Source organism: Hemibagrus wyckioides, linkage group LG07 (assembly GCF_019097595.1).
Source record: "Hemibagrus wyckioides isolate EC202008001 linkage group LG07, SWU_Hwy_1.0, whole genome shotgun sequence".
Lineage (NCBI taxonomy): Eukaryota > Metazoa > Chordata > Actinopteri > Siluriformes > Bagridae > Hemibagrus > Hemibagrus wyckioides.
This window is the reverse complement of record NC_080716.1, coordinates 1,261,506-1,381,350: the sequence shown is the minus strand read 5'-3', so window position 1 is coordinate 1,381,350 and position 119,845 is coordinate 1,261,506. Positions and strand designations below refer to the sequence as shown.

The window sequence follows — 119,845 nt, the reverse complement described above, 5'->3', positions numbered from 1 at the left end:
GAAGTAGAATAAAATTTAAATCCAGCATGTGGGACTTAATGCACTGTGAGTGTCTGTAAAAACAACGCTGCGTTTATTGACGAGAAAGCGCTTCAGTGTCGGAAAACAGATTGAATATTTTTTCTCCCGAAAGATTGTAGTACATATTGAGAGCAGCATGTAAAAGCTTTAAAGTACAATTACTTACCTTGTTTATATATCCTTTCAGTTTATTAGGTACACCTCGGACTGCGGGAAAATCGCTGAGCTCAGGGAACGTTGACCGAGAGTTCCTGAATTGAGAGTTTAGACAAAACGATGAGGAAAAACAAGAAACAATCAACCGGTGATTTGCAGCTCTGTGTGTCTGGGTGTTGATGAGAGGTTAGAAGATTGAGGAGATCTGCCCCTGGAGCTGACAGGAAGGCTAAAGGAACCACCCTTTACAGCCGTGGTGAGTAGAAGAGCATCTCAGAACCATCAATGAATTTCTCTGCAGCTGTTAAGATAGTATCAGTAACAATCATTTATACGCAGATAAACGAGTGAACAAACAGGACATTCCGATGTCAAGCTCCTTATCACATTTCAGACTATTAGCATTCAGCTAGCGTGTGTCTGAAAATGGCGTCACCGAGTCTGTAAGTGTTTTAAGGGCCTGGATTAGTAAAGAAAGAAAGCCGCATGGTTAACCTCTCCTCCTTTTTTTTGTCCTGTAAACAAACAAGAGATTTGTGTGTGTGTGTGTGTGTGTGTGAGAGAGAGAGAGAGCTTCACGTGGCAGCTTGAGTGATTTTAGTAAGAAAAAAGTGGAGACTCTGTTGATGCAGCGTCAGCTTCTGGGGAAAACAAGACAATCTGAGCTTTCCTTATTGAGAAGCCTTTAATGTCAGCCAAGTGTTCTTGTGTTCCTGCCAAATCTCAGAGTCTCACTGATAGAAGCCAAAATGTGTGTGTTGGGGGGTGAAAAAAAACAAAACAACACAAAACGTGCTTTTTCGCCCGAAGCTTGCTCAGAGGAGAGAAGTGTAGGTCTGGAGGCTGATGTATTCACTAGAGCACAGTGCCATCCATCCTGCACGAGCCGTCACACCCGACCCCCTCACACCCGACCCTAATGTTTATGACGGTTAATAGATTCAAACCTAAACACTCCGAGATTTCCATGTTTATGGGGTGCCAATAATTTTGTACACAGTGTTTTGTTTTCCCAGATTGATTGCGCCACTTCAGAAAACGGTTCAAACGAGACAACATCCCAGTGACGCTGATTCATTTTATCTTATTTACACCATGAATATATTAGCTTATTTTGTTAAAGGGTGCCAATAGTTATGGAGCTGTATTAGTTAATATTATACTCTTTATTCAATAAGATAAGACCACTGTTACCATGGTGATGGCCAGAATTGTTATGAATGTGATAGTCAGGCATAGATCAGAGAGAGAGAGAGAGAGAGAGAGACAGCTAGATAGACAGATAAACAGACAGGCATGCAGTCAGACAAATCGAGATAGATAGATAGATAGATAGATAGATAGATAGATAGATAGATAGATAGATAGATAGATAGATAGATAGATAGATAGATAGATAGATAGATAGATAGATAGATAGACAGACAGTCGTCTCGATACATAGAAAGAAAGAGAAAGGGAGAGAGAGAGAGACAGACAGGCAGGCAGTCAGACAAATAGACAGATAGATAGATAGATAGATAGATAGATAGATAGATAGATAGATAGATAGATAGATAGATAGATAGATAGATAGATAGATAGATAGAGATGGTCAACTAGAGAGAGAGAGACAGACAGTTGACTAAATACATAGACAGAAAGAGAAAGAGAGAGAGAGAAAGAAACAAATAGATAGATAGCAAGAGAGAGAGAGAGAAAGAGAGAGAGACAGACAGACAGTCGACTAGATACATAGAAAGAAAGAGAAAGGGAGAGAGAGAGAGAGAAACAGATCGAGTGAGAGAGAGAAAGGAACAGATAGATAGATAGATAGATAGATAGATAGATAGATAGATAGATAGATAGATAGATAGATAGATAGATAGATAGACAGACAGACAGACAGACAGACAGACAGACAGACAGATAGACAGATAGATAGATAGATAGATAGATAGATAGATTATGAATTATTTTATTTTATTTTATATATTACAAAAAAAAAAGAAAGGAAATCCATTTTAAAGTCTGATAAAAATCATGGTGTGAATTGTTCTACAAGATTTTTCCCCTCAGTATTTTCTGCACTGTGAAATATAAGAAAGAGGGAAGGCAGCAGAGGGGATTGTGGCTCCTGCAGCGTGTCAGGCGAGTGTGGAGGGAATGAAAAGTTAATGGTAAAGAGACACTTTGTCCGTAATAAAACATTTAGGTATCGATGCACGTGGTGCAGGCATGACTCCGGGAGATCCGCTACAGAGAAGGGTTCGATGTTCTGCACTGCAGCCACACACATACACACACACACACACACATACACACACACACCCTTTACTATTCTGCTGAAGGTGTACAAACTTTTGCACATACAGTACACGGTTCCACCTGTATCTGGGTGCGAGGTGTATTTGTGTATCTGACGTGCTGTTACTCGGAATAAAAAACTCGTTTAAATTCTGAAGGTGAAGAGAGAAAAGAAGAAGCGTTATTAGATTTTTGAGTACATTCATAGTTTATCCTCTTTCCAGAGCATTCCATCTCATCTACACCACTCCCCCCCCCTCAAAAGATCAGTCAGTCGTTCCTCTGGAGATAATAGACACAACGATTTTGGATGAGAATCAGTGCTCGGGGGTCGAGACGCTGGCTGTGTTTGGAGGGGGGGATCAGATCGAAGGTAAGGAGAGATTTTTTGGTGAGATTGCAGCACCAGAGATTTCTCTGCAGCTTCCGTCTTGAGAAATCTGACGGATAAAAAATGAGAAAAAAACGATTGTCCAATTTATGATATCTATTGTAGTATGAAATAATAAAATGCAGTAAAGATAAAATCTTATAACGTGAATTAACCCACGGACGCCCGTGATCGCTGTGATTGACAGGTGAAAGAGAGTATGCTCCTCCCACTCCTGTGGTTGTGGCATCAGATATCGGAATCTTTCTCTCTATGTGTTTCAACATTTAAACCAGGTTCCATGTGAAACCATGGACGGAACCCTTAAGGAACCCAGTTTTCATCCCAGCCGGCGTTCTTCTACAAGCTCCGGAGCTGAAGCCTGGTTACAGGGGCAATAAAGTAAGATCAACTATGTTAAAATGCGACGTCTCCAAGTTTTATGTTCCAGGCAGAGTTTAAGTTCTTATTTTTAAAAGGGTATTAAAAAAAAAAAAAAAGAATCGAAGTCCATCATCTTATTTCATCAAAGAAACTGCAGTAGAGAGAGATTTCCAAGCAGCAATAATCCTGATTTGTGTTATTAAGAGAACTGCTGGAAGAAGACATTACACATTCTGTGAAATCACGGTGCGATAAAGGATTATCAAGCCTTGTTTAAAAAAAAAATAAAGTGTTCCTCAGCATTGCCAACTCTGCAAGAAAAGTGCTGGAGTTGTGCTTTCTGAAACACTGTCAGATTTTTTCCCCCCTGTTCTAATTTGCTGGATATCCAGTGCCCGAGATCATTAGGGGTAAAAAAAAAAAAAATCACTAATGTATACGTCTTTAACGAAGCCATTAGAAATGATCATCGCATGCAGAGGCCACGTCTTCATGCCAGCGGAACGCGGATCTGTTCACCGATATATTTACACAACCATGCTAATCACTTCCTTTAATGGCGTCTGATATCAATAAGTGTAACCTGACGTATTTCAAACAGAAAAAAAAAATCCCTCGTTTTCCAATTTGGAATAAGACACGCCGGCGTCTGTTGCCGTGCCGCACCTCCTCCGAGCCATAAATTCTGCAGGGAGCAGATACGCATGTGTGAATATCAGGGTTCTGTCCCATTTGTCATCAGCGTCTGGGTAATGAGCGAGGAGGACTGGATGTACTCGCTAATTATACAGAGGACGAACAGGTGGCTAAATCCCCAGCCAAGGTCCCTGTACTCGCGCCGAATTATGAATTAGCAGCCTCAAATTAGCCGTGGCACCAAACCGAGACGCAGGACGCTGCCAACGACAATCAAGAGAGAAGACGCAGAAGAAGCGATGGCCACCAGTGGTGCCGTGACCTGGGGATTTATCAGCGATGTTAATTTTTTACTGGCTGAATCTCACTGAATCTATGAGTCAGTGCTTTGTCCCATCAGAAGGTATGAGACGACCTCTCGGATTGTGTAATGTCACAGGTTCAGCTCACAAAATAACTGTAAATCTTTAAAACAGGAAGCCAGTATGCATTCGATCCTTGCACCCAAGGTATTAGTCGAGTTCCCTCGATAATAAAAGAGCTAATCTTGTTGTTGCTCTGAACAGGTGACCCGTCTATAGTCGTCCCTCTCCGGGAGTCTCATTTCAACTCGCTTGGTTTGCTTTTCACACCAAATCAAGCCAAGAATTCAATACTTCAAAGAGCCGGAGCCTTCAACGTTTTTTACACAAAACGTGTTTTAAGGCTGAACAGGAATTAAAAGTGTAGACTGCGAATCGGCGCGCGCTTCAGCCGAGAGAACTGAGCGGTAATTGCAGCGATTCGTATCCGCTCTTGTCACGAGAGGTTAACGAGCCTTTCGTTTGAAGGCGAAATATCAGGAAATCGTTCTGACGTGCTATCAAAATAGCAGGGGTGAATGTGGAAGGAAACATAGTAGAGATTAGAGAGAAGAGAGAAAAGAGGTTTGGGAAGAATTAGATCAAGTAAACTGATGTTAGGGATCTAATCACCGTACACCATAGTGACCTTGATTCTTCCGCAAAAGGAAGAAATTCCAGCTTATTCCCCTGCCTTTTGCAGAGCTTAGAAACAAGCTGGTAGAGGAAGAAAAACTCCAGAGGTGTGAAGAAGAACAAGCAGAGCGACAACCAGGACCTGAGGATGAGCATGATGTAGCCTAGACACCGCATTTTATCTTCGTAAGTTTGCATTCCATCCAGGAAGTGGCACCATAGTGGTGCCGTGACCCGAGATCTGTTGGGAAACTCTGAGTATAACTCAGTATCACTTAAAGAGAAGCCACATATGAATCTGGAACGTTCTCTCAGATATTGGCCGACACCTCCTGCAAAGCCCCGTCCACTTCCCCACATCTGCCCCTTTCTCTTTCTGTCATGGTAAAATGGTCACAAAGAGGAAAAAAACAATAAGTTACAAATGATGGAAAAGTTCATTTTTCTGTCTATCAGATCTAAATCATTGAAACATAGAAATTTCTCAAACAATCCTTGGTCCATCCTGTCAAGCCGTCACTCTGAGCCGCAACACAACACCAGTGTCCAGTCGTTTTTTGTTTTTTTTTTCCTCTCCAGATTTTGCTTAGAGTCCATGATTGTCCTGTGCTCAGAGCGACGCGTTAATTAAATTGCTTCCTGAGGCATGATGGAGCTGGAATTGAGTTTGAGGCGCGTTCTGTGCCACCAGGGACTCCCTTCTCCTCACACAGCATCGCTTTCTGCACACTCGCACACATTCAACACATTTTTCTCTTCCTAGAGACACAAAGTTTCCAGAAAAAAAGTTCTGCTTAAAAAAGAACAACAGAAGCGGAGTGTTCTCCAGCGTGACACGGACATCTGGCCTTTGCTAAGTGAGACGCATAGCGGAGGAAGCTAGCACAAGTTTGTTCTTCTTGCAGTCGTCTGACGCTAATGCTTTCTACTTTGAATTTTTATTGCTAGCCCTGACAAACTTTAAACTTTAAACTCATTTAGCGATAAAGAACAGATCGTTAGAGAGAAATGATCCATGTTTGTAGAATTCTCGCTAAGGCAGCACTCAGATCTACAAACTAGCCTGTTAGTGTTAGCTATCACAGCTAGTGGGAAGTCTGAGCTTGCGTATTTACATACGGAATATTTACGTATGGTACATGTGATCCTTTTTCCGAACAAGAATTCCAATTTCTCATCATTTCTCTTAGCATTCAGGACGCCGAAAGAACGATCCCCAAATATTCACCCCCCCCCCCCGCTTAATAACTCATTAAATAAAAAACACATTAATCCGCTATGACTTATTAAAATTCCGAGCGGAACTTTGTGCTCGGACTTCAAACGGCTTCCAAGCGGCTCCGATGGAGATTGCAGGAGGAAGGTTCTTATAAAGATAAGGACCGAGTTTCTAAAATTAGCAGCCGACGTTCTCTCTTAAATCTTCACTCGAAATCCATATTTTCTGCATTAAAGGTTGAAACGGAAGCCGTAGCCCGCGGCTCTGCTTTTTAGTGCCTTCTCTCCGTCTATTAAAAAAAACGGCTGGCGTTCAGTCAAGGACGAGGTTTGTGCTGGTAAAATGGCCGTCTCTCTCTCTCTCTCTCTCTCTCTCTGTCTGTGTTTCCATTATCCCATCAAAATGTGTGCGATCGCTTAGACGATGCTAAACTGGAGGCTATAAACTTCCATTACCTTTTAGCTACATTAGCCTTGTAGCTCCAGGGCAAAACAAAAGCAGCAAACTTCATGATGGATTTAACTCGTGGTAGCAGGAAATCTTGAGTTTTTTTTTTTTTTCCTAAATGTGATATAACCCTCGTGTGCAGCAGTGCAAGAATTAAACCGGATTCTGAAATAGGTTGAAATGTTCGCTTGAAGTTATAAGTACGATAATGAGGGGGAAAAAAAACATTCCTGAGTCGTAAAACTTTCACGGCTGAAACCGGAGACTCCTTCTATGAAGTGAAACAAGACATTCTCAGGTGTTATGATGTAATAATATGATATTTAAATGAAATAGGTTTATATAAGGTGTTAAAAGATTAAAGGGTCAGGGTTTGAGGGTTTTTTAGTGAAGGCTGAAACCCACAGATCTGAGAATAAACAAATAAATAAATGAATAAATAAAAAAATGGCTTTAGCCTTGAAACAGACAAACAGGTTGAAACCACTTTCCGAGTGTGGGGGGGCAAACAGAAGAGCTTTTCATCCCGCATCAGATTCTGAGCAAACACAACAGAGCACATTGATCGCGAGCTGGTGGGAAATATGCTCGGGTTCCGTGCCAAAAAAGCTGGAAATCACTAGACTGAGTAATGCAAGGCAGCTGTGGCTGCGGGTGTGGTGAAGGGGTTACATCAGGGCGAGATAACGGGTGTGAACTGAATGTTTATTTGACGTTTATAGCACAACGCTGGACCAACATTCGCTGTAATAATGGAAAAAAGCAGGGTTGTGTTAATAATGCGCTCGTCCTGACACGCTGTGGTTTGTTTTAGAAGAAACATCTTCGATGGTGTGGATGATGCGCTTCATTAAAAACGAGAGCATGACGTAGCATTTTGGCTAAATGTTAATGATAAAGGTTTCTATCTGCTGTATTGGATGTGAAAAGAGCTCCCGCAAGTTCATGTCAGAGGGAGGGGCTTACACTTTTACACTGTTCCCTGTCAATCACTGCCAGAACAGCCGTCTGGGAGCTGGTGTATGCGGAAGAGGGTGGATAGCGTTTTCCAGACGTCATTCCACGCTCAGAAACAGAAGTCATTTCGCCAACAGGTGAAAAATATGGCATACGGTAGCTCCGTCTGTTCGTTAGCATCGCATTAACACTGTAGAAGCTGTAGATGACAATGACTTATAGGAACGTCTTTTACTGATTTAGATTCTATTAGGCGTGTAAACGGATGCACAGGGATTAGATTTGTGGAAGATGAAATTGAAGACTAGCCTAAAAAAAAAAAAATAATTAAATAAAAATTAATTTTAAAAAATTAAAAATAAATTATTAAGGACCTTGATAAATGGTTTTAGTGTCATAAAACATAATGGAAAAAAAAAAGTTTTAATTTTAGGACTATTACTGTAGTAAACTTTGTGATGAAAAATAAGAAGAAATAAATATTCAGGGGGGAAAACGTCTGGAATTAACTGAAAAGCGATATGACTTTTACTATTAATTTTTTCCCCCCTCAGTTTTATTGTAATGCTAATGAAGAAAGATCAGAAAAGGGAAAAATCAGGACAAACAACCAAACAATCAGTGGATCAGTTTATTCTTTCTGACAGATTTAAATCACACACAGACAGATTTGAGGATTTCTTTGCAGAAAACACACACACACACACAAACACATACACACACACAAACACACACACACACACATAATGAAAACACAAAATATTGAAGAAATACAACGCAATTGATTTAGAAATGCAAATATAGGTGAACAGCGAAGAAGCCGAAAGGTTTATCACAACAAAGTGTTTTTCTAATTTTTACCTCTAGTGTTACTATAGAAACCAATCCCTAAACACGTGTGATCGTTAATATGTCCGCATGAAGCAAAATAAAACACACTGTGCCCCACATGCTGGATTTTTATTTATTTCTTTTTTGACCAGAATTTACTCTAATATTTCAAACTTCATGAGTTGAAATTTAAATATGAAGAGATTGAAGTAGCTCTATTTATAAGTAAGGACAAGATTTTCCTTAAAAATAATTAAAAATTATTTTTTTTTAAGCCCAGAATTTATTTTAATATATCAAAAAGAAACTAGTTAAAGAATAGAAATCGGAAGGTTTTTTTTTTTTTTAATTAAAACAAAAAGATTTCTGGATTCTAAATCTAATAAGTATTCAATTTTCACAAAATTTCAAAATGAATTATAAAAAACTAAATAAATAATAATTTTCTGTGATTTTTATTAACTTGAACTGCTGGAAAATGTCAACAAAATGTTACATTTAGACAAAAATCGGGTTTAAATAAAACAATTAATTAAAAAAAATGCCAAAAAAAAAAAAAAATTACATAAAATCAGCATTAGTTAAGGTTTTAAACTTGAACTATTTTATTAACTGTTAGCATTTGGGTGTATTAGCAGTTGAATTCTAGTTCTAATCACGTCCCAGTGTTTGGGAAATAAAACTGATGGACACTCGATGAAAGCGTTTCGAAACACAAACTTCAAACGTACATTAAAAGCACTTGAGATAATGAGATTAAAACCAGGGAGTTGCGTGAACGTTCACACACACACACACACACACACACACACAGACTCTGGGTGTATGGACTGTACACACCCTGTGATGTTGTTAAAAGGCATCGTGGGTAAACATGAAAGAGATTTCTGAGAGAAACTCACAACCTGTGACCTGAATATCAGAGACTACTACAGAACTGCAGCCGAGGGTGAAGGAGCAGTGCTTCATGTCTGCTTCATCCGCGAGTCTTCACTCCTACCTTACTGACCTGCATGTCCTCCGTGCACGCGGGGTGTTAATGGTCTTACCTGGGCGAGTTTTACTAACACGCACAAATGAAAAGAAATGAAATGAAAAGTGATATGATAAATGTGGTTTTTTTTATGATTAATTACTACTATTCATTACTTCCTCCCCACGCAGGCTGCAGTGTGTGGTGAGGTCAGATATGGAACTCATGGGACGAGGAAATGCCACGTTCATCAATATAGGAGCATGCTGCAAGCAGTGCGTTCGTTTGTTCTTTATTTCGTTCATTTGACTGTCCGTCCGTTCATTCATTCATTCATTCATCCATCCATTTATTCATTCATTCGTTCATCCATCCATCCATCCACCTATTTATTCATACATCCATTCATCCATATGTTCATTCATTCATCCATCCATCCATTCATTTATCCATCTATTTGTTCATCCATCCATCCATTCATTCATCCATCCATCCATCTATCCATTCATCCGTTCGTTCATCCATCTACTCATCCATCCATCCATTTGTTCATTCATTCATTCATCCATCCATCCATCCATCACTTCATTCATTCATTCATCTTCAACACATGCTTTATTCTGGTCACGGTCATGGTGGTGTAATTTATTTAGATTTGGGAAATACAAGGACTGGCAGGTAAACACTAAGAATAATGACAGTGGGATTGGTCAAGAATTCCATCAGGATTGGTCAGGGTTCCTTTGGGAGTGGAAAGGATTAGGTAGTATTCCTTACTGGACTGGGTGGGATTAGTCAGAATTCCTATAGGAGGATGTGAGATGGGTTCAAATTCTTTATGAGTTTCAGAATTCCTATGGAAATGGAGGAGACAGACAGAATTCCTGTGGGTGTAGGGAGGATTCAATCGAATGCCTTTGGGAGTAGGTGAAATTGGTCAGAATTCCTATGAAACTGGTGTGATGGATAAAATTCCTAAGGCAGTAGGAGGGATTAGGTAGAATTCCACTGAGAGTGGGTGGGATTAGACAGAACTCGAGCCGAATAAAACAGTCCTACAGTTTGACTAGAGTCTTCATCGGTGTCGGTTTCTGGCCATGGTTTGTGGAGGTGCTGAGCAATCCAACATCCAACAGCTTTAGATGGTCACACACACACACACACACACACACTGCTGTGCTGAGAATGAACCACCAACCAAATAACATCTGTTCCTGCGGTGTTCCCTTTCCACCGATAGACAGGTTAGAAGGGGGCCAAAACATTGTGTGCAGCAACAGATGGGCTACAGGCAGTAATTAGAGACCTACAGAGTGTCCTGTGTGGTAGGTGGAGCTGATCAAATTGTGTTTGATCTGTATTTGGTGAGGAATGTCAGATGAGGAACGTTTTAAAAGCTGAACTTCGGCACACTTCAGTTTCACTCTGGTTATTAAGCAGCAAATATCTTCAGGAGACGTTTTTTTTTTCTGCCGTCGCTTTGTTCATTTTCAATCCGAAACAGATCAGTAGTAAAGAAAACAGATTTACAGAACAAGCCTGAGCGAACGTTGTAAAAATTTCATTATGATAACGATCATGACATAAAGAAATCGAATTTCCTGCTTTGCCTTTTAGCTCAGACAAACAAGCAGTAACGCGAGAGAGAAAACATCCATCCTTCGCACTTGTTGTTTTCATTCCAGCTTCAATCCAGTATTTCAATTAGCGCTGTTCCACCCTCGTGCAGGCATTGTTGAGTCATGGTGAGACTGTGAGGAAAATAAAAAAACTTGTGGTGGATTTGATGAGAACAGGCTGATAAGATGGGGAAAAAAAAAACATGTGACTAGATGATTTTTATCTGGGTGCCAATAATAAATGAATTGAAGAAAAAAAAGGAAACTTTCCTACTCAGCTATCTATCAGTGACTTGACCCTCATGACGAGGCACTTCCTCGCTAGCGGCGGCAGATGAAAGCGTCCTCGTTCACGTTTTTTAACACGAGTAACTGCCCACGTTTTCTTTCCCGTCTCTCGTTTCACAGCACAGATGTGAACTTATTAATAATTCTTCTATGCAAATGCTGAACTAACACTTAGCTTAAAACCTGGCAGGCTAATACCAGGAGGAATCCTGCTCAGTTTGATCATTAGGGCTCGTATGTATGTAAATTCTTAGGAAAACACACAAAAAAAGCTGCGAGTTATTTTATCATGAGGTTCCTCATCAGGGTTTGTCTTTTTCTTCTTTTTTTACCTCCAAGAAGTTCAGCAAAATAAGTAACATACACACCCAGTTACGTAAACATTCCACTCACTACCTTCGTACTGCCCCCTAAGTGTAAGTCGTCCTATGACGAGTGATCCTTTGGGCCATATTAACTAAGAAAAGAGTTAAATAACAGCTGCTACTTGCGCAGGTTGGCGTGGCTGACGAGACTATGCAAGCACATCCTGTGTAGCAAAACGTAAGCTTCTGATTTATCCTGCATAACATCAACAGGTGTGTTACTGTTTTAAAAAAATATGTGATTTGTATAACAAGACCTTCTAACCATTCAGCTTTCTGTCAGGGATCTCAACCTGTTCTCCAAAGCAAAAGCTCTGAAGTAGGGACAATAGACTTTGCACAGGTTCCCCCAGGTGGATCAGAATGAGGAACCTGTTTAGGTGTTGAGGAGTAAATAGACTGTAGGAATACCTTCAGGGATCTTCATTTGTCTGTGGGAAATCTAAGGGTTCTGTTTTCTGTCCAAAGCACTATTAAGGAAGCCTTTAGGAACCGTTTCTGAAGAAACTCAAAGAGTAAAGCTGATTGGTTGCTGGTCCCCAGTATGCTGGGGGGGAGGCAAATTGCGTTTATAGACCTGAATAAATCGTTTAATTACAATAACCCTCTAGAAGGGATATTTCTATAAATCAGAGGTTCCTAACCTCAGGACTGCATGGTGGTTCCTGGGGGGGGCATCAGAGTGAATACCGCAATGGTTTTGATGGATGTATGTGAGGTCTGTTAATGGCACCACGTCCAGGCCTGATAAACTGTTGCTGATTATCTTGATGAACTGCTGAACAAGCTCATCTGTCGTACCACAGCGGAGTACGATGACTGTCCAGGGGTAACATAAACTGAGTTGCCTTTATGAAGGGGTTGGGAGTAGTGACTGCTTCAAAACAGACTGGTACTTAAGAACCCCTGTGCAATAAATAAAAAGCTAAAACTTTAGTAAATATGGCCCTTTGTCTCTGGCTACATTGATTCCTTACACACGTGCACATTAACGTTGTGATGTGGTTTGTTACTTCAGCTATGGAATTGTCCTGTTGTTCATAAAAACATGCAGTGTCCCAAACATCAGAACAAGTCTCTCTTCCTTCCTATTATAACCCTTCAGATCCACACTGTAATCAGCGTGTAATCAGGACAGGTTCTGGCCTGCTCATGGCCACTTGTTCATTTGTGCATTAAGACATAGTGTTTTTGGACCAATCAGGCCTCAGTGCTCAAGACAAACCGTAGGCCTGCTTTGGTCATGACAGCTGCCATTCAGGGTGGAAAAACTTGATAGGGTGTTTCTTGGCCCATTTGGCAAAAACGGTCTTCTCTGTTATGAAGCGGTGGCCGCCATAAGGGGCACTCTCATGCAGGATGTACTCTGCACACTCGTCACGGCTTCCGGCTTCGTAGTAGTGATACGGCACCTTCCTGTAGCCTTCAGATCTGAGAGAAAGAATGGAAACAGAAAAGATTGTGATTGTTGAAACCTTTAAGGCAGGGGTGTCCAGTCTTATCCATAAAAGGCCGGGGTGTGTGCAGGCTTTCATTCCAATCAGGCAGAAGCCACTTGTTTAATCAACTGATCATTTCTATAGACTCAGGTGTGGCTTCTGCTCAGGTGGAATGAAAACCCGCACCCACACCGGCCCTTTGCAGATACGACTGAACACCCCTGCTTTAAGAGAACCAAAAAAAACCGCAAAGATTCCACTCCCAGATATAAAAGGTAGAAGTTCCAGCAGAAACGAGAAATTTATCCTGATCAGGGTCAACGGTGCACACTTGATGCGAGGCATGTGTGCACCCTGCACTGGACGCAAGTACATCACACCTAGAGGAAGTTGCCAATGCACTAATCCTAAAGAGTTTAGGCAGAAATAGGAGAGCCCACACAGATATAAGGAGAACATATGGAACACCAGACAGACTGTAACCTCGACTCAGGATCGAGATGTGAGATGTGAAGCTTTCCAGGTAGCTAAGAACACAGCCACCAAGGAAGAGAACCCAGATTCTCAAAATTTTATCAGGTCTAAAAATATTGTTTGAAGTGAGAAAAGTTTCTGTGCAGCTTGAACACTGTTACTGGTATAACGCCTTAGAGTAGAGTTATGGTACACTCTGACTGTTCTGTCAGAGTTCTGCTTCTCTTTTTTTTGGTTCACCTTGGCAAGCATGCCAGGTTGTGCAAAGTTATAAATGATTTCAATCTCACTCCCCTGCACCACCCTGGAGCACCTGTTGGATTTCAATTACGGTAAAACCATTTGGGGTCAATTGCTACGACAGCTGAGCAGATCATTTTAAAACAGATGCCTTCCTCCGGCGCTGTCTCACAAGAAAATGGAAATGGCTCCTCAGCGGACCGCTGTTCCTCCACTTTGCAGCCCAGATGAGATTAGCTATAAACCGAAATTGGCTCCTTGTTTTGGAGCAGGTGGAAAATGCATAATAGATGGCTAATTGCATATATACAGTACTAAGCACATCGCCTTTAAGGCTATTCAGACCTTGAGTAGTTTGCAGAGAACAACAAGACAACCGGACTGGGAATTCTGAAGCCTCGCTGCTGACTAACGGGGTCGGATGAAGCAAGACAGCTTGTTAAATCAGCGGTAATATGACGGTAAAATAAGATTGATTTTATATCGCTAGACATAACTAGGTCAGAGACTTTGGCATTATATATACAGCATATGGCAGTAAACAGATGTAGGAGCAGGGAAAAAAAACAGAGCAGGAAATATAACTCCTCCGAAATGGCCGACTGGGGAACGCGCTATGTGCTAACAGTGTAGAAAATAAAGCCTGCTCTTACTGGATTTTTAGAGAATAAATATTTGCTCAGTGTTGCTTTATTATCTGTGTCAATGGTACCTTCATGTAAAGTCAAGTATCTTTATGAAAATCAGAGATTCATGAAGCACAAATGGAAAGTTCTAGGATCGGGTCTCATTTTGGGAATGAGCCACATCACAGAGCATGACTCTCTGTTCGCTTTAGTGGGGTTTAGTCTTCAGTTCATGTAGTCTTGGCATGTCATGAGTTAAGCACACCTGACTACGGACTCAAGCTCTGCTCGTATTTCCATGCAAACTGCATGGGTGAAGTTTGCCTGAAACAGAGGCATCTCTCAGTTAGCCATGATTCTCTTTGAACTTGAACCCTAACCCTGCAAAAGGACCAATTTTTCTCAATTAAATACTTAAAGGCGGTGGTCTAGTCCAGTTGTTCCCAACCGGCCCAGACCAGGGGGTCTATGATTTTTTAAAATTTCTCAGATTTGAGTGCCTTTAATCTAAAGGTCAGTAACTCCAACTACAAGAAATGTCAACTTGGACGTCAACTTTTATACCATTTTGGACTTTAATCTCAACTTTTGGTGGAAATGTAAGAAATAAAAGCTAATCAATTGGCCAAATATTACTGTAGATCCTGAAATGTTATTTGATGAGTTGGATCTTGTTCCTAAAACCAATTTGTGGCACGAAGCTTCATGGAATTTATTGCACGGTTGAACGGGTCCTCGGCTGCATCTCATCTGAGTATCTTTGTTTACACAGTGATGAGTTTCTAGTGTAGGTTTAAGCGAAGGTTAAATATGAAACTCACTTGCAGTAGGTGTCATTGATCATCCCGTACACGCGGATCTCCTTGCACATGTCCATGGCTAAGATGAGGGTGAACCATCCGGTGCTCAGGTACGACCCCGAGGTAATCCTGTCAATGCAGAAAAAAAAAAACATCACACTGTTGGGATTCACAGCACGCACAGCGAGTCATGTTCAGTGAAATGAAAGTCACCAGACGAGTCGAGGCATGTCATCCCCAATGAAGGAGCCGTGCTGTAGATGTAGATTTCAGTCCGGGAGAGTCGAAGCGTCACTTGAAATTCCTATTACAATATTGAGATATATTTTGACTCCTGTGCTGATTTGTCATAGAGTTTGCTAACATATTGCTTGGTTGCTTTTGTAAGTTTGTACCCTGCCGCAGCAACACGGCCGCATTTGATGCTTCTCCGTGAGTGAGAATGATGGAGATGGCCGCTAGCAGAACGCCCTCTCGGCTTCACGGCTCGGAAATAAACAGCAGTTGAGAAATGAACTCTGACAGCCACAGCCACAGCCACGCTCAAAGTAAATAATATGCCGGGCTCCGTGCTTCGCGCGGCGCTTTTCCCTGCCGAGCTCCACAACCAAAAGCGCCCCCAAAATATATCATGTGGGTTCGGCCGGCGCTTTCTTATTCCTCTCAACCTTGGGTAATATGAAGCGAGCTTTGCGTCCTGGGCCTGAGCTGCCAATCATTTAGAAGGAGTAGCAGTTTCGAGGGAAGCGATGAGAAGCGACGACTCAATCCATTTCGCAGTTGTTTAGCGCGGAACGGCTTTGAAGCTTTCCGCTCTCGTCGTTTCCGTCCCTCGATCCAGCTCACTAAACTGCTATCTTGGCTTTGTTGTCGGCGAGGCATTGTTCAGCCGTGCCCGAGGAAACACAATGCCTTTTGAACGGCGCATTCTCAGGCGGGCGAAGCCGTTTTTAAAAGCGCTGATTTCAGAAAAGGGAGAGAAAAAAGAAAAAAGGTCAGAGCTTTTTTACCTAGCTGGATTTCTGGAGAAGTGGCTTACTATTATCTGTGCTATACAATCATTCCAATAAGCATTCAAGAGGCATGACCTCTGCCATTGAAAGTCCGCGCCTCAACATGCTGTGAGGAGATTTTTACATCTGTACCAGTTTTAATGGATAAGAAGTAAACAGAACGGAGAACGGCTGAGGTTACAGTTTAACACAATGGCCTTGATTTATAACACACACAATCAGACCTTCTTTGTCTGTTTATAATTATAGAAATTCTCCAAATCCTCCTGGCTGTGATGGAAGGACTTGGGGAAGGGCGAAGGGATGGAAAGACGTGTCAGAACGTGACGGCGGATAAAACGATATCTTGCCATTATCTCTTTACATTTCGAATTCCTTCCTGTGCACGTTTCTTTCCTCGGAGACTCGTTCACGCGTGTCGAGCTAAATCCCCACACCTTCATGTTCTCTTAACCTTATAATATTATCTTTATCTCCTCGAACTGCCATCTTATGGATTTCAGCCAAATTGGGAAATTGAGTTCCCAACATTCTTTATTACGTCCGTGAGCGACTTATATTCCGTAACGCCTACAGCTCGATTTGTGCTCATCTGTCTCATACAAACACTCGGATATTAAGACTTAATGTTCAGCGTGATTGCTTTAGCGGCTAACGCTTACCATCCCACCTCCGCCGCTTTTGTGATCACTGAACTGTGTCCTTCTCTGGATTTGAAAAAGGGCACATTATGAATCAGTGCTATTTCGGGGGAGCAAAGCTCTGGAACAAAAAGAGAAAAAAAAAGGATAATTATGTCCTTATGACCGGTTGTGAGATAGTCTATCAGGCCATTTTGTTAATTAGGTTCATTTGTATTTCTGTGAATAGGTGAATATGAAAACGGGGACGTTCGCATTTCTGATTGCGTATAAAACTCTGATTGCACGCTAATTTGCCAAGGTCTGTCCTCGCCACTTTTATTATCTTCATGTCCGCTATTTAAAACACGTAGTTTCTTTTTTATTTCACTTCATACCGCTTGATAATTACGTTACAAAACACTGCTGCTGTCGGAGAATAAAGAATCAACAGCAGGGATCCGGGATGAAGCTGATATGAGTTGGTTTTATCACCCAAACCTTCCCTCACTGCCTGGATATTTATCTCTAATTCTTCACATCACTGAGGCCAGAAGTGACCGGTAACACATGCTGTCATTTCGAGCACGTTTGTTCTGAAACCTGATTCTGGCCTATTTTTAGAGTTTTATTGTTTTCTGATCCGATTCTCAAAATGTCAGCTTGCCTGCTGTTTCGATCGATATTATTATGAAACTGATGCAATAAACATCGACTGGAATCTTACAAACGGAGGACAATGGAATTTCAAGAAAAAGCTGGTATTCTCTCTCTCTCTTTCTCTCTCTCTTTCTTTTGTCTTTTTTTCCCTCTTCTCTTTCACACAAGAACTACAGACAAAAGTATGTACTCCCAGAAACACAGGAAATGCGAATGCAAAAAATCCCGCTAGGAAATTAACTTGAGAACTAACATGAAGCAGGTGTCTACAAACAGGTAGTAAGGAAATGACAGGACGGGGGGAAGGGCACAGGACTAAAACCTAATGCAACACGAACGCACGCACATTTTTATCGCCATGGTAACTACAAGGGTATGCAAGTTCATACTGATGAACCGAAGCTCCGCCCACACCTCAGGAGGAGTTACAGACAAGTGTAAATGTTTGTGTTGGGAAAAGTGCTTTTGAAAATTAAAATTTTAGTTAAAATTTCAAAAGCCAAAGCTATCAATGGAAAAATATTTAAAAAGTTTAAATTCTCAATTTTAGTTGAAGTCTATTTTATATGTTAGCATTCTCAAGCATCTAAATGAACCTGTTCCATGGTTTTTATATATGAGACCAACCTAATAGCTCAGAGTAAATTTCCTGATGATGGAATGATTTTTTTCTAGAATATAAAATTAAAATAAAAAGCAATCATGGGAGCAAATTGGAGAAATTAAAAAATAAAAAGGTTCTCGGCTGAGCTGTTATTATCTTAACGTTCACGCCAGAGGAAAAAGGACAGAGTGCCAAAAAGGTAATATTTAATATTCTGAGTTCCAGGATGAATAAGTGATATATATATATATATACGGCTGGAGAAAAAGCATGAACTTGCAGAAGGTGAGAATCATTTCAGCGTTTGTAATTCTCCTCACATGACCTTTTTAGTAATGCCTCCTCCAGAGCGCGCTGAGTAACCGCTGAAAAAAAAAATACAAATGATGGAGCATTTTGAAATGCATTACGAGCAGGCTTTTCCTCTTTTCAGTTTTTTCACCCTGATCAACTACAGGTCTTCCATCATCACACAGCACCGGAGGAAGAATACAGAGCAGCTGAATATCCTGAGGTTAATGAAGGGCCGCAGCTGACGATTACCGAGCCCGGCTTTTTCTTCTTCTTTTTTTTACGGAAGGCTTACTGTAATTGTTGCTAAAAATAGGCTAAATACGAACAAATCGGAGATTAGAATAAATCCAAAGATGGGTGTGTAGAAAGGGTTTTTAATGCTGAATTACATTTAACACACTTGCACAGAGCATAACAATAACTGATATTCACTAATCTTTATATTTCTCTAAAGTAATAAATCAACGTATGTTAAAATAACGTCATATATACGTCATTTTTTCTTTCTCTATATCGCTCTATATAACTGACCGAAACAAACCTCTAAAACCGAACCTTAAAAAAATGTTAAATTCTAATGCTAAATGAAAAACACTTCCTCGATCAATTAATTAACAAGCTGCATGTTTCCATATCTCCTGGTACAGCAAACTTCTGACCAATCAGAATAAAGAAGCGCTGGGGTGTAAAACTCATACAAACCGCTATCACAATTTGACACCGCAACAAATCACTTTCATAAAACCTAGGCGTAAAACCCGTTATGGGAAAACGTATTAGTCCCATCACCCACATAATCAGTGGCAAGGACGGGGTTATAAACTCGGGGAGGAGAAACGAGGAAGAGAAACCGGCGAGCAAGGCTGGGGTAATAAACTTTTAAAGCCTCAATTAACAAAACGAATGACACGCATAAAAAAAAAGACATATCGCCCACCCAGTACTTCCAGCACTTATCTACTCTTACTTATCCTTTATGAATAAGTAAGGTGTGGAATTACCATCTATAGCCCATCTGTTGCTCTGCACAAAGTATTGGACCCCCCCACCCCACCCCAATCCCCTGCTTGTACTTTCATTCATCAAAGGAAAAGCAATCCAACTGAGCATGTGGGTGGTAGACCTGATGTACAGTAGCAATGTTTAATGGCAAATTAACACCTCATAAAAAGTCATGAGAAAGTTTATTGAAATGAATAATTCTCAGCAAGTTTCTTTACTGCGTTAATAAGCAGCAGACATCAGCACCTCCGATGCCAACACAATTAAAACATGTCCTAAAATCCCAAGTCCAACGCTAAATCGAACCTTAAAACCCCAAATCCAACCATACAGCTAACTCTAAAACCTCAAATCCAACCCTAAAACCCAAAGTCCATCCCTACAACCCACCGTCCAGCCCTACATTTAACCCTAAAACCCCAAGTCCAACCCTAAAACCCCAAATCCAACCATACATCTAACCCTAAAACTAAAGTCCAACCCTAAGTATAACCCATAAAACCCTAAATCCATCCTGCATCTAACCTTAAAACCACAAGTCTAATCCTACAACCCTAAGTCCAACCCTAAATCTAACGCAACAACCCCAAGTCCAACCCTAAGTGTAACCCTAAACCCCCAGGTTTAACCCTAAATCTAACCCTAAAACCCCAAGTCCAACCCTTCAACCCCTAGTCCAACCCTAAGTATAACCCTAAAACCCTAAGTTCAACCCTACATCTAACCCTAAAACCCCAAGTCCAACCATACATCTAACCCTAACCCAAGTGCAACCTTAAGTATAACCCTAAAACCCCAAGTCCAACCATACATCTAACCCTAACCCAAGTGCAACCTTAAGTATAACCCTAAAACCCCAAGTCCAACCATACATCTAACCCTAACCCAAGCGCAACCTTAAGTATAACCCTAAAACCCCAAGTTCAACCCTACATTTAACCCTAAAAAACTAGGTCCAACCTTAAGTCTAACCCTAAATCCAACCTTAAATCTAAACCTAAAACCCCAAGTCCAACCCTAGGGCTAACCCTATAACCCCAAGTCCAACTCTAAAAACAGCCCTAAACCCTCCCCAACAACACATAATTGCATACTAACAAAGTGGCCTATATAATGGATGTAACTGATAAAATTGCCAATTTGTGTCATTACAAGCTAATATAAGATAACCTAATAAACCGGTAGCTCTGTTTATTTGATGTCCAAGCATCATTATAATTGCTAAGTCACACATTGAATGGATGAGAGGATGAGTGAGAGCATCCATTAAGACTGAGTGGGTTTCTAAGCCCATAGCCTCTCTGTGGCCTGTTTGTTGTGTCTTCTTTTCAGCTGGCCTCTAATGGTGCTCTGTGTGTGTATTTAGCCAGATTAATTCCAGACAAACAGTCAGTTGATCTAATTATACCCTAATTACATTTGTCATGTTATATTGTATGACATGCAGGTGCACTCTTCAGCACATTGGGAAATTGGCCTGATTCAATTAGACCAAGAGGAGGAAGAGTCCCAGACATCATTCTCTAAAAGCAGTGAGAGTGTAACATCCTAAACGTCCTCTTACATTAAGGTTTGGATCATTTCTACAGATCTATTTAAAGGACTGGTTTGGTTCATTTAGTGTTCTATTGACCTAATCTACAGTATATCAACTTTAAACCTAATCCTGTCTCATCCCAAAACTTATCCCCACTCCAGCTTTAAAACTAATCCTGTCTCCAACCTAAAACTTAATCCCCCTCCAACTATAAACCTAATCCTGTCTCCATCCCAAAACCTAACCCCCAACTCCAACTTTAAACCTAATCCTGTCTCCATCCCAAAACCTAACCCCCAACTCCAACTTTAAACCTAAGACTGTCTCCATCCCAAAACCTAACCCCCAACTCCATCTTTAAACCTAATCCTGTCTCCATCCCAAAACCTAACCCCCAACTCCAACTTTAAACCTAATCCTGTCTCCATCCCAAAACCTAACCCCCAACTCCAACTTTAAACCTAATCCTGTCTCCATCACAAAACCTAACCACAAACTCCAACTTTAAACCTAAGACTGTCTCCATCCCAAAACCTAACCCCCAACTCCAACTTTAAACCTAATCCTGTCTCCATCACAAAACCTAACCCCCAACTCCAACTTTAAACCTAATCCTGTCTCCATCCCAAAACCTAACCCCCAACTCCAACTTTAAACCTAATCCTGTCTCCATCACAAAACCTAACCACAAACTCCAACTTTAAACCTAATCCTGTCTCCATCACAAAACCTAACCCCCAACTACAACTTTAAACCTAACCCTGTCTCCGTCCTAAAACTTAACCCCCAAGTCCATCTATAAACCAGATCCTGTCTCATCCTAAAGCCCAACCCCCCTACTATAAACCTAACCCTGTCTCCATCCTAAAACTTAACCACTGACTCCAACTTTAAACCTAATCCTGTCTCCATCCCAAAACTTAACCCCCAATTACAACTTTAAACCTAATCCTGTCTCCACCCTAAAGTCTAACCCCCAAATCCAACTATAAACCTGATCCTCTCTCATCCCAAAGCCCAACCCCCCCACTATAAACTTAATCCTGTCTCCATCCTAAAACTTAACCCCCCACTTCAACTATAAACCTAATTCTGTTTCATCACCAAGCCTAACCCCCCTCCAACTATAAACTTAATCATATGTCCCAAAGCTTAACCGTTTACAATCTCCACCATTTACAATAACCCTTACCACTTACCCCTAACTCCAAGCCTAATACTAACCCCTCACTCCAACACTAAGCCTACCACCTCACTCAACCCTAACCCCTTACTCCAAGCTTAAGCCTAAACCCAAATTCCAACCCTAACATCCACTCCAACCATATCTTTAACCCTAACCTTAATCTCATTTGATCCCCACATTCTGCTTTATAACCATGGGCACAGGTTTAGATCCCCAGTGAGCAAGCCAGTACTGAGAGTGGCAGGGGAAATGCCCTGAGATGACATCTTGAGAGGAACCAGACTTAACAGTGAAGTCAGCCTCTTCTAGGTAACACCAGACAGTGCAATCACGAGTCATTACTCATCCACAATTGCATCCTTCAAGTTAAACAGGACTGTGTGTGTTAAAAGGATCCTCAGTATGAGCATCACAGACATTTTAGATTTAGATTTAGATTAGAGTGTTTAGCTTTAAGTCTATATTATCCAAATGAAGTTATCTACTAAATAATAAAGGAGCCTTGAGTGTTTACAATAAGTGCAATTTTTAGGCTCTCCAAGTGTAACAATCCACAGCTATCTTTAGGGCCGAGTTATCCATGCGGTACCAAATTATCCACAAGGGGCCCATCTGGAGCAGCTGTAAGTGATTCTCAGGTGAAGAAAGCAGAGGAGCATATCGGAATGGATCAGGAAGGTCCTCAAGGTCCTACTGCAAACCCAATCTCCACTTTAATCCTAATCATGAACCATAACCAAAATGTTTATTCCAAATCCTAAAGCGAATCTCTGAACAAAATCTAACCTATCACTTCCACCCTAATTATAAACCCCAACACCGACCTTAACCTATAACCCATAATTCCCACTAAAATTCCAATTCAGACTCCCAAACCCAAATCAAATTTAACCCAATTCTAATACTATACCCCAAGCCTTATTCCTGATCTAATTCTATTTCTCAGTCCAAATATAACCACCATTTCCCCCTTAATCTTAAACCCTAACCCTTAGCCCCTGGTTCAACCCAAAGTCCCACTTAAATTGCAACCACAACTCCCCAACCCAAATCAAATCCAAGCCACTTCCAATGCCATTATCCTAACCCTAATCCCTAATTCTAATCCTCATTCCAAATTTAACCACCATTTCACCCTTAATCCTAAACCTTAACCCTTAACCCAACCATGACTCCAGCAGGGTCACTAACGCTGACTTCTTCACAAGGTTTAGCATGATTTCTATGCAGCTCTGTTGAAACACATTACACATTTTACATCATATGAGGAATAAAAAAACTGCCGGGTTGCCAGCTCCTGATTGTGTAACAAACATTATTACACCATAATTACAGTCTTAAATGGTGTTAGAGATCAGAGCTGAATATAATAAGAACCCCTTTAATACATATTTTCAACATGACAACAATTAAGCTTGAAAAAGTCTTTCCAGAAAAAAAAAAAAAAAAAACGTTTAGCAGAAACTGAGCTCTAGGGCAACGTTTGCAATATCTGGAGTGAGTTACTGCATTGTGGGGTCCAGCGGGTCAAATGTCCTCGTGTAGCTGCATGGTAATGTGACAGTGTGATTTAAGAGTGCTGTCCACTGTTATCTACACAGTTACCCATACTGCCCACACACACACACACAGCTATATATGCTGCATTTCTGCTAACAAAACCTCCGGTGTAAGGATCTGTTCTCGGTGACAAGAGCAGAGACACTCTGTATACATTATGATACTGAAATAGTGTCAGATATGAGTAAGAACAAGCAAGAGACAGGTGTGAGGAAGGAAGGAAGGAAGGAAGGATGAAAGGAAGGAAGGAAGGAAGGACGAAGCTAAGAAACCAAAACAGGAGAATTCACATAATCCAAGAAAAACTAAAAAAAAAAACCCATTAAGGCTTAAGAGACTAACGTTACTGGTCACAGCTTATTATTACTCTAGCAGTTAGTGGTCAGAGGACTCATTAGCACTCATATGAATGCTGCATGACCAGGTAGAACGAGGCAATAGCAAATCATGTGTTAATGAGGCGGTGGATAGCAACAGCACAGCATATTGACATTTAGCAAGGTCAGTCAGTCAAAATCCTTGAGAAAATTTCTGATTAGTCAAACTGGGTCAAGTCCGAGGTCAGATACGGTCAGCACCTCAGCGATTCGTCTTGCATAGAGGATGCTGAATGAAGCGTCACATGACCAAACAGGCATGTCAGTCATTTCCCAGCCTGTGAATTTTATTAGAACAGGCAGTACACTTCCCATGATGAGGGAACAAAACATAAAAGAAACGAAGGGTTTGAAAGGTAAGCAGGAGCTGTGGAGGTAAAAGAGGCAAAGAAAAATGTATGAATCAGAGATAACGGTAGTATGATTAAAGTGTTTCACATCCAGCTTACATGAGTGCATGACCAACCTGTGCATTTGTTCAAGAACCCATGTGATATTCGAAACCCAACCCTGACTCGCTGGAGGCATCTGAACTGCTCGTCTTCGCAGACAAAACCTTAACAAGAGTCTAGATGCTTCTACTTGACTGTTACATCACCGCTCCTATAGAAAAGCTCCTTGTTTTACCATAAAATTGAATCTTGCTCCAGAACAAAATGGCGCACCAAACCTGGCAGCTGAGCAGGACGAAATCCGTTCATCAGCCGCTTTGTTAGGCCTGTCATCGCACATATCCATAACACCACCACTCCCAATGAGAATATGGACGTCTGACACCAAGACTAATGGGATGTCTCTCACACTCTGCCCCCGCAGATCCACACTGATGGATCACACGCAGCTTGCCAGATGGAAATGGATATTCTGCCGTATGCTCAGTAGTCTATCTTAGTTTTGACAACTCGCTCAAAACTTTGATCGGCTAAGAAGTGGATTAAACAGATAAGCGATGATATCTGCACACGGATTCCTCAGGGATCTGGTCTCTTTATAATGTACTATATAACCTTGATCATATAGATCACCATCAGGGTATTGCTTTTGAGAACGACGCTGCATGGGCAAAAGTATGTGCACCCCTGACCATCCTCTCTTCTAGGAAATGGATGTTGGATTGTGGCTGTGGGGATTTGTGATGACGTGATATTGTTGAGCGTTGAGTTGAGTCAAAGTTCCAATCTTAACCTCTATACCATGTCTTAATGGATCTGCTGGAACAGTGCAGAGAAAGACATTCTGGACAATTGTGTCCTTCCAACTTTGTGGATTAGGGTTAAGGTTAGGGGTTAGGGTTAGAGAAAGAATTTTGGGGAAGAGCTGTTTATAGATGTGATGGTCAGGTGTCCACAAACTTTTGGCCTTGCAGTGTATATATTCTGGTTGTGTTTTCTCCTATCATGGTCTGATAATTATTTCTCCTGTTTTCTTAGGCTTGTTCTTTATTCTCCTACAACTTTTTTCTTTATATAGAAGGTCATTTATTTCGCCTGAAATATGACTTTATTAGTGTGCATTTAGAGCTCAAATTGATGATGCTGTTGTTGTTTTTATTTGAGGATGGATGTGTTTGCATTCCCCCTTCCCGGCCCTGTCTCAGGGTGAAATAAAGGTTTCCGAGGATTTTCCGTTATCTATATTGAAAATGAAACACGGTGCACATTAGTGGTGCCTTGTGGTCAAAAGGACAAAAAGCAGCTATTAATACACAGGGCTTTTTATTCTTCTATCGAATAAATAATAAGGATCTGTACAGACCTTTATCTATTAGCTATGTATCACTGTAGAGTCTGGATTGCTGGATCTTTCCTGCTACGTGTGTTTGCTCAGATATTGTTTCAGGTAAAACCAAAATCATTTACCTGGCTGATGTCTCCTCACCGCACGTTCTCCGCACGCTTTATGTTATTTATTTTTTTGCTTCTAAAATGTGATCCAAAGCTGAAGCTTTGCCACCAAATGTTCCCCCGACGCACCGGGCTGCTCTATTGCAACTGATTTATTGTCAATATCACACACACACATCTGCTCATGGCCATGTCATCTCTCTCTCTGACACACACACACACCTTCTGTGTACTACATGCTGCTCAGTTATCAATCGAATATTTTTTTAGTAATCTATATGCTTGTGTGTGTGTGTGTGTGTGTCAGCTGTAAATCTTCCAGCAATACAGTTCATTCAGCTCATTGTCCTGCTTTGTAACGGGTGCCATTACTTTTGTCTAGTCTTATTAGGTCTTAATTTATGGATTTGTTTTGGACTGATTTCTTTCGATTCAGTAATATGGTACAACTGGATTTACAGAGAAGTGTAAACTCTGTCCTGAAGACGTGAACTGGGACTGGAGACTCCTTCCATAAACTTTAATGTCTTTCAGATCAGATTCTTTTGTAGGTTCCCTGTTGCTGTAGAAATGATGAAAGTGCTTTAGATGATAGAGAAACCTCTAGAAGTCTTTCAGCACAACGTGCTACATGTTCATGACCTGAATATTTTTTTGAGTAAATGGCTAAGGGTGCACAAACTTTTGCACTCAACCATATAGGTGCTTGTGAAATCATGCTGTGTCCATGTCTCTCTCTCTCTCTCTCTCTCTCTCTCTCTCTCTCTGTCTCTCTCACCTGTCCCGGCCCGTCTCCTTCTTGAACACCTTGTCGCAGTAATCCATGCGCTCGTCAGTGGTGACGTAGATGCGAGCACTGGGGAAGTCGTCTGCGGCGCGTCTCAGCATGTTGTATATCAGGCCTTTTCCATCGGGACTCATGTTGCGCCGCGGCCCCCACACCACGTACACGGTGCCGTTGGATGCCGGGCCGAAGAAGTGCTGCGGTTTGTGCAGCAGGAGAGGCACGCTGGTGTGCGAGACCACTCGCAGGTTTGTGCGGTTGCCCACGTCTCTCTCATACCGTAGCGTCGGAGCGTTGTTCATCCGCCAAACGCAGGCAGCGCCATCGATCTCAGTCCCCGCACCACGACCCAGAACCTGCCCCGAGCTCGACACCACACTGCACACATCACAGCTCAGCTTCAGCGGCTACAGACAGAAAGGAAGAGAGAGAGAGAGAGAGAGAGAGAGAGAGAGATTGAGAAACAGATAGTTATTGAGAGAACGACAGAGTGAGTGAGAGACAGACAAAGGGAGTGAGAGAAAAACAGTGAGACAGAGGTTGTAAGAGACAGAACGGCATGGTGAGACAGACAGACAGACAGAGAGAGAGAGACAGAGAGTGAGAGACAGACAGAGGGAGAGTGAGACAGAGCGACATGGAGAGACAGACAGAAAGATAAAATAGTGAGTGTACTTGTGCAGGAAGTTTAGACAGTTCTCTAGCGTGTCCTGAAGCGTGTAAATGTTCTATAGGTAATGGCGCTCTGTCTCTCTCTGCTCACTGGCTGTGGAGTGGAAGCCGAGTGTTTTGAGTGAATGCTGATTAAATGAACCGCCGGCTTCACCGCCGTGAGAGAAAGCCTCGGTGTGAAAGTGCGCTTGTCCAAGCAGACGCTGAAGCAGACAGTAAGAGCAGAGCGCCAACAAAACGCCGAGCCAACTGAGTCTCCGCCAGCCGTCAAAGTCCGAGCGGCGTATCCATCACTCTGCTCGCTCCGTTTAGGCGGCTCAATAGGGGACAAGTGCTGATTGCTATTGGACGGGTCCCTCCCTTTAAATTAGGGCTTGTTGTTTCTGGACGCTCGGCTGAGTGTGGATGGGTGATGGAGCCACTGAGTGATGCTGATGGAGGTGGAACCTCACAGGACGAGGAGATTTTTTTCTTTTTTTTATTCCTGCATTTATATTAGTAAATAAATCTCATTTTCTTGTTAGTCCTAACGTATCTGAACAAAGAAAAGAGAACATACCGAGCCAGTATTTTTTTTTAATAACAATCATATCCCTGGTTGATGTAATCGTATTTTTCAGATCGGATTGCTGATCTTATTTTAGAAAGTAAAATATTGAAGATTTAATGAAAGATTTCGAATCAAGCGAGTTTCCCTAGAGACAGCCGGTTTCCAAGATCGCTCACGTGACCCTGTTGTATTTTCTCGGGCCTCTCAGTGGAGGCAGACAGTCGGTCTGTGGACGCTGCTCTCCGGTGCCTGCATTAACACACGCCGCCTCTCAGTCCGAGCTCCAGCCCCGAGTCCAATCTTCACAGCTCGCCGCGCACGATCGATCAGCCCGCTTCTGCCAAAAGCTACATCATCTACATCCCATAGACTTCGATACGCTCACATCTGACCTGACACTAAAACATCTCCAGCATCGATTGTGAAAGCCCTGATGTAGTACATTCTACAGGAAAATATTCAGATGCAAAAAAAAAAATAAAATGATTAGACTGACAGTATGCAGGATGACCCTCGGGGGTTTTATTTAAACTGATCATGAAACCTTCCTGTAGATTTGACAATACATTCGGAATGATGTAATCATTAATACAGAACCAACATTCTATGAGATGTTTATTTCATTATTTATTTATTTATTATTCAGCAAAAGGTCAGAAGGAAATCAAGAAAAAAGCAAAAACATTTGAACTCGGAGATGCTTTTCTGCTCAGCGTGTTTGTGTAGAGTGGTTACGCTCACACAAGTGAATGGGATTTTTATTTATTTATTTATTTTTATTTATTTATTGCTGTTTTTTTAAACTAATTTCATAGAAATTTCATAAATAAATAAATTATAAATTATCTAAATTATATACATAAACCCATTATGGAGTTCTGGTTTATTTTTACGCTGTGAAGCCTCAAGAAGATTGGCACGTTTTCTTGTACAAAGTGTGATTTTATAGAATCTCTTGTGCCAAACATTTCCTAAATTAATAAGAAAAAACTGGATTTTCACATCGTCGGGGCACTAGAAATCCATCGGATCGAATTGTCTCGCTTCCAATAAACCATCTGAACGTACAGTACAAACTACTTAAAATTTGCTCTGAACCTCATCATATATTTACATCAGAATGGTCACCATCCGTCTTTAGCGATTCTGCTGCTAAGCTGTTGGTGGTGTTTGTATTGTGACATATCGTGCCATTACTTTTGTCTAGATTTATTTGTCTTAATTCACATAACATATTTGTCTCAGTAACACGAAACAACTGAATTTCCTGAAGACGTGGACTGAGACTGGAGACTCCTTCCGTGAAGATGAACATCTTGGTTAATGAACCAAATCTGATTGTTTGGAATCATTTTCCAAAATCCAAAGACAACAATCCAAGGCCGAACGCTAATCCGAAGAACTGAAATAATGAAGTCGGGAAGCTGACAGGAAGTTGCTGGTCCTGCAAAGTAAACCATAGACATGCAACAACAACACTGAGAAAAGCATATGCTGGAGAGAACTACGCCAAAGTAAATAATTAAATAAACCCGGTACCAGAAGAGAGAAGATTCTGACAGCAGACCGCACACAAACCACTGACCTCCTTCAACCGCCTTTATTTCTAAGATCCCTCCTGCTTTTTAGAAATAAACAAGCCCTCCAGGCCTGAGAGCTGCGTAGTACGTGCAGTTCAAACATTTGTGTACACAGCGAGCTTCTAAATCTATATCTGAAAAGTAGATGGCTAATAAACAAAACAAAACAAGAAGAAGAAACACATCCAGTGAGCAACAGAAAAGGAGGTGGATCAGATACAGCGAAAGAACACACACATCAGCTTTCGATTTCTACACCGCACTAAATTATTCATGACTATGAACATAAGACGCAAGCAGGTTTTAGATCATAACCTAATCATAACCATGATCATTTATCTAGGGGAGACAATTCCACTTCTGCACCCAGGACATAAAGTTAGTGCTGCTTTTCTGATATAGCAGTGAAGCCTATGGTCTTGCTAATCTTAACGTTTAAACACTTCTAGCATGGTGCACAGGAATACTCGAGAAATATTCCATTGTTCTTGTGCTTCAGCAGTCATGATATCATGTAATATCAGCTCTGACATCGACCCTCGGTGCTCTGGCGCTAAAGACGAGCGCAGCAGCGTCTCTGTAATGGAAAAGCTAGGAGGGAATCACTAATAAGTCCCGTCGGCTTCATCTCTGGCACCGATCTCAGCCGATCAAAGCCACTCGGCTCGAGGCTAGATCGATGCGGAGACGCTCCTAGAAAAGTGGCACGCCAAACTCCGGCGTCTCCCAGATGAACTCACAAGACGATGCACCTGACCGCTCCGGAGCACAGCCGAAGCCTGAGACGAGACGAGACACACGGCCACCCTGGAGGCCAAAACTTCACCCCGTGTTCAAAAACAGGTTTATTATGCTGTATATTTCAGCCAGGCTGTAGAACCTTCTAGATTTCCAAAGGTACTCCTTGTATACACGTAATCTAATTTATTAACAACATTAGCCGGCTACGTTAATGTGGCATGACATTAAGGCAATTATAAAGAAATCGAACAAAATGAGGTTCACTTTTTAGTTTTTATGCTGATGACATTCTTTCTGTACACCTGTGCCTCTGAGGATCATATTTCCATAATGGCATGGTGGAGACTTCAAAGCCGTTTGATGTCCAAACATCGTCGTCATCAAAACAACTTGGTAAATAACATCAGAGGAACCTGTCGGGATCTCGAACCACGAATTTGAAGATATAGCTGAGTGTCGTTCTTATCATTTCAAAGGAATAGGTGGTTAAATCATCACCATAGCTAGTTATTTTCCCTAAAATACACCCAAATTCCTTTCACCGGTCACCACATGTGCTTGAAGCTGAATCACTGGACCACCATTTTGCAGATTTTTTCACCGTGTGATGAACCTGTGAGACTGCAACAGACAACAACTTCATCTCTCCATCCGGGTTCAGTGTAGCGTAGACAATTTAGTGTGACAGTTGGATGCGCTACACCAAGACACCTAAATACGAAGGAAGGTGGTGAGAATGGGACGATCGCTATTGCTATTTGATGAAACCAGATGAAATATCTAATTCGTCTAGACTAACTGAGTGTGTTAAAGATATTAGAGATTGGATGACTGATAATTTTCTATTACTAAATTCTGATGAGACAGAGATATTACTTATTGGTTAATTATACTAGCACACAGAAGCGCTCGCAATTCAGCTTGCATCTAGAAGGATGCACTGTTACTACTAGCTCAACAGTGAAAGACCTGGGCGTAATATTAGACAGCAACTTATCCTTTGAAAATCATATATCCAATATCACAAAAATAGCCTTCTTCCATCTTAGAAATATTGCCAAGCTTAGGAACATTTTATCTGTATCTGATGCAGAAAAGCTAGTTCATGCATTCCTGACCTCCAGACTGGACTATTGTAATGCATTACTAGGTGGTTGTCCTGCATCTTCAATAAACGAGCTACAGTTAGTCCAGAATGCAGCCGCCAGAGTTCTTACCAGATCAAGAAAATATATATATATCATATAACCCCAATATTATCATCCCTGCACTGGCTACCTGTTAAGTTTAGAATTGACTATAAATTAGCACTACTTATGTACAAGGCTCTAAATGGTTTAGCTCCCACCTATCTCTCCAGTCTTCTAACACGTTACAATCCACCACGCTCTTTAAGATCACAAAATTCTGGACTTCTAGTAGTTCCCAGAATATCAAAGTCCACAAAAGCGGGTAGAGCGTTTTCGTATTTAGCTCCTAAACTTTGGAATAGTCTTCCTGACAGTGTTCGGGGCTCAGACACAGTCTCCCAGTTTAAACGTAGACTAAAGACTTATCTCTTTAGCCTTGCATACATTTAACACATCCCATAACCTCCAGTGCTGCTAATATTATGAACAGCAGCTACGCTAATGCTGTTCCATTGTTTCCCTTCTTCTACCCATCCCGAGGCATACAGAGACTATGCCGGCTCCAGTGGCATCCGGAGATGGACCAGCTCCAGCCGGGTTCTGCTTTGTGAGGATTGGGGTATTCAAAGCAGCGCTGTGGACAACAACCTCCTTATTGATTTACATAACATTCTACACATGCTGTATCTGCATCACACAATTGTCACCCAAATGAGGATGGGTTCCCTTTTGAGTCTGGTTCCTCTCAAGGTTTTTTCCTCATACCATCTAAGGAAGTTTTTCCTTGCCAGAGTTGCCTCAGTCACCTCAGGCTTGCTCACTTGGGATAACATCTAGGACTGTTTGTCTGTTTATATGTTTGTTGTTTTCTTATGTTGTTTGTCATGTAAAGCTGCTTTGAGACAATGCTCTTTGTTAAAAGCGCTATACAAAAATAAACTGAATTGAATTGAATTGAATATTTGCTATTTTTTATGTTTTATTCGAGGCAGAGAGAGAGAGAGAGTTCAGGGCTGTGTGCCAAATCACACCCCGACTATAAGTAGTGTCCCTAAATAGTAATGGCACCAATGATATACGGACATAATGTTTAGTATAGTAGCATACGGTTTGGGACACGTCCCAAGCGTTCCCGTGCCAACTCGGAGGATGTAATTAAACTGCTGCTATTCCTGCAGTATTACTGATATCCTTCTAGTAAAGTCTGGCCACTCAGCAGCCATCTTGGCAATGCTCCACAGGAGTTATTTTCAGTCCTGCGAGACCTGGCTTCAGTTCGGAGAGACCCATAAACTGACGACGAATTAAAAAAAAAAAAAAAAAAAAAAACCAGGACCAAAGGATAAAAAGGTTAAAACTACTGGGTAATGATGGAAATTCCCTAACAAGGATAAATAATCAGAATATCTCTGGCTAGATTTTCGCCAGAAATAAGAACAAATTACAGCTTTACTCACTAATTATCCGACTGATAGGTTGCAGCTCCCATCTGTCACTCTACAGTCGGACTTCTTTCAAGCCTAAAGTCGAGTATTTCACATTGACAGCGGAATATAAAGGGTTAAAAAAAAACAGATTTGGACTGCTCTGTTTTGTCCTGTGGGAACAAAAAGCATGCTAACTCTAGTGCTAAGTCCCTGGAGCGCAGTTAAAGGGCATTACCGTTGCTCCCTGATGCTGCTATGAATCACAAATGTGTCTCAGATAATCTCCCCGGTGACCTTGGCAGCTCTCCATGCAGAGACGAGGCCGAGGAGCCGTTGTTGTTAATGTTTTTATGTGAATAATTTAATGGATAGAGGGCCAGATGAGGAAAACAACCGGGCATGTTGTTGTGAATATGAGACAGCAGACCTCGGATGTGGGGGGGGGGGGTATTAATGCTGTTGTGTCACTGGAAAGGGGCTCGTAATCCTGTCTGGGCAAGTGAGCGGATTTTCGCTGCAAACACGAATCTATTGTCAAGTGAGAGAAAACAACAGGCTTCAAAAGAAAAAGAAGTCTTTGAGAGCAGCTCTGATTGGGCGTGTCTTTAATGGACAGGTCCATATACGGTAGTCTTCACCAGCGTTGGATTCTCGTTCTAGCTCACATAAGGATTAGAGAGACATACACAGTCATAAAGACACTACCTCAAATCTTGAAAAAGAAAGAAATGGCAAGGTTCTCACCTCCCTCTTGGGGACGCTGACGTAGCCCGGATGTGCTCGTACCGCTTTGATCTGCCATGACGATATCCAGTGGGATCTGAAACCATACGGCAGCATGGGCTGTAACCGTAAGTATGGCTTCTCCAGGTAATTCATCAGCACCAGGAAGAGAGTCACGGCCAACACCAGGCTGCTCACTAGCACCCACTTCTTCTGCAGCAGGGAATAAGATCGGGGTTAATCTAACAATAATCTGTCTGAATGCAACGTTTTAAACCACTTCAGGTCCACCGCTAGCTAAAAGAATTGAAATTGTTATTGTTAATAATAATAAAACCCAGATTTAACATTTGAAAAATTAGGTGTTTTATTGGTCTAGTCCAGGTATTATCATCATGTCACAATGCATTCTGGGTAACGTCGATCCCTCAGATAACAAAATTCACTTCAGAAGAAATAATGACGTTGATAAGAGTCAGTTTTGTGATTGACGCTGCATCTGATTGGCTGGTGATCCTCCATTAACCGCCTTCTCACTTCAGAGATAATTCTTCATGATGCTACGTGAGGGTCTGTGGTTTTCAGAAAGTTCCCAAAGCTTTGAAATCCGTCGTCTCGGAACTCGTCTGCGGCTGTCAGCGAAACCGTCTGCGGCGTCTCAGATCTTACACATCAAACGTCTCGCTTCTCAGGGACACATCAAACGCCGGGCTGAGATGCTCAAATATACGGCCATTTAGGGCTCACAAGCAAATATTTTGCACCGTGTTACATCATCGAGGCCCTTCTGGGGAGAAACTCCAGTCGTCTTTTGTGTGGCAGAGATAAAAAAAAAAGAAAGGGATGCCACTTGGGTATATGGGTCAAGGCGTTTAAAGAAAAAACAAAGAAAGAAAGAGAGAGAGAGATTTGAACATCACCTTCTACATGTAATATATCATAATAATATCATCATTTCATGATAAAATGGAGCAAAAAATGAAGATTTGTACGAACAGAATCCTCGAACAATCGCTAACCGGATTATTTGTGCTAACTGTAACCATGGAAACCAGCATACATATCGCATCAGACTGCCAGAACGTTTAAGATTCTGAAGCTTGTAGCCAGAAATGATGGTTTGATTGCTACCTTCCTAGCCGATGCTACGTAAACGGCATGAGTGTCATTAGTGTTGGATAACAGAGAAAAACATTCATCTGGCCCGTGCTGTCAGTCTCATCTGTTTTCGTGGCACGGAGAGGCGACAGAAAAGAAAAAAAAAAAGATAAAAATTCTCCGGCTTCGATTTCAATCTGAAGCCACAGATCACGGCAAAATGGCGTGTCAAATCCGGGCGCGAGGGAGTCAATGAGCTTTCACAGACAGGCGACATATCATCCTGCTATCAGTCAGGATAATCGCTGCAGAGGCCCAACGTTCTGCACAATTTCCCCCATTACCGCCTTTTCAGTGAGAGAGGGATTACCAAGAAAGAAAGAAAGAAAGAAAGAAAGAAAGAAAGAAGGGATAATGCCACTGTGGCTCATCTACAGCCAACAAAACAAACTGTCTAGCAAAATGTCTAGAAAATAGCTCTAACTACCCTCTCCTGACTAACTCCACCCATCCTCTGACTAAATCCACCCCCCCCTCTGACTAACTCCACCCCCCAAATAACCCCACGCCTCCACAGACTAACTCCACCCCTCCACAGACTAACTTCACCCCTCCTCTGACTAACTCCACCCCCCTCTGACTACCTCCACCCCTCTCCAACTAACTCCACCCCTACCCCGACTAACTCCACCCCTCCCTTGACCTGTAAAATTTTAATCATCACAAAATATCCAGTTTTTAGACAAGGGGAAGGAAAACTGTGTGAAAACTGTTTGATTGTTCGACAAACTCCGCCCCCCCTGGACTATCGGCAACTTTTATAACAAGATCCCTGTCTAGGATTCTGAAGCTCATGGTCAGAAAAGTGTACAAATGTTATCATATGTGCTGTGTAACTGTTGAGCGGTGTCCGAGAATGAAATCTAGATCTGATGTGGTCAATAAATTATGAAGGTAACATGAAGAAAGAGCCTTACTATCAATCTCACCTGAGCTGCAATCGACACCTGAGCATCAGGTAGCACGTGCCTGTGATTAGTTTACATCAGGTTGTATGAAGATTCAATAAAACATTCCAAACAATCATGTTTCACTTTCATTTCTTCTAAAATAAGTTTTGTAATATTTCACATTCAGACATTTTTCTTATGTTTTTCTTATTTTATTCCGGTTTTCTCAAGCTCCGTTTCCAAAATGTCTATAAAAATAAAACTGAAAGCCACTCGTAACCGATTGGAGAGTCAAAAACCGAACGGAAGACCGTAACAATTCACGTAACAATTCCCTGAGTTCATTCAGAAGCTGCGCATGCCAGGAAGATAACGTGTATCTCGTGAGGAAGCGCTGAGCACGAGAAGCTCTCCGGTGTGGAAATGACATTAGCAATGCAAAAGAAGCGAGTGCGGATTCCTGCCCTCACGCTCGAGCGAGCCGTTAAAAATCCAATTCCGGATAATCACAGAGTCGGGAGGGATGTTTACCGTGCGCTCCTCCTGCTGTTCACCTCTCGCGCTGCGGTGCCTCATCATTCCTGCCATGACGCGCTTGTTAGCTTAGCGAGGAGACAAGATGGAGGAATAATGTAAAAGCTTGAGAAGGTATAATGTAAGTCAACTTCATCTCAATAACACTGAGGTGGGGGGAGCTTGCGATGCCGTGAGAAGTTAGGCTAAGGCAGAGGTGGACGAAGTACACAACTTCCTTACTTGAGTGAAAGTACAAATACTACTGGTCAAACATTACTCCATTACAAGTAAAAGTTGTAAAGACAGATTTTTACGTAAGTAAAAGTACAGAAGTACTTGTTTTTAAAAGTACTTAAGTATCAAAAGTAAATGTCAACGCATTGTTTTATTATTGTTGCATTGTTGTATGCAATACTTTTTGTAGCAACCTAGTGAATATACTGACCAGTTTGTAGTATCTATGGAATTAAGAGCTTTTAGAATGTTACAAAACCTATAGAAATTAAACAACTGAATTGACAAAAAAGACAGGTATAATCATTTTCATTTTTAATTTCACACTCCTACCACCCCCAACAAAAAAGTACAGGTACATCTCAAAAAATTAGAATATCATGAAAAAGGTCAATATTTTTTATCACTCAGTTCAGAAAGTGAACCCCATATATTATATAGATTCATCACACAGAGTGAAATATTTCAAGCCTTTATTTCTTGAAATTGTGATGATTATGGCTTACAGATAAGGAAAACCCAAAATTCTGTGTCTCAGAAAATTAGAATATTACATAAGATCAATAAAAAAGGATATTTCAAAGAGAAATGTCAGACTTCTGAAAAGTATGTTCATTTCTATGCACTCAATACTTGGTTGGGCCTCCTTTTGCATCAGTGCGGCATGGCATAGATTCTCTGTGGGGTTCAGGTCAGGCAAGTTTGCTGGCCAATCAAGCACAGTAACACCATGGTCATTGAACCAGCTTCAATGACTTGGGCAGGTGCCAAGTCCAGCTGGAAAATGAACTCAGCATCTCCATAAAGCTTGTCAGCAGAAGGAAGCATGAAGTGCTCTAAGATTTCCTGGTAGATGGCTGCATTGACTGTGGACTTCAGAAAACACAGTGGACCAACACCAGCAGATGACATGGCAGCCCAAATCACTGACTGTGGACACTTCCCACTGGACTTCAAGCAACATGGATTCTGTGCCTCTCCACTCTTACTCCAGACTCTGGGACCTTGATTTCCAAATGAAATGCAAAACTTACTTTCATCTGAAAAGAGGACTTTGGACCACTGAGCAACAGTCCAGTTCTTTTTCTCCACAGCCCAGGTAAGATGCTTCTGACGTTGTCTCTGGTTCAGGAGTGGCTTGACACGAGGAATGCGACATTTGTAGGCCATGTCTAGGATTCGTCTGAAGCTCCCCCAAATTCTTGAATGGATTTTGCCTGACAATCCTCTCAAGGCTGCGGTTATCCCTTTTGCTGGTGCACCTTCTCCTACCACACTTTTTCCTTCCACTCAACTTTCTATGAATATGCTTGGATACAGCACTCTGTGAACAACCAGCTTCTTTAGCAATGACCTTTTGTGGCTTACCCTCCTTGTGGAGGGTGTCAATGACTGTCTTCTGGACAACTGTCAAGTCAGCAGTCTTCCCCATGATTGTGTAGCCTACTGACCCAGACTGAGAGACCATTTAAAAACTCAGGAAACCTTTGCAGGTGTTTTGAGGTAATTAGCTGATTAGGGTGCGACGCCATGACTTTCCAATATTGAACTTTTTCACAATATTCTACTTCTCTGAGACACAGAATTTTGGGTTTTCCTTATCTGTAAGCCATAATCATCACAATTCCAAGAAATAAAGGCTTGAAATATTTCACTCTATGTGTAATGAATCTATATAATATATGGGTTTCACTTTCTGAACTGAGTGACAAAAAATATTGACCTTTTTCATTATATTCTAAATTTTGAGATGTACCTGTACACATCTGTGTGTATCCACTCATGCACATTTCAATCAAATGGTCTGTAAATGAAGACTGGTCAGAAAAAAAATCTAACCTGCTTTAAAACCCAGCTACACAACTGTAGCTGTACAACCACCCAACAGCAACACTGCTTTAACAAAGAGTTATATATATTTCCACAATTCATTTACACCGTTTTCATATGCATTTACACCATTGTCCAGGCTCCTCCCTCCTGTGTGCAATGCGTTGTGGGCAATATTACCCGTTAGAGTGTGCATTGTTCTGCACTTTGAATTTCTACTGGAAGTAGTAAACCATCCAGGAATTTTTGGAATACTCTTTTCAGTATACTACGATTTGGGGCATACTAATTCTATTTTCGAATACTATTTAGGACACATAGTATGAGAATTTGGACACAGCATACGTTTTTGTGTGTTAACTAACATCATTACCAATGCGTTGGTGGTGTATAATATACAAAGCATATCTTCATCCATTTTGTCAGCAATTGAGCAATTGAGAAATTGAGTTAAAAAAATTATGGAAAACCACTGAACTGTACAACACGTGACGCTACAAGAGTGAAAAAAATCATCCTATGATTAATGTAACTACTTTCTACTCAATGACCTTGACAGAAATGTAGTGGAGTAAAAAGTAGAGTATTTGTCTTTCAAATGTAGTGAAGTTAAAGTAAAAAGTATCCAGAAAAAATAATACTCAAGTAAAGTACAGATACTCAAAAAGTGTACTTAAGTACAGTACTCAAGTAAATGTACTTCTTTACTGTCCACCTCTGGGCTAAGGCTGCTTTCTAAAGAGAAAAAAAAACAACTTAAAAGCTGTTAGCTAATTTCGGCTAACTCGCTTATTGTTTTGTGAGGTGCTTCTCAAACGCTCACTTCTTGTACCTGTAAAAGTTCTAAAAAAATTTTCGTTTTTTGTTCAGCTCAAACACTGGAATATCTCCTCATATTTTTTCACTGACAAAAACAAAATTTCATGTCGTCCGCGTTCGTTTTTTTGACTTGTCCTCCATCTTGCGTACATTTCCCACACGATATGTCGCTCTTCTGTCGTATCACAAAAATGTTAGTCAGTTGATTATTTAGTTGCTGATATTTTTAAAAGAATATATATATATATTTTGATTCAGTTTTTTGTTGTTGTTGTTAGCAACACCAATATTAATATCAGGCTTTTTTTTCAACCTCTACAGCAGTTTAGCTCATGACATTATCCACATTTAGGCTCATCGCTGAGCTTTTATTTCTTCTAGCGTTTGTAAATCTGACGGCGATGCAACCTGGGACGTTTCCTCATTCAGAAAGCAGATGCATAAACAAGCACCTGAGCTGTAAACCCTACTCTTTTAATTAAGCAATCTCGTAAAAATGGAACATGTCCACGGCGTTTACGGTTAATAAATACAAGTCAGTTTCCATCTGCTCTTAAAACACCACATTAGTCACGTGCTAACGTTCAGCTTCAGCCAGAAAGTCAGAGCTCCTGCAGCGGCCTGGAAATGATGAGGCTAATATCGCTGCCAGGGTCTAAATCTGCTGTGGGGCTTTAAAATATACTCAGGTATCCTGAGAACTGAACGATCGTTCAGTTTCTGAGAATGAGTGATGATTGTTCGTTATTGCGCGGCTACATTAATGTAGTGACCACAGATCAACTGATAAGCCCACTGGAACAGGCCAGAATTCCCACAGATGGTGTAAATGAATTGCTTCTTTCAGAAAATACATAAAATAAAATAAACGTATGTGTTTAAAAAGCTAATAAAATGATCATTCAAACGGTATAGGATGTTTCTGAATAAATTTTACACAGACAAAAAATATGACGTGCTGTGCTATGCTTTTTTAAAGGGGAGGCTATTTTTCCATTCAAAATAAAGCATATTATTTGTTGATTTATGCAAATTGAAATGATTTCGACCAGAGAAAAGAACGAGCTTTCGAACGCTGTTTGCCGTTTCTTCCTACACCAAAAATAAATGATCCGGTATAATTATTCAAAGTTGACCTCTGATATTTAAAAAAACATTCAGCAACACGTATCATTAAAATCTGAAAACTTTCCTTTTGAAAAAGATGAAATTTCGTGCATTTCGATCGAGGAATGTGGATCGCAAACGAGTTCGAAGTTCGATGTTGCACGTTTTCCTCCGCATCAAGCGAGATTCCGACATGTTTGTTATGCGACGATAATCGTGTTAAAATTCCCGTACTCTAAGCGGAAACCAAGGAATATGAGGTACATAATAACATGTAAATCTCATGTTGTTAAATGTATTGCAAATAATAATGATGAAAAATGTAAAAATTAGCGGCTGCTGCGAGTCCGCTAAGTACGTGTACGTTTTTACCATTGTTTGTCAACTTTAAATGTTGTATCTTCGTATTATCGTCTAAAGAGTACTTTTGTTTAAAGTTAGCAGCAAAGAACCTAGGTGTTAGTAATTTCTTTTGAATCCTGAAAATGTTCTGTAACGTAAAAGTGATGCGATATTTTAGATAAACGCTAAAATAAATCTTTAATACTGTTGGAAGTGGACATGATTTGTGTTGTCTTGTTATTTTAATGCGATGCATATTACAAAAGTCATAGGAAAAATACATATGAGTATGAGATTTGATGTTTATGTCTCTAAAAATAAAAAATCTTATTAAAGAAAATCAATAGAAATTGCAGAAAAGGGTTCCGTAAAAATGTTCTGAAATTTTGTATGTATGATATTTCCAAACTTCAACATATCATAATCTCAAGTTCTTTATTTATGTTTATTATGTTTAATGCGCAAACATCATTTCTTTGCATAAATATTAACATTAATTTAGACTTGTGTCTAATGTTTAGACTGAAGGATCAGTTCCTATAACGGAAACGACTTACATTGTGAAATTCTATAACTGTAGCATTCAAGATGCTATGATAATGACAACTAATTGTTTTATCAGTTGCAAATGTTTAGGTATCTATATTAACGTTAAGGATTCTACAGTAACAGCTTGTTCGCATAGATTTCCACATTGCTGTTCCAGCCGTGACCAGCAGATGGCACCAAAAGTGATCGGTTCATCATTTCTACCTTACAGAAACAGAGCTGTCGGATTCTCCATTTCGATTGTGGAGGGAATTTCCACAACAGTCACATATGTTATTAATACCTTCGTTCTAATACGTTACGGTTTTATTAGCAGCTCGTTCACAGCGTGTCTGTATTATAACATATTATAACATAATAGTTGAATCGATGGCTTTTGGAAGGAGTCTCCAGTGCCAGTGCTTTGTAACAGTCTGAGATAAAGCTGTAGCTTCTACTGGGTAAAGTTTTTAGTAGAAATAGGTCTTCATAATGAGGTATGATGGATAAGTAAGGACTTTGTAGCTCATGTGTGTCATGTTTACAGTGTTTACAGCATGTGGGATTGGATCTAGTCTTCTGTGCGCTTTGTTTTAGTCTCCAGTTGCATTGAATATCATGAACATTTGACTAGTGCATGCCTAGTTAAGATGTAAAACCTTATTAAATCCGTGGAACTCTTTGGGTAGCTGAATTACGCTCCTGGCTTTAAGTATTAGTCGTGACCTGGAAGTATGCCTGCCCTGGCACTGGCTGAGTTTTCTGGTGTGCTCTGAAGCCAGCCATCTGTCCAATAAAGTCAGCAAGTCTTCGCGTAAACCCGTGCTTTTTTTATCGCTACCTCATGACTTGATTATTGTTATTATTCAGGGAGAAAAATTTCCATACGGTAAGCTCAACATTTCAGACCCACTTATGGATTTTGAAGTTGAAGAGCTTGAACCGGGGACACAAATTCGAGCGTTCGGTAGCTAATGTGCATTTGTTGTGTGTTAAATGCTGGTTAGCTTGATAAGCCTTTCCTGGAATAACTATGGAAGCTGACGCATCACGAAGCTGCTGTTTATTCAGACAGCACCTATCTGAGCTAATAGGAACTCCAGGGTGATCGTACAGGAAGAGCACCTCACTTGGGCTGAATAGTGTTTAATTTACTCTAATATACAAGCAACACATACCACTCATTCTTCCTGCTGCGCTAGCTCCCACTAGATGCTACACAAAGTGTTTTCCCTTAACAGCGTGCTTGTGTACAGTGCCTCAACACTGAGACCTGAAACAGATATGAATTTACACAAAATGGACCATAAATATTCACCCCAGATTAATTCAGGAGGTGAAGCATGGTGGTGGCAGCATCATGTCGAGAGATACAAAGCGCTGACACTCAAGTCTCCTTCTGTAAATGTCACAATCCAATCTATTGATCTAATTACACAGCTGTGATAATGGTGCAATTTGGAGAAGCATGCCTAGCTTATCGGTGTCCGTCCCTAATGACATGTTAATAAGATGGTAACCTGAGAACATGGTCAGTTACGGTGTCCAGCACACACACACACACTGAAGCCTTTCCTATTGAAACAGCTCAGGTCAATAAACAGTACTTTGGTACTGTTGAGTGACTGCTCGCATCTGCATCCGTGGTGCTCGTGTCACGGATCAGTTAATCCTGATTAAAAACGCCACTTCATGGCAGATCCGCTTTCCAGCTTTCCAGCGCGGACAGATCGACGGATTCTCATTTCTCGTTCATCACAAAATATTCCCTCCACCGGACGACGACATCTCTCTAGAGAGCTTCCACATAGGGGTCTCGCAGGTCAAAGCCTCTCTAGAGTTATCGCAGAGAAGAGAAATATGCTTCCTCATTAATCTGGTTAAATTTAGCCCGAGACACCTGTGTGGAGATGCGGACAGCATGAGCGTGTTTAAAATACCACGCTCTTTATCATCCTGTCCAAATGATCTAATATCTGTCTGGAATCATATTTATATACTTTCCTGCATCAGATTCTACGAACAACAGAGACAATGAGAGCATAAAAAAATTAAAAAGCCTGTTAGCTAGTGAGTAGTGGAAGCTTCTATCCCCCTGTTTAACAAACCGCATGCCTAAATCAGCACATTCGCCTTAAACCAGGTCGAGATGTTCAGTACCTCAGACTTCTCCAGGAATTCCTCCAGGGTTCTTCCAGTGGGAATGTCCCCAAAGATAACACATCTCTCAAAAGGTTTCACGGTTCCTGAAAAGGTTCCTCTAGTTCTTGGTAGAGAACGTCTCCAGGTTGTTTGAATGACGCTCTCATGCAGTGCCACACATATTTTATTCTGTGCTTCAACTTCGACCGTTCATCTTTTATGTGTTGCCTCGGCTCGTTCCGGCTCGTTCTGTATTTTGCACAAGCCATCTTGTCCCAGGAAAAGCATTTCCATAAGATGACACAGCCAGTCTTTATTTGTCACTTATACATTACTGCACAGAGAAATTCTTTCTTCATTTCTTCATTTCTGTTTTTCTTCACCTTGGGGGTTGGGGTCAGAGAGCAGGGTCAGCCATGATACAGCACCCCTGGAGCAAGTGGGGTTAAGGACCTTGCTCAAGGACCCAACAGGGGCAGCTTGGCTTGGTGCTGGGGCTTGAACCCTGATCTTCCATTCAACGACCTAGAGCCTTTACCACTTGCGCTACCACCACGCTTCCAGGTTGGGATGGGTCGGGTTGAGGAATGGACGATATGGAATTTTGGTCAAAATTTTCCAGTACAAAACCTCCAGATGTGTTTTTTCTTCTGTAATGGCCTCCTCCGTGCCATACAGCCGAACAAATCTCTGGAAAAGTTCCTGGGATCCTCAATACTAGCATAAATGGCATACTACAATACTATAATTGTCATACATGTATGCCGGAATGCAACCATGGCAACCAGTATTCATGCAATTGTTAGTAAGGTTTTTCTACACTATTAGCTGCATTTCTTTCCAGGAACCTTTTCAGGAACCTAGAGAACGTATTTCTTTAGTTATTCCTCCAGGGTCCTTCCCATAGAAATACGCCTAAAGTTACCAAATTCCTCATGGGTTCATGAAAACAAACATCCATTTGAACTGAACTTTAAGTTAGCAAATTGCTAGTTTAGATAAAAGTTCCTGGGTTCATAAAAAAGGTTCTCCAGTAGAAATGAGCATAAGGAAGAGTCAGGAAGAGTTTCAGGGTTCTTGTACACCAGCGTTAACGGTGTACCATGTTAATGTATGATTTAGTAAAGTAGTATTCTTCAGGAACCTTTACAGAGTTGAGCGTAAGTGAGTATGAAGTTGCCCAATCCCTGGAACAAAGATTCTTGAGATAGTTCCACATTAATTCCTACATTAATCCCTTGCCTCCACTCAAGAGATCAAGTGAATGCTGTGCTTTTCACTGTAGCACATTGGCCTTGTGTTCCTTATAAACAAATAATAATAATAATAATAATAATAATAATAATAATAATAATAGTAAGAAGAACTGATAACCAACTGTGTACAGACTGCTTTTTCAGGCTCGTGCGCCTAATTGTGAATCAAAACAGAGACCATAGTAACGGCACGCGCACTGGTTGCCATGGTGACACCCCAGCAAATAATATAGTAAATCTAGTGTCCATTCATCATTCATTCATACACGCATACTTAAGAGAAATACGTGTTTAATATCGGTATAGACTTACATGTATATGTGTGCGGACTGTTTATATCGTATAGATGGGTCGGATAATAATAATAATAATAATAATAATAATAATAATAATAATAATAATAACGGTTGTGGAAGCCAGGATTCATTTCCAGCGTAGCTAAAAACAGACCTCAGGCTTGTTTATTTCTATTTCTGCCAGTGACTAAGAGGCTGTAAGGACACAGAGAGCCGCAGTGTCTGATTCACACACACACACACACACACACACACACAAAGCTGTCTTGTTGTGAATGAATCGCTTACAGTACAGGACACATCCTTTGAATAGCACCAGTGTGTGTGTGTGTGTGTGTGTATGAACATACATGTATATATTTCTAAGCTCACCTTACAGATCCAGGCCATCCTGCTCGGTATTGTACCGTTATGTAGCCCGCGGGGTCGGTGTGTGTCGGTGTGCGGGCTTCACGGCGTGAAACACGGCCCCTCTTCCCCTCGCTGTTTACGCCACGAAATCCCGACACTCGTGGGAAAGCCACGCATTTTATTTTTCTCATATAACAAGTATTTTATTTATTTCTGCTTTTCTGATAAGCTTCAGCTTTGCATCTGCTCCTATTGGCGGTTGGTCGCGCGTGCGCCCCGCCCCTCTCGTCACGTGGCACTCTGGATGGACGGTATTACAGGGTTTTTTTTTTTATTTAAAACAACAACAACAACAACAACAATAATAATAATATCGATTACGTCAGAAATATTCCAAACGCAGCTCATGAAACATGAAGCAAAAGATTGAAAAAGCCTACAAATAAATAAAATTAGCAAATATTGATTATTATTATAATGATTATCACAACAGACTTTAAAATGCAACGCAAATGCTTTACAGTGTCATGTAACCACAATAAAGGAAGTTCTAGTCACTAAAATATATAATAAAATGCATAAAAATGTAAAATAATAATAATAATAATAATAGTTGTTAGCACATTTGCACTGGACCTCCAGAGTTGAGGGTACGACTCCCACTTCTGCCCTGTGTGTGTGTGTTGTCCCCATGCTTCAGGGGTTTCCTCGGGGTACTTCGGTTTCCTCTCTCCGTCCAAAGATTTGCATTGCAGACTGATTGGCCTCTCTAAATTGTCCAGTGTGTGGGTGATTTTACCCTGTGACCTTATCCAGGGTGCTCCCCCCTTGTGCCCTGGATAGACTCCAGGCTCCTCGTGGCCCTGTGGCTTGTTGTTGCTATTGTTGTTGTTGTTGTTCTTTCGACTGCTCTCTGTTTAGGGTTGCCACAGCGGATCATTTGGTCCACATGTATCGATTTGGCGCAAGTTTTACGCCGGATCCCCTTCCTGATGCAATTTTCCTCCCATTTTATCCGGTCTTGGGACTGGCACTAAGAATTAACTCTTCAGTGGCTGGATTAGCACCGGGAATCAAACCCAGGCCGCGGCAACGAGAGCATGGGATCCCGCCGCTGGACTACCAGGAGGCTTCCCTGTGGTGGATAAGCAGAACAGAAAAATGGGTAAATGGATCATAATATAAAAGTTGTGCAGCTTAATTACATTGTTATTCTAACAATAATTACTATAGTTGTGCCACTTCAGGGTGTTAACAGTAACTCAGCTTCACATCTGGCTGCACTTCACTACCTCATCACTGATAATTCCTCTATAAACCATTCACCTTCTGTGTAAATGTTCTGGACCTGGTCTTCACCCAGTCCTTCTCAGCTGTAGACATCATGTCAGTGTAGCCCTGCTTCACATCTCAGATCATCACTCGATATTCTTCACCCTCACTGTCCCCGTCCAGCCTGACACCAACTATTTAAACGTCTCCTCCATTTGCGGCAAACTCCATCACCCTATCAACCCTTCCAGACCCAGACATCTTTTCCTTTCAGCCACTTTAAAATAGCTTTTCTCTTCAGTTTCCTCATTTCTGCACCTGCTCTTTGGAGGAAATCACCAATCAATACCGATCTCCTCTCATACTGCTCTCTCTTGTCCAAGTTCTAATGTGATGTGACGACTGCAAAGACCTCCTACTACTAGAGAAACCTCTGCACATGATCAACACATCATCTTTCCTTGACTTCTTTTAACATGCCACATCCTCCTCCTCCTCCTCTTTCTTCTGCTTCTCTTTTTTCTCTCAGGCATGTTATGTTTCTGCTCAGATCTCAGCATTTCATCATAAAATTAAATCTCAGCAAAAACCCAGCTGCTAGAGATTCATCCCTGGGTTCAGGGTCTTGTGAATTCCCTGGACAACTCTTAGGTCTCATTATCTGTCACCACACACAACTTTGGGGGATACATAGACAATCAGCTGCCCTTCTCACCTCACAGTGCTAAACTGACTCAGGTTTTTCCTCAGCAACAATAAGAGGTTGCTAGCTTTGTATCCACACAGGTGCTTGTTCAGTCACTTGACATCTCAAGACTGTCCTACCGCAAATCCCTCCAGGCAGATCTGGACAACTTCCCCTAAGTCCCACACCACCTCATTACTACACTCCCTTCACTTTCTTCCTGTAGCTGCCCACATCAGACCTGATGCTTATCTACAAAGCCAAAAAACAGACCACCAACAATCTGCACCATACTCCCTGCAAACCTCTAGCTCTGGCTCTACTCCAGTGGACCCACTATCTCTGAGGGTAGAAGGAGGACGTGCATTAAAGCATTTTCTCTGTTCTGGTGTCAAGCTGGTGGAATGAAATTCCCCGGACTGTCTTCAAATGCCGACCAAGCACCTAAATTACCAAGCACTTTCTTATTTAGAAAAGGAACAGTACAGTGGAACCTCAGCATACGAATGCCCTCCCTTACGAATTTTCGAATTGAAATTTTGCAATGACATACAAAGTGTTTCCGGCATACGAGGTTGTGCGTACGTCCGGGAGCCGTTCGAAACTTCTTTGCATCTGTGGAAAGCCAAGCGAATTTTTTTCCGGTCTCGTAAGAGTCGACCCACGATAACAACGTTTCCTTCGGCATGCGTTCAAAAGCTAGGTGATTTTTCGGCCGTATTTTCGTTGACAGATTGGTGGCATGGGCGGTCTGTTCTATTTTTCGCCCAAGCTTGGTGGCATGACTTCCTGTGAGGAGCCTTGACATGGAATGCTTGTCTTGGTTCACTTCTTTGTAAGCAGTTAACATACGCTTCGTACTGGTCATATTGGTCATGTTTTTGGATGGCTGGAACGGATTATCTGCATTTACATTATTCCTTATGAGAAAATTTGTTTCCCAATACACTTTTTGACCTCAATGAATTAAATTCGTATGCCGTAGTTCCACTCTATTCATTGTTTAATGGTTATACTACCAGATCCAGGCCTCTCTTACTCTCTGACCTAGTCAGTCACTCTAGATTACGTGGAACATCCATTTCTTAGAAAGACAGTTCCTCAGTAGAACAAGCTGCTGTTGTAAACAATTACTCAGTACCTTCTGACCAATCAGGCTCATGAATCATAATCAGCATTTCATTTTGGTCCACACCGAGTAACAAGCTCTCCAGGACACATGGTGGAAAGAGGCAGTGAGAATCTAGCAGTTGATTTCTAGCCCATCGAGCATGGCCAGAGGTCACGAAAGTTCACGCTACACAATGGTTTGTGCAGATTGGAGCCATTTTCCCAGCCTTTATTGAGCTCAGAGAGATGGATTTTGATTATTGAACGCTCCCGAGGTCAGTAATTCTCCAGCCATGCTGATTGATGATAACAATGCCATGCCACTGCAGGTCCACTTAAGAACTTTAGACCCTCTTTCTTTTTTTTCTCCTACTTTCAGTAAAAAAAAGGTCTGTTTTTATTTACGAGCTCTGAAGAGAAAACGCATCAGTGACACTCTGATGAAAAGTGTTATATTTAAAGGTGCGTTAGGTGGAAAGTCGGAAAATTGGAAGATTTAGATCTCTAATGCTCAAATGCAGTTGTCGAATTTGCTCCTTGAGCAAAAAGCTTATAGGAAATGTTAAATAACCAACACTGATATAAACTAAAAGCTAGGAGCCTCTGTGGATTGCAAAAAGAGAGCAAACTGAAGAATTGAAGAGCAGTCGGTGGAAAAAGCCCAAAAGCCAGTAAAGAACTAATGGGATCACCGTGATGGAGTAGTATATAGTACGATAACTACACCATATAAAAGAAACTCACAAATACTTTTTAGTTATTTACATTTACGGTGTTTAGCAGATTCCCTTATCCAGAGCGACTTTTTTATACAACTTTATACAAGCAATTAGGGGTTAAGGGCCTTTCTCAGGGGCCCAGCAGTGGCAGCTTGGTCCACCTGGTACCAGTTGGCTTGTAAGCTGTCTTGCTGGACGGTCTATAAACTGTCCAGTCTTTATGAGGCTTCTTTTCTAGTCCGAATGTGTGAGCTAGCCCGGGGTGAAGAAAAGCACAAGCTCCGCCCCATAACCTACGTTAATCGAACTAGAGTTAGCATGCCAACTATATGACATCACTGTGATTGGTCTGCCTGAAAGCCACATTATAACACACAAGCTTTGGCTCATTATGATTAATAAAGCAGTTACGCTCCTTTTTTTGTGCTTTTGTGTCCCACTTCGCTAATTCTGCATCCAGCTCCACCATGGAAAAGGTCTAACATTAAGGTTTATTCTGCTTTGCATTTCTTGAGGCACAAAGTGAATTATCTGGCTGTGCTGGACGCTTGCCGATTTCATACTGAGATGGGGGCGGAGTAAATCTATAAAAATGACTAACAGGAGGCTTATCCAACCAAAAAACAAGCTTCCGGACCTTAAGGTAATTTTCCCGAATGGATTTTCTCATTCACGTGTGTTGACAGTGTGGTTTGAACTATTATTTCTGATCATGTTTAACATCTCTCAAGGTTATTTGTAAGTATGAGTGCATTTGTGTGGTGGTGTGTCTTCTAAGAACTTACGCTGTCATGGATGTGTGTGTGTGTGTTGCTGACGTTTTTTAAAAGACCTCATTCTGACTACTGGGATAAGAAACATTCCACCAACCAAAAATACCCAGCTAATAGCAGAGCTGTGGGCAGAACCTGACACTCATGAGGGGTAGACGATGATTAATACACACTGTGCATAGGAAACACACACACACACACACACACAAATATGTGCTGTTTCAAAACCTCAGGATCCTGCTTCAGATACACTTGCACTAATGTCATACACACACACACACACATTATATTTGGTATGGAAATAACATTAAATGTACCTATGAATAGAAATAATATGACGTGATGTTTTTGATTGAATAAGGAATCGGCAGGTTCACTGTAGTGTAAGTGAAATAAAACACTCCCAAATATCAAAACTTTGATGCACAGTAACTAACTTCTTCACAGAAAGAGTTCACGGCTCTATAAATAGCGCGCTATCATTTGTAGAAGGAAAAAGAAAGTCTTCGTGCTGAGTAAGAGCATTAACGATGATCCGTTGCGCTGAGTTTGCACTTTGGATCGCGGCCCAGGTCTGAAGGGAGATGATGGTAGCTCCATGATGCTATAACAAGGCTATAATGACCTGAAAATTTCCCAAACCACCTGGAAAATTATCTGTATCTGAAGGATTAGTAGAGCAGATATACCTTTTTGTTTTTGAAATCTGTAATTTCCTCTAGGAACGATGGAAAGAAAAGCTGGTAAACACCACAGAGCTGGAAAGAGTGACAGTTCCTCAACCTCAGCTAGGCTATTTTTTCATTAATATTATTATTTGCATCTATTTCCAAAAACATATACAAATGACTTCCTTACATAAAACCAGCATGACCATGAGCAGGTCTCTCAGGCTGAAGCTCACTCATTCATGTCCACATCACATAAATTTATGGCTGTGTACCGAGGGATCCACCCCTCTAACCTCAGCCAGATGCCCCATGACCACATCATCTGGTTATCCAGAATCTGGCATCCCTCTAGTCCAAATTAAATGATGGTGTATAACGGTGGAAATTTGGTGGAGACTTGAAGCCTGAAGAAACAGAGAGTACAGATTTTGTCTCGATTTCCTCCTCTCACACAGAGAAAAATAGCACAAGTCCCTCTTTTGCCCCTTGATCAAAAATTGTTGCCCAGCAAGGCTTGGTAACATTTCATCTGGTCATCAAGTGACCGAGAAAATAAAGGAAATGGTTACGTCTTGGTTGCAATTTACAATTTACAGCAAGGGACCCAGTACTGAGCCTTGAGGTACTCCTGTAAGGTTTCAGTTAAATAAAGCAAATCCTCCATATCTTTTTGTCCTGCGACGGCATATACACACAAAAGGAGGACTGGATGAATGTTTTCGTAGGTCAAGCCGGGCTAAATTCTCCACCAGATGTTTAGAAAAGGCAGAGCTCCTGATCCACCGCCACTCTGACCAGAATAAAGCACTTAGATGAACGATGAATAAATCGCAGATGGATTTCAGAAACAGACAGAACTCTCTCTCTCTCTATTTTTTCTTTCCTTGTAATCGGATGTGTCTCAGCCAGAACAGCTTTTTTCTTCTTTTTTTTTTTTGGGGAGGTTATTCCACCTTCTGCCCTATAAATCCCTTGGCTTGGCTGCAGCTGGCAGGCTGCTTGTGTTTCATGTATTACCAGCTCTAAGCGCTGTAGTGCGCTGAACCACAGTGACACACTGCACATTTTTAAGGCCTCCAGACATGAATAGAAAGCCAATGACTTTTTGTTCCTGATGGAAAGCTGACGCCAACCCTGAGGAACGAGCCGCAAAACAATCGCAATGGAAATTAACCGACGTTCTCCTAAAGGCCAGGAACAGTTACTTCATTCTTAGAAAGCCCTTGTGTCTTTTTCACTCGAATCTCGTGGCCTGATGTCCGCTCAGAAGCTGTGAAAATCGCTCCACAAAGCCGACGTTTCCATTGTTCGGCATTCGATCTTATAGCACCATTAGAGTTCTTCTTTATTCATGCAACAGCAAGACGGTCTAAAAATCTACGAATGTGAGATTGGTGGAAAGGAGGCGGAGCTTGGAGGGACGTCGATTCCATTCCAATCATTCCAGATTCATGCACTGATTGGATCATGGGATGTTATTATTATTCAGAACACAAGCTGAGACATCCCATACCTGGCTAATTTATTTAATACTTTTATGGTATTCGAGCAAATCCACATCAGTATATATATCTGTGTAGATTTTCATCATTTTCATCAAATTCACTGCATTAGACAGTCAAAGCTCTTCATAAACATGACCGTAAGCAAACATTGTTTCGGGGTTTTTTTTTGTTCTTGGAGCCAGGACCGAGCCATGATCTCTGGTTCTAGATCTGCAGCTTTACAGCCATCTAGTGGCCATCATATTACATTGATTTTACTGCTCTGTGAGCACGGATTAGATTGTTTGACGTTTTTGGAAACATTGGACCAATCAAAATGGAGAGTTATGGTATAAAGGGGATTTATTAAATCAGTGTACAGGAATGCTTACACAATAAACAGAACATATTGACAGCAAAGAAAAACAAAAATGTGGGTTTATTTAGAAGGTCCGGAGTCGTCCGTGTCGGGATCAGGCGCTGGGAGCGTACTGCATCACCAGTCTGTCGAAGTCCTTCTCCTGCGGGCGAGACGAAAGCGCACGTCATTATTTCGCTCGTTATTATCATGGAGGAACAAATGGAAGTCGTTTTGTTTTTACTGGGTCAGTTACGAGTAACGGCTCCGGATGATTTCTTTTCTTTTTACGATCTGAATGCGTGCTCGGTTAGAGGAGCTGGAAATCACTTTACCTTAGTGAGATAGTCCTTCACGAAAGGATGTGACTTGTGGGCGTCTTTGAGCTGAGAGAGATAGCGATTGGTGACCTGTAGGGACACGAGGTAAAGAGGGAGAAAATAAAGGGTCGGTTTTAAAAGTACAAGCCGGAAAAGGCTAGTGTCTGATGATGGAGAGGGAAAGGGAAACACTCACCTCAGGAGGTTTACCCAGATGCTGCGTTAACACGATCAGGTTGATGAGCGTTTCAGGATGGCTGCTGTCCTGCATGTGCGTGTGCAGAAACATCAACTCAGTTTAAAACAAAATTCAATTCAACTCCACTGCTTTTTACACAAAGAACACATCTCATCACAGGCTTTAGAGCGATAGAGAGATATGAAAAATAGCCGACAGACTGAAGGTACGTACTTTATCCAGCGCGTCCTGCAGCACCGACTCGGCCTCGTCCCACTTGCACTGGGCCATGTGACACGCCGCCTGGCCGTTCAGCAGGATCAGCGTGGGCGAGTATTTATCAGACATCTCCTGGAAGATGTAGAAGGCGTCCTGCAGCTTCTCTCCTCCCTGTTCACACAAGTCACAACACCGTCACCAACATTCTCTTCCCAATTCTGCCTGAATTACAGAACGTCTGGAGATGTAGTACAGAATTCTAATTGGTTAAAAGGTGTTTCTATAGTAACAGCCCGTTCACAGGGACTCGTGAGGCCGACACTCCACATATGTGCCACGATGTACGACGTGTGTCAGGATTGAGTTTGCTAACAAGCAGCCAGCAAAATAGTCGCACTGTTTTTAAAATGAATTTAAAAGTCTAATATTAATAATTATTCTTCCTGAGATTGTAACTGTTATTACAATTTTTTTATACGTAAAATACATACATAAATAAAATATATACTATTTTACTATACTGATTTATTATTTTATATCACCAAGTTATTTTACCATACCAATTTAATATTTTACATTAGTATACCGTACTGATTTTATATTATTTTATTGTACTGATTTTATATTTTACTGTACTGTATATAATTTATTTTTTTGTACTAATTTTATATTATTTTATTGTTCTGATTTTATATTGTTTTATTGCACTGATTTGATTTTATATTTTACTGTACTGTATATAATTTATTTTTTTGTACTAATTTTATATTATTTTTTTGTACTAATTTTATATTATTTTACTGTACTGATTTTATATTATTTTACTGTACTGATTTTATATTATTTTACTGTACTGATTTTATGTTTTATATTATTTTATTGTTCTGACTTTATATTATTTTATTGTTGTGGTTTTATATTATTTTACTTTACTGATTTTATATTTTATATTATTTTATTGTACTGATTGTATATTACTTTATTGTACATTTTTTTGTTTATTGTACAATTTTTATATTATTTTATTGTACTGATTTCATATTATTTTATTGTACACTTTCTTTTAGTTTATTGTACTTTTTTTTTTATATTATTTTACTGTTCTGATTTTATATTCTTTTACTGTACAGATTTTATATTCTTTTATTGTACTGATTTTATATTATTTTACTGTACTTATTTTATATTATTTTATTGTACAAATTTTATATTATTTTACTGTACTAATTTTATACTGATTAAATGTCCAGATACACTATATTGCCAAAAGTATTCGCTCACCTGCCTTGACTCGCATATGAACTTAAGTGACATCCCATTCCTAATCCATAGGGTTCAATATGACGTCGGTCCACCCTTTGCAGCTATAACAGCTTCAACTCTTCTGGGAAGGCTGTCCACAAGGTTTAGGAGTGTGTTTATGGGAATTTTTGACCATTCTTCCAGAAGCGCATTTGTGAGGTCACACACTGATGTTGGACGAGAAGGCCTGGCTCTCAGTCTCCGCTCTAATTCATCCCAAAGGTGTTCTATCGGGTTGAGGTCAGGACTCTGTGCAGGCCAGTCAAGTTCATCCACACCAGACTCTGTCATCCATGTCTTTATGGACCTTGCTTTGGTCACTGGTGCACAGTCATGTTGGAAGAGGAAGGGGCCAGCTCCAAACTGTTCCCACAAAGTTGGGAGCATGGAATTGTCCAAAATGTCTTGGTATGCTGAAGCATTCAGAGTTCCTTTCACTGGAACTAAGGGGCCGAGCCCAGCTCCTGAAAAACAACTCCACACCATAATCCCCCCTCCACCAAACTTTACACTTGGCACAATGCAGTCAGACAAGTACCGTTCTCCTGGCAACCGCCAAACCCAGACTCGTCCATCAGATTGCCAGATGGAGAAGCGTGATTCGTCACTCCAGAGAACGCGTCTCCACTGCTCTAGAGTCCAGTGGCGGTGTGCTTTACACCACTGCATCCGACGCTTTGCATTGCACTTGGTGATGTATGACTCGGATGCAGCTGCTCGGCCATGGAAACCCATTCCATGAAGCTCTCTGCGCACTGTTCTTGAGCTAATCTGAAGGCCACATGAAGTTTGGAGGTCTGTAGCGATTGACTCTGCAGAAAGTTGGCGACCTCTTCGCACTATGCGCCTCAGCATCCGCTGACCCCGCTCCATCAGTTTACGTGGCCTACCACTTCGTGGCTGAGTTGCTGTCGTTCCCAAACACTTCCACGTTCTTATAATACAGCTGACAGTTGACTGTGGAATATTTAGGAGCGAGGAAATTTCACGACTGGATTTGTTGCACAGGTGGCATCCTATCACAGTTCCACGCTGGAATTCACTGAGCTCCTGAGAGCGACCCATTCTTTCACAAATGTTTGTAAAAACAGTCTGCATGCCTAGGTGCTTGATTTTATACACCTGTGGCCATGGAAGTGATTGGAACACCTGATTCTGATTATTTGGATGGGTGAGCGAATACTTTTGGCAATATAGTGTATTTATGGCAGTAAGAGTCTGAATTCGGCTGTGTCGCAGCACTACTCACCACAGCCAGGTTGACCCAGGCCGTGGCCAGCTGAGTCAGCGTGGCGTCTTCATCCTGCTCCTGCATCTTCTTCAGCTCCTTCCTGCACAGACGTCAACAATACGCGTTACCACTTTATCATGTCCTGATACGTTATTCCATGGTCAGTTTTATTAGCAGTAACAGACACACACAAAAATATCCTGACCTTGCCATGTCGACTCGGTCGAGCTTGAGGAGGATCTGAATGCTCATCGCCATGCTGATACACACAAACACACAGAACACACATGTGAACAAATTTATACGGCGCAAAATCACGTCATGAGTAATGAGTCGGGATTGTAAACACGGACCACTCGAGGCTTTCGCCCTGGTGCAGCGTGCGCAGCGCCGCGTCCATGTTCCCCTCGTGCAGGTAGATGGAAGCTGCCATTAGCAGGAAGGTGGTGTTGGACACGTCCACGCTCTTACTCATCTTCTTATCCAGCTCAGTCACGATGCCGTCCCTGCACAAAGCATCAGCAGAGGGTATTAGAGGTTTTTTATTGTCTTCTAGCTGTTCTGCTTTGTGGGTTTGTCTGCAGCTGGATGACGTAATACAACCAGATGTGGGCTGATACTTGCATGCGAGTGTGTGTGTGTGTGTGTGTGTGTGTGTGTAAGAGTTAAAGTGTGAGATGCATTACAGACCTTTTGGCTTCGCTGGACAAATAATCCGCAAACATCCGCACGGCCTTCAGCTCTTCCGAGGAACTTGGCTTTATGTCCTCGAGCACCACTCCGAACTTCCTCTGTGGAGGGACAGGAAAAAAGGAAATAACGTTTTACACGTCAAACTAACTAACGACTTAATGAGCAGTATCACAGAGTCATATATTAAAGTCCTGGATACGTGACAGAGAGATAATAAACATGCTAATAGACTAGGGTTTGATGGACAGGACGAATGCTGTCATGTTGTAATAATAACACACACACACACACACACACACACTCTTACCTGTGCAATGTACGCTCTGTACAGGAAAATATCCTTCTCCAGTTCTTTCTCGGGTCCGGATGTCTGTAAAATAAAACATTAACGAGACTCAGAAACTTGTGTGTGCTTCAGCGTTGATGTTTTTCCTCCTTTAAGAGCTGTCCATAATAATAATAATCACTAATTAATGAGGTTTACTGAAATATCGCGATATTTCCGCGATATCTGATGATCGGTCCAGGTTTACTGCGGTGTGTTCTGGAGTTAGATGACAGCTAACACGCCACAGCTTTCCAATTAAAAAAACTGCGTGAAATAATCAATGTTTCATAAAATAAACTATTTAAACGTGATAAATAAAGAAATCTATCTATTTCCGAAACCAGCTGTTAGCTCTGTTAGCTATGAAGCTATGAAGGGCTACCGGTAGACTTGGAGTCTAGCAGACAGCGCAACTACTAAGTGTTTTATTTTGATTAATATGAAATACAAAAACACATACCTTTACTTTCTGAGCCTCATTAATGCAGTGTTGATAACTCCCGATATAAAAGGCATTTTTCACATCGAACAACTCGTCTACCTCTCCCTGCTGCGACGCCATGTTGCTACAACAGATATGAATGGTGTTTACTTACTTCTTTTCCTATCCGTATTTCGACTAATCCCCGCCTCCTCTTTCCGGCTTAGACCATTCGTCCAACCAGACTGAGGTCCTTTAGTAAAAGAACCAATCATAGTGCAGAAGGTAGGTCCTTCTACCCAATCCTGTGACGGGAGGCGGGATTTGCCGGAATGCGAGTATTACAACGTAAAATCTGTATACGTCACACAGCCACGTCGTCTAACGTCCGCTGCTTCCGCGTTAGTGAGACTGTGCGCCCTCTAGCGGATAAATAATGCAATAACGGTGTTTATCGAAAACGTTTTTAAAGAAATAAAAATAAAGAAAAATAAAAAAAAGAAATGATTAAAAAAATCCATAAAATAAAATAACTAATTAAATAAATTAGACCATAAGTTAAAGAAGTTATCAAAAAGAAACTGAGGTAATTATTAAAGAAATAATGATTAAAGTGTAAACGTAATCCTCTAACGACTTTTAATCCTTTCATTTGGACATTTTATTTGTCAAACCTTTCTTAATTTTAAATGTGAGCGGTTGTATAAGCAGTAAAAGAGTAAATTAAAAAAAAAAAGTTAAATATTGAGTGCGGGTGAAACTGCAGGGGGCGCCATTGTAGCTGCGTCACTGAGTCGATGAATCGGTTCACTGATGGCGATTCATTCGAAAGAATCGGTTCAGGGAAGTGAATTCTAAAGAATACACGAGCTCTATTTCCACATCTCTCTGTGGAAACAACAGGTGTTATGACGTCAGAATCTTGCCCTTATTTGGCGATATACGTCAAATACTTTACGAGGTAAATTTAAAATTAATGCAACTATACACATACAAAAAAAATAAATAAAAGCTTGTTTTTTTATTATAATTATTTATTAAAATTCTTTATTTCAAATAATAAGTTATGATCGGTTATTTCTGATTTGTACTTAGCATCAACCAAAAATAGGCCATCCTCTAAATTTACCCATAACGCACTTTTCTATTTATAGGAAATGACCAGCGATGGGGCGAAATGTGTGGCAGCTTTATTCACTGATCCCCTGACGTACTCAGTAAGCCATGCTACAGTCCAGACTAATAATGGTGCAGCTGTGTTTAAACGCGCACACGCCGCTTATAGACTACATTTAGAGCCGTCGCTTATTTTCTGACGCGGCCTCGCAGCATGATGAGTCTCGGATTATGTCGAAAGACTACGATTTAAAAAAACAGTTAAGGCCAAATGAGGACTACAGAACACACAAACACCCAGAATAATCAACCACCAGTTTAACCGTAAGCTATAATATTGCAAGCTATTATATTCAGCAGCTATAAATGATGCGGCATTACTTTACATCAACAATTGACAATGTTGTGAAGTTAGGTTGCTGCTATATAATAATAATAATAATAATAATAATAATAATAATAATAATAATAATAAATAAATATAATATAATAATAAATAAATAAATAAATAGTGAAGGTTACTCAGTGTTCAATTCAAACCACAAAATGGCGGCATTCAGTGGTTTCCTGCCAAAATGAACACTAAAATAAACACAAGCAGCTAACCGGAGGTTATTTACGTTTACGATTTTAGATTTAAATACGGATTTCTTAAACACGAATCCACGAATCCTATATATATAAAACTATATCAGCACAATAAAACTCAAGATATCAAGATATAACTAATCTCTGTTTAGCCATGTAGCTCTTGAAAAGGTTTTACCTGAGCATCATTTTAGCGGACGTGACCCATTTTGTAGTTCCTTCACATTTCAAAATATGTTATGAACTTGTAATAAACTATGAACTTGTAGATAGTGCTTAAATACAGCAACAATCAATTAATTTCAGCGGAATCTCAAATAACACAGCTAGCTAACGTCATTTAGCTTCTGTACTGCTAGTTCTGTACGAAGGAGTGATTTTGTGAAGGAAATGCTAGCATTTAAATGGAATATAAATGGATCTTGTTCGATTTTCTTTACTCTATGTTTTCAGTAAGCGTTCTTGTTCCTCAGCTCAGGGTCATGGGGGATACAAAAGAGCCATGTCTCGGGGGAAATACTTTTTTCTCTTCTCTCATTGTTCTCTTGTAATACTGCTGCATTCATCTTTTGTAGCTGAATCCACAGTGATGTATAGTGGGCGCTTGTGTTGAAACTTCCCAGTAACCAGAATGAGGCTTTAGGAAAACCACAAGTCATTCACGCTAGCAAGCGACAAAGTGACACTGTGACATCTAAACTGAGATGGTTTCCATTCTGTGTAAACTACTTATTCTAAAGCAACTGACACTGTATAAAAAAGGAAGAAAAATCCAAAACAGTTGTCTCGAATGATTTCTCCGAGCAGATCTATGGCGCTAGTAGGGGTTCAGCTAGCTGTCCATTGAAAAGAATCAATGCAGATTGTATTTATTTTTTATCCAAAAGTGTAAATAATTTATTAGGCTAGCTAGGTGATTTGTTTACTTTTATAATAATCCTAGTCTACGTGGACACTGTTCATAAATTAGCGCACCAGATTTTGATCACATAGTGATCGGGTTCCAGTAAATTGGAGAATATCATATCTTGGACATATCAAATTGTAGCATGTTGCGTGGAATCGTTAACGTTTGCTCAAGAAGCCACTAGAGGTGTGGCTGAAAGAGTTCTCAGGTCGAGTGGGGAGACTATTTTAACGTGAATACAATTTTGATCCAGAAAAGTAGCCTGGAAACTTTTCAGGACTCTTGCCCATTCAAACTGGCGTCAATGGTCACTCCGTTCCTAAGCCACGCCCCCTGTGGCCCACTGGAATGATGTAACACATCACCAGGTATGCGTATGATGACGACTTTAGTCTGGGAGGCAGGAGTGTTCCCAGGGAACGCGATTTTTGGATATGTCCCGAGTCTGGAAAATGGAGGAAATGACGTTGGGCTTTTCTAGAAAGAGCCCACAGATGCGGCTGAGGAGGGGGGGGTGGCTATGGGGCGGGCTGGCTATTTAAAGGAGCAAATAGAGAGGGGGGGGGGTAAATAAAAAAACACACGAGAGCATAGAGTTTCAGAGTCGAGTCGTGGCATTTGTAGTGTTTATAAAGGCTGAAGCCACAGCTTAGAGGGATTTTTTAATTTTATTTATTTTTATTTTATTTGTTCTGCGTGTGCTCGTTTTCATCACAGGACGCGCACGCGCACACGCGCACACACACACACACACACACAGAGACTGACAGAGGAAGAAGGGAAAATGGGGAAAGACTATTATAAAATCCTTGGCATTTCGAAAGGAGCAGCTGAAGAGGACATTAAGAAGGCGTACAGAAAACAAGCTCTGAAATGGCATCCGGATAAAAACAAGGCTCCCAACGCGGCGGAGAAATTCAAGGAGGTGGCCGAAGCTTATGAAGTCCTGAGCGACCCCAAAAAACGCGAAATATACGACCAATACGGAGAGGAAGGTAAATATGAAGAGGGATAGGCTTGTTTTCCTCTTAAACAGCGCTCATATAAGGGGATAATTTCGCTCCTCGAGCCTTTTGGCACGCGTAATAACCATAGTGGGGCAAAAATATTGTGTTTCCATGACAACATAGCTGTTGCCGTGTGGCTGGTGTGATACATCAAGATACCGGTTATACCGTGAGAAGAAAATCTGAACATCTGGCCTTGGGTACAGAATGTTCTCTTCACGGTACATGTGAAATGTCTCAATATTAAGTAGGACAAGATAAAAACAACTATATGATATGATCAGCAGGGTAAAGGGAAGCAAGAAACAAAAATCAGTAATCCAGCTGATTTACATTTAGCCACACCCACAAAACTCCATAAAAGGCAAAAATGAGAACTAAATGTTTTTCAGCTCAGCCATCGCAGCTCTAATAGACAGACACCAAAAGTGCGTTCACACTACAGACAGACCACCAGATGGAGATAGCTGATGTTAGTTGACAGCGATAGTTAGCTTGCGCGTGGACGATACATCAGATTTCAAATGACCTCTTTCAGTTTATTAAAAAATGATATGAAATGAAGTTTTGAAAGCATACATGGTATATGTCACATGTGTTGTATTCATCAGGCCTGAAAGGAGGAGGAGGAGGAGGAGGAGCGTCCGATGGCCAGGGCAGCACCTTCACCTACACGTTCCACGGCGACCCGCACGCCACCTTCGCCACCTTCTTCGGTGGCACCAACCCCTTCGAGATGTTCTTTGGCCGCAAGGTGACCGCCTTGATCAAGTGTGCTACGATAATTAACAATACACACAGTGGAGATGAGGGCAAAGAGGATATTTACACTTCGAAAGTGTTCCGGTTTTTTAAATCGATCACAGTGTGAGGCTCCAGGACTAAATGTACAAAAGTTGGTTATGTGTATGATTCTGTTCTCAGGTGAATGGCCGAGATGATGAGGACATGGAAGTGGACACCGGTGACCCGTTTGGGTCCTTCACCAGTTTTAATCTGAACGGTTTCCCTCGTGACCGGCAGCCCCGGCGTAAGCAGGACCCGGCGATCTATCACGAACTGCGCGTCTCACTCGAGGAGGTCTTTCACGGCTGCACCAAGCGCATGAAGATCTCACGCCGTCGCCTGAACCCTGACGGCCGCACCACGCGCAACGAGGACAAGATCCTGTCCATCGAGATCAAGCGCGGCTGGAAGGAGGGCACCAAGATCACGTTCCCGCGCGAAGGCGACGAGTCTCCCGGCTGCATCCCCGCCGACATCGTCTTCGTCATCAAGGACAAGCCGCACCCACACTTCAGGAGGGAAGGGTCCAACATCATCTACCCCGTCCGCATCAGTCTGCGCCAGGTGGGCATCCCAGACCCCAAAGCCCCAGCCGTCTCCAGCTGCAGTAAACTGTTCAACACTTAATCCAGCTGTTTTGGCTTTAAGCTACACAAAACAGAGGTTTACAGATGTTCAGGGTTTCACTGATGCACCTTTGAGTAAATGCTGATGATCACGTTAATAGATTATTACAGATGTTCGAAGTTGTATGCACAGACGTAAAGTTCTTTGAAGGTTGATGGTCATATTAACAGATGTTTAGAGTTGTTGATGGTCATGTGACTGGATGTACACAGATGTCATGCTAATGAATGTTCATAGATTTGCTGTCACGTTCATAGATATGTTGAGAGTCATGTTAAGTCCAGATGTTGAGAGACGCTTTAATTCCAGATGTTGGAGGTCATGTTAATAGATGTTTACAGATGTTGAAGGCCATGCTAATAGATGGTTACAGATATTGAGGGCCATGCTAATAGATGGTTACAGATGTTGAGGGCCATGTTAATAGATGTTGAGGGCCATGCTAATAGTGGTTACAGATGTTGAGGGCCATGTTAATAGATGTTGAGGGCCATGCTAATAGTGGTTACAGATGTTGAGGGCCATGCTAATAGATGGTTACAGATATTGAGGGCCATGCTAATAGATGGTTACAGATGTTGAGGGCCATGTTAATAGATGTTGAGGGCCATGCTAATAGTGGTTACAGATGTTGAGGGCCATGTTAATAGATGGTTACAGATGTTGAGGGCCATGCTAATAGATGGTTACAGATGTTGAGGGTCATGTTAATAGATGGTTACAGATGTTGAGGGAGATGATAATAGATGGTTACAGATGTTGAGGGAGATGATAGATGTTTACAGTTGTTGAGTATAAGGTTAAGGGATGTTTACAGATGTTGAGTAGCAGGCTAAGAGTTGTTTATAGACATTGAGGGTCATGTTAATAGATGCTTACAGATGTTGAGTTTCATGTTAAGAGATGTTCACAGATGTTGAGGGTCATGTTAATAGACGTTCACAGGTGTTGGGTATAAGGTTAAAAGATGTTTACAGATGTTCAGTAGCAGGTTATGAGACGTTTACAGATGTTGAGGGTCAGGTTAAGAGATGTTTACAGATGTTGAGTAGCAGGTTAAAAGATGTTTACAGATGTTGAAGATGTGAATCAAGTTTTAAAAAAGACTAGAGCTTTTGATGGTCTCAGTAATAGATGTTTACAGATGTTCAGGATCCTGTTAAGGCATATTTGTTTATGGATGTGGGTCATGGTGCTAGATTTTTTTTTACAGATGTTTGGGCCCGTAGTCCAGATGTTGACGCTCATGTCAGCAGATGTCGAGGCTCATGCTACCATATGTGTACAGATGTTTGTAGTTTGTTGGTTTATAGGTGTCCAGGGTCATATTTCTGCTTTTAAACGTTGAGGGTCGTATTAACAGGTGTTTACAGATGTTGAAGGTTATGATAATTGATTTTTTTTTTTTTTTTACAGCTGTTTCCAAATCAGTTCAGATGTCAAAGATTGTGTTCTCCGATGTTTACGTAGGTGTACAGATGTGAAGTGATATTTTTAGGGACTGTTAAAAGTTGTTGAGACGGAAGGATTGGAAGGAAGGATCGGGAGAGTCGTGTAAACAGATGTTTACAGGTCTTGTTCAAAACTATACAGTGGCGTAATGTAACCAAGTTAGCGAAAAGTCAGCAATGGGGGGGGGTGTGGTGTGACCAAACACAGAGCGTAGTTACCCTCCCCCACCCTGTTTATTCCACAACATCATCGCGTACTTTTTATCCGTTTATAGTTACGTTCAGAAAAAGAAATTGTACATAAAAACGAATCCGCACCTCACTCACCAATTGCGACAATCTGTGCTTATAAATAGATGAAGAGTTTATTCTAGATATATAGATTATTCCAGCACGCCGTTCCCCTCGGCACATTTTCATCAGCGCTAGCCTATTCTAGTGGCCTTGCCTTGTGCAGTCGTGGTGTTATTATAGCAGAAGGCATCGCATCTACTTTCAGGCTGTTATGTAATGTGAAGTATGAGCGGCGGCGAGAGTTGATCTCAGCTGTTAAGTGCCAAAAGACGAGCGCTCGCCCACCTAAAGTGCTCTCCACTCACTAGCAGCTCCTTCTACGGCACAAGCAGCGTGATGTCAAAGCCGGGGCGGATTTTTTTTCCCCCCATGTGTACCGCTAACGTTCGTCGAGAGATGAGAAATGGATCAGCATTTATTCTAACTAATGTTTATATCACATATCCATTACCTGTTGTGATACTTATCAATGAAAACGTTCCTCGAATCCGCACTCACACAAGCGCCCCCTTGTGGGCGTGGCCTGTGAGAGATGCACATAGCTATACAGCAGGATGAGATGTATAGGATTTCATCTGGATTTCGTCTCATAATTTCAGTAGAGTTGAGGAAAAAATCTTCTAAAATCGCATGAATTTGTTTCAGTTTTTTTAGGGAAGGAGTCTCCAGTGTCGGCGTAACTGTTACTACGTTTTGATTATTTTCCTTCCATCTTTCTTTCTGATTGCAGTCGTTGTGCGGTTGCTCGGTTACGGTGTCCACGATAGATGGGAAAACGTGCAATATGAAGATCACGGAGGTCATCAAACCGGGGATGAGGAAGACCATAGCGGGACAGGGGCTGCCCTTCCCCAAGAACGCTGAGCAAAGAGGAGATCTGATCGTGGAGTTTGACGTGAACTTTCCGGAGAGTCTGCCGTCCAACGCCAAGGACGTGCTGAAACGCCACTTACCCGCCTCGTGAAGTGACCGCAGCAGGACTGCGGCGGCGTTAGATCTCTCCCAGCGCTCGGACAGATCGCCGATACGTCCCATAAACAATGTGCAATTTCTCTTTTTTATCTAGTTTAGCCAGTGTTTGTTCTTTTTCTTTTTTAAAAAAAACTTTTAAAAAACAAAAACAAAAATATGTTGCATGCCCAGATAAGGTCCTAAACGTGCAAGTGCAATCTTTGTGTCTGAAAGTAAACGTCAGATTTGACTCCTTTATTTGAAGCCTGCATTGTTTTTATTCAGAATGGGTGATGTTGAAGGAATTTATTATTATTATTATTATTATTATTATTATTATAGGAATTTAATATTAAGATAATATTCAGCACAATATTATAATATTTCAATGCAGTTCAGAACCTGATTTCACATTTTTAATGGCTGCTTTTGATTGATTTATTTATTTTTTACATACAGAAACTGCTGTATTTTTAGATAAACAAAAAAAATTCTTTTTTTTCCCCCTTTTCTTTTACAAGCTGCGTTCAGCTTCCTGTCTTCGTAGCTAATGTTCTTAAACATTAATGTGCCGTGAGAAGTGCAATATCTACACATACGCTTCAGTTATGTAGCGGAAAAGTGAAATTGAAATTTTTATTTATTAAAGAAAATGAACAAAAAAATAAATAAATCTACAGCGATTTGTTTTAAGGCATCCAGGAAGATTTGATCGATTTCTTACACTGTGTTATAATATATTTCTGTTATATATATATATATATATATATATATATATATATATATATATATATATATATATATATATATATATATATATATATATATATTCTTTAAGAAGAATTAAAGAAGAAGAATTCTTTAAACGAATGTTTTAGTTCAATTAAAAGAAAATTAAAATAGTTCTTAGAATTATAAAGTCTTTAAATGTAGCTTTTAAATCATATCTACTTGAATAAAATTTTCATTTAAAAAAGAATTCATACATTCTTTGTTGAAAAAAAAGTTTTGAGGACTAATATAGTTTTTTTTTTTTAATAATTGGATTATATCCATAAAATAAATAAAACCTGTTTTTTTTTCTTTAAAAAATTAATATTAATTTTTATATTTATTTAATTTCATTATTAAATTATTTATATATATATATATTTAACAGTTAAAAGGGATTCCTGACTTGAATTAATTTGTACGTGTTCATTTTAGTTTTAGTAATTTTTGTTTTAAATTTTAGTTTCTTGACAAGAATAAATGCTTTTATTTTATTTTTTTTTTTAGATTTTTTATTTTTCAGTCAAGTAAAAGTAAATGCTTTGTAATATAACTATAAATATATTTAAATATAGAGATGTTGATTAAACAGGTCACGTGTCCACTAGGGGACGCCACGTGTTTATGTGCAGGGTGGAACAGGTGGAACTATTTTATTTTATTTTATTTTTTATTTATCTGTTGAATGGAATTAGGGGATTGCACTCTCAGTTCATCTTAGCCAGAGCATGATGGAGGGATGATACTGTGATATCACAGAGTCCAACAATATAACTGTATACTGATATCGCGATATCTTCATGATATATCATGACGATAAACATCGTGTTAGAGTTTGTTTCTGTAACCTAGAGTTAACACTATAGCTTCTTTGTAATATCCTCATTAATATCGTGTATCGTGATATATTGCTACTGCTAATAAGACGTGTAACACACTCGCATCCTTTATTTATTCCTGTACTTTTAAATGAAGTTTTCTGCTCTAGACACAATACCGCGCGAGCTAACCTACTGACCGTGCCTTTATTTATTATACCTTACATTAATGTCTTCTGTCAACGAATCTATCTATCTATCTATCTATCTATCTATCTATCTATCTATCTATCTATCTATCTATCTATCTATCTATCTATCTATCTATCATTTGTTAGCAGCAATAATGATTAGAACGTCATTTCCCCCTTCTCGTGAATTTCCGTTTTTAACGTATTGTTGTTTGTTTGTTTGTTTGTAAATGCAACACATTTCTGTTTTGTATGAAATGTTAATTCGTTCGTTCGAGTCTTTGTCTCAGGAGCATTCATGACCATACTGCATGCCGTTCACCTGACTCAGGTAAATGAGTTTCTGTGTGACGTAGCGCGCCTTTCTGCGGCTGTGCGCATGCGCACTCGGCGCTGCTGAAGCCTCGGCGTTGTTCGCGCACCGACGGTCAGAGTTTATGTAAAAACGAGGAAAGGCGCTTTCTGTTTATTTGACATTTTTTGAGTCCGCAAGGTTTTTGTGTGTTCGCGAGGAAACGTTTTTGCTGTCGTTTTTAAAGAAGAAGAAAAAAAATAATCACTCCACCCATAACAGGTTGTTTACTCTAATGCTGTAGTTTAGGCTCGCGCTTTCCGTACCTGCCGCGCGGATTTATTTACCCCTCCCTCCCCTCCACCAGCCCTGATTCCCCGGTGAGGAGCACGAGATGCCGTTGGGCCTGCGGAAGAAAAAGAAGTCGCGGGAGAGCTCGAGCCTGGTGGAGAATGAGGAGATCGGTGGTAGTGGTGGTGGTGGTGGAGCAGGAGGAAGCGTCGGAGGGCACGCGGGAAAGAGCGCGGCGATGAACGGAGGAGGGAGCGGAGGGCTCGCGCCACCACCGGCGAACCTGCGCCCCAAACTCGTGTTCCACACGCAGCTCGCGCACGGCAGCCCCACCGGCCGCATCGAGGGCTTCGGCAACGTCAAAGAGCTGTACGCCAAAATCGCCGAAGCTTTCAATCTCAACAACACCGAGGTAACAACAACAATAAATAAACAAACACAAGCACAAATAATTTTCATTTTTTTAAACATCACGAGCTCAGGTGTGAACAGCAGAACCTTGATGGTTTTTTACCCAGGAAGTACACAGTTTATTCCCGTGACCTTTTACTCTTTCACTACGAGTGCACCAGCAAGTGTTACTTTTACCCCGAGAGCTTGAAAAGGTAGATTAGCTTTAGTTCTCTTTTTTCTTTTTCTTTTTCTTTTAAAGCAACACTATATCCACATTCCAGGTGCGACAGGTGCAGGCTCACGGTTAGAGACACGACTGTGTGCACAAGAAGCTGAAACCATCTGTCCCATCTTTCACCAGGATAAAGTGCACCATTAAACCACAGAAAGTTGAACACTTGCTAGATAAAGCATTATTTTAAGGAGGTGTGTGTACTTCTGGGTCCAAACTATTTGTTTGTCTGTGGTTTGTTGAGGATTTTCACAACAAGCAAACGGTGTGTGTGTATAACACACATCTGGCTCTGAAGGTTAAAAATACAGCGTTGAAACGTTTAAAACTCGGATATTAAGAATGTCATTTATAATGATATATATATGTTAGTCTATAATGGACTTCACCTGAGAAAACAGGAACGGGTAAAATGATAGATAGACTACATAAATACATGTGTATATATTAATTGTGATCCATTTAATGATGGTAGAATTGAGGTTTAGTACATGCTAAAGTTTGTAAAAAGGCGATTAATCATTCCGGATAAATCCTTGAAACCAGTCGAGCAGGTCAGTGGTGGTGAGGTGCCAAAACTTTACTGGAGGGCAAACAGCTAAACAGTGTGACGTGTGGATTTGTTAGTCATTTATTCGAACCAGTGAAGCATCAAAAATGACACGGATATACACACACACACACACACACACACACACATATATATGTGTGTGTATATATATATGTATATATATATATATATATGCACACACAGAGCTAATGAAGTTGATGTTAAAACCCTTCACCCGCAGCTAAAGGTCACCGTTTTAGCCTAGCTTGCTAACAACGTCTGTGTGTAAACTAGTAACCCAAGCTTGTTGCTAGTTAGCGAACTAACATTCAGCTAGCTATACAACAACCTGCTGTGACAGACGCAGAACTAGCAGTCAAAACAAAAACTTCATTATACAACAAAACCATATTAACGAAAACAAAATCATGCTAGTAGTGCACTCGCTCCTAACTAATTAAACTCATGTTAGCATGTATGCTATGTCACTACTCGATCCGTACCGGAAACACGATTTGTTCTGCGCATGCGCGAAATCGCTGCCCCATTATAACATTATATTACGTTACCCGAGTTTCCGCACATGCGCAGTGCAGAGCGTGTTTTCGGTACAGATCGAGTATTGACCATACTTTATAACACTCTAGGCTAGCTGTTCTGTGAAGTTAACAACTAGCCAAGCATGCTAGGAACCTAGCAGCCATCATGCTAACGGTTCTATTCGCGTACATTTGGTTTCATCTGCTGTTAAAAATAAGGCTAAAATCTAGACTAGCATTAGGCTAGTTATTGTGTTAAGCCAAGGTTGATAGCAAGCTTAGTTAATTATTTCGGTTCATTAGACTGATTTGTTCGTGGCCTTTTAGCTCTCTTTTCGGAGTAATATGAATGAAAACTTGACAAGCGGGTGAAAATATGCCAGGATTTGTGTTGTTGAAGTTGAAGTCTTCTTCACAGAAGGATAATTTAAAAGGGAGAGGCTTTGCTAAATGCCCAGCGCTGGCGGTATCACTGCCTCGGGGCTTTGACAGGAAGTCCCTCGCGTCCTGTTCGGTGGGACCGGCTGGGAAAGAAAAAGTCAATAAAACTCACAGCCGTCCAGCGGACGTGTCTAAACTCATGTCTGAATATTCAATATCATATAACAGCGCAGGTGTTTTGTTAAGCTGGCTTTGTGTAACAGTAGCGATGCGTAGCAAGATGGCCGTGTTTGAGGACAAAATGTCACAGCATATGATGAAATAATATTAATATTTTAATCATTTGAGTCATGTAAATCTGCCATACGATGATTAAGGAATAAAACACTGGGCAGAGTCACTGTTACCACCATTGTTTTCACCTTAAAAGCCTGTGTTTTGTTCCTCTTATGTAAGTCATTCTTCTGCCCGCTAATAGTTGCGGACCGATACTGGAGACAAATCTTAGCAGAAAAACGCTACAGTTAGCAACAGCAGGATCGATGTCGGATTTCAGATACCATGAGCCGAGTGTAATATCAGTTATTCAGTAAAAGTTTCAGATACTGAGCTAAACATTTCAGTTATTAGCAAGTCGCTTAACACAGGGATTTACTTGTAGCACGTTTTATCCGACACTTAATATGACTAGCGATGGAGAGCTGAACAGGGTGTGGGCTCACTGGACTTTCTCACGCTGAAACCGTATGTCGTAGCGTGATTCGACTTTATCGCACCGGGGCAAAGTCCGTTTGTTAGGAGCGTCGCTGACACAAAAAGACACGTGTCCCAGCTCTCTCTCTCGCTCTCTGTGCTCATTTGTTTAGAGTTTGAATGCTGGACTCGTTGAGTGCGTCAGCCGTCTTGTGTACTTAAAGCTTCGTGAGCAGGTGGAAAAAATGCGAGGATCAGAATTCACCCTGAGCTGGTCAGTGTGTGATGTAGTGCTTTTGGACAACCTCTGAGGCTAAAGGTCAGTGTAGACCTCCAGCTCTGCTCTTGTGCACACGGTGAAGGATATCACCCCGCCCTGCCCTCGGACAGAAACAAGATATCCCGTCCACCCTCATTCCCTCCCTCCCTGTCTCTCTCTCCGCCCGTGAACATATTTTACACCTGTAAAACTCTTTTGTTTCTCAGCTGAGTGGAATGTATTCCAAAACAAACTCGGCCAAGTCGAGCACGAGGTTTTGGTGTGGCTCGTAGCTCTGGCTTCATTGTATCAATGAGTAAAGACACGACGCCTTCCTTTACAGCGCTACATCTTCTCATGCATATGATAAAAGAGGAAGGAATTCCGTTCGTTTTTTTAAATTATTTGTGGGTTAAATAAACATCAAGACGACATTTATGAATGATGGTATCGTATTAGAGGAAGACTTGCTGCAGTCAGAATTGCTGTTATGAAGAGAATATGAATCCTTTCCGACCAATCAGGATCGAGAATTCGACAGAGCCGCTCTATAAGGCATACACTATGTTGCCAAAAGTTTTGGGACACCCCTCCACATAATTGAATTCAGGGGTTTGTTTTTGACCTCTTAGTTCCAGTGAAAGGAACTCTTAATGCTTCAGCTTCATACCAAGACATTTTGGACAATTTCATGCTTTGTGGGAACAGTTTGGGGATGACCCCCTCCTGTTCCAACATGACTGCACACCAGTGACCAAAGCAAGGTCCATAAAGACATGGATGAGAGAGTTTGGTGTGGAGGAACTTCACAGAGTCCTGACCTGAACCCCATAGAACACCTTTGGAATGCATTAGAGCGGAGATTGTGAGCCAGACCTTCTCGTCCAGCATCAGTTCCTGACCTCACAAATGTCCTTCTAGAGGAATGGTCAAAAATTCCCATAAACACACTCCTAAACCTTGCGGAAAGCCTTCCCAGAAGAGTTGAAGCTGTTATAACTGCAATGGGCAGGACAACTCCTTATTACATTCATGTGCATGTAAAGGCAGACGTCCCAAAACTTTTGTCAATACAGTATGTCACATCACATGCATTCAAGCAAAACACTAAAAATAATGTCAAGTTTATTCCTAAGCAAGTTTTTCTGAAATATAAACATGAACTAGCCCAAATGTCTTCATAGCGCTAAACCTCGTCTATAATTAATTGCGTTCGCTCCCAGCATGGTGACGGCTCAGGCTGAGAATTTCTGCTGATGCACATTCCTCTCGGCTGAAACTCCGCTCCCGCAGTCAGGTTATATTAAACCGCTCGGTGGAACTTATTAAAATCTCATTTAACCTTTCCTGATCCAAGCCTCGAGGCAGAATCAGCATTTTTTTTTAAACACAGGTTAATGTTTTAAAAGCTCTAGAAACCCAAGCGTGACCCTGACCAAGATAAACTAGAGGGTTAGCTCGAATACATGAATGAATAAGCGAGCGGAAAAAAAACCACACATGGTTTAGTTTTTAGTATGTTATCAGCTGGGAGGTCGGGAGCTGCATGCTGGCACTGCCAAGGGCAAAAACTCAGCTAGATGCTGGATTTTAGTAGATGTGCGGTGATTATAGAGGGAAAGTCTGACGTATACTACCAGTCAAAAGTTTGGACACACCTTCTAATTCAATGTTTTTTTGTTTAGGGATTTATTTTCTACATTCTAGAACAATACTGGAGATTTCAAAACTATGAAATAACACACATGGACTTAAGTAATCCATATGTAACGACAAACAAAAAACAGTCAGTTGTTATGTTAAGACACGAAGGTCAGGTGTTCTGGAATAGTTCTTGCAAGAACAGTATTGTCAAGTGCATTTGCAAAACCCATCAAGCACCATGATGAAACTGGCTCACATGAAGCCCATCCCAGTAAAGCAAGACCAAAACTGACCTCTGCTGCAGAGAAGTTCATTTAGAGTGACCAGCCTCAGAAATCACCAATTAACAGCACCTCAGATTAGAGCCGTTATGAAGGCTTTACAGAGCATCAGTAGCAGACATATCTCAGTATCAACTGTTCAAAGGACATTATTGTGGATTTCGGCCGCCTTCAGCAGTGTTTTACAATGTAGAAAGAAATAAACATCAGGAAAGACCATGGAATTAGATGGTGTGTCCAAACTTTTGACTGGTAGTGTATTACGAGAGAGAACTCATTTTTATCAGAAGTCTACTCTAGGGGGATTTTCTCCATAGTCCAGCAGGCCGGTATATTAGTTCTATGCATTGATACGATCCTTTCTGAAAACTGCCATCATCAGATTTCATCCAAATCTGTGACGTTATACGGATTCAATCCATTAAAAAAAAGACAAACAAGAAGAAAAAAAAACCTCAACGTCCATTGACAGGAAGTGTATTGAAAAAGTGGTGACCCTTGTGAGAAGGTGTGTGTGTGATTAGCTAGTTATAGATTGTGGGGGGGGGGCATTTATCAGAAGATTTGGCGTTCATGAGAATGTGTGTGTGAGATTTGCTAGTTGTAGGTGTGTGTGTAAGTATAAACTGGAGCTTTTTCTACTACTGGAGGTGCGTCAGAATGGAGGAAGAGGAACATCCTGTGCTCTTGAGACGTGTTTGTGACAGGCAGAGTGATGTCAGTGGTCTCCTTGGCAACGGCTCCGTGGGCGCCTCTGAATTCACCATAGATAAGTGTGTGTGTGTGTGTTTTTACCGAGTCCTTCCATTCTAAAATCCTCTCCATGCTCACATTTAATCCAGGCCTCTTTATACGCTCTGGTAACCATGGGCAACGTGCCTGTGAATGATTGTGTGTGTGTCAGCTGATGTGTGTCCACAGGGCCTGCAGTACACACAGGGCAGAAAACTGGCCAGGGTTGTTTTTGTTTGTTTTTTTTCTTCTTCCTCTGCTGCTCTGATTAACTCGTACAGTCCATGTCGTTGAGGTTTTCTTTTGAATATGCTGAATATGAGAATGTTGAGTGTCCTGCTGGAACTGAGCCTGCTTTGGTCATGCTGTGTTTGTATAAATAGCCTGCGATCATCAGGACAGCATTGTAAGATCACTGAACGTCCTTCAAAGGTGGCAGGTTGCCAGATCCGCGCTTGTTAATCCCGTGTAGAATTCTGTGACCATCCATGTGGACAAACGTGTCGCGATGTCATCCTCGTTAGGGCTCGTTAATGCAGAACATGAATGCAGAATATGTGTGCGTAATTGGTCATTTGTTGGAAGGAGTCTCCAGAGTCAGTGAGGTTTCCTAGTAACGTATTACATTATAGCTGGAACGTTAAATTAACACACTCACTCGTCAGGGTTAAAGCTGACGCGCTGGTGCACTGCATTATGGGTGAAGTACACTGTATGAGGTCTGGAGTTGTTGTTGGAGGCTCTCTTAGGGAAATGAAACACTTTGCATACACACAGGACGCGCACGACTCTGCTGATACTCGTCCACCATTAAACTTAAAAACATTAAAAATTAAACAAATGATTTGGTCTGGCTGTTCCCTCGCTTCAGTGCTGCGCAGCTCGCATTGTAACATTGGCTTCTGAAAAATTCATAACCATAACTGCCTTTCATAATTATTGCATGCTATAAGGAGCTGGAGTTACGCGTGGCCTGTAAATATTTAGTGTAGCTCTTGACTGTTTAATGTTGACTTTTCTTGGTCACAGATCCTGTTTTGCACCCTGAACACACACAAAATCGACATGGAGAAGCTGCTCGGGGGTCAGATAGGCCTGGAGGACTTCATCTTCGCTCACGTGAAAGGCATCAAAAAGGAGGTGGAGGTGTACAAGGCCGAGGACGCGCTGGGGCTCACCATCACGGACAACGGCGCCGGGTACGCCTTCATCAAGGTACGAACCGGGTACTAGAACGTTCCGGCACAAACACTGGGTTTTATTTTCCTCTAGCATTACGGTGCGGCAAAGAGCCGATAAGGAAGGTGGGGAAAAACTTCTCGACTTTATGCAAATGAGAAGCAAATATCGGAGAACAGCAGCCAATTGGATTGCTCTACGTGTAGCATGAAACAGAGTCGGATGCTAATAATTCGACTAGCAGGGCTAAATCTCGCGTGTATTACATAAAGATGGTGTGTTTTTTTTTAATGCATTCTCTATTCAATAACGAAGCATTGATGAAGGGAAGTTTCCGCCTCATTTGGACTGATTAGAGAGTTTCTTGTATAATGAGCGGTCAGACGGAGCACAGGGACGTTAAGTATATACATGAGCTCATTCTCAATAGTACAGATCATGTAGAAAAGTTTTTTATATTCGCTAGTATGACACGACATGAATTCTGTTGATGTTTTTCGCGTGAAGGGAACACGGGACACGGCTTCCTGAGGTGTTGGGAGAGGAAAACACTGCCATCTTGTGTCTCAGAGGCAGAGAGCTGGCTTAGAATTCAGACTCAATGTGGCTCTGACTTCATGGAAACTTTTCTAATTTCTACGCAGATCCAAGGGATATGTTTCTTAAACTTCTCAGCTCTCAAGCAGAATCCTCTCTGAACCAAGCACAAAATGTCGTTTGTGGTTCTTCCTGCGTTCACGACTGGTGTTGATTTGAATGGCTTCATTTTTACTTTATGCAAAACCAAACATTTTCCTCGCTCTCGCTCTGTAGCGTATAAAGGAAGGCAGCGTGGCAGACGGCGTGAAGGTGATCTGCGTGGGTGACCACATCGAGTGCATCAACGGGAAGAACATCGTGGGGACGCGGCATTATGAGGTGGCTCGCATGCTCAAGGATCTGCCCAAAAATCAGACCTTTAAGCTCAAGCTGGTGGAACCCATGAAGGCTTTCGGTGAGGTTTGTTTTTAGAATGGTACAACAAAACCATTTCCCTACAGAAAAAGCTTCAGGTTCTATCAACCAGTTGTGATTAAACACTCGCATCTGAACAGCAGATCTTTTCTTTGGTATGAAATTGACACGGTGATGATTCTATTACAGAGATGCTGGAGCCGAGATCGAAAGGATCCAAGCCGCAGGGGGAGAACCGGATCGGGACGGGACGGGAGACTCTGAGACTGCGCTCCAAAGGACCGGCCACCGTGGAGGAAATGGTGATTGACTCGGTTTTAATGAGTTTATTTTGTGCGTGAATGTGTATTAAATGCTGAACTCCTTTTTGTGTAGCCAACCGAGTTTGAAGAGAAGGCGGTGAAAAAAGTGGACGACCTTCTGGAGAGCTACATGGGCATCCGGGACACGGAATTAGGTGAATGTTGTGGGGGTTTTTTTCTGTTCAGACATCTTGGTTTCTTTGTAGTATTGAAATGAAAAATGACTCCTGGACTTCATATTTGTCTTGTTTCTGTATCATCATTAAAAGATCTCAGACACTTCATTATACACTATATTGCCAAAAGTTTTGGTACACACTTCCAAATCATTGAATTCAGGGGTTGGGCTCGGCCCCTTAGTTCCAGTGAAAAGAATGTTTCAGCTTCATACCAAGACATTCTGGACAATTGCATGCTTTGTGGATGACCCCTTCCTGTTCCAACATGACTGCACACCAGTGACCAAAGCAAGGTCCATAAAGACAGGGATGAGTGAGTTTGGGGGTCGAGCCCAACCCCGGAATTCAATGATTCGGAGGGGTGTCCCAAAACCTTCGGTAATATAGTGTACGTGAAACTCTGAAACGTTTGTTAAAACGTCGTCTTTGGGTCCTCTACAGCGGCCACGATGGTGGAAGTCGGACGGGACAAGGCGAACCCGGACGAGTTCGCCGAGGCTCTGGACCAGGCTCTGGGAGACTTCGCCTTCCCCGACGAGTTCGTGTTCGACGTCTGGGGAGCCATCGGAGACGCCAAGCAGGGACGCTTTTAACTCCCGCGTGGCTCCGGATAATGTTTAGATAAGACAGCATGTGGTAGATAGAAGGAAGTGCTGTTTGATATCACTGTGATCTTAAGGCGGGGGAAAACACACACTACAGGCTCAAAGTGTACTTATTCACCTGGACAGGATTAATGATCACTTTCTGTATCAGGTACATTTTTAAAAACCCTCGTCTTTTATTTGATTCAACATTCGGTTATATTTTGTCGTTAGAACCAAGCACACTCTTCTGTAGGGCAGGCATTTGGAACACAGCCACATGCATCTCTCAGCACTCCTATATAATAAATAAATTGATGCTAATTCGCTGAGTAAGATCACTGACGCGACAACCTCAATTACATCAAGGGTCACCTAAAACAGGAAATGTGCACGATTTCAGAATTCTGTATGTGACCATAGAGTTTCAGGGTCAAGTTGAATTTAATATCCGTAATATTTTTCCTCTCTCTCTCTTTTTTTTTCTTTAAACACATTCCTTTCCCAGCAGCAGTCTGATGTTCACTCATGTTGTCCGATTTAACCAACACTTGATGCTTTGACACGTCACACAGTGCCATATAGTCACATGTGATTTGCCATAAATGAATGATTTTTTCTTCTTCTTGTAAGCGTGTCCTTACTCTCCACGAGGCTGCTGAAGTTGGCGGCGGTTACGAATTCGGAGATAAAACGCCGTTTAATTCTCGGTGTGAAAACATGGCATGACGGTATTTAACATCGGCGTCTGTGCGTTTTTAAATTGTTTGTATGTGAAAAGATTTGCAGTTTTTCTGGCCCTGATGAGGGAGGACACCAATCCATCCTGATTTTGTTTTATAAAAGATATTTATGGTTTAGCTTGGAAAGATGTTATAGTAACTTTAGACAAGGGTGATTTTTGTTTTTTTTTTGTACAGAATACGAACATTTAGCAATCGTCATTTTATAGCCAGATAGATTTATAATCTTTTAATTTATTTGTTCAATAAAATCATTTTAAAAACCTTGATGGTCTTGACGCTCATTTCTGCTGCTGTGTTCATAATAAATAAAAATGGTCACAAGACACCGGACAACTTGAGAGATAATTCGAGTACCAAGGTTTAATTTTACACTTAAAAGGCTGCATACATCCATGTAAAAAATACAGTGTGGCAAACACATTAAACACACATTCGGGTCACTCCGTTTCCGCTGAAAGACGCTTCACAATAAAACCCCTTAAGACTTTATAAAACCAGCGGCGCATCCAGACGATGCGGAATCGGCTTATGGAGATTTGCAGGATGAGAAACGGGGCTGTTTGAGATCTGCGGGGGTCAGTCTATATTAGGATAGCGAAGGTTTTGTGTATAAGGCTGTAGTGTGGCCTGGAAGCAATCGTTATCCCGCTGATCTCGTGACGTGATTAGGATTTTAACAAATAAAAAAAAAAATGAGGCGGAGGAGAGAGATGAGGAGTGAAAGGTATTGCTCTGTGATTAACATCTAGATGAAATGGGTGCATGGAGAAAGTGATTCTGTAGCACCCTTGACCGACGGACGCCGAGCCAGTCCGCTTTGGTTGGTTTTATGCCATTCAGAACAAACGGAAATTATTTGGTTGCAGCGTGGACGGGGATTTGGAAGTCCGTGGTTACGACGTGGGCTGAAATGAGGTGTGGACGGTTTAGGGCTGAAACCTAAACCGGTGCAGTAGTTTAGTGAGTGGTGGTGTAGTGTACCGGCTGTGAGCTAGTCAGGCCGGGTTCTCTTCACAGCTCGTCGCCCAGGTGAGACTTCCTGAACTCGTCGCCGGTCAACTTCTCCTGAGCCTCCTTCATGCTGGCTACGACTGCGGACGAGACACATCTCGGATATCATTTTCATTACAAAAGCGGTGACATCACAGTGTGGAAAACACGTTATAGCAAGCCACATTGCTCACGTCCAGGGGCGAGTCCGGCGTGAAATGAAACTGAAACTTTTGCGAGATTCAGGATGTTTTGAATAACGCAATGGGAAGTTGAACACTGCACCCACAAACACCAAGAGCATTTGATTTCTCAGAATGAGCTCCATTTCACCAACTCACCTTGATCAGCGTTGCTGTAGAAAAACTTGTAGTTTGGGTTTCCGTTCTTGTTGGTGATCTCAGGATGGACTTTACCGCTGGGATCTATGAGAGGAAACAAAATGACCTTGATGATGAGGGTAATAATATTCATAACAGTACTGAGACGTACGTATTATTCCGCTTGATGCTTTGATATTCAGCATGAGTCTGCAATCCTACGCATCAATATCATGTTCTCCGTGATACTCCTATCAACAACACTAATAAAAAAAAACACAGAAAAACTAGTTTGTTTTTACCTAAAAAGATTATTCTGGGAATGTAGCCTCCGTCTGGGCTGAAGGCATCGTCTTTCGGCTCTTCTTCATCCTTAGAGTAAGAACATTTGGATGAGAGTTATTCCACATGTACTGCTCAGACAAATACAGATGAAGTGCGATGGAATGGAGTTAAATGCAGAAAAGACTAATAATAGATTAGAAAGTGTCAAATATAGAATATACTCCTACCAGGCAAAACATTATGACCACCTGCCTAATATTGTGTTGGTGCTGCCCAAAACAGCCCTGACCCGTCATGCACTGTGTATTCTGACCCGTTTCTATCAGAACCAGCAGTAACTTCTACTTCAACAGTAGCTCGTCTGTTGGATCGGATCACACGGGCCAGCCTTCGCTCCCCACGTGCATCAGTGAGCCTTGACCGTCCATGACCCTGTCATCAGTTCACCACTGTTCCTTCCTTGGACCACTTTTGATAGATACTGACCACTGCAGACCGGGAACACCCCCACAAGAGCTGCAGTTTTGGAGATGTTCTGATCCAGTGGTCCAGCCATCACAATTTGGCCCTTCATCAAAAACTCGCTCAAATCCTTACGCTTGTCCATTTTTCCTGCTTCTAACACATCAACTTTGAGGACAAAATGTTCACTTGCTGCCTAATATATCCCACCCACTAACAGGTGCCATGATGAGGAGATCATCAGTCTTATTCACTTCACCTGGTCATAATGTTATGCCTGATCTGTGGGTACTGTAGAATTCTGAATGGAATATAGAAATATAGAATTAACAAATGTCATTTGTTTATGGAGTTCATGCATTTCTATCAGGTTAGGGAAACGTGTGTAAAAATAAGTGAATGGAGAATGAAATGAAAGACAGAACTGAATATACAATAGCGGATAGAGAGAAAGAAATATAGAGCGGAACGTAGATGTAGTTAGGTTTTGAAATATAATAGAAGAAAAAGTTACGTATTGAAAATAGAACCAGGGAAATTTCGTGTGTAATAGAGAACAGACGGAACGACCTACAGGATTTATGCAATTGAATTAAGACTAGAATATAGAAAGTAGTGGGAGTACAGAATAGAATATTTTAAATGGAATTTAGAATGGAGGTGCGAATAGAATACAGAAATGACCGGGAATATAGAATGGAGCAGCGAATGGAGAATGGAGAGGTTGAGTAATTACAGAAGACGACGGATTTTAATAGATTATAATATGGAATAGAATTGAATTTTGTATAGAGTATAGAACGGAAGTTTGCATAAAACGTATGAAGGGCTTGTACAAATTAGGGTACAGGCTATAGAGTGCAGAATTTAGAATTTTATAAGAAGAAATATGGAAAGGAATTTAAATGAAGAACGAATGAAATGTATTCTTTATTAGAGAAAGGAATATAGAATGAAGTGGAATTCAATGAAATGGAGAAGTGGGTGTTTAATATTGAATATAAAATGATCTGAAATAAGAAACAATTTGATTTGTAGAAAGGACTGGAATTTAAAGTAGAGAGTTTTGAATAGAAATTATATATATATATATATATTTATTTATTTATTTATTTATTTATTGTAAGAAGAGGTCAAGGCTGATTCTCTCACCTCCAAGTTAACCATGACGAAGTTGTGAGCCAGTTCAGAGATCTCCTTCGACTCTGAGAACTTGGGCTTGAGTGCTTTTTTTTGGAAAAAGGAAGTTGAATAAAAAGAAAAAGAAAGAAAGGAGGGAAAAAAAACAACATTCTGGGTGAACGCCAGCAAAACCAAGAGCCACAAACTCTCTTTCTTTTTTAAAACAAATCACAGAGAAAATTGCAGAAGTTCAATTTATTAAAAAAAAAACACCGCGGACTACACGTGCACGTGGAAATCTCAGCGGTCAGAGAAACACAGTTACCTTTGCAGGCTCCACACCAGGTCTTATGAATGATGACCATCACTGGAAGTCCACTGTATACAGGACGAGGGACGAGAACACACAGAAAAGTCATTATTATCTTTTGATTCAAGTGTGTGTGTGTGTGTGTGTGTGTAGTGTTTCCTTTAACAGCAGTGAAGGGTTATAACACTCGCCCGAACACTGTATATGGTTTCTATAGCAACTGATCGTTCACAGGGACATGCACACCGGTCTAACGATTTAGAGAATGGTCCATTTTTGGACAGTGGAGTACAAGCTTTATGGTTTCTGTGGTTCTTAATCATTTCAAGAGCAAAGAAAGAGAAAATACACAGATCAGGCGTAACATTATGGCCATGAAGTCATAGGTGAAGTAAATAAGACTGATGATCTCCTCATCATGGCACGTGTTAGTGGGTGGGATATATTAGGCAGCAAGTGAACATTTTGTCCTCAAATTTGACGTGTTAGAAGCAAGAAAAATGGACAAGCGTAAGGATTTGAGCGAGTTTGACCAAAAGGGTCAAATTGTAATGGCTAGACCACTGGATCAGAGCATCTCCAAAACTGCAGCTCTTGTGGGGTGTTCCTGGTCTGCAGTGGTCAGTATCTATCAAAAGTGATCCAAGGAAGGAACAGTGGTGAACCGGTGACAGGGTCATGGACGGTCAAGGCTTACTGATGAACGTGGGAATGGAAGGCTGGCCCGTGTGATCCGATCCAACAGACGAGCTACTGTTGCTCAAACTGCTGAAGAAGTTACTGCTGGTTCTGATAGAAAGCTGTCAGGATACACAGTGCAGGATGGGTCAGGGAAACAATATTAGGCAGGTGGTCATAATGTTATGCCTGATCGGTGTAAATGAAGACAGTTTGCTGAAGTAACATGATTTATTCACATGTTATGTTTTTGCGATGATGTACAAAAAATGAAAATGAAACACAAACATTCTGGGTAGGGGGGAAAAAAAAAAAGAAAGAAATAACTTGGTTGCGCAAGTGTGACTGCACTTTAAAGCACGGGTCATGTGACTGCTGTGTAATCGTGAACATGATCCTGTAGGAGTTTCTTCCCATATTCTGAATGTTCAAGAGTCAGCACAGAGCTTAGAAAGCACATGAGAACACGTGGAACACGGTGAAGGCCATCGTGTTAGATAAAAGCAACAGAGAGACGTCACCAAGAACAGGACGTTCCTCCAAATATACACTGTATTGCCAAAAGTTTTGGGACGTCTGCCTTTACATGCACATGAATGTAATTATGGAGTTGTAACCCCGCACTTTGTAGCTCTAACAGCTTCAACTCTTCTGGGAAGGCTTTCCACAAGGTTTAGGAGTGTGTTTAGGGGAATTTTTGACCATTCCTCTAGAAGTGCATTTGTGAAGTCAGGCACTGATGTTGGACAAGAAGGTCTGGCTCACAGTCTCCACTCTAATTCATCCCAAAGGTGTTCTATCAGGTTGAGGTCAGGACTCTGTGCAGCCAAACTCACTCATCCATGTCTTTATGAAGCTTGCTTTGTGCACTGGTGTACAGCCCAACCCCTGAATTCAATGAGGGGTGTCCCAAAACTTTTGGAAATATAGTGTAGATAAAAGGACAAGGTGACGACTTATCAGTAATCCACAGTAGTAACACACACACACACCTCGCTTCTGCCTCTTTCTTCCCATCATCCAGGCTTCTCCAGTGAATATGATCCCCAAATCCTGAAAACAAAAAAAACAGCTTAAAATCTAGTGCACCTGCATAACCGGAAGTAAAGAAAGGCTCGGTCCCAAATCGCTCTTTGTTTCCTATCTAGGCGCACTATATAGCGCAGTTCGGACACAGTGACCTGTAGTGCCCTTTCCGAATCAGGAAGGTATTCCGTCTTAATTTTTAATTGATAAATTAACACAAAGCAACAAAAAAAACTGAAATAAATAGTACCTCCAGTACAAGGAAATAATTTACGACTATATTAAATGTAATTAATATTTTTAAATCTATATAAAATGCTAGCTAGTGTTGACAAAAAGCCGGTACCAGAAATTAGCTTAGGTTCATTTTTATTTTTTATTTAAAATACAACAGCTTTATCAAAGGGAAAAAATATATAAAAAGATATATTTTTAAAACAGCGTTAATATACTGTATAACATTTTATATTTTAGATGTTTTATATGGTTAACGCTAACTCGCGACGATAGCAAACTGACTTAGCTAGCTAACGTTAGCAAGCGTTCCATTTATTTATATGTGATATAAAACGTACCTCTTCCATCTCCCTCCGCGGAAATCCCTCCGAACAAAATGACAAGGAAAGAGACGTTAATTAAAAACGACTGCATGTTATTTATTATTGTTGTTGTTATTATTGTTCACGCGTTAGCATTAAATGCTAGCCCTAACTAGCTCCAAGCCTCGGCTTCGGAAAGTGGAGGATTTCTCAGTTCTGCAGGACATCCTATTTGTTTCCCGCGTTCCAAATGACCATCTGTTTTACACGTAGTGCACTAGGAAGGAGGTGAACCGCACTGAGTGCAGTGCACCTATCTAGTCAGTTAGGGGTTGTTTGGGATTACAGCAGCGGTTGCAAATTTCAGCGCTATAGGGACCGTTTTGAATGTGATTTGCCTCTCAAAATTCTTCGTTTGTGTTTAGAACAAAATGTAAATAAATTGTAGAGATGACGTAAATGTTTAAAATTTAATTTCACTATATTTCTATTACCAAAATTATGTTCATAATTGTTCAGAATATGTTTTATATTCCAGGCTACAAAAGGAGGTTTAAAAGTGAACACAAATAATTTTAAAATTACAATATATATATATATATATATATATATATATATATATATATATATATATATATATATATATATATATATATATAAATTAAATATTAAAATATTTATGAAATTAAAAATATAATTATAAATTGTAAATATTTATGATAATAATCTAAAATGATAATAAATTAAAAATGTAAATATTTAATGATGATTTTAAATGATAATACATTTTTAAAAATTAAATATTTTCATAATAATGATTTCAAATGATAATATATGATAATTTAAGATTTATGATGATTTAAAATGGTACATTATAAATGCAAATATTTATGAAAATAAATATTATGTAAAAATAAAAAAAATAGTAATGATACATTTTTTAATTCTACCAGAGCCTTGTTTTTTTCCAAATAAATAAATAAACAAATCAAGACTTAAGTCAGTTTTGCTAGCTTATTATAATTATTTAATTAATTATAAAAAATAATTAAACTCAAACATAATTATAAAATGTGCCATTATCATCCGTAGCTTAGACTTTATTCGTCTTTTTCATTATCTTTTTTTCTTTAAAATAAGGGAAAAAAATACACTAAACCCCAAAAATTTATGCTGCAACATGTTTATTTGAGAAGTCTTTCGCAAAACACCACAACATCATATGAATTCATGAATAAATAGATGCAATAAATAGGTTTAAATAACTTCACATTTTAAGTAATAGCACAAACATATATTTGGATTTGTCTGTAAGCAAAAAAATAAAAAAATAAATTATTAGGTTGCTGGTGTGGAAAGTCTTTTTAAAATAAAAACAGCTTGGTCCTGATCAGATGTGTGAGGAGTGGATGAGGTGGTTGAACACTCGGTTGATGGTGATGGTGCGGCTCTGGAAGCCTTTCAGGACTTTGCAGAGCTTCAGGCGTCTCTCGAAGGAGTTCTTGTTGTGTACAGAGATCTGTGAAGTGAATCGGAGCGTGAGTTTAGCGCCTTACACCACTAGCAATTTGACAGCCGTTACGATTCACACTGGAGACTCCTTCCATCACCATATCAACAATTGCCCACGGGTTTTAATCTGCTATATTCAACTACACGTGAGCTGCTACTATAGACACAAAAAGGTATTGGAATGAGCATTTTAATTTCACCCTGTTATGTAGATAATGAATCAACACCTTCTGACCAATCAGAAGCCAGCATTTAATAGCGATCTCGTGGAACAAAAAAGCAGTGGGAAAAATGGAAAAATGTACTGGAAATTTAAAAAAAAAAAAAATTCTTCTGAACTAAAAAAGCATAGAAAATTATAATATAACAATATATAAAATAAACAGTAAGAAGAATAAGAGTATAATAATAATAATAATAATAATAATAATAATAATAATAATAATAATAATAAAAAGAAGAAGAACAAGAAGGCAATAAAAAATAATAAAATAAAATAAATAAATAATAATAGTACATATACAACTGCCAATTGTCAGGTAATAAATAGATATAGATACATATAAATATTAATTTCACATTGTATAATATGTTTTACCTGAACCTGGGCACTGTCCAGCAATGGGGCAGCAAAGCAGCTCTGAAAAGAAAAAAATCCACACATCATATGTTTAATTTCCATTTTTCTTTATACAAAATTTTGCTTCAGCTAAAAGATTAAAATATGATATACATGAAGGCTAAAATTCTAAAATATTTGGAAACTGACTATTTGAGAAATATTACGTTCACGTGACTTCATTTTCCTTTGCGTTAGAGCAAATATTTGCTCTGAATTTCCACAGGAGGCGTCCCTGGCTAGTGGTCTGTGGTCATTTTTATCTAGCTAGCATCACTGAACGATCATCATCCTCTCCCACAGAAGACAAATCTTTTTCTCTCCTTTTTTTTTAAATTCCAGGTTGTCTGCGTTTCTGCTTTCTGCGCAACAGTTCTAATAGTTCTAAGAAGCATTGTCGCGTGTTTAGCTCATACCTGCATGAGGTTCTCGATGTTTCTGAGCACCGAGTGTTCCAGGATTCGATCCGGATCGCTGTAAGATTTAAACGTTGCCCAGTAAAACCAGAGATCTTCCAGGACGCTCTGCAGACATTCGTCCTGTGGGGCGCAAAAGTGTGGGAAAGATGACGATCTATAGGAAATCAGCTATCTAGGTGCCTATATGCTAACTAGCTATGTATTAACTAGCCTGTATAGCTATAGATAAAAGTAGTTCGATCAGAAATCGGATCATCCTGTTTGCATTCACACTCGGGTTCATCCAGTAACTCCTGAGTCCCAGAAGTCATCCCTAGAAGGCTTATGTGACAAACTAAAGCTGATATTAGCATTTTATTAGCAACAGTATCAGAACATATCCAGAGAAACGGATTTGAATCGGATTGAATGTGAACGGAATGAATACCTGCTCCAAAGTGAACTCAGGGCCTTCCAAACATACGGAGTTCTGTAGGATAAAGAGCAGAAAGCAAAGATTTTGTTTTTAATGAACGTGTCTATGAATTAAATTACTGAAATTACAAAAATTCACTAGTCTACATGAATGCTGCCCCAGAAACCAAGTAGCACGCGCCGCTTCCTTCCTAATAAGTTCGACTTCGAGACGAATTTATTTTATTTGTACTTTAACTATAAGGCGTCTTTGACAGTGTATACAAAAAAAAGATTAATTAAATAGTGGATAATTAAGCGTAATTGTTTTTAGACCAACAGAATTTGCGACACAGAGAGTAAGTTGGCTCACCATCGGCGTGCACGTGGACAGCGTCCTCGTGCTGGTTCTCAGCTCAGCGCTTTGCTCCGTGCAGTTTAATCCTCTGAACAGTTGATCCTGCACCGGAAGCCACAAACAACACTAAATTTAGTACTATGCTCATTCATTCATTCATTCATTCATTTGTTTATTTATTTATTTACGCGTCTCTTTAACTACGTACGATCTCGAGCGCATCTGTCACTTTCCGAAGAAGCGCACGACCCAGGTCCAGGCACGCCCCCCCGGAGAAATGCACGGGCACGCTGCGCGCTCCCGCGGGTCCGGCCGCGCACACGGCACACAGCAGAGACAGCAACAAATCTGCAAAGATTTCAACAGAAGAAGGGGGAAAAAAGTAAAGTAAGCAAATAAATAAGCAAATAAAAAAGTAAGTCCATAAATCATTTAGTAAATAAGTACGTAGTAATTATTTTTAAGCAAAAAATAAGAAATAAAAAAATAAAAGTAAACAAGAAATGGATAAATAAATGAACACGTTCATTAAAAACAAAATCTTTGCTTTCTGCTCTTTATCCTACAGAAGAAGGGGGGAAAAGTAAAGTAAGTAAATAAATAAGCAAATAAAAAAGTAAGTACATAAATCATTTAGTAAATAAGTATGTAGTAATTATTTTTAAGCAAAAATAAATAAATAAAAGTAAACAATAAATAAATACATTTATTTGATCACATTGAACTTCATAAGAAAACTAAATGTAACATAAAAAGGCCCCAATTATGGAACATTATATAGAAGAGAAAAAAAAGGGAAAAAAATAATAATAATAATAAATAAATAAATAAAATTACAACAACAAAAAAATTGATTAAAAAAAACAGAAACAGCACAATAAAAGTAGAAAAAAATGTAAACATTATTAGTAAAATAAGTAAGTCCAAGTAATTCCACCAATTAAATAATTTTCATATTCTTTAATATATAATATAATATAATATAATATAATATAATATAATATAATATAATATAATATAATATAATATAGAATATTTTCAGTTAATACAGAAATTTAGATAGAGAAGATTAAAACAGATGATTTTTTAATATAATGGATTAAATAGAAAATGATGATTAAATAGCTAAAATGAAGCAAATCTGTGGCAGTTCGGCTCTACTCACACTGACAGACGCTCTTCATCGTAGCTGTGATTCTAAGTGATTCTTAATTCTGGTGCCATGTTTATATAGTGTGTGTTTACCTTACATGGGGTGTTTTCCTCTAACAGCCTGATAATATTATCACTATTAAAAATGAAACTCTCTCTCTTTCTCACACACACACACACACAAACAGGGTTTTATTGATGTAATTTCCACCGAAATCAGTGATGGAGTAGTAATAGAGGGAATTAACATTCTTGCATTCATGGAGCTTAAACTCGCATGTGCAGGTAGAGAAGAACCACGTCCTATTCCTGTTACACTTTATTTCTCTTTCTCTGATTTATTCATTTAAAAAAAAAAAAAAAAAAAAAAATCAGACCCAGTTTTCAGCAAAGAAGTGAGACGAATGCTTCTTCATACAGAGCTGTTTTTTGTTTTGATTTTTTAATTCTACGATCTGTCTAACATCTGCAGGTTTTTCCACCGCCTGCTTTAGCCTCAGATTTCTGTTCTTGGCTGATAGGAGAGACGAGATCTTGCTGTCGTAGCTCCAGGTTCGATGAGTGATGGTTCGGCCATCTGAGTTACTTGACCTGGCTCTAAAAAGCTTATTTTATAGAAAATTAATCAACACCTTCTAGTGTAATATCACTAAAAACTGTGATATTACATAACGAGGGAAGAAAAAACAAATACAGAAGTGACGTGAGATTCGTTTTAACAGAATCGCTCTGTCTGACAGTGGAAATTGCCAAGTCATACTTGGCAAATGAAAGTGAAAATACGTGACGCATCAACATTTCACACATGAGAAGAAACATAAAGGGCAACATGGCATTTAAACAGGCAATTCTTTCTCTATTTCTTTTGACAGCAGTTTGTATTTGCATACATGAATCTCGTTTAGGACGAATAAATCACAAAATGTCAGAAATCGTATTGATGGACTTGTTTTTAAACCTTTCATGGGACATGCTTTGAAACCGAGGAATTGAGAAGTTGAGGAAACACAGGGATTGTCCCCTGTTATGAATACGGCGTCTTGGCATGTCTAGTCATTCCTCAGATAGAATGTGGACCTGTGAGTAATCACTCGAAATGATCTCAGCTGCACCTACAGCAGCCCTGTGCTTCCCTGAGTACATTACTAACCTTTATCCAGAGCTACGTGCTTTTCACATCGTTATACAAACAAGTGGCAGAAATACCCCCAAAAAAGGAAGAAAAAAAACCAGAGTGGGATTTAAAGTTTGAAACCACAGGATGTGAAAAAAAAAGTATCTAGATTTTCTAGCAGACATTAAGGGGGGGGGGGTACAGCACTGTCTATGTGTTTTTAATCAAGCAATATTTAACAATGCCCCCCCCCCCAAAAAAGACATTTTCTAGTGGCCGCGGAGAACCTTATAGCTGCTCTAATATAGGCGATAACAGGAACTAAGCAGTTTCAAGGACGTTCCGATTGGTGTCAAGGTGAGAAATGAGAAAACCGCCGCTACACCACCAGCCTGAACCGATACCCGGTTGTAGCCTCAGGTTCCGCTTCATAGTTCCGCAAGCGGAACCGTAACAATAAACGGATAAAAAAAAAAGTCAATGAAAAACAGTCAGTGAGAACATAGAAAAGAGACGATGAGTTTATGATAAGAGTCCGGCGTACGAGACCCTGTGAACGATCGGTTACTAGAGAAACGATAACATCCCGTGATTTGCCTCAACGCCTTCTCAACAAGCAAGAATTTGACACACACACACCGCTGTGGTATAATATTTAATATTTCTTCAAAAAAAAAAAAAAAAGGAAAGAAATGACCACCTCGGAGATGAGAAATGTCTGCAAGGAAGTTGTTTATTGAGCGATTGTTAATTCAGCGTTATCCGACTCCACACTTCAAGACCTTCCGATTTCATCCGAAGATTTCTCACGCCGCTAGGAAATGGATTTTTGCTAGGTTTCCTGATAACCGATCAGATTTCTCATGCAAGTTATTGTATTGATGGAAGCTTAAGTAACTAAGCTAACTATAGTTAACTATAAGACCATAACATTGAAGTTCTATAAGTTGTAGGGACTAACTTAGCTAACTAGAAGTTAACTAGCAATTAAAAAGAACTAACAATTGTAGCTGGAAAGAAGTGAGCTTTTATACCACATCAGCTCATTTCTAGGTTTGCTAAATGCTTCAAATCGGCTAGGTTCGTGATTTCATCATACGGGATGAATGGGAGTGAACTTTAGCTGCTATTCCCTACATTGTGACATGGCCTTGCTTTAGATGTCAGCCAATGGAAATTAGTTTATCGTGAGAAACCACACTAACAAACTAAAGTTTATTTCCTTTTATTGTTGTTGTTGAATCCGGCTTCATTACTGGAATGTCAGTTGGCTTGATCTACTTTAACGTAAGAAATTTTTGACAAACACTACGGCGACATTTTCACCTGAAGGCAGTTAAAACTTTAGCTATATTTTAGAAATTCCCGTCAGCTCGAATCTCTTAACCCCTGCTCGAACACTGGAATGTACCTTACGCTTTAAAGATGGTTGCTTGATATCATGGAGAAAACCGTTAAACTAGCTCTGGTTATGACGCTGATGGTGTGTAGTTTCGCTAACTCGTATTGCCTGAGAATTTAGCGTGAGGGACAATGTCAGCGTGATTAATGCAAAATTTTTTGCGGTGATGTAAGCGATTTTTTTATTAGTTCAGGAGGGAAGTCTGTCTTATATCATGACATGCAGGGACTCTGGATGGGAACGAAACCTTCAGTAATCTCTTTACCCTGCTTCAGCATCTGGCTTCAGAAAATCTGTGGGAACTGAGAAATGCAAGTGATCCGGATCATTTGAGCTTATTTAGAGTCGTGTTACAATCTCAACCTAAAACATCGTCCGTAAATAAAGCGAAAACGTAGTGATTTTTTTGGTTAAAAAATAAAAAATTAAAAAAAAAAATGCTTCACGATTTCAAAAGTCTGGCAGTTAATTAATTAATTAATTAATTAATGAGCTAAAACGTTAAAAAAAAAAAGCCAAACATTTTAAAGAATACGCTGTATTTCTGTCAGCCTTCACTTAAACCTCTGCGAATCCTAAATGTTTGTCTTTTGTTTGTGGGATTAAAATGAGTAAAATTGCTAGAATTTAAATTCAGCGGCTACAGGGCTACGACTGTGTATAGAATTGTAGCCACAGCGGTTGAAGATTCTAGCTACGGAATTCTCAAGTTATCACCATGATCATAACTCCATAATTGTAGAGACTAGAATTGTAGAATTTGTAGAGAATTTCCGTGAATTCTACGATTTGCGACTAGAATTAGAACTCTACCCTATAAAATGATCGAGTTATGGGTCTGATGAGAGAAATGCTGGAGTTGTTATAGAATTATGACTGGAAATGACAGAATAGCTCGAATTTTAGAATAGATCGATAAGATTATTATTATACACTTACAAAAATAATGATATAATAGCTAGATTAATAGAGTTTTAGCTAATTTAATTAGAATTCTATCCTTCAAATTTCATTTCTTGGATGGATTTTATGGCATGTTTTTTTTTTCGCGCTGAAATTTGCTTCGAAGTGGTTTGTCTATGATATCAAACAAATTCACCGCGGTTTGTTGCATTTCTTGATGATCCACGTCACCCTCAGCACCATGCAGGCCGTACAGCTCATCACGACCCTGCAGGTCTTCCACCGATGACCTTCTCCATTCCCCTGCTCTACCATGGGCAAGCGCGAAAGCTCACGGCATGACTGATTAACACATGAAGCTTGGAACACATAAAAAGAGACACGCGTGTCTAGTTAAGCTGAGTTGCGAGCGCTATCACAACACTAACGGCTCTTGAACCGCTCCGGAGGGGGTCAGGAGGGTCACAGGGAGCAGGCGCCTTTTCTTTTGGACATGTGTCTCTGCTCTCTGTGCGCATGCCTGAAGGGAAAAAAATAACACAGTGATTCATTTGAGTTGATTCTTTTAAGTGACTCAAGTGATTCGATTCAATGGATTCAGAACCGTACTTCAGTAGATTCAGAACCATACTAAAAAGCAAAACGAGTCTTTCTGACCTGGTCAGGTCTTCCACGTCCACCAGCATGGCGTCCTGCTCCACGTGAAGCTCGTCTCTCAGGAGCAGCAGCTGCACGAGCTCCTCGTTCAGACCTGAAAACCATCGATGCGCTTTATCATCGAGCGTCAGATTGAGAACTTTATTTCCATCTAGATGTCGTGTGAATTTCACCTTGTATCTGTGAGTGGAGGTCGTTGGTGATGACCTGTAACTGCCCCAGGCTCATGTCTCTCAGGTCCCCGGGCCTCAGACTCCTCTTCATCAGACTCTCACTGATGTGTGGCATGTGCGGCAACTGCGACGACACCCCAGAGGTACACACACTCAGACACTACTTATTATTATTATTTACTATAAGTATATTGATAACAATCTCTGGTTATGTACATAACATGTATCACTGATTCTTATAAATCCACTTGCTTATCCACTTATGGATGCTAATGGATATTACAATTGAAAGCAGAAGTGTGTAATTGGTGTAATTCTCTATTGGATCAATTTCCCTTCACTGCAGAAAGGACCGAAAAACAAATGTTGAATTGTCTCATTCATAAAAAAAATTTGTCAGGAGGGCCCCATTATTTTAGCCCACAGTGTTAGGGTTCGGGACTGCCCTCGACGGTGCACTTTGACTATCCCCGAGCAAACAGAGTAGTGCCAAGTAGAGAAGTGTATTAAAACACTCGTTACGGTGGGATTTGGTCTCGGTGCTCTCATGGCGTTCAAGTGATGAGTGATGTAAACCTTCTGTGTCACAAAGAAGTCATAACCACGAGTTTTTTGGACTGTCAGTTTCCACATTAAACCGTTTTCATAGAACTAATTCGTTTCTGCGTTCTGGTGTACTCCAATTCTCAAAAAGAAAAAAGAAAAAAAAAAAGGCACTGAAATACACTGATATGTCCAAAAAAAAACAGAAGTGCTCTCGATGACCGGTTTCATTTTTAGCACCCATGGTAATGGTCAGCATTTAAATGCACAAAATGTGTGTGTTTGTGTGACTGACCAGATCGGCCACCGGAGACCTGCGGTGTAGCTGCACGTGTCTCTCCACCTCCACCTGCATGCGTGCCATGGGCCGAGCGAGAGCCAGAGCACCGCGGGCTTCTTCCTCAAGCCGCCGCTGCAGCCGCCAAAACTCCCCGTCCTCTTCCTCTTCCTCACAAGTGTCCCGGTCCGAGAGCGACGAGCTCTGCTTACTCTGCACATCAACAAAAATGCCTACGGTCCACTTACACTGCTCAGGAAAACATATCTATACACAGCATGAACCCACGTTAGTTGTTCTTAGAGCCCGGAATCCAGGACTGTCCAATAATTTTGGACTTTTAGGTCAGTCACTATTCTTTCTATCTTCAACCTCAATAAATTCATCCCATGTGTAGCTTATATCGTGTTCTGTACATTTGATAGTATCTAAAATGCAGGTACCACAGGAGACAAGGGCGTGTCGAGACTCGTCTCCGTCCTGCTGTCCTCGGCGTCGCTGTCCTTATCGCTGTTGCTGTCGTTCACGAAGCACACCTGCAGGTTCACGCCATTCTGAAACCTGAAGCAGGACCAAAACAAAGTCTCAACAGGTGTTTTTATTTATTTCATTTTATTCATACTGACTCATACACAGTGGAACCTCAGTATACGAATGCCCTCCCTTATGAATTTTCGCCTTAAGAATTGAAATTTTGCAAGAAATTTCCATCGACATACAAAGCACTTTCGGCATACGAATAAACCAAACCCGTACCCTGGCTAAGTCGCGCGTACATCCGGGAGCCGTTCTATACTTCTTTGCATCAGTGGAAAGCTAAGCGAAGCCAACCAAAGCGACTTTATTTGTAGTCAGTGAAAGCTGTTTGGAAAGAGTCAACCACGATACCAACGTTGCCGTCAACATGCGTTCAGAAGCTAGGTGATTTTTCGGGTGTTTTTCCATTGACAGATTCAGGTCTGTTCTATTTTTAGCCCAAGCTTGGTGGCACGACTTCCTGTGAGGAGCCTTGACATGGAATGCTTGGCTTGGGTCACTTATTTCGAAGCAGCCATACAGTTTACATACGCTTCGGATTGGGAATATCGCTCATATGGGAAAAATCGTAACACAATACAAATTTTCTCCTTGAGAACGAGTTAAATTCATACACCAGGGTTCCTCTGTATATTGTTAGAAAAAGAAATCTCCTGTAGCTCAGGGGTATAGATATTTCTTTAAAACCATTGAATGATTCCTGATATGCACGGGGCACTTTTTAAAAAATTCACACTCAGGCTTTAATGTTGGAATTTTCTTGTTTTTATGTTTCGTCCATATAACTGTGTCACGCATGAAACTGGGGCATTTAACCAATTTCCTGTGAATGTAAAACGATTTACACCAGAAATGCAAGGGGAGGAAAATGGGTTGTTTTTCCTGCTAGCTGCATGCTAACACGTCAGAAATTTAACTTCATGACCATTATCCCCAGCATCCCACCCCACCCCTCCACCCCCGGCAGGATTCCATGAAAACGAAAGCGGGGGGGGGGGGGGGGGGGGGTTGCAAAGGGGCATGTGGTATTAAATAAAAGTTTAATTATAACAAAATTGTGATGAAAAGGTATTAAATTTAGCACATATTACTGTTCATGTTTAATTACAAAATATTATGTTCTCTAGTTTATTGTTGACCGAAGCGCCATTGTGCCCTCTTGTGGCGAAAAGGGTCAATAAACGTTAAATGTTACTGAGGTAGCCTGTCATTAAAGGTGCTGTCTGTTATTGTAAAAGTGACTCAAGTTTCCTAATACACATATATAGTTACTAATATACTTTAGAATAATCGCGATTTTTAACACCACCATGAAACAGATGACGTTTTATTTCTTTCTTTCAGGCGTTCTTTTTGCATTTTTCCAGCCCAGAAACAACACAAACAACCATTTGTGTCTTGTCTGTTGTAGCTGATACACAAAGCATATTTTTTGAATTGGTTGGTTAAAATGGAAGGAAACTGCCGCAGATTTTAATCGTAACACAGCAGCGCAGGCTGTGGAGGGCCGTAAAAATGTCGAAACGCTCCTTTAAGACGCTAGGAGACGAAGACAATCTGAGCAAGTTATATAATCAGAGCACACACACACACACACGATACACACCGTGGGGATGGGCAGCTGTTGCTGGCGAAGAAGACGGGCCCGTCGTCATAGAAACTGCCCAGGGCCAGTTTCTGTCTGATGGACTCCCTCTCGATCCTCTGGGCCTTCATTAAAAAAAATAAATGTATACTTTAAATCAGCCATGGCATAGTTTGCGTTGGAGTTTTAATTGTAAATGTCGCTCATAAATATTCTATTTCCATATGAAAATTTACAATATACAAATCTGCATACAATATTTCATATCAGGAAGGCCACGCCTCTGGGGGGTGGGGCAAAGTGATGTCAAACTGCTTTAAAAAGACCGTTCTCTAAGATGGCCGCCTCAGTTATGTTCATTTTATAGATTTTTTTTCCACTGGGTTGCACAGGATCAACTGGACATGGACATGACCTCGGGGGGATATTTAACAGAAAACATTTCAGGTGAATTTTCATTTTCTATGAGAACAAATTTAGGAAAGATAATTTGTAGAAATCCCCACAGACTAAAAACAAAAAACTTATAAACATATAACCTTTAGATAGATAGATAGAGAGAGAGAGAGAGAGAGAGAGAGAGAGAGAGAGAGAGAGACAGACAGAGAGAGAGATAGAGACAGAGAGAGAGAGAGAGAGAGAGAGACAGACAGACAGATAGATAGATAGATAAACAGACAGACAGAGAGAGATAGATAGATAGATAGATAGATAGATAGATAGATAGATAGATAGATAGATAGATAGATAGACAGACAGACAGACAGACCAAGCCGTGATTACTCACAGACAGAAACAAGCACACTCATAAATGTATAACCTTTCTGTCATGACATTTCACCCATCCCTGAAATATACAGCAGGCCACACCCCTTTCTAGTGCTCTGGCTCGGACCCGGTGGAATTATTAGCCTGCGATGAATAAGCACAATTACGGGGCGTGATGTAACGCCGTCAGTCAGTCACGCTTTCTGGCACATTCTACGAGTCAGCTAATGCTTTCTGGCACATTCTCTGTGGTCAGAAAATAGCCACATTCCGGTGTCACCTTTAGCATAAACAAATCTGGAAACACCTCAGCATCAGAGGTCAATAGACATTAATGTGAAACACAATAGTGATGGCACACAGCCGAGGAGGATAAATACATGAACACCACACACACATCAAGCATCAGCTGCACATTTAAAGCATCACCGTGCGTCTCACCTGATAAACACATTTCTCCTGATGCACCATCCTTCAGCGCATGGCCCAGTGCAGCAGCAGCAGCCACCCTGCTTTCCACCGCAGTGTGTGAGAGGCTTCCTGAAGACACACACACGCACACACACACACACACACACTCACTGTGATGGGAGGAGGAAGAGTGATATTGCTCTCAGGCACTCAGGCATGGCGAAGGAGAGAGAGAGAGAGAGAGAGAGACAGACAGACAGACAGACAGATAGATAGATAGATAGATAGATAGATAGATAGATAGATAGATAGATAGATAGATAGATAGATAGATAGATAGAGACACAGGCAGACAGACAGACAGACAGACAGACAGGCCAATAGATAGATAGATAGATAGAGACACAGGCAGACAGACAGACAGACAGACAGGCCGATAGATAGATAGATAGATAGATAGATAGATAGATAGATAGATAGATAGACAGACAGACAGACAGACAGACAGACAGACAGACAGATAGATAGATAGATAGATAGATAGATAGATAGATAGATAGATAGATAGATAGATAGATAGATAGACAGACAGACAGACAGACAGACAGACAGACAGATAGATAGATAGATAGATAGATAGATAGATAGATAGATAGATAGATAGACAAAGATAGATAGATAGATAGATAGATAGATAGATAGATAGATAGATAGATAGATAGATAGATAGATAGACAGACAGACAGACAGACAGACAGACAGACAGACAGATAGATAGATAGATAGATAGATAGATAGAGACACAGGCAGGCAGACAGACAGACAGACAGACCGATAGATAGATAGATAGATAGATAGATAGATAGATAGATAGATAGATAGATAGATAGATAGAGACACAGGCAGACAGACAGACCGATAGATAGATAGATAGATAGATAGATAGATAGATAGATAGATAGATAGATAGATAGATAGATAGATAGATAGATAGATAGATAGAGATGTGGGGACTGTGTAGAAATATTATGACCTCACGTGTGTGTTCAGGCTTCACCTGTAAAATCTTCCCACAATGCCTTGCGTGTCTCTGTGTACTCTGCTCCTCTGAGGTGGCCGGCTGCCAGGACTCCTGTGGACTCTGATATTACGCACAAACACAGCCATGTCCGCATGTCCGTATCCATGGAGACAAACACACCACACACGGCCATGATGGAGAGTCCAGTGAGTGAGGTGTCCTGCTTCACCTGACTTCTGATTCAGGTGTGTGTGTGTGTGTGTGTCTGTGTGTGTGTGTGTCTGTAGATGGACAGTGCAAAACCTCTCAAGTGGAAGAAAATCCAATTTATTTGTGAGTAGAAGACTTCAATCTTAGGTAGTCTTTCTTTCTTTCTTTCTTTCTTTCTTTCTTTCTTTCTTTCTTTCTTTCTTCCTTCCTTTCTTCATTCCTTAATTCCTTCCTTCCTTTTCTTTCTTTCTTTCTTTCTTGCATTCTGTCTTCCTTCCTTCCTTCCTTCCTTCTTTTCATCCTTATTTCCTTCCTTCCTTCCTTCCTTCCTTCCTTCTTTTCATCCTTATTTCCTTCCTTCCTTTCTTCTGTTCTTTCTTTCTTTCTTCCTTCCTTCCTTCCTTCTTTTCATCCTTATTTCCTTCCTTCCTTTCTTCTGTTCTTTCTTTCTTTCTTTCTTTCTTTCTTTCTTTCTTTCTTTCTTCCTTCCTTCCTTCCTTCCTTCTTTTCATCCTTATTTCCTTCCTTCCTTTCTTCTGTTCTTTCTTTCTTTCTTTCTTTCTTTCTTTCTTTCTTTCTTTCTTTCTTTCTTTCTTTCTTCCTTCCTTCCTTCCATACAATGCCAGTATTTCAGACTCCTTCATGACTATGATGATACTGTAAGCAGATTTCAGTAAGTCACTCTACTTTAAGGACAGTTGGTCAGTTCCAACTACTTTGATGCAAAAGTTTGTACACCCTTACAAGAAAGGCGTTTCACTGATCAACATAAATAACCATCAATACAATAAATAGTAAAATTGTGCTTATTAAAAAATTAATATTGATGGTGTCAGTTCAAAAATAATGATATAACTAATATTTTCATAAGACACAGTACTCTCTCTCTCTCTCTCTCTCTCTCTCTCTCTCGGCACTTAAGGTCAAATTTGGAAGAAAGAAATGGGAATAAAATGTAATAAAGTGCAGTGTTTAATGCTGAACGCGCGGTTTATGAGTTTATAAGTTTATAAATTTTTGAGCTTTATCGGATTTAATGATTTAATTATTCAGCCAAGTTAATGGACGACGGTTTGTCCGCGTGATCAGCCAGAAGTGGGCGTGGCATACGGATAATGATTGGCAGCTGCGTTTCCGAGGCAAAGTAAACAGCCCGAATCGGGGGCGGGGCTTAGGGTCTGTTACAGGGCCTGTTCTGTTGTTATATAAATCGTGCACCAATGGAGTCCTGAGCAAACAGCAGACACCAAGGTAAAAAATACAAATATGTTTATTTACTAGATTGTTTGAACCTCGAAATATGTCATTTATTTACCAAAACGGACCATAACAGCTTACAGTTTTCATCAAACAGGCCTATTACTTATATGGGCATTTGAAATAAAATCTCATTAAGCTTTTTCTTATAAACATATAAAACAGTTTGCTTACATGACAGTGTTGAATAAACTGAAAAGCAAAAGGTGGGATGATACTGAATGATAAAATCAATCAAAAAAGCTTCTTTTTCTCCACACTTAAATGTTAGACGTTAAAAAAAGGAGTTGTTTCTCTCACCAGGAGATTGTTAATTAGGGGGGTGCCAATAATTTTGAAACCCTTTTAAGAAAGCTCTTCAGGTAGGATGTTTTCATCAACTATTAATTGGGGGCTGCTAATAATTTTGAAACCCTTTTAAGAATGAAAAAAAAAAAAAAGATCTGAAGCTCTTTACACAAATTTATCTGTTGGATATTTGAGTTTTTGGAAACAGTCCATCATCCAGAAATGGTTCTGTACGTCACAAACACACATCCTGGAGTTATACTTTGCAGAAATGAAACTTCATTCATGATATAAAACACTATCCTGGACATATTTCGCATAAAAAACGCAATTCTGGCACCCCTGCTATTGAGTGAAAATGTTCCTATAGTGAGCATGGAGCAGCGTGATTCCTGCCCCAGTGGGCCCCTTCGATCACAGATGGTTGCAGTTCCTATATGTGACCACTAGGTGCTTTAATAACTCTATTTAACGCTATATAACTGGACAAACCGTCACTGGGTGAACATGTACTCATGTTCCTGGTGGTGTTGTTTAGCAGATGGAGCTAAAAGAAGCTTCGCCAGAACCTCAGTGTGGTTTCCACGGAGTCCTGAGATACAGAAGAGAGTCTGACTGGAGAAAAATCAACCTTCTGGTAGCTTACTTTGATTCATTAATAATGATTCACTCAGTTGATTCTTTTCAGAGTCGTTCAAAAAAAAAAGAAAGATTCGTTTTGGAATTGACTCTCCTCTGAATAAACAACTCTTCCAGCCGCGGTCCGCTAGCGACTACACGGTGTGGTGTGAGTTTTGTGGTGCCAAAGCGAAGCCTCCGCTTGATTTCTCGAAGACACTGAATCCTGAGGTAGGTTCCACAGGTTAAATGCTAATGCTAAGCTACCAAAAGCTTTCCATCATCTCAAAACTACATTTAATTAATTTATTAAATAATTTCAAACCAAATAATAATCACCAAACCTGAAGAAAAATGTCGTTTTATAAATAAATCAGCTGCTTTTACGACTAGTTTTTTGAAATTTTATGAAAATCTAAATCAAATTAAATTGTACATTTAAATTGTAAATTTAATTGTACATTGTAAATTTTTAGTTACAATAAAATGTAACTAAAAAAAATTAAATTCTTAAATTTATTAAATTCATTTGTTAAATGCAAGAATTTAAAAACAATATTTTAAATTTTAAAAATGTAAATTGAGCAAAATTTCACAGGAATGCGTTTTTTAGAAAATGATTTTCAATTTAATGTAACATATTATGATAAGGCTAGCATTTTAGCATGTTTTTGTTTTGTTGCTAGCTGTATTTTTTGTGTAATTTTTAAAAATAGTTTTTCATTTTTTAAAATATATTTTTGTTTCATTTTTTGCCTTCGGCAGGATTTCTGCTGCGCTCAGTACATGGAGCTGTTTAAGAAGGTGGAGCAGCAGTGGCGCTCGCTGCAGGAGAACTCGGGCGAATCGTCGCAGGAACTCGACTCCAGCGAGGAGAAAGTTCCGGAGCAAAAAGACCGAGCGAGATCTCAGGACATGTAATGGTCACCTGCATCGTCTCTAAAATTAGCGGTGGAAAATTCCAGAAAACAACAAACAAAAATCATTACTTTTGTTACAGAATATAGAAAGTGGTACAAACTAGCTTGCTAGGGAATAACTAGCTCGGTCACTAGAATAATAACATTTCTCAGTGTGTTCTTGTATGGAGGGAAAAAAATACCTGAAAACAGAAAGTTGCTAGCTAATTACTAACTAGCTGGCAAAGCAAAACATCATTTCAAAAAAGAAATACTCAAGCAGAAACATTTATTTTTTTTAGTTTATTTATAAAAATTAAAAAAAAACAAAAAACAGGATGTTGAGTAGAGCCAAGAATGTTAATGTCTAGTTTGCTAGATAATTAACTAGTTTGCTAACTTTCCTCAGGAAAAACAAAACAAAACAACAACTAGCAATACATATTTATTATAGTTTTAATTTGAATCGGTTTTGATAATTATTTATGCTAATTATCAAACAAACAGATGTAGATCTATGTAAATCTAGCGCCAAAGATGAAGGCTAAGCGATGTTTTTGGCTTTAGCCGCTACAGTATTGTGCTACAAACGATTGAGGTGTAGTATTGTACGTTATTGTTGCTGACGTTTTACTGCTCACTTATTTAATGTCCTCCATGTTTGTTTTTCTCTTAAAGGTTGCAGCATGTTGCAGAGGAATGTCTCAGAAAGGCTAAAAGGCCGTCTACAGCAAACCGTGAGTACTTCCTTTTCAAATCTGATTGACAGTAGTAAACCTAATGCTTGAACGTTATAAACCTAGACCAGGGGGTCCGATCCAGTTCATAGCGGATCTTTCTGAATAAGATCGGAACCCACCACCCCAACCCCACCCCACCCCACCCCTTCCTCCACCACCACCTGACCTAGACGTTGGTGTTTATAATCACATACTCATGGATTTAATGAAAACAGCAGAAAGCGAGATACCAGGCTGCAAAGTGACGTCTTCAGGTTTGTTCACCACCATCACTTTCCGGCTGTCGGATTTCGTACGCTTCAGAGAGAGTGAGCGCTTGACCGCGAGGGTGGACGCCACAGACGAGGAAAAGCTCAGAGAATCCCGGCTGGGCAACGCTCGCGATTCACTTCCAGCCGGATTTGGGCTGTGCCATCATCAGGTAACAATACAGACGAGTAAAAAACAAACTATATTCAAATAGATGGAACATTCTGAAACTTCCTGTGCTGTTCTGTTGGCAGGAAAGTCTTTTTACACTTTTATAACTTCTTAGTTTGTTTGTTTAAGAGAGACTGACTTGGACATTACATGTAACAATAAACGATCAAAAAGTACTTTTTTTTTTTTGTTGCAGGGCCATGTTCAGAAGTTTTACTCAAACGGGAGTAAATTCCTCACCACGCTTCCAGACGGCACCACCCAAGTCTTGTATCCTGTCAAAAGAATAAATAAAAATAATAATCGAATCCGATGTCACAAATCCGATCTTTACTAACCGGGACAAACCAAACGCTCCTTATACGCGCTCGTACAGCTACCCCTCAGGAAATCCGGCCATTATCGCCTTCATAGACGATACAGTGGGAGTCTGCGTCGTTCTTGATGACGTCAGGTCCAGCTGTCCAATCAGAGCCTTCTTCCAGTCCAGTGGGATGGCTGCCTGTTACCATAACAACGGGAGTACCTGGTAAGGCCGTGAGGTCGGCTCTGTTATCTGTTATCAGAAACGCCACATGAGCTTCGCAGGTGAACAATGACGCAGATCAGGCGAGAAATTTATACACGCTTTACACGTTTTTTGCAAAAAAGCATTTTTATTTTTCACTTTTTAAATTTTTTTTTTTTTACAATTATAAATATTCACTGATTTTTTTTCACATTTTTTTAAAAAACAAATGACTATAACATTTAACACAATTCATTTTTCGTGCATTTTTTTTTCTTTACTTTCTCATGCTGTTTTAGAACAAATAAATTACTTTTTTATTTTTCTTAATTTCTTTTCAGTTGAAACTTTTTTAAATACATTTTTTAGAATCAGATTTTTAAAACATGAGCTATTTCATTTGTATTTTTTTTCCACACAGTTTTTATTCTCCTTTATTTATTTTATTTTTTCACATTTATTTTCATTTATTCACAAAATTTCCAAGAATACATGAATTTTGGGTTTTTTTGTATTTTCACATTTGATTTTTGCACAAGAAAATGAAAAATCAAAAAAATTTGTGAAATCCAGTTTGAGCACAGAAAACATTTTATTTTTATTTATTAATTATATAAATAATAATAACCAGTATGTGTATAAACAGTTCTTGATTTTTGGAAATTTTGGAAAAAACTTTGTGATGTTAAACTTAATTTCCTTGAGGTTGCACATGGACGTGCTAGGTGGGCGGAGTCTTAACGAAGACGCTTCCAGAAGAAGCCAGTGGAAATGGATGGACCGAGCGAGCAATCGCACCCCCTTCAAACCCATCCATCTGTCCCTCAATAAAAACATCGGGGTTCGAGTTCTGGGGCGAGATTCCGTCGTGGTGACCTTCCTGGCATCTGGACAGCACGCTCGCTTTAGCGTGGGCAGCTGCACTAAGGTACAGTTTGTGTATTTTATTACATTTCTTCTAAGCTGAAGGAATAATCATTTACAGAAGGGTGTGTGTGTTCGCAGTCGAGTGAGCCTGTTCTGGTTCTGCGTAAAGAGGACCTGATGCTGCAGGTGAACCAGCTCAACGCTCGGCTAGCCCTGGAACGCCTGCGCTGGTGCCTGGCTTTACACTCGGACGCCAGGCATCGGCGTCTCCGGCTTCCCTCAGCGCTCCTCTCACAGGGCCGGAGACTCCTGAGGCTCAGCTCCACCATGTGCATGGAGAAGAAGGACAAGGCCTATATACAGCACTGCCTGCGAGACTGCCAGTGACCTCTGACCTCTCAGTCAACACAAGACACAAACTTTACCACACGAGTCTGTTTAAACATGCAAATAAACTTTCTAGAGTTGACGAGCATGACGCGTCTCTAATCATTTGGAGGAAAGAGCCCTCTGGTGGTATGGAGGAGAAATGTCCCAGATGGATCATAAAAGACATTTAGAATATAGAAACCGACTGAGCGCATTATTAACCAAACTGCTGCAGCTATTGAACATTAACTAACACTTTCTGACCAATCAGAATTGAGAATCTCACAAGCCACCTAAAATAGCGGCTGGTGAGATTCCTATAGACCGGCTGGGGGGAAGAGGGGGTGTTATAAAAAAAAAAAAAAAAAAGAAATTAAAATTTGAGATTTTGTAATGGTTTAATAAATAAATAATAAAATTATTTATTTATTAAACCATTATTTAAAAAAAAAAAAATTTAATTAATTAAAAAAAATCACTCAGTACTTGATTTTTGAAAAGAAAAAAAGTCATGTTTTTGTTAGGATTTATTTTTTATCATCTTTAACACGTTCAACTAAATATATATATATACATACATATATATATATACATACATACACATACAAAAAAATTTAACAGCTCAATAAATCGATCAACATTTGTTAAATAACCATGATTTGGGGCTTGAGTTAAGAAAAGTTAGAACTGTTTACTTTGTTTTAAATCATAAGAATCTACGAATAAATCACGTGAAAGGTAAAGGAACTATTGTCTCTGGCTTCCCTCAGACGTACTGCTTGTGCAGAAATAACCCTTGAACCGTTATTGCACTGCATGTGGGATTTCAGTAGTAATAAATGGCCACTGGAGTGGGGGGCGGAGCCTCTCCGGAGGGTGCGTGTCGGCGAGCAGTGGGCGGGGTATCCAGCCTGTGCCGGTAGCAAAACTACTTTCAGCACAGACCTTCATGAAACGTCGCCTCACGACCACGAGGGGAGAGTCACACCGCAAACCTGGAAGGGGGTGGAGTCACGGAAAAAAAAAGTTACGAATTGATTCTAAAATATATATATATATAAAACATACACACACTATATTGCCAAAAGTTTTGGAACACCGCTCCAAATCATCGTTTTGCAGGGGTTGGCCTCGGCCCATTAGTTCCACTAAAAGGAACTCTTAATGCTTCAGCTTCATACCAAGACATTTTGGACAATTTCATGCTTTGTGGGAACAGTTTTGGGATGACCCCTTCCTGTTCCAACATGACTATGGACCTATGGACTGGTGCACAAAGACATAGATGAGTGAGTTTGGTGTGGGGGAACTTGACTGACCTGACTGAGTCCTGACCTCAACCTGATAGAACACCTTTGGGATGAATTAGAGCGGAGACTGTGAGCCAGACCTTCTCGTCCAACATCAGTGCCTGACCTCACAAATGCACTTTTAGAGAAATGGTCAAAAATTCCCATAAACACACTCCTAAACCTTGTGGAAAGCCTTCCCAGAAGAGTTGAAGCTGTTATAACTGCAATGGGCAGGACAACTCCATATTACATACATGTGTATGTAAAGGCAGATGTCCCAAAATTTTTGGCTATATATATATAGATATAGATATAGATATAGATATATATAGATAGATAGATAGATAGATAGATAGATAGATAGATAGATAGATAGATAGATAGATAGATAGTGAGGGGGGAAAAAATGATTTGATCCCCTGCTGATTTTGTACGTTTGCCCACTGACAAAGAAATGATCAGTCTGTAATTTTAATGGTCGGTGTATTTGAACAGTGAGAGGCAGAATAACAACAAAAAAATCCAGAAAAACGCATTTCAAAAAAGTTCTACATTGATTTGCATTTTAATGAGTAAAATAAGTATTTGATCCCCTATCAGTCAAAGATTTCTGGCTCCCAGGTGTCTTTTATACAGGTAAGGAGCTGAGATTACAGTAGGAGCACTCTCGGGGAGTGCTCTTAATCTCAGCTCCTTAACTGTATGAAACCCACCTGTCCACAGAAGGAAGCAATCAATCAGATTCCAAACTCTCCATCATGGCCAAGACCAAAGAGCTGTCCATGGATGTCAGGGACAAGATTGTAGACCTACACAAGGCTGGAATGAGCTACAAGACCATCTCCAAGCAGCTTGGTGAGAAGGTGACAACAGTTGGTGCGATTATTCCCAAATGGAAGAAACACAAAAGGACTGTCAATCTTCCTCGGTCTGGGGCTCCATGCAAGATCTCACCTCATGCAGTTTCAATGATCATGAGAACGGCGAGGAATCAGCCCAGAATTACACTGGAGGATTTTGTCAGTGATCTCAAGGCAGCTGGGACCACAGTCACCAAGAAAACAATTGGTAACACTACGCTGTGAAAGACTGAAATCCAGTAGTGCCCGCAAGGTCCCCCTGCTAAAGAAAGCACATGTACAGGCTCATCTGAAGTTTCCCAGTGAACATCTGAATGATTCAGAGGAGAACTGGGTGAAAGTGTTGTGGTCAAATGAGACCAAAATCCAGCTCTTTGGCATCAACTCAACTCGCCGTGTTTGGAGGAGGAGGAATGCTGCCTATGACCCCAAGTACACCATCCCCAGGTGACAGGACAACTGCACCGCATCAAAGGGACGATGGACGGGGCCATGTACCGTTAAATCTTGGATGAGAACCTTCTTCCCTCAGCCAGGGCATTGAAAATGGGTCGTGGATGGATATTCCAGCCTGACAATGACCCAAAACACATGGCCAAGGCAACAAAGGAGTGGTTCAAAAAGAAGCACATTAAGGTCCTGTAGTGGCCTAGCCAGTCTCCAGACCTTAATCCCATAGAAAATCTGTGGAGGGAGCTGAAGGGTCAGCCACAAAACCTTAATGACTTGGAGAGGATCTGCAAAGAGGAGTGGGCCCAAATTCCTTGAGATGTGAGATGTGTGCAAACCTGGTGGCCAACTACAAGAAATGTCTGATGTCTGTGATTGCCAACAAGGGTTTGCCACCAAGTACCAAGTCATGTTTTGCAAAGGGGTCAAATACTTATTTCACTCAATAAAATGCAAATCAATGTAGAACTTTTTTGAAATGTGTTTTTCTGGATTTTTTTGTTGTTATTCTGCCTCTCACTGTTCAGATAAACCTACCATTAAAATTACAGACTGATCATTTCTTTGTCAGTGGGCAAACGTACAAAATCAGCAGGGGATCAAATCATTTTTTCCCTCACTGTGTGTGTGTGTGTGTGTGTGTGTGTTATATATATATATATATATATATATATATATATATATATATATATATATATATATGTGTGTGTACCGAGCTCCATCTACTGGCCCAGTATATGTTACGTACTTGGAAGGAACTGGAGCTCTGGGTTAAGAGTGATATTGTGGAAGTCTGTCCATGGGCATGTTCATCTTCATCTCGTTCTCCAGGATCTGCACCAGCTGCTGCATGGAGGGAAGGTGACCCGACTCCAGCTTGGACCACACAGGAACATCTGAAAACCACAATCATCAGAGCCGTTACTATAGAAATGGTAACACGTTCAAGCTCCTTCAGACTGACCGAGAACTTGAGTGAAAGTTAAACGAATCTCACCGTTGAGCGTGATTTCAAAAGCCCCCGTTGACAAGCACTGGTTCTCGAGCATGTTGCTGAAGAAGAACACCATCATGCAGGCGTAGATCTGAAAAAATATACAAGAGCATACAAGGGCTTAAACTTTCAAACTAAACATCACGGAGTCTGGATTCACACTTTAACTCAATTTGGTGCTTATTTATCCGTGAGTCTGTGGAGAAATGACTGCTGGGATTTCACACCTTCGGATACTCATTAATCCCTCACACACCTCACCTTAGAGATTAGTTACAACAGCACTGAGATGTAAAGGACACTCTCAAACAAACAAACAAACCTTTCTGACAACGTTCATAAAAAGCCCCTCGAGTCTCACCTTATTCTCTTGACTCCAAGTCCAAAGTCGTGGAGGCTCCATGCCAAAAAGCGTGAAGGGCTCCTTTCCTACGATGACCAGGCCGATCAGGAACAGTTTCAAAATGGATAGAAAGGAAGCGATGTGCCTGCAAAGAGAGAGCACATTCTCCGTGTTCGGTGCCTCCATCTTTCAGGAAGTCATGAAGATACTGAAGATGGTTGCCAGAAAAGGGCCCAGCTTACAGTAGAAGACCATTGAGGTAGGAGTAAAATAAAGTACTGTTTACAGTGAATCGGATTGGTCAGAAGGCGAAAGTGTACACTGATAACATAAACGACACCTTAATATTAATGCGCATTACTGTTTCTATAGCAACAGCTGATCTGATCAAGCCACAAAGAAAGGGAGAACAAGAGAGAGATGCTTGTTAGGAAACTATTTCTTAAGAGCGAGCTGAAATTTCCTAATCTACATCTTCACTGTTTGACGTGGAGATACAGATGTTTGCTGGTTGTCGTTGACGAAACTTTAACAGGTGCTTGGACCCCTGAGATCACATCTCGTGGCTACATATGTAATTATTCCACTCACCTGTAAATAGGCAGAGGGAGATAGTTCTCTCCTTCGATGCGGATGTCTGGGTACCGCTGGGACAAGGCCTGCGTGTACTCCTCAAACACCCGCTTGTAGCCTCAGGAGATACTGGAACACAGAGGAACACAAACTGTTACACACACACTAGTCTGATACACATACGGCAAACAAAATAAACTGATAAGGTAACAAAAGGTTTCTTTAAAATGAATTAATAAATAAACAAACAAGGCTGGGAGCATGTCAATAATTTAAAGGCATTAAATAGTAGGTTTAAGTGATTTGTTAATCCTTAAACAAAATGTCCTCCATAATAAGCAACAAATTTACATCGGCTCAATCCGAAATGTCTTTAAAAATAGTGCACTACATTTCGAGTACACTTCTATATTTTCTATATATCCACAGCACTCATATGGAATACAGACCATGTCAAAACAAGTCAAATAAAAATTATATATTAATAAAATAAATAATAAATCAATTATAATTTAAATTATATTATGAATAAAATATTTTATTTATTTATAATAAATAAATAATTTTTTATTAATATTAATATTTTTAATATTATATAAATTTTTAAAAAAATCTTCCTAATCTAATAAACATCTTAAAGGGACGCTAGTAAAGGCCTAACAGACAGGGCCGCGTCCCTAATTACTCTCGAGTGGACATAAAGTGCACTAAGTGTTCCATTACCTCGAGCGATATGTAGGGCGCATGAATGGGGAGGAGAAAGCAAGTTGCAGCGCAGCTTACGTTACTCGTTAGGGTCATGATAAAACGTAAATAAACACGGAGTTAACGAGGAAGAAGTCATTTGTTTCTGTTATAGATAGGCTGAATTAGAAATAGGTTTCAAATAAAAATGTTTTAGATAGTTTAAAAAAACATTTTAGTTTTATAGTAAGCCTAGCATTAGTTAGCCCGCTAGCTAGCTAGCTAGCTAGCTAAAGGAACTTTAATCGGAGCAGCACACAGGCAAGTTATCCAAAATAAATAAATTGAATATAAATAGCAATAGCGCTGTGCAGTCTTACCAGATTTGAAATTTAAGAAGCGGACCGGCTGCGAACTGCATTTTCGCTTTCCGGACGCCGTTGTTATGGCCACCGGCGCGAGACAGCGAGCAGGCCAGTAATATTAACGCAGAGAGCAGAACGCAGCGCATCTTCCCTTCTCCGAGCTCCGATCGCTAACAGAGTAAACCGGAAGTCGCCGGCAGGTTTAAAGGGTGGAAACAGCGCGCTGTGATTGGTTCACACCCAGTGACGTGTGATCTGATCGCGACTCGGTCACGTTTTACTATCATATTATAGTTGTCACTAAACGATCCGTACCGGAAGCACGATTTGAACTGCGCATGTTGCGCAAATTGCTGCCAACAATACATTATAACATTATATTATTAGTAGTATTATAACAACAGTGTTATATCTACACGAGACTGCCGTGAATCGTTTCGTCATTCTTCAGACAGAGTAAACGCATTTCTGCACATGCCCAGGACAAATCGCCAATACTACAATTAAGACAATTTTATATATATATAAAATTGTATAAAATATAATTATATAAAATTATATATCTCTAGTTTCACGTTTAAAAAAAAAATAAAATTAAAAATTTAAAACTCTATTTAGAGTTTTGGTTTTCGATATTTATTTATTTATTTATTTATTTATTGCCACACACTTTTAGTGACATTTTTTTGTTCTCAATAATTATTTATTTATTGTCACACGTTATTTAGAGATATTTCTTTGTTCTGAATATTTATTTATTTATTTATTTATTTATTTATTGTCACATGCTATTTCGAAATATATTTCCATGGAACTCATATATTTAGGGAACTATGCATGCAGTACTGTGCAACATTTCATATTTAACCACACCCGAAGGTTGAAACAGAGGAAAGGGTGGTCACGCCATTTATTAATTTGATGTCATTTATTATTGTTTGATGTTTTGTTTATTTATGTAAATAATATTTATGCGTGCATCTTTCATGCGTCAACGTGTATTGTTCTGTGTATAGTAGATGAACGAGGGACAAAGCAAAAAAAAAAATTATTACGTCAACGTTACAAGTTCCCATACGTCTCTTCCTCCCTGCACAAGTGCACTAAGAAGGATGCGAAACTGCAGCTTTCTAGCTGTACCTAGTGCACTAAACTATCAATAGTCTCCCGTTCCGGATTCAGCCTCTTTTTACGCCGATTGGCTGAAACTACACAAACTTCCGGTTGGTGGGCGGAGTTACGTTTGTGAGTACGTAGCCATAAAGCGCGACAACTTTCTTTCCTCGTTACCTCGAAAGCCTGTCACGGATTCTCGTGCGCGGTTACAGGACGGAAAAAAAATCAAACAAATCCGTGGTGTAAGACGTCAAGATGGTGGCGAAGCAGAGAATCCGCATGGCCAACGAGAAGCACAGCAAAAACATCACGCAGCGAGGCAACGTCAAATCATCGGTAAAGCCCGTCACCATGGTGATGTCCAACGTGTCAGATTTAGGGCTAAGCTAACTTACTTCCTCCTAGACCTGCACGTAAACAGGAACAACGATTATCGTGGAAGTGAACGATAAAAAAAAACAAACTTTACTTCTCTGAAATTGTTTATTTTGTTTGTTTCACTTTCGAAACCGCAAACTTTTACATAGTGCACTTGATTTTAAATCCCATTCGGTAATAACGCCTTTATATATTTAATAAAATAAAATCGGTTTAAAAATAGATTGATCAAAAATAGATCAAATATAGATGATAAGTATATAGATTAATTTCGTATCTGTAGTGTTAGAGGCATGCTATTTACTATATAAATATGTCATTGTTTAATCCGCTGTGGCCGCACGATAATAATAATAATAATATTCTGGACACTAAACAGTGTAGTACGGGTTTACTGTTTAATTGGGATGTTCATTAGTATGTTTCTTTTAGGGGTTTTTTTGTTTTCATTATTAATTAATTAATTAATTTATTGTCACATGCTATTTAGATACATTTTTCCCTTCTCAGTATTTATTTATTTATTTGTTTATTTATTGTCACAAGCTATTTAGACATTTTTCCGTTCTCAATATTTATTCCGTGCTCAGTATTTATTATTTTATTTATTTATTTTCACATGCTATTTAGATACATTTTTCTGTTTTCAGTATTTATTTGTTTGTTTATTTATTGTTACAAGCTATTTAGAGATATTCTTGTGCTCAATTTTTATTTATTTGTTTGTTTATTTATTGTCACATGCTAATTAGATACATTTTTCTGTTCTCAGTATTTATTATATTATTTATTTATTTTCACAGACTATTTAGAGACATTTTTTGTTCTCAATATTTATTTGTTTATTTTTTGTTTTTTTTTATTGTCACAAGCTATTTAGATACATTTTTCTGTTTTCAATATTTATTTATTTATTTAGTTAGTTAGTTGGTTAGTTATTGTCACAAGCTATTTAGACATTTTTCCGTTCACAATATTTATTTATTTATTTATTTATTTTCACAAGCTATTTAGATACATTTTTCTGTTTTCAGTATTTATTTATTTATTGTCACACACTTTTTAGAGACATTTTTATTCTCAATATTTATTTATTTATTTATTTGTCACATGCTATTTAGAGACATTTTTGTTCTCAATATTTATTTGTTTATTATTTTTTTTATTGTTTTTTAATTTATTGTCACAAGCTATTAAGATAAATGTTTGTTTTCAATATTTATTTATTTATTCATTAATTTATTTATTGTCACACGCTTTTTAGTCATTTTTATTCTCAATATTTATTTATTTAGTTTCTCTACGTATTAATTGCGTACTAATTAGTATAGTAGTGTGCCTGTAGTTTTAAGTGTTTAAAGTATTAATGGTGTAGTAATTAGTATGCTATAAATGTATTCCCCTGGCTAAGTAGTATGGAAGTATGGAACAGGGCTGTAGTATTTAATTGCATGCTAATGTTTTCTGTCATTTTATTTCTCCTTCAGAAACCTAACACGGACGACAAAGTGGCAGTGGGTCCGTGGCTCCTGGCGCTCTTCATCTTTGTCGTGTGTGGGTCAGGTGAGTATGTTGTTTAGGAGAAAAGTCCTAGACCTCGGTCTTGTGTTCGAGTTAAAACCACGATAAGGAGGTTTTTAAGAGCAAGGTTAACCTGATAGCAAGATATATCTGGATGCAATGAAGTAAAAAAACACTAGCAGGTGGAGCTGCTCTCATGGCACTGCATAAAAGAGAGAAAATAAATGTTTTTTTCCCTCAGATATGAAAAGTACACGTGAGTATCTGTGCCCTGGGATTATTGCCAGCGGTCAGCGTGTTTGTGTCCACTCTGTGTTCCAGACTGAATTTGCATGCAACTTTTGACATTTTGGCTGATATTTTTCTTCCCTTGCTCTGTTCCTTGTTTGTCTGCCCTGGGTTTTATTGCCCCGGAGCTTCTGGCAGACTTTTATCTGATCTCTCAGTTTCAGAGCCCTGAAACCAACAAACAGTCTCTATCTCTGTCTGTGTCTCCCTCTCTCTCTCTCTCTCTCTCTCTCTCTCTCGGTCTCTCTCTCTCTGTCTCTCTCGCTCTCTCTTTCTTTCTGTCTGTCTCCCCCTTTCTGCCCCCCCTTCTGTCTCTCTCTCTCTCTCTCTCTCTCTTTCTCTCTTTCTCTCGCTCTCTTTCTGTCTGTCTCCCACTTTCTGCCCCCCCCCTCTGTTGAAGAAAACTTTTTGATTTATTAGCTCACCTCAGCCTGAGTTAACTGATATATGATATGTGCTATATGTCTTTTAACCTTATATATTTTTTTGTTCCCTCACAGCCATATTCCAGATCATCCAGAGCATCCGAATGGGAATGTAACAGGAAGCGCGACCGCACCGCCCCGCGCAGCAGCGACGACTCGCCGATCCTAACGTTCTCCTTCCTGCTCCTTCGCAATAAAGGAATTCCTCTCGGTACCTTTCTTTTTCCCGGGGTTTAATTCGAGCGATTTTCTGTGGTCCGAGGCGGATCGGCGCACGATTCCTCTTTCCTGTGCCTTACTATCACGAGAGAGATTCCCTCAAAGCCGTTAACCGCCGCCCACTGCGCTTCGTTCTCTCAATGCAAGCTAAGATTGTGACTCATCTCCATTTCTTACATTCCTCTGGATGATGTGATCATTTTATCTTTTGATTTAACATTCAACTGACCAAAAAATAGTGGGGAACAGAACAGAAGTATGGGAAGCAAGCAATCAGTCAATCAATCAAAAGATCGATCTTCTCCATTTGACCACTAATGTAATTGTCTTTCATTCCGAATTATTTTTTTTGTGTGTGTGTGTGTGTGATTCTGACAGTATTTCTGTTAGCTGCCTCTGCGTGTTTCAGTTGTGATTAGCGCCAGTTTCTGGGGTTTCATCTCATTTACAGTTCTCAGGCACATATACTGCTCTTTGGCATAACCCCCACACAGTGACCTAGAAATTGTGCGTACTCTGACTCGATGGAAGCTTTGAATAAGATCACGGGGTGAAACTGAAATAAAATGTCATCGAGAGCGTGGTTTCTGTTTGTACTTTTATTTTTCCACTCACACACACACACACACACATACACACACACATACACACACAATATGTAAAGCAGTCCAAATGGTGAAGCTGCTTTTAAAATTATTAATCAGGAAACTATTCAATCAGCTAGTCATTTAAAGAAAACTAGAAAATATTCACCACATACATTGTCCAAATGTCCTGAGCTCCCTCTTTATGTAGTGACCTCACAAACCTGTGCTCATCTGTCCACGTTTTTATTCATCATCGTAAGCGTAAACCTGCATCAGCGCCCTCTAGCGGCGACCGGCGGAACTCTGGCGTCACAACTTCAACATTCAGTTACATATAAAATAGTTTTCTTCAGTAAGACCACAAGCAAATATTTACAAAACCCCTCGCTCTCTCTCTCTCTCTCTCTCTCTCTCTCTCTCTCTCTCTATATCTATCTATCTATCTATCTATCTATCTATCTATCTATCTATCTATCTATATATATATATATATATATATGTGTGTATATATATATATGTGTATATATATATATATATGTGTATATATATTTATTTATTTATATATATAAATATATATATTTATATATATATATATATATATATATATATATATATATATATATAAATAATCTGAAAACGTTAAAATTCTAAATGGAGCTTATTGAGCTATAAGTGTACAATAGCAATAGTACTTGTTATGTGTGTTGCAGTTTTTATTTATTTTACACCACTAAAACAAATAAAAATTTCTATAATACCATCTATAGGCATCCATCTGCAGGAAAGTATTATTGGCACAATTCAAACAAATCAATGCATTCATCACAGTAACAGCAGGCTGGGAAGGTCAAGATCTCCAGATGTTCTCAAGCCAGCTGTGAGATATAATCCTCATGGATCTGCCCCGAGGTTTCCGTCCAGCGGGTCGTTCCTGATACAGATTTAGATTGAGCCAACCAGGCGGAAAAAAAACCCCCACCTCATCTTATTCTTAATTTTGAGAAGCAGCATCGTACACATTTTGGATAATACCTACAGCTCATGACCCTAGGTGTGGATAAGGATGAAAATAGACCGGTATACAGACCACCACAAACATCACAAGTCCAAAATATTGAGATAAGCCAAAATAAGAAGTCAGAGTTTTCAGATAAGTTGAAATCTTGATAAAATAAGCCAGATATTTGAGATAATCAGTCGGAGATTTGTTGAAATATTTAGACAAGACTCATGAGAGCTTGTTGAGATAATATGTTGAAAATTTCAGATGATTTAATTATAAGACAAGACTAACTTTTGGGATAGTACATCAGATATCGCCATGCTGCTTTCACCAAAAATAAAGAAAGAATGACGAAAAGAATAAGTGGAAATACATCCATACATATCTCATGCCTGAATGATCGTCAGATATAGCTTATGAAGTCTTTCTTAAATGCTTGCAGATGTTATTAAATGTTTGGAGATGCGCTTGGCAGGATAAAACATTTGTGTCTTTGTTTAGTTGTCCAAATCTCTCCATAAAGTCTTCCGCTCAGAGAGGAAATGAAAACAACAACACAGTGATCGAGTGCCACGTTTTGTTTTATTGTACAAACAGGAAGCTATGTATATGAGCAGTGCTGATGTGGAGAGGAATTTATGTCATATTGAGATGCAATCATTACAGTGGAAAACACATGCAATACTCCAGACAGTCAGTAACTTGAGCTCAGGCTCGAACCAGGGACCCTGGAGTCGGGAGGCTGTAACTGTTATAAACATAGAAAAGGTTTCTGGCCCACTTTACAAAATAACGCACGCATTGCCTTCCACATTTTTCCCCATAATGATTGCATTTCAACAAGAAGGTATGAACTCCATTCTATCCCCTACATATCCCCTACAAAATGAAAATTCTGTTACACAAATTAGTCAGTGTCTGGAAAAATCATCCCTGAAGGTGCTCTCTGATATGAAACTCAGAAGATACGGCCCGAAGCAGAGTTATTAGTAGCTAGTCAGGTGGTGTTAGTAAGCGTATGAGGCTTCGGTAATGAGGCTCGGTAAAATAGGTAGCTTCTGATGCAACAGGCACTGGTCGCATGTGTCGTAAAGCAAAAGGTCCATTCTCAGGTGTTTTCAGTGGTCATTCCTTGGTGGCATCGGCAAAGAGCAGGAAGCCGGAAAAGGTACTGTCGTCTTCGCTGCTGGAATAAATTCCGTTCCAGTCCCGCAGTGTCTCCAGCCACACCTGGTCACCGGAGGACAGTCGGATCAGTGCCATGTTGGAGGCCTGGTCGATGTCCTGGCCATAGAGGGAGTCGCGAGTGCGCAGTTTACGGACCCCGTTCACTACCAAGGCGGCCCGTAAAGGACGGCTGCGAACGGTGATGTAGTAGGAAAACACATAGACGCCTCCATAGGTGCAGTTGAACTTGCTGATGTAGGGGTCCCAGTGTCCTTCCTCGTTGTAGATGACTTTGTCAAATTTGACTGGGTGGCCAGGCGGAGGGAAGGATCTGCTTGGGAAGAGTCCTACGCTAAAGGCAGAGCGTTTCTGAATGAATGGTTCTCCTTTTGAGCCCTTCAATCCCCTTTGGCCACGTACCCCTTTCATACCTCGCATTCCTTTCATGCCATGCATGCCCCTTTGCCCTGGTGGTCCAGGTTGTCCTCTTTTACCTGGCTTTCCTTGTGGACCTGGAGAGCCTGTTTCTCCTTTTTCGCCCATTATTCCAGGAGGTCCCTCTGTGCCATTCGGTCCTGGCTTGCCCATGTCTCCCTTAGGGCCTGGAGGCCCAGGTTCACCTTTGTTACCTTTCTCCCCCTTCTCTATTGTTCCTCGGTCCCCCATTTCTCCTTTTTCACCCTTTAGCCCCTTTATCCCATCTCGTCCAGGAGGTCCTACCGGTCCTTGCAGGCCCATGTCACCCTTCTCACCTTTGCTCCCATTCTGACCTGGTTCCCCTTTGTTCCCTAGTTCACCTTTTAATCCAGGCAAACCAATATCTCCTTTGTCTCCTTTTAGACCTGGTTCACCTGGAGACATTAAACAAGAAGTTAAAACTAAGTTTCCCGTGACCGTACATCAAAATTATTGTATCGAGAAGTAGTCATTCACAGGACAACACACCTTTATCTCCTGGTTTTCCAGTTGAACCTGGTATTCCTGGAATCCCTTTCTCACCTGCTTGCCCTGGATCTCCTGAAGGAAGAATAGGTATGACATTAACACTTTTCATAGCTGTGCAACAAAAAAGATGACCTTCTCACTGATACATGATTGATAATATGTCATATGGTAGTCATTATCAAGATGCAGTCAAAAGTTGAAGTCCCTTTATGGATGGTTATCAAGGTTTTAACACCTTCTTAGCAAGGGGCTCAACTTTCTCTTTGGCAATAATGAAAGATTTCGGTCTTGCATCTTGATTTTAATCTTCTGGCTTGCATTGATGTCATTTAGTTGTTGGAAAGCATCATAGATTCTGATCTTTCCTCACAAAAACCTTGACAACGCCTTTATAAATCAATTCATGAGTATTTGGACCACCAGCTTAGGTATAGTTTTCACCAACCTTTTTCACCCTGCAGTCCAGGAGCCCCAGGAAGTCCTGCTGGACCTGTTGCTCCCTGAGGTCCCATCTCTCCCTTTTGCCCTAGAACACCTTACACGGACAGACAGAAAAGGAGACATCTGGACGGACAATCAAATTAGGCAGTTATTCAAAATCTAAATCAATATCCATCAGCTTAACTCCTTACTCCATCCTTAATGTAGGGGCAATACACTCTTGTGTGGACCAACAAAACCTAAAATCTAAACACAATATATTCCATCTAAATATTTACTCAATATTTATCGCTGACATGGATGATTTGGGAGTGCCGGTCTTCTGGAATGTTCACCACCTCTAGCTTTCATCTCAGCCTCTACACTGTATCTTTCATTTCCTCTGTCTGACCTGGCGACCCCTTCTCTCCGATGGGTCCTGGAGGGCCCCTCTCTGGTGGACAGCACTCACAGAAGTTGAAGAAGCACTCGTTGTAGTCCAGAGTGAAGTTCCGGGGACCCATTCCAGGCGGCAACATGGCCTCCGTGTGGTAGTCAGCTGAATAGGCGTCGCTGGAGTAGGTGCTGCTCTCAGTGGAAGACGAATATGAATCCGTGATGGACTCTGTCGTCCCATCGGGCAAGGCACTGCTGGACGGGATGGCGGCCATGGTGGTGGTGAAGTGGACACCCAGGCGGGTAGGTGACACTGTAGACGTTTCCCCACCCTGCGGGGGCTTCTTAGTAGGCTTAGCCCTACTAAGACGCTGTGGATTCTTGGGTGTTGACGCCTCGGCCACTGCTACCACCATTGAAGCCACCACCAGGATGACCAAGCGGAGTGAACTGGTCATTTCTTTGATGATGGGGATGAGTAGCAGCTTATATCCTACAGCATGTGAAAGGAGGGAAAAAAATAAGAGAAAACTGATGTTTGTTGCTGATGGCAGTTAAATCCAGTATCACATATAAATCTAAAATTTGTATAGGATTTTCTGTTTGCTTCATGTTAGCAATAAAAAATTAGTAAGTTTCTACATCAGCATTTTTAGATGTAGGAATGTTAATACTATGAAAACTAGGCAGGGTTAGCGACATTCTGCTTTTTGCATGGCCTTGGAGATCGTCATCGTTGTCATCGTTGCAAAGTAAAACCCAAAGTGACCTGCTAAATAGATATTTGAACCTTCTTTGATATTGTAATAAAGAAACAAATGATGAATTCCACAACTTTCTACAAAGACTTCACGATTTCCTGGCTGACCAATACAATGTCAAGTGGAGAGGCAAATTTTAAATATTCTCCTTGCTAGCAAGTGTGTTCGCTTTATACAGCCTTGCTTATGTAGCTGAATTGTCCGGCTTGTTGCTTATCTGAAGGACTTTAGTTCAAAAGTCTTAAAAAGTATTTTATTTTTTATTTACAATTTCTAGCAACAAAATTGTGACTATAATTTTTTTTTTTTGCACACAACCAGTGCATCCTGGACATAAAATTGAAATAATATCCGTGAATTAAATATGTATTATTCATATAGGTCTCACTATTATCATAACAAACAAAATTAGCATACGGGTTCTCGTGCTCTTTTGCACATTTTCATTTAAGTCGCTTGTATTAAAGAGGAAAACGAGACCTCGCTTACCTTTGTCGGTTCACTTCTTCTGGCGTCTTCTGCTCCGTCGTCCTCCTAACCTGAGAGGGAACAACATCGCAGCCTCCACCTTTTAACAGCCTGGGCCTCTGCATTCCCTCGGGCCTGTCCAATAACAGGCTGTTCAGCTTCAGTGCCATGTGGCGTGTCCTTGGCATGGATTCCAGGGTGCGATACCTGAGGAGAGGAGGCTAATGTGATGTTTTCGGGCGCCGTATCGTATCAGTCAGCCTCATTCCCAGGCATCCTTGAGGGAGAAATAGTGCACACTAATTTACACTTGTGCGCATCAACACACGTGCATGTGCTCTCACTTATTAATATATTCAAACATTATATGCAGATGACTTAATAACAGACTATGCTGAAATGAAGTACATGTTAAGATATTACTAGCAGAAGATATTAGGTTTTTTTTTCTAATGTCATATTTAATAATTTATACTTTGATACTGTGTATATCCTCTGATCTATACAGGTATCATTTATCAGGTTCTTCAAAATAATGTCCGGAAACTAAGAAGATCACGGCAACACCATTATCTGGTTTGATTTGAATTGTATTTTGCATTGCATGGTACTCACACATTCATTTTTTGAAATTTTTCCTTTTCACCATTCAAAATCCATACTCGATGTAAACTTTTGCATCTTAAAGAAATATCTAATCGGTAAGCAAGAGGTTGAATGAGTCATGGTTTTCCCAAGGATCAAAGAGATTTAGGAACTTGGGGGATTTCACCGTAGTCTCGGGCCCTGTACACTAGGGAGCGTATGGTCTCGTACCTAACACCCCTTCAAACAGCACGACCGAACGCAACCCCTTCACCAGAACGTCTATTTTTCACACACACAATCGACTTCTGAGAATTGTAAACAAGGAAAAATTCTTAAATGAAACCCGGGGTCGCGGACTTTCTGGGGAGACGTGGCCTCTTTTCAAGGCGTTTGGCAGAAGCTCAAAGGGAGGCTGAATAATCAAAGCCGATGACTGCAAACCAAAGCTTGTGGCAACATTTCTCAAGTCCACCTAAAGGAAATTTAGCACTCGTGACTTTTAGGCTCCAGAAGGGTTACTCTAAGGGTAAAGTGTTTGTTTTTAGATGGAGTATAATGTTCTTATGGTTCTTGGTACTTTCATATCTGACTTCAAAATCTGAACAATCTCAGATCGGGTCCATTGATTACATTACATTCATTTATTTGTTTTTTTTTTCCTTCATCAAACAGTACATGTGAGCGGATTTGTTGAAGAACCAGACATGGGTTCAGATCGGTGTTTATGTTATTGCACTTGTTCTAATATGTTATCATTTCTATTGTAACGGGAACTTGTATAGTATAGATTACTATGGAAGGAGTTTCCAGTGCCAGTGCTTTGTACCAGTGGGTGATAACGCCATCAGAAAAGTCTACGGACTTACCTATAGATAGATTCAATAGATAGTTAGATTGTTTATAGCTGCTGATAACTTGTTTGTGGATATTCCACAAATTAAGTACAACCTGTCATTGACTAATACATTAAACATTGTATTTGTGTTCGGAATAGGAATAAACCACTCTGAGATATGAATATTATTTAGAGAAGAATTAACCTCAACGTGGCATGTGATCATGTGGCTGATTGTTTATAGACTGGCTGCAGATCCATGGACACTTGATCGAATAACACAGCACTCAGCAAAGCGTGTAGAAAAGATTTTACACCCTGAAGTCCACTTTGAGTTCAACATACAAACCATATGCTTGAATGTACACACGCTTGGTTCGTCTCATCTTACAGTTCTCCTCCTATTATTTCACTAGACACAAGGGCGCCTTTTGGGTGGACAGACACAGCAGTTACCTGAGCTTCAGATACCTGCTCTCTCTCTCTCTCTCTCTCCCTACAGGCTCCTACAGAGGCCATGCGTTAACTTCAAGAGGCTCAAGCAACCTGGGCTTAAATGGCACGCATTTTGGTGCCAGGAGCTCAGAAACGGAGCTAAAGATCTTCTACGTGACTCTAATCTCGGAGTGGGTTTTTATTTATTCAGTCCTCAAATAATCCCCATCGGATCTGCAACTAAGTGAATTTCAGCCTATATCTAGCATGGTTATGGAGATCTCAAGAAATTGTATTTGATTGTAATGATTTTGAACATCACTTCAAATGCAGCCATTAGATTTAATCATTCATTTATGATTATATAATTAATAATGTCACAATAATTTATGTAATAATTTCATGGATTGGTTGCAGTAAGAGTATTTATTTATTTATTTATTTATTATTTATATTAGAATTTTATTTATTTATTTATTTATTTATTTATTTTGGGGGGGATTCTCAGCCACACAATTCAATTAGTGCTGATATTATTTTTTATTTTGCAGATAAATTGCATAAATTACTCTGTCTAGATCACCAACATGTATATGG

The 119,845-nt window shown here is 40.3% G+C and overlaps 11 protein-coding genes across 21 annotated transcripts; 4 read left to right on the top strand and 7 right to left on the bottom strand.

The window, feature by feature from the left end:
• Nucleotides 1-8,070: 8,070 nt before the first annotated feature.
• Nucleotides 8,071-45,167, bottom strand: st6galnac3 (ST6 (alpha-N-acetyl-neuraminyl-2,3-beta-galactosyl-1,3)-N-acetylgalactosaminide alpha-2,6-sialyltransferase 3). Of its 4 annotated transcripts, none has more exons than XM_058395128.1 (5): nucleotides 44,903-45,165; nucleotides 33,434-33,622; nucleotides 26,584-26,996; nucleotides 15,130-15,237; nucleotides 8,071-12,960 (listed from the first exon to the last, which is right to left on the bottom strand). In XM_058395128.1, the coding sequence occupies exons 1-5, from the start codon at nucleotides 44,918-44,920 to the stop codon at nucleotides 12,771-12,773; spliced, it is 918 nt and encodes a 305-aa protein (XP_058251111.1). In that variant the 5' UTR covers nucleotides 44,921-45,165; the 3' UTR covers nucleotides 8,071-12,770. The 4 variants fall into 4 exon arrangements, with proteins under 4 accessions (XP_058251111.1, XP_058251110.1, XP_058251112.1 ...); XM_058395127.1 differs by having other exon boundaries at nucleotides 33,434-33,625; nucleotides 44,903-45,164; XM_058395129.1 differs by lacking the exon at nucleotides 15,130-15,237 and having other exon boundaries at nucleotides 33,434-33,625; nucleotides 44,903-45,167.
• A 6,773-nt stretch (nucleotides 45,168-51,940) lies between these two features.
• Nucleotides 51,941-56,845, bottom strand: cope (COPI coat complex subunit epsilon). The gene is made up of 10 exons (XM_058393876.1): nucleotides 56,685-56,845; nucleotides 56,204-56,266; nucleotides 55,894-55,994; nucleotides 55,557-55,709; nucleotides 55,409-55,462; nucleotides 55,222-55,303; nucleotides 52,686-52,841; nucleotides 52,470-52,538; nucleotides 52,289-52,363; nucleotides 51,941-52,116 (listed from the first exon to the last, which is right to left on the bottom strand). Exons 1-10 carry the CDS (start codon nucleotides 56,784-56,786, stop codon nucleotides 52,069-52,071), a joined length of 903 nt encoding a protein of 300 aa, XP_058249859.1. The 5' UTR covers nucleotides 56,787-56,845; the 3' UTR covers nucleotides 51,941-52,068.
• A 2,973-nt stretch (nucleotides 56,846-59,818) lies between these two features.
• Nucleotides 59,819-64,630, top strand: dnajb4 (DnaJ heat shock protein family (Hsp40) member B4). The gene is made up of 4 exons (XM_058395920.1): nucleotides 59,819-60,251; nucleotides 60,875-61,017; nucleotides 61,188-61,613; nucleotides 64,152-64,630. The coding sequence occupies exons 1-4, from the start codon at nucleotides 60,041-60,043 to the stop codon at nucleotides 64,383-64,385; spliced, it is 1,014 nt and encodes a 337-aa protein (XP_058251903.1). The 5' UTR covers nucleotides 59,819-60,040; the 3' UTR covers nucleotides 64,386-64,630.
• A 1,894-nt stretch (nucleotides 64,631-66,524) lies between these two features.
• On the top strand, nucleotides 66,525-76,647 carry gipc2 (GIPC PDZ domain containing family, member 2). Its single transcript, XM_058394746.1, has 6 exons — nucleotides 66,525-67,147; nucleotides 73,469-73,654; nucleotides 74,432-74,612; nucleotides 74,762-74,874; nucleotides 74,948-75,029; nucleotides 75,495-76,647. The coding sequence occupies exons 1-6, from the start codon at nucleotides 66,839-66,841 to the stop codon at nucleotides 75,644-75,646; spliced, it is 1,023 nt and encodes a 340-aa protein (XP_058250729.1). The 5' UTR covers nucleotides 66,525-66,838; the 3' UTR covers nucleotides 75,647-76,647.
• A 78-nt stretch (nucleotides 76,648-76,725) lies between these two features.
• On the bottom strand, nucleotides 76,726-82,335 carry txndc12 (thioredoxin domain containing 12 (endoplasmic reticulum)). The gene is made up of 7 exons (XM_058394747.1): nucleotides 82,152-82,335; nucleotides 81,543-81,603; nucleotides 79,888-79,940; nucleotides 79,593-79,666; nucleotides 77,996-78,065; nucleotides 77,715-77,798; nucleotides 76,726-77,474 (listed from the first exon to the last, which is right to left on the bottom strand). Exons 1-7 carry the CDS (start codon nucleotides 82,225-82,227, stop codon nucleotides 77,395-77,397), a joined length of 498 nt encoding a protein of 165 aa, XP_058250730.1. The 5' UTR covers nucleotides 82,228-82,335; the 3' UTR covers nucleotides 76,726-77,394.
• A 989-nt stretch (nucleotides 82,336-83,324) lies between these two features.
• Nucleotides 83,325-85,828, bottom strand: zmp:0000001127 (interleukin-12 subunit alpha; the record flags this gene model as incomplete). Its single annotated transcript, XM_058395609.1, has 6 exons — nucleotides 83,325-83,634; nucleotides 84,226-84,267; nucleotides 84,663-84,785; nucleotides 85,093-85,134; nucleotides 85,432-85,518; nucleotides 85,625-85,828. Coding segments are annotated over 6 exons (627 nt in total), but the record flags the coding sequence as incomplete, so codon positions are not given.
• A 2,569-nt stretch (nucleotides 85,829-88,397) lies between these two features.
• zgc:153615 (uncharacterized protein LOC777747 homolog) lies at nucleotides 88,398-95,121 on the bottom strand. The gene is made up of 7 exons (XM_058395311.1): nucleotides 94,969-95,121; nucleotides 93,781-93,884; nucleotides 92,081-92,198; nucleotides 91,656-91,850; nucleotides 90,818-90,941; nucleotides 90,645-90,738; nucleotides 88,398-90,507 (listed from the first exon to the last, which is right to left on the bottom strand). Exons 1-7 carry the CDS (start codon nucleotides 94,996-94,998, stop codon nucleotides 90,450-90,452), a joined length of 723 nt encoding a protein of 240 aa, XP_058251294.1. The 5' UTR covers nucleotides 94,999-95,121; the 3' UTR covers nucleotides 88,398-90,449.
• Nucleotides 95,122-95,928: 807 nt separating this feature from the next.
• LOC131356357 (glutamate-rich protein 6) lies at nucleotides 95,929-102,527 on the top strand. 7 transcript variants are annotated; one of them, XM_058395307.1, is made up of 10 exons: nucleotides 95,929-96,204; nucleotides 98,256-98,351; nucleotides 98,471-98,563; nucleotides 99,098-99,249; nucleotides 99,910-99,968; nucleotides 100,187-100,392; nucleotides 100,588-100,661; nucleotides 100,768-100,920; nucleotides 101,605-101,827; nucleotides 101,905-102,527. In XM_058395307.1, the coding sequence occupies exons 2-10, from the start codon at nucleotides 98,256-98,258 to the stop codon at nucleotides 102,151-102,153; spliced, it is 1,305 nt and encodes a 434-aa protein (XP_058251290.1). In that variant the 5' UTR covers nucleotides 95,929-96,204; the 3' UTR covers nucleotides 102,154-102,527. The 7 variants fall into 7 exon arrangements, with proteins under 7 accessions (XP_058251290.1, XP_058251293.1, XP_058251286.1 ...); XM_058395310.1 differs by having other exon boundaries at nucleotides 96,137-96,292; nucleotides 98,253-98,351; nucleotides 100,190-100,392; XM_058395303.1 differs by having other exon boundaries at nucleotides 96,137-96,292; nucleotides 98,253-98,351.
• A 235-nt stretch (nucleotides 102,528-102,762) lies between these two features.
• selenot1a (selenoprotein T, 1a) lies at nucleotides 102,763-107,881 on the bottom strand. The gene is made up of 6 exons (XM_058395312.1): nucleotides 107,712-107,881; nucleotides 106,666-106,776; nucleotides 106,093-106,219; nucleotides 105,735-105,822; nucleotides 105,486-105,633; nucleotides 102,763-103,130 (listed from the first exon to the last, which is right to left on the bottom strand). Exons 1-5 carry the CDS (start codon nucleotides 107,840-107,842, stop codon nucleotides 105,509-105,511), a joined length of 582 nt encoding a protein of 193 aa, XP_058251295.1. The 5' UTR covers nucleotides 107,843-107,881; the 3' UTR covers nucleotides 102,763-103,130; nucleotides 105,486-105,508.
• Nucleotides 107,882-108,948: 1,067 nt separating this feature from the next.
• On the top strand, nucleotides 108,949-112,221 carry LOC131356764 (stress-associated endoplasmic reticulum protein 1-like). Its single transcript, XM_058395953.1, has 3 exons — nucleotides 108,949-109,148; nucleotides 110,678-110,753; nucleotides 111,500-112,221. Exons 1-3 carry the CDS (start codon nucleotides 109,068-109,070, stop codon nucleotides 111,538-111,540), a joined length of 198 nt encoding a protein of 65 aa, XP_058251936.1. The 5' UTR covers nucleotides 108,949-109,067; the 3' UTR covers nucleotides 111,541-112,221.
• A 1,496-nt stretch (nucleotides 112,222-113,717) lies between these two features.
• On the bottom strand, nucleotides 113,718-117,630 carry otol1a (otolin 1a). 2 transcript variants are annotated; one of them, XM_058395529.1, is made up of 5 exons: nucleotides 117,412-117,630; nucleotides 116,178-116,654; nucleotides 115,791-115,880; nucleotides 115,346-115,417; nucleotides 113,718-115,251 (listed from the first exon to the last, which is right to left on the bottom strand). In XM_058395529.1, the coding sequence occupies exons 2-5, from the start codon at nucleotides 116,617-116,619 to the stop codon at nucleotides 114,359-114,361; spliced, it is 1,497 nt and encodes a 498-aa protein (XP_058251512.1). In that variant the 5' UTR covers nucleotides 116,620-116,654; nucleotides 117,412-117,630; the 3' UTR covers nucleotides 113,718-114,358. The 2 variants fall into 2 exon arrangements, with proteins under 2 accessions (XP_058251512.1, XP_058251513.1); XM_058395530.1 differs by having other exon boundaries at nucleotides 116,238-116,654; nucleotides 117,412-117,629.
• Nucleotides 117,631-119,845: the final 2,215 nt, after the last annotated feature.

Bases quoted from the DNA above. Each gene is read 5' to 3' on its own strand.
- dnajb4 (XM_058395920.1), top strand. From the start codon at position 60,041: ATGGGGAAAGACTATTATAAAATCCTTGGCATTTCGAAAGGAGCAGCT. The intron at 60,252-60,874 runs GTAAATATGAAG...TGTATTCATCAG, and splicing joins CGACCAATACGGAGAGGAAG to GCCTGAAAGGAGGAGGAGGA. The intron at 61,614-64,151 runs GTGGGCATCCCA...TTCTGATTGCAG, and splicing joins TCCGCATCAGTCTGCGCCAG to TCGTTGTGCGGTTGCTCGGT.
- otol1a (XM_058395529.1), bottom strand. From the start codon at position 116,619: ATGACCAGTTCACTCCGCTTGGTCATCCTGGTGGTGGCTTCAATGGTG. The intron at 115,881-116,177 runs GTCAGACAGAGG...TGTCCGTGTAAG, and splicing joins CGGAGAGAAGGGGTCGCCAG to GTGTTCTAGGGCAAAAGGGA. The intron at 115,252-115,345 runs GTGTGTTGTCCT...TAATGTCTCCAG, and splicing joins TGGAAAACCAGGAGATAAAG to GTGAACCAGGTCTAAAAGGA.
- gipc2 (XM_058394746.1), top strand. From the start codon at position 66,839: ATGCCGTTGGGCCTGCGGAAGAAAAAGAAGTCGCGGGAGAGCTCGAGC. The intron at 74,613-74,761 runs GTGAGGTTTGTT...ATTCTATTACAG, and splicing joins GGAACCCATGAAGGCTTTCG to AGATGCTGGAGCCGAGATCG. The intron at 74,875-74,947 runs GTGATTGACTCG...CTTTTTGTGTAG, and splicing joins CGGCCACCGTGGAGGAAATG to CCAACCGAGTTTGAAGAGAA.
- LOC131356764 (XM_058395953.1), top strand. From the start codon at position 109,068: ATGGTGGCGAAGCAGAGAATCCGCATGGCCAACGAGAAGCACAGCAAA. The intron at 109,149-110,677 runs GTAAAGCCCGTC...TTTCTCCTTCAG, and splicing joins GAGGCAACGTCAAATCATCG to AAACCTAACACGGACGACAA. The intron at 110,754-111,499 runs GTGAGTATGTTG...GTTCCCTCACAG, and splicing joins CTTTGTCGTGTGTGGGTCAG to CCATATTCCAGATCATCCAG.
- txndc12 (XM_058394747.1), bottom strand. From the start codon at position 82,227: ATGCAGTCGTTTTTAATTAACGTCTCTTTCCTTGTCATTTTGTTCGGA. The intron at 79,941-81,542 runs GTGTGTGTGTGT...TCCTGTATACAG, and splicing joins AAGAAAGAGGCAGAAGCGAG to TGGACTTCCAGTGATGGTCA. The intron at 79,667-79,887 runs GTAACTGTGTTT...TCCAAAAAAAAG, and splicing joins CTGGTGTGGAGCCTGCAAAG to CACTCAAGCCCAAGTTCTCA.
- LOC131356357 (XM_058395307.1), top strand. From the start codon at position 98,256: ATGGAGCTAAAAGAAGCTTCGCCAGAACCTCAGTGTGGTTTCCACGGA. The intron at 98,352-98,470 runs GTAGCTTACTTT...CAACTCTTCCAG, and splicing joins GGAGAAAAATCAACCTTCTG to CCGCGGTCCGCTAGCGACTA. The intron at 100,662-100,767 runs GTATCCTGTCAA...GCGCTCGTACAG, and splicing joins GACGGCACCACCCAAGTCTT to CTACCCCTCAGGAAATCCGG.
- cope (XM_058393876.1), bottom strand. From the start codon at position 56,786: ATGGCGTCGCAGCAGGGAGAGGTAGACGAGTTGTTCGATGTGAAAAAT. The intron at 55,710-55,893 runs GTCTGTAATGCA...TGCTTTGTGCAG, and splicing joins TTGTCCAGCGAAGCCAAAAG to GGACGGCATCGTGACTGAGC. The intron at 52,539-52,685 runs GTACGTACCTTC...ACGCACATGCAG, and splicing joins TGCAGGACGCGCTGGATAAA to GACAGCAGCCATCCTGAAAC.
- st6galnac3 (XM_058395127.1), bottom strand. The intron at 15,238-26,583 runs GTGAGAGAGACA...CTGCATTGACAG, and splicing joins AAGGAGACGGGCCGGGACAG to GATTACCTCGGGGTCGTACC. The intron at 12,961-15,129 runs GTGAGTTTCATA...TCTTTCTCTCAG, and splicing joins ATCAATGACACCTACTGCAA to ATCTGAAGGCTACAGGAAGG.
- zgc:153615 (XM_058395311.1), bottom strand. From the start codon at position 94,998: ATGGTGCATCAGGAGAAATGTGTTTATCAG. The intron at 90,739-90,817 runs GTGAAATTCACA...GATGGTTTTCAG, and splicing joins CCTCCACTCACAGATACAAG to GTCTGAACGAGGAGCTCGTG. The intron at 90,508-90,644 runs GTCAGAAAGACT...TTTTCCCTTCAG, and splicing joins GACGTGGAAGACCTGACCAG to GCATGCGCACAGAGAGCAGA.